This window comes from Lucilia cuprina, chromosome 4 (assembly GCF_022045245.1).
Source record: "Lucilia cuprina isolate Lc7/37 chromosome 4, ASM2204524v1, whole genome shotgun sequence".
Lineage (NCBI taxonomy): Eukaryota > Metazoa > Arthropoda > Insecta > Diptera > Calliphoridae > Lucilia > Lucilia cuprina.
In genome coordinates this window covers 4,994,791-5,102,719 of record NC_060952.1, presented here as the reverse complement: position 1 = coordinate 5,102,719, position 107,929 = coordinate 4,994,791, and the positions used below count along the sequence as shown (strand labels likewise).

The following is a 107,929-nucleotide window of genomic DNA, read 5'->3' as shown; positions in this document are numbered from 1 at the left end:
TAGATAGATAGATAGATAGATAGATAGATAGATAGATAGATAGATAGATAGATAGATAGATAGATAGATAGATAGATAGATAGATAGATAGATTACCAAATTTTCTTAGTTATAAATATACACTTTCTGCAAGTAAATCTATCTAATATTGTTAGAGCTGCAGATAGTATGCAAAATATTTTGTAGAGTTGTTTATTTTAACTTATGCTTTTTTATATTATTTAATATATTTATGTGTTAATTATTATTTATAACTTTATTTTCACCAAATTTAATTTTATTTTGTTAAATTTTCGGCTTTCATTTGATTTTGTTAATATTATCCTAAACAAATAATTTGTAAATTTGAATTGCATACAATCTTAACTTTCCCTTCTTTTAGCTTAACGTTTACAAAAACAATTTTCAATTTCAATCAAAACCATCAAAATGAACATGTTTTAGCATTAAAAGTACTTTTAAGAAGCCTAACGAACAAATTCAAAAATAAAATACTCTCGTAACTTATAATAATTAATCATAAATAATAATTCCAAACAAATTTAAATAATCACTTCACCATACATACATCACCTAATAATATAAATCAAACCAAATTGTATAATAAGTTTTAAGAAACAAAGAAACCTTGAATTGGGGTAAGCAATTTATGTTTTTTAATTATGTATAATACTCTTTGTATAAAATCTAAACTTTAACTATAACTATTAGCTTTACTTCTATAGCAATTTAATTTCCAGTTTTATTATATATGTTTTTTTTTAATATTTGTGTATAATGGAAAATTTTTTCTTTCCTTTCTTTAGATCATGCCAAAAAATCTTTAATTGAACGTCATAAGTCTGCCCAAAAACTTAGTCAACAGCAGCGTTATTCCAGTGAAGATTTATATAAACCACGACCGATTTTGGGACAACGTTCACGACGCAGAGGCATGGATTCTTTAGTTTAAGTTTTGTGTTTTTTCTTTCTTTACTTTTAGTGCTTGCTATTGAATTTAAAGTTCAATAATTCTATTACTTTATTTTTAGTATTATTTGTATATGAATTTATTTTTTATAATTATTAAGCAAATACACTTTCATACATATTATTGTATGCTAAATAATGCACGTTATGTAAATAGAAAAATTGAGGGTTTTTAAAACTTAATAAAATTTTGCATTTTGCACCATCAAGAAATTTTGATAAAATATTTAACAATTTATACAAAAAATTTGGAAAAATTTATTATACTTAATTAAATATTCTTTATTTTACAGGAAAATATAAATTAACGTTATTTATTTTTGTACTTTTGCCTTCAAATATAACCAGGTTTTGCAAAATATCGATTTATTATTCTATTTCCTACTATATCTGTATTTGTTTTCATTTCCTTTAGCGATATCATGTCTTGTCTTTTCCGTTTTATTTACTACATAATTTAATCAGCCAATTGCCACCACATTTTAGCAACTCTGCTATTTAAATCTACCTATTCCGTTAGTTATTAAAACAACTCTGTTTTAGTTATACTTTAATTTATAGACATCTCTGTCCATAAACAAAACGTCAACAAATTGTCAAATTAGTTCGCGGTTTTATTAGTTTTGCAACAGGTTAATTAACGGCTTAGCTTATGTTTTATTTAATAAAAAGTGAATAAATTAAGTGTTAAACTTAAATAAAAAGTTTTAATACATAAAGTTTAATAATTAAATTGTGGTTTTGTGAAAAAATTGTTAAGGAAATGTTTAAGTTTTGTCTTAAAAATTAAATGGAAAAATGTTAGGCGGAAATGTTGTTGGCTTCTAGAGTTGTTGTCAATTGGATGGCAAAAATAATTTTGTAATGTTAAGTCTGCTGGTGCTGTAGTGAATAGTATATGTGGTAAAAAACAGCTCCAGCAGTAGTTTCAGGCCTTATAAAGAAATATCATGGAAAATGTTTATAAAAAATAGCATTGAAAATGTAGGAGCAAAGTTTTTGTTGGTTCTGCAAGTTAAGTAAATTTTAAAGTGTTTGTTTAAATCTTTGAAAAAAATTAAAAAAATTATGAAAAAAATATAAAAGTAAAAATAAATATAAAAGTAAGAAATTTAAAATATCATGATAAAGAATAAAGTGTAAAAGTTAAAATTCTTATTAGCTTGGAAGGTATCTTTCTGAGGACCACACCATTATGGTTGGATAATTTCCAGGATTAGCAGCTGATCCATAGTGAATTTTCAGAGGTGAGTGTAAAATTTGTTATTAGTTAAATAATTCTAACAGTTTTAAGAAATTAATTATGTTAAGACACCTCCAAAATTGTCTTGAAATGTATTAAACATTATTTACAATGCGCGTTCTTTAATGGTTAGAATTCCTTGTTAGTTGTTAGATTAAAGAAATTGGAATAGATTTAGCTGGAATTTATCTACGTATTACGAAATATGTGATTGTGTTAAATTAATTATAATCATACTTTTTTGAGATTACATATCTAATAAGAAGTCTAGTGCATACATTTACATTTCTTATTAGATTTCCATAAATCAATCATTTAGGCGGCTAAATAAGATTATGTATCGATCAAAAATTTTGATCGCCAACCTATCAAATTGAAAAGTAACAAGACTGTGCCGAATCTTATATACCCTCCACCACGGTGTTTTAAAAAAACCAGTCAGTAACAAAAAGTCCTCTTTTACATAACTTACTTCGGGCTTAATTTCATGTTTATAGATTCAATATTATGGAAAATTTAAAAGAGTGCCTTTTGAAAAACGAAAAAGTACCCAAAAGTTCCCTTTATGCATTACCTATTTTAGAGTCTACATACTTAATTTCATATTTCTAGGTTCAATATTATAGAAAATTCAAAAAGTACCTTTTGCAGAACGAAAAAGTAACAAAAAATCCCCATTGATTTGTTCTCGTCTAATCCGGACTCTTTTTTCGATCATTGCGTAGGTTAGGTTAGGTTGATAGGATGTATACTACATCAAATCCGAAGAAATACACCTTAACTAAATGCGTAAACGTAATCGAAATTCAGAATATTTAACCATTCTTCGATAAAATCCCTGTCACTGAATTTCATTCCGATCGAAAGTGGAATTATTTCCATATTTTTGCTTCTTCTAAAATAAAACGAAAAATTCTTTCGGAATGAAACCACTTTCAGTTTTTAGAAGTGTAATTGATATTTGTTTCTAATTAACGCTTTTCTTAGTTTTAATAATAAGAACCTTTAGTAAAAACATGTTTCTTGTTTTGATTAGCTAAACAGGAACAATTTTAAATGAAATCTATATAATTTTATTCATTTTTTGTCAATTTACAAAATAATTCGGAATTTGGAGAAGCTAAAACAAAAATGATCGGAATAATAATACGGAATTGAAACCATTCCGATCGGAATGTGTGACAGACCTGTATATTAAAAATTGCGACTAGTAGTTTGATTAAAGGTTTATATGCATTTTGACCAGTGAACTTTCCAAATTTTTATTAAAAAGACATTTGTTCAATTTTTTTTACTAATTGACATAAAAACAATTTTATTTATTTCATTTTTTTGTTTATTGTTAAAGTTCTTTAATTTTTTTTATATATTTTACAGAATTTGTTCTTGTAGTGTTTTGTCTGTCTGTGTGTTTGAGTGTCGTTTTACGATAACAATTCTTTTTTTTAATAAGTTTAAATTTAGTTTTTTTTTTCTTTTTATTAATAAGTAAATTACTATAATAATTATGTATATTACTAATAATATTATTGTTAAGAAAGTAGTAATAATTGTTTTATTACTAAATAATATAAATAACAAGTTTTATTTTTAATACATTATAATTAAACATAGTTAAAGAAGTTTTGTTTTTTTCATATTAACAAAGACAAATCGAATTGAAATCATTAATTAACAATTTTTTGTGGGTTTATTAAAGGAAATGCAAAATAAAAAAGTAATAATAATAAAAAAAATAATAGTAACATTGAACATATTTTAAAAGTTTACAATTTTTAAGTTGTTAAATTTTGTTTTTATTTCATTAAGTGGTATGTGGTAATAGTATTTATTATTCGAATATTGTTTTTTTTTTCTTTATTTTATATTAAGTTTCACTGGAAATTTAAGGGTTTTTAAAGTTATTAAGCTGTTTTAAGATTTGGCTGATTTATTATTAACTATTAGCAATTGGGGTTCAAACTAAATATTAAAAAAAAATTGAAATTTTTTGTTAAAATCAAAGTCATCAAACTCATTGCTAATACCAGTGTGTGTGGAGTTTTGAATGTATTTTTCGATTGCTTTTTTCTTAATTTTTAAAAAAATTAAACAAGTCCTAAATAAACTGGGGGTGAGTTCGTCATTTTATAAAAAATATTCATAATCAAAAGCAATTTAAAATAAATTATAAAAAAATATAACAATTTTTATTATGTTATACGAACGTTTGAAAAATGGCAATTTTTAATAACATTTTTAATACATAAATATGTTAAGTTATAAAAATATAACAGTTTAAAACTGTAAGAATTTTTAAAATGTTATACGAACGCTTGAAAAATGGCAATTTTTTATAAAATTTTTATTACAAAAATATGTTAAACTATAAAAATATAAAAGTTTCAAACTGTAACTTATATAAAAACTCTTTAAACGTTTTTAACGTTTGCTTAACAATTTTCAAACTATTATACTTAAGAGTGTAACAATTTGTAAACTGTTTTACAGTAATACAGTTTCAAAACATATATACGTAAAAGTATAACAGTTTTTGATGCTTCATATAAAGCTTTTAAAAGTTTTTAATCTATTTTACTTAAGAGTTTTACAACTTTTTGGACTGTTTAATGTAAAAGTATAACAGTTTTCCAACTATTTTAAACAATAATTTCTAAACTGTTATAAAAAAAACAAATAACAGTTTTATAACACTGCTGTAAAAAAGTACAATAACTTCAAAACTGTTATATATAACTGTATAACAGTTTTGAAATGTATATAATCTGTTTAACAGTTTTCAAACTTATTACACTTAAGAGTATAACAATTATCGCACTGTTTTCCATAATAGTATAAAAGTTTTCCAATTGTTGTATATAACTGTTTTTAAAATATTTGAAATAATCGTATAACAGCATTAATACTACTATAAAATGTTATAAAAGAATGAAAACTTTTATACATAATAGTATTACAGATTGAAAACTATTTAGATAAGAGTATAAAAGTTCTGTAACTGTTGAACATTATAATCATTTTCAAACTGTTATACATATTTATATCTATTAAACTAACAAATTTATAACAGTTTTTTATTAAAGTAGTATCCAAACTGTTATACATTATAACAGTTTTGCAAAGAACGTTCAAACTGTTTTAAAACTGTTATAAAGTTTTAAAAATAATAATTTTTTTAATCAAATTTAAATGTTTATAGTTTGGAGTTTACAAATTATTAAGATTTAACTGAAAATAACAATTTTTTAAGTGTTATACTAAGATCTTTGTGTTAAACTTGCAATAAATTTAATTCAATAAGAAACAGTTTTAAAACTGTTATACAAATTTCTTTCCAAACGATTATAGAGAACAATTTTTTTGAAAAACTTGCAATAAACTTAATAAAAAATTTGTTAATTAAAAACATTTAAAACTGTTATAAAATTTAGCGAAAATTCACAAAAATATCTCAACATTTTAAAATCATATGCCAGCTAAGCTAAACTGTTATAAATTCAATAATAACTTGTTTTATAAAAGAAAAGTCTTCAACTATTAATAATTTGAAAATGAAAAATACTTTATTATAACAGTTTTAAAACTATTAACATTAGCCCTTAACTATAAAGCAAAAATATTTAAAAAAAACTTAAATAATTTCGAAAAAAAGTCAAAAATTAATTTTATGTTTTTTTTCATGGTTTCATGTTTTGTTTTTTTTTATTTAAATTTTTTTGTGTAATTAAATTACAAAATTGAGTTTTTTTTCTTTTTTTTAAACTTAAATTTGTTTTTCTTGTTTAAATTATTGTTTTCTTTGTTGGTTGTTGTTTTGTTTTTTTTATTCTCTAATTATATAACATACATATACATAAATTTTTTGTTTTTATTGTATATAGTATAATAATGAATTAAAAAAAATAATAATAATAACGATAAGGATTTTATTTGTTTAATAATATACTATATATTACATGACAGAATAGTTTTTGATTTTTAAAAATATATAATTATAATAAAAATAATAATAAAAAATCACCACACTTGTGACTATGCATTCGAAAGTTAAAGAGGGTTTTTCTTAAGAGGTTTACAGAAGGATGAAAGCTGAAGAGAAAGCTGTTATTTTGTGATATTATTTAACAAAAAAAATCTTTAAAATGCAAAGCCAAAGGTTTAAGGCAAAACTAGGTTTTGCAATACAGTTGTTTTGTTTTTCAGCTTAAATATTTTACAATAAATACACGCTTTTAGATCTTGCATTTTTTACACATGTACAAAAAAAAAAAAAAACACACGCATCACATCCATCATTAGGTATAGCTATATGCTCATTTTAATGTGATAAATATATTCCCTTAAGGTTTAGATTGCTGCAGCGTATATACAAACAAACAATCAAAACAAACAGCGTTTTCAACAAGATGCTGCTGGAACTCACAGGCGAGTCATCTTGTTTCAAAAAAATGAGCATAAGTTTTCGTTGATTTACAATGATTTTTTTTATCAAGGACTGTGTTCTTTTTTCCTTTTTTATAGATGTTGTTATTAGGCAGGTTTGTATGTTGTTATATTAAGGTAGCTTAAGCAATTTTTAACAAACGTTGGGAATATATTTGTTGTTGTTGTTGTAATTTATTCAATAATTTATATTTTGTGCTTATGGACTTGAGAAACCTCTGTCGAAGGGACTTTTAACATCTGTATGTCTAGTGGTCAGATTAAGGGTGGGTGATGTAACGCTGGTGGACAGTTCACAAACTGTTTTAATGGGACCAGTTGGTAGGGCTGTAGTTGTGGCTGGTGTATGAGGCTGTTGTGGTGTTGTTGTTGATGATTCTTTGGGATTCTTGAATTCTTCACTAGTTTCGGGCACTGGTACCATAAGATATGCATTAGGTATGTGTATATCGCTAACTATATCGGATGTGGAGGTTTGACGTGGTTGCAGCGCATTTTTACCCGTTATTGTCGATTTGTAGAGATCACGATCGATGCCACATAAATAGAATTTGAAAAATTCATAAGTGGACCAACAAATAGCATTCGCTGGCATTGCATAAAGGACACGAGCGGTTAAACCCTTAAAGAAGCCGAGAGGACCAGCCACTGCATATATCTGGACGGGAATTTCAAACATAAATTAGTTTAAAAAGTTGTTTTTTCAAATTTATTTCATTAAGAAACTTTTTGCAATCTGCTACTATTAAAGTCTTGTATATTTACAACATCTATTTATATTACAACACCTAATTGTAATTGAAAGCTTTTCTTTAACAATACCAACTTACCTTTCTGATGGCTTCCATCATGCCCTTAACCAAACCAGTTTCCTGAGTATTCAATAGTGTTTTAACAACATCTAATGGTGTGGTAATAGCAGCCGCACAAGCACCAGCAGCACCGCCAGCTATAACATGAACCGGAGGATTATATTTACGTTCATGATTGAGCTGACAACAAGAAAAACAAAAACCAAAAAACACTCAATAATAAGTTACAAAATACACTAAAAAAAATTCAAAATATCACACAAAAACTAACCATATTTTGGAAAAACTCATAAGTGGAAAAGTGTATTGTCTGATTTGGTATATTCATTACCAATTGTGTTGAATACGAACGATAAAAAGCCTTAATACCCTCCTGTTGATAAACTCCACGCAAGCATTGCACCACCGATTTATAAGGAGAATTATACATTTGTAAACGTTGTTTTATAACCTCAGCAGGATTTGAAACGGCATCGTGTATGAGAGTAGCAATAACACCGGAAGCCACTGTTTGTAATAAAGTAATAACAATATTAGTTCCTTTTTCTTATTATTGGAAAACATTCAATTACTTACTATAGTTTATATGATTGTGTGTGGTTACTTTGGTCATCAGCTCTTTGGACATTTCATAGGAACCAAAGTATAAAGCATGTGCTGGACCAGCACCAGCCACAACAGCGCTAACACCTCGTATAGGTCTAAAATTAATAAAACAATAGTTTTGGTTTTGGTTTCGTTTCTTTAAAAACATTTTGTGTTTAAAGGTTTTCGGGGGGAATTGTGTTGATTTTTTTTTATAGAAGTGTATGTGTGTTTGTTTGTATGAAAGTTTTTTTTTATATTTTTCTAAAATCAAAACATTTACCTCAGGATACCCTCCTTTTTTATCATATTTGTAAATGTGGCTGTGATGTTGTATTTTGATGTGGCTGGTGATAAACTTTGCATACGTGTCTGTAATAATAAAAAAATAGATAAAATTTATATAATTTATTTGTTTTTCTTTTTATACAATTTATACTATATGCATAATTTTATTTGTTTTTGCAATTACTTAAAGCTTTACATATATATTATTGTTATGTGTGTGTTTATAAAAATGTTTTTTTTTTTTATTAAATTCAAAACATTTACCTGAAACATTTTAGTTTTAATCTGATAAAAAAAACTGTTTATTTTCTGTTAAATATGCAAATTTTTCTAACGGAAATATATATAATAAACGTTTAACTTAATATTTATTATTAGCATCCAGTCATAATTATTTTTATAGTAAAAAAAAGAACATCTTGAAAATGCTGTTATTATTGTAATAGAAAATCTTATGGTTTTTATTTTTTATCTTTTTGCGTTTTAAGTTTATTTAAAGGTAATTTACAATTAAGACTGTTATTCATATATCATGATGTTATATATTTTTATAGAAAATTTTAAGATTTGCAAAACAATATTAAACAGTATTTAATATTGACAAGGATTTTTCTAAGTTTATGTTTATGCTATGTTTTAATCTTGTAAATTTGTTGTACTATTGCAGATTTATATACATTTTGTTTATTTGCAAGATTTACTACGAATAGTGGACTTGCGAAAGGCTTTTCGAATCAAAAATCTCATAGTTAGTAACTTTTTGATCGAATAAAGCAGTTGCTAAGTTAAAAATCTCTAGCCGATTGGGACGTCTGGGTCATCCGGGTAAAAGGTTTAATTGTCGTGGAAACGCACTACTACTACTGTGACAAATTAACTGGACGTGTTTGTTCCCAAGAGTTAAATGATTATGCTGAGAACACCGAAAAAAAATAGTTTAGAATTTTCTGTCGCTATTTCGGACTGAGTATGAGCAATATGGTATTTCTGGTTGGACGATTAATTTAGCATCAAGAGGAAATCTGGGTAATAAAAAGTATATGAATGTTATAAGTGAACACGTTGTTGAAATGTTTAGGTCACTAGTTGTTTTGCTATCGATTGAATAAGCAGTTGCTGAGTTGAAAATCTCTGGCCGATTGGGTAACGGATCCTAACGGAACGGGTAGGAGGTTCAATTGTAGGGGAAACACACTACTAATAGGTCGATGTTAGCCTTTGTGATAAAAGATGTAATGAGCGAAGTATTTGAAAATTCTCTGACTAATTAACTAGACGTGATTGTTCCCGAGATAGTTTCGAAAATTCGGACTGAGGTAACGATAGCAATATGATATTTCTGGTTGGACGATTAATTTAGCATTAAGAGGAAATCTGGGCAATAACAAGTATTTGTATCGCAACAAATAATAATTAATTAATCTTAATCTTAATCACATCTGAAAATGCGATTATATATTTTTTGCTTTTATAAACCAACTATTTCCTTACAAATGAAAACCCAGTTAAAAGTGAGGAAAGAGATGTAGAAAAGTCACAAATAACATATTCGAAGTACATCAAACTTTGGTGAAAAACCAATGAAATTAACATAAGCATGTCATTGAACGAATTCGGTTTATTTTTGCATCCAAATATCAGATATTTATTGCATCTATGAATAAGATTAAATGAAATGAAAAATGAACAACATCCCTCCAATGTTACGCTAATGTAAAATTCATAGGTTTTTCACCAAAATTGGAAGTACTTCAAGTATGTTATTTGTGGTGAAAATTCTACTTCTTTTTCCTCACTTTTTTTGCTGGGATGTTATAAGTGAACATGTTGTTCGAATGTTTAGGTCACTAGTTGTTTCGTTAGCTTAGTTGGAAATCTTTGGCCGGTAGGTATTGTCGAGAAAAAGCATTACTAATGCATTGTTGTAGCAGCGACACGTGTAAAGTCAGTGTAGCTGGTTTGACAATCCTTGGTCGTTGTTCGTTGAACTCCGAGTTGCTCCGGTGCGAAGAACCGATAGTTGCGGGAACGTTACTAATGCGTCGATCTTGTCGGTGCCTTTGTTATAAGAGATGTAATGAAAGAAGTATTTTAAACTTCTCTGATAATTTAACTAATCAAGATTGTTCCCGAGATTGAATATTTTTTTCTAAGGGCTTCTGTAGAAGCTGTCATAAAGAGCATATAGTTTAGAAATTTTCAAGGAAAATTAGTTTTTTGCAATTTTAAGCAAATCATTCGTGATCGAATTAGTTCGAAATTGTAGTGGTTTAGTTGCATGACATGTTAAGGGTAATACAAAGCAAGCTAATTTTATATATCTAGTCGGCTGTTTCTGACATTAAACAAATTAATATTGATTCACGATTGTTTACGAATATTAAATGATCACATTGTGAGCACGTTTATAAGAAAGTCTAGAATTTTCTGGCTCTATTTCTAAAGAAAAATTATTTTATTAGAATTTTTAGCAAATCATTCGGGATCGAATTATTGTTAAAGACCCAACTTAGGAAAGCATTGGTTGCATGCTACGTTAAGAGCAACACAAAGCGTACAAATGTATATATCTAGTCGTCTGCCTCTACTACTTTGTTTTGTTGATAGTTTGTTTAGAAAATTAACTATATAAAATGACAACTTTTTCGTTTACCACTTAGTTAAAGAACATTATTTAAATCTTGTTCAAAGACTTGTTGGTTTACCCTCGTATTTTCCCTTATTTGTGGAATCCGACATAAAAAGTAGTTGCCGACGTAGTGGTCGCAACGACCATTTATTGATTTTAAACAAAACCTATTTGTTTTTATATTAAATATATGGAAAATAAAAGATTTCTTTAGGGTCTATTACAATTTTATATAAAAACTTTGGCAGCAGGTAGAAAATAAAATAAAACATTTTTATTAAAAAATCTTCTAACAAATAAATGACTTAAGCTCTTAAAGCGAATGATATGTTTAAAATTTCTAGGAAAATTAAAAGATTACTCATCTTTAAATACGCATTATCATATTTTGATATTTAAACAAAAGTAATTGTGCTTTACATTTTATAACTTTGACAATTATCTAACCATTAACAAATGAAGCAATTTATTGCGACGTTGTTTTTTTTAAGGAATTCAAGTGGGGTTTTCATCAGCAAGAATTGATTTAAGGTTTTTTTAGAAAACAAAAATGTATGGTTAGGTTATCTTTTAAAAGTTTCATATAAGAAGAACCTTTAATGCAATTTATATAGTTTTTATTCCTATAAGAACCTGATTTTGTGTAGATTTCATATAAGACAAGACGAAAGAAAAAGATGAAAGTATGATGATCAATACCAAACAACGCCCTCTAATGTAATAAAGAATTCAGAGACAAAGTTAAAAAACTTAAGTTTTTAAATAATAACTGATGACATGATATTGATTTTACCCCAAAATTTTATTTATACAAGTATGTACATGGGTACGTAGTATGTAAAGAGTCAAGGTCTTTTTCCCCATGTAAAAACGAATCAATGAACGATGTTTCGTTTTCATTTTTTTTCCTTTCAACAATTGAAATAATTCATGTTTTTTGTATATTTATTGTATAATAATACTAAACAATTTAAATAAAATACAAAGAAATTATAAACAATTATTACTATAATTATAATATAAACCTCATTATATAGTAATATTTTTTATATGACGAAAAAAAAAACATTTTAAATAAAAAATCAATAATGTTGACTATATGGTAAATCACGAAATCATTATACATATATAGTTGCATATATACATAGTTATATCTATAGAGAAATATATATAAAAAAATATGTAAATTGAATAAGAAAATTTTAGCATAAAAGGGTTATAAAATTGTAGTTTTTTTTTTGTTTTGCAAACAATTTTCTTATTAACAAATTTGTATCGTATTTACATTTACATGTATGTAAATATTTTGTCACATATTATTGTTAATAGAAGTAGAAATTTTCATTTTAATGTTAAATAATGCATATCAAATTTTCTATAGGCTATTAATAGAAAGTAATTACTTAAAAGTAGAATAGTAATAAAATTATGAAAATTGTTTTATATTCTTAACCTGTTAGAATATATAGAAATGCTTGTTAGATCTAAAATGTATAAAGTTAATTAAATTTTATCGAACTTAATCGTTTGACAATAGGATCAGTTGAGTTTGTCTGTCGACATAGAGGCATTAAAAAAAAAATTATTTGTAAAGTGTTCTTTTCTTGTGGTTAAGTTTGATAGGCTGATGATATAACAACGCAATACACAATTACATATTTTTGTATTGCTGTTCATTTACTGTAAGACTGGCTTTTCTTTATAAAATATGTATACAATTTTATAATTTATAATTACTCTACAATAACTAAAATAAGTAAAAATTTCATCTTTTATGCAAAATTGTTCGCAGAATCCCTCTTTAAAAATTTAAAATTTTAAGTTGCGACTGTTTTGCATTTAGTGAGATTTTTTTCACATTTATACATAAATATGTATGGTATGTTTTATGCACAAGTATGTATCTACATAAGTATGGGTGTAGTATACAAGAATGTGTTTTTTATATTATTTATCTTTTAGTTTGTTTATTTGTATTTTTCATAACGTTTGCAGTAAATTTTAAGATTTGTACGTTAAAGATTTAATTTTTGATTTTTCACTTTTTTATGACAAAATATATATTAAATCTATTATTTATGAAATATTTTATCTATACATCTGTTTATCTATCTATCTATCTATCTATCTATCTATCTATCTATCTATCTATCTATCTATCTATCTATTTATCCATCTATCTACCTACCTACCTACCTATCTATCTATCTATCTATCTATCTATCTATCTATCTATCTATCTATCTATCTATCTATCTTCATCTATCTATCTATCTATCTATCTATCTATCTATCTATCTATTTATCCATCTATCTATCTACCTACCTATCTATCTATCTATCTATCTATCTATCTATCTATCTATCTATCTATCTATCTATCTATCTATCTATCTATCTATCTATCTATCTATCTATCTATCTATCTATCTATATATCTATATATCTATATATCTATATATCTATATAACTATCTATCTATCTATCTATCTATCTATCTATCTATATCTATCTATCTATCTATCTATCTATCTATCTATCTATCTATCTATCTATCTATCTATCTATCTATCTATCTATCTATCTATCTATCTATCTATCTATCTATCTATCTATCTATCTATCTATCTATCTATCTATCTATCTATCTATCTATCTATCTATCTATCTATCTATCTATCTATCTATCTATCTATCTATCTATCTATCTATCTATCTATCTATCTATCTATCTATCTATCTATCTATCTATTTATCTATTTATCTATTATCTATCTATCTATTATCTATTTATCTATTTATCTATTTATCTATCTATCTATCTATCTATCTATCTATCTATCTATCTATCTATCTATCTATCTATCTATCTATCTATCTATCTATCTATCTATCTATCTATCTATCTACTATCTACTATCTACTATCTATCTATCTATCTATCTATCTATCTATCTATCTATCTATCTATCTATCTATCTATCTATCTATCTATCTATCTATCTATCTATCTATCTATCTATCTATCTATCTATCTATCTATCTACTACTATCTATCTACTATCTATCTATCTATCTATCTATCTATCTATCTATCTATCTATCTATCTATCTATCTATCTATCTATCTATCTATCTATCTATCTATCTACCTATCTATCTATCTATCTATCTATCTATCTATCTATCTATCTATCTATCTATCTATCTATCTATCTATCTATCTATCTATCTATCTATCTATCTATCTATCTATCTTTCTATCTATCTATCTATCTATCTATCTATCTATCTATCTATCTATCTATCTATCTATCTATCTACCTATCTAGCTATCTACATTTGTACTTTTAGTAATGAAATTTCTCCAACAGTTTTATTAACATATTGCAAATTTTTAAAATAAAATCAAACAATTTTACAGTTATGATTGCAAATTGCTTTAATTAATATAATTTTTAAACACTTAAATGCGGCTTGTAGATAAAAAAATTATTAATTAATATGATTGACAATTTAATTGTGGAAAAGTGTTTTGTAAACTAAAAACAAATTTCGTAAATATTGTTTATTTGATATTGTTTAAAGTATAAATAGCTTGTAAACGAATGTATGAATTGTAACTTTGGAACAAGAGTCCTCGCGGTGATTTTGTGGTGGTTCTAAGGAGACCGTATTTATGCATTTTACTTATAGAACTAATACAATCTTTCCTAAGTTATATCAAAAAATTTTTTAAAAATTTTTAAATTGACTCGGAAAGAACTAAATTATATTTTTTAAAATATAAAGTTGAAAGTCTAAAATGGACATAGCAAAACATCTAAAGTAATTTAAATATTATGGGCAAAATATAGAAAAAGTACACATTATTTTCAAATTCATTCAAATATTCCCCTCATGTGTAAATACACTGATTAAAGTCTTTCTATATCTACACTTTCATTCTTGCTTTTGTTCTAATATTTTTTTTTGGCAAAATACAAAAAAAAAAGTAAACAAATGTTTGTTATTTTGTTAGTGTTTTGTTGTATAAATCACAATGTCATTAACATTTAATTATAAATATTAATTACGTGATAGATGAGATGTTAGTAGACAAGAGGGAGTTATGGTATAATTAAAAGGAAACAAATCGTATGGAAAAGAGTAAAACAAATAGATAAGAAATAAAAAAAAAGTCAATTGTTTTTAAGTAAGAGAGCAAATGTACGAAATAAACTATAACAAAAGTACAAAATTTTAACAAATATTTAAGCATTTAGAAAAGTCATGACTAGCACGCGACATTTGATAACAATATTCGTATTATTTTATAAATATTTTAGAAAATAACCACAGACAATCAAATGTTCAAATAAATTTATACTAGAGATGTTATAAAAAAATAAATCAAGCGAAAATAATAAAATAATAGATATGTGAATACATACTTTGATTTTAGTTACTTATAATAAATTCCCTAGTTAATATTTAAATTGTTCTCAAATGTCTATTTGATTTAGGTAGAGATTTAATGTTATTACTTCTACATAGATAGAAAAAAAAAACAAACCGATAGATACTAAAACCAAACTACAGCCCGAAGAGACAATAAAATTACAACAATTTTTTTATAGCTTTTGTCTACTTTTACTTGCTATTGAGCTATTTGTTAGTTTAAAAGGTAGATTATGCAATATAATGTATGAAAAAAAAAATAGTTATTAAATTATTTGACATTCTTCTTGTTATATTTTAATAAATTTCTAAAAATTACAAAATGTTTAAGAAAATAATAACTTTGCATAATTTTAATTAATCTGCAAGGAAATTTGTAGTTTTTATTAACGTTTTTGAAATTCTCAGACATTTCAGTTACTTTCTAAGAAATTTTAATTAAGTTTAATTATTTATTTGCAACAATATGTAATCATTCAAAAAAAAAAAATATTATTCATGATATACTATTACTAATTGATTAATCATTTCTGTTAGAAACTTAACTAAACACCATGACCAACAGAATAATTTTCTTTAAAATTTATGCAAACCTTAAACAAAATTTGCAAGAACTTATCAAGTAACATATAGTAATAAAATTATAAATTCCAAATAAAATTTCAATCAATTTTATTTGTTAATATTTTATTAATCTATACTAGATAGATTACTGCTTTTTTTCTATATGAAAAAATAATAATCTGCTATTAATCATTTGTTCCTCAGACAAAGTCAGCATTATAAAGCATTTTTTTTTATTTTGCTGTGTTTCAAGTGAGTAATTTGTGTTTTTTTCTTCCTCTTCTTCATTACACTCCCACTTTAAAATGTTATAATTATTATATTAATCGTATAAAGTGTAGAAATATTTAGTAATAAAAAAGTACGAGGAATGAAATGGTAAGGAAGAAATTAAGTGTTAAAAATACAAATTTATATTGGAAATTATATGATTGTAAAAAAAATTTCGAAAAATTTTATAGAAATTAATAAATTTTATAAAAATATTGAAATTTTTCATAAAATTTTACAGAATCTCGTATATGTAAATTAAAATTTCTATAATATGGAAATACTTTAAAAGGTTAGGTATTTTCCCTAGTTTCATAATAATATATGTATATTTAAATTTCTTCTCGTTTGCCATTTTCTATTTCTTAAGACATCTTTAAATAAAAGAAAAAGTACAATATATGTTTTGGGTTATAATTTCTGCTTAAATTATATTTATCTATAAAACTATAAAATAAAATTTCACCAACATTTTTATATAGATATATAGATAAATAGGTAAACAGTTAGATAGATAGATATATTGATAGATAGATACATAGATAGATAGATAGATAGATAGATAGATAGATAGATAGATAGATAGATAGATAGATAGATCGATAGATAGATAGATAGATAGATAGATAGATAGATAGATAGATAGGTATATAGATAGATAGCTAGATAGATAGATAAATAGATAGATAGATAAATAGATAGATAGATAGATAGACAGATAGACAGATAGACAGATAGACAGATAGACAGATAGATAGATAGATAGATAGATAGATAGATAGATAGATAGATAAATAGATAGATAGATAAATAGATAGATAGATAGATAGACAGATAGACAGATAGACAGATAGATAGATAGATAGATAGATATATGTATCTTTATCTCAAATAACACAGGTTTTAAGGAGATTAAAAAAAACGGTTTATTTAACTAGTTTTATTGGTTCGATTTTTAATATTTTAACAGATTTGTGTTTACAATGACCAAAATATATACATATGTATATTCTTTTCATTGGTGGTGAGATTGTTTGCTAAATATTTTCATGAAAAATCGCAAATAGCGACTATTGATTACAATCCCTCGATATGTTCTATGGAACAATTGTAAATTAGTTAGAACTACTTTAGAATCACAGCAATCTTTTACAGAAAGAAACTATTTGATTTAAATAATGTCGACTACATTTGTTTCAAGGTTTATTTTCAAAAAATCTTAGTAGTTGTAATTTAATTTGTTTTATTATTTATTTTAAAAGAAATTCTAATAATTTTCGAAAAAGAGAAAGATTCCAGATATTTATCAAAATATTCAAATTTCTCACAAAGAAACTTATTACAATTTTATTAATATGAGAAAATATGAAATGTTTAGGTAATTTCTCTAGTTTCTCAAAAAATATAGTTAAAATTATTTAAATATTTGCTCATTTAACATTTAGTACTTTTTTTAATTTATTCTCAGACATCTTGTGAGGAATGAAAAAAAAAAAACAAATTCATCAAGTAGATAGATGTATTAAGAGTTTTTTGTATATGATATTGTAATCTTATCAGTATTGCTTCCAAGAATAAATGTACACAAACGTGATACGATAAAGTATTTTATTTTTTTCATATAGTAGTAGTTATTGTTGTAGAAAATTTCTCAATTATTATTATAAGAATAAAAAAATGATAAGTAAGATGCTATAGTTTTTATTTAGAAAAAATAAAAACACATGCGAATTTATTTAAAAAAACTACTAAGTTTAAGATAATTTATTTCTAACAAATATTTAAAATTTTAATTTTGTAGGAAATTTAAATAAAACGATTATTTAAATTATTTAATTTTATTTTATTTAAAATAAACTAAAATTCGTTTAGCATACTTAAATATTTGTAGAATTTTGAATTTGTTTTATTTTTATTTACATCAACTAGTTTGTAAATCACACCATATTAGTTGCATAACATAGAAGAATGCCATTTAAAATAAACCAAATAAAAATATATATTGTTGTTTATGGTTTATGCTTTACATATATGTAATTTGTTTAAATGAAAACTAATGATATAAAACAAATAATTAATTGTTATTTTTGGAAATTCATTAGTCACTGGATGTGTCTTTTTGGTAAACAACTAGCCTTAAGAGACTTAAATTGTAAAAACGAACTGAATTTAAAGATCTTATTTTGCAAACAAATTGTGTATTAAATTTTGTTTATTGCATATTTTTCTAAAATAAATATTGATTTCACAATTTAATCGAGTTTTCTTTTTACTTTTTAAAATATTGAAAAATCTATCTTAAATCTTCTATCACTGTTTGGTTTTTATATTAAATAAATTTCCAAAAACAACATTATTTTAATACTAAAACCCTAAGTGTGACCCTAGACAGAATAATTTTCTAAAGAAAATATTTAACTTAAATATCGAGTACAATGACATCATTGCAATTCTTTATTAAAATTGTACATGTCATTTGAAATACAATAGGTTTCCATAAGTAGAATAACAATTTTTGTTTTGTTTTTTTTTTTTTCAAATGTATATTAAATTTGCAATTATTTGTTACACAATTACAGGCCTATATTTACTATGAATAGGCATTAAATATTATACAATATTATTTTTGAAAGTATATGCATTTCTATTTAACATTTGATTTTTTATAATCATTATATGAGAGGGCGTTAAAAAATTGAAAAATATTTGTTTAACATTTACCTAAAATACCTTATAATAAAATTGAAAAAAAGAAAAAAAAAAAAAAACGGTGGAAGGAAGCATTCTGAAATCATATAGATTTTATTCTAAATCCTTTTAGATTTTTAAAACACCACCTTAAAACAAGTGATGTCGGCATTGCAAGAACAAATTTCAAAGGACTTTTAATGTGTCTTTGGATCTAATATTTTGATACTAGTTACACCATTATTCTATATTTTGGAACCGTTTTATAAAACTTATTAACAAATTATTAAAATATTATTGAAAATTGTTGTGCGATACTTTTCAGATAATAAACTATTTTCAAATACAAGTGAGACGTAGCCCTTACTTTTATTTAAAGGCTGAGGTAACTTAGAGCTATCTCTGAGTACACCCTCGTTAATCCTTGGCATGCTGTACACTTTTTTAATTGAATATTGTGAATAAAATGTATTGTATAGTTTAGCATATTAGAAAAAAATGACTTCCAAAGAAGTGAAAAGAAAGTAGAACTAAAAAAGAAGAAGACTTGAATAAGTGTTGATTTTAATGCAAGTTTGTCATAGGAGAGATGTCCTTTTTATTTGATTAAAATTTCTCTACAACTAAAGTCATTCCCAAGAAATAATTTTAGGTTGTTTGAAAGTGAAATTGTAATATTGGAAGTCAATAAATATCACATCCACAGATGCTAAACAAAATTCACTTAGTGTTACTTTTGAAGTGAAATGTTATTCTTTTAGAAGTGCTCCGTTGTTAGTAAATTTGTTTGAAAGTTTAATGTAAAATATTGATGTATTTTCCAAAGAAATGCATCTAGTCCACCAGAGAGACCCTTGTGCCCTTTCTTACTAGTACCTCAGGTGGGAATCGATTCAACTAACTCCGGTCTAACACTAACCTACCGAAGAATACTTAACTTATCATTTAAAGGATTTATTTCTTTTTTAAAGCTTTTCAAATTTCCCATTTACTTTCGACTAGATTTGTGTAGTCGGTTTGAAAGCGAAAAAATTATGAGAATTCGTTTTTAAACTAGAAATTTACTTGGATTCAGTTTACAGAACAGACATAATTGTTTTCTAAAGGAAAGAGCTGCGATAAATTTGAATTTCGCTATAACAACAGGATTTGCAGATAATATATTCTAAAGTTTTGAAAATCTTCGTTTCACTGGAAATCATTCATTTAAAAAGTACAGTTTTCTCTCTGGGTTTTGATTATTTTTCCAATTTTATTGGTTTGAGTTTTTTGGGGAACTTCTCTAGTTCGATTTTGTAAAAATTTCACCTTGATAAAAACTAAAATGTTAAAAAAACGTCAGTATAATTTATGGTTTCTTATTACAAAGAACTTTTTTTAAAAGTTTTTTAAAAATAGTAGTTAAGTTTTTAAATTTAGTTAATTTCTTATTTTTTATTTATTCTAAAATTTTCTGTTTTTTTAATATATATTTTTTTAAGTTTAACTTTGTATTTAATTTGTGTATCAAATTATTTGTATTTTCCAAGAACAATTTCAAAATAAATATTTTTTATTCATAAAAACCACACTAACCAAAGTTCATGTTCATCGCACATAGTATAAAATAATATCAAATACATAATGCATTTTATAAAGATAATTTTCAAAAACGTTCAATCTATTTAAAAGTAAAATTTAAAAGAATTTCGCAAGATGTTTGTTTATTCAACATTGTTATTTATTATTTTTTTGATAATACTTTCTTGAAATATTATTTTTGATGCAAAACAAATATAGATTTTTTAATATAAATAAACATATTTTGCAATAAAAATGTCTGTTTTAGCAGACTCTAAAGACAATAATAAGTAAAAAAAATCAAATAAGAAAATAAATTAAGAAGCTGATAAGAAGTAATATGTTGAATTGGAGAATTGAATAGAATATTTACAAAATTTCCCTAAACATATGATAAAATCAGCTGAGCAACAATGTGTTGTAATATGTGTAATGGCAAGTGAAAAAAAAGATATTTTTAAAGATTCTAAATAAAAAAAAAAATAAACTAATTTTGTTTTTTTTTCTTTTTTTGATATTAAAAACTCATTTTTGTATGCAGGTGTCACATGTGGACGAAAAAGTAAAGAAATAAAAACAAAATTATAGAAAAATTATGTCTAAAAGAGAGTGTATCTTCAAAAAAGTAAACATTTAAGTGAGAGACTAACAGAGCAATAAAATAAGCACGCGAGAAAAGAGTAATTGTGTTAAAGAAAAAAAATGTACATGAAAAAAGGTGAATTACATCACTAAACGCACTTCACACACAAATGTTAGGTTAGGTAATTGCAAAAAACAAAAAAAAAAACATACAATTGATTAAAATCATTACACTTAATATTAGTTACGTTTGTGCATACCTTAACTGAATCCATGGGATACATAACAATGTGCTCCAATACACCGGCTATAGCTCCGGCCGTCATATTTACACTCACACTTGTGGTGGGCAAAGATTCATAGTCGTCAATATTCATTTTGCTGCAAGTAGTTTAGTTTTTTTCTTTTACTTTTATGGAATTTATGGTTTTAACAGCTGATGGCTTTATTTTAGGGGGTTTGCAATTAGACACACAAAATTATTAGCAATTTTACTGCTGCTTGATGATTTTTTTAAATAAATTTCTTTTAAATTGTTTTGTTTATCGTTATAAGAAGTGTTTGCTGTTTAGTTGTTAAATTAAAAAAAAAAACCTAACTAGCTGGCAGCTCTCTCAGCTAGTTTATTTTCTTTTTTGTTAGGAGGTGTTTTTAATCGGCTGCCTAGTGTCTTACTACTGAACAAGTTTTGCAAAATGCCAGTGTTTTGTTGCTCCAACTGCGCTTTCGCTTAGTGTTTCCCCCACTACTCGGCTGTGCTGATTGGGGCTCTCTCTTTTTTTTAATTTTCTGTTTCTATTATGACGTTTAACACACTTTGCTCTTTTTTATATTTTTTTTTATTTCTCTGCTGCTAGTGTTTTATAATTATTTTCTTATTATTGTTGCTGTAAATAAAAGCAATTTTTTATCTTTTTTTCTTCGTTGTGTGGTTTTTCGTTTTCTTTTTCTTATATTTAATGATAACAACATGCAAAACGGCGTTGTTTAATTGCTGTTGTCTTGTTTTTTCTTCCTCTTCTTTTGAGTTTCTTAAAAAGTATTTGCAAATTTTGTTTACTTTTGCCCAAATTGTTGCTGTCAAAATTATGAAAATTCTTTCCTGTTTTGCAATTTAATTGCAGTTCCATTCAATATTCAAGTAACAAAGTTCAGTTGTTTTTAACTTTTATATTCTTTCGAAAACCTTTAGTATTTCCACTTAATTAATGTTTGCCTTAAAATTCCGACTAATTAGCTTGAAAACTAGTAATTATAGCACCATTTAAGTAGTTTTTAATTGAATATCTCCACACACTTATAGAGTTCTGTTAATTGTTGTTGTTCCTTTCCAAATGTTGAACAAAAAAAACTTAATATGCAATCAATTCAGTATTTGCGCCTCACCAACCAGCAGCTTAGCAAGTTTTGTTTTTTTTCTTTTGGATTTCTTGAATTTCGGTTAAATTTTAATGCACCTCACAAACTACAGCCACCGAAAAAAAAGAGTTTTTTTTACACGTTTCTCTCAAATATAAATTGCTTTTTTTCTTGCCTTTTAAAAAACAAAAGTCTTAGAACTTTTTAAGATTTTACTTTCAATTTAAAGTAATTAACACTTTTTCTATGCTCATAAAATTTATTAAATCGAACACGCGTAGCCAAATTGAAATCAAAATTGTTACACAAAAAAATATTTCAAGTATTCTCCTCTACTTCTATTCGTTTTCTACGAAGTTGGAAAAAACGTGAATGATTTTGCTTGAAATCTTTGACAGTTGTAGAGAAAAAATGAGAATGTCAAACAGCAATGTGAAGTAAACAAAGTGGTAGGAAAATATTAAAAGTCTGGCTAGCTTTTGTTTAGGGTGGTGAATAGGCTTGTTGTTTGTAAATATTAACTGCTGTATTCATAAAAACTTATTTTTGGTTAATTAACTAATTTTAGACAAAATTGACGAAAATTGTATTCTTAAACTCCAAGTAGCTTAAATTGCCTTCAATAAAACACTGACAAATATAAGAATTTTATTGTTGCGTTGTTTTTATATATTAAAATTGCAAAATTTTAGAATTTAATTCTAACAAAAAATTTAAAAATTCTAAAATTGTAGTAAGTAACTCTGCAGGAGATAAGGCGTTAATTATCTAAGAGCACTATTACTAGTTAGTTAGTTTGTTAGTTAGTTAATTAGTTAGGGCGGGTTTTCCAGGTAAATATAATCTGCATTCTTTGTTTAAACTTAGTTCAATATATTTTTTGTATTTTTCAGTAATCAGTAACGTTACTTATTATCTTAGTTTAACTGAGTGTTATTGGCCAATTAAAATTAAGTTATAAGCAGGGAAACCGAAAACATGCTCTAAAAAAAGTTTTTTAAGCGCTTTAAATATGCCGTAAAAAACTCAAAATATGCTCTTAAAATTTAAAAAATATGCTCTAAAAATAAAATTTTTCATTATTTTTTAACATTGAAAAGCTTAAAAATAAATAAATGTTTAGTGTCATATTTCATCCTACAAGATTTTTTATAATTGATTCATCTCATAGTTTGAAGAACTAGTTTAATAGAATTCCGTTTTACGTTCAGATAACCAATAAATAACATGAAACCATTTGGACCCCAAAAAACATATTTCAAACGACAAAGTTTGACACATTTCTACCAATTGTATTCATAGCTTCTAAACTGTCATTTTAATCGGAGTTGTCATAAATTCCAATAATTAGTTTTTTAAACTATAAAAATGGATTGGTCTCATGAAATCAAAAGTAATAGGTTTTATGTCTGATTTAAAATGTAATGCTTTATTGAACAAAAAACTATAACATTGGTTTTCGTGCGAGTAATGTATTTTTTGCAGTTTTTAAGTTCTACAAACGATTTTTTTCAAAATTGTAAAATAGGCTGAAAAACTAAAAATAAAAATATTAAATTTAATTTTTTTTAAATAAAGTTTTGAAAATGTACAAAAACGAAAAAAAGCGAAAACATCAAAATATGCACTAAAAGAGTAAAATATGCTCTAAAAACTCGAAAATATGCCTTAAATATGCTAAAAAAGTCAATCATGCAAAATTATGCTCTTATGGGCAAAATATGCAAAAATATGCTCTAACAAATCGATGCCAAAATTCTTAAATTGATCTGAAACGTATCCATGAGTCCATACGAAGCACCACAAAAAACATGCATTTGCATATTTTGGTTTCCCTGGTTATAAGTAAGAAAAAAACAATTAACAAAAACAATAAGGCAATGATTTCTGAAGAACATAAACTTAATATTTTAAGTAAATTGCAATTTTCTGATTTGTTTTGTTTTATTTATTAGTGTTTTAAATGTTTATTTAACATTTTTCCATTTTACAAAAGTACTATTTACAAAAAAACAGCTGTTCATTGTTTATGTTTTTGAGTGAAAAGTCTAAAACTGAAAAATACAATCATCGGTTAAAATCTGCCTAAATTTGTTCCGAGTTTAATCTAACAGCAAGTTAAGCCTAGTTTAACTGAGGAGTAAGAAACCCGCCATTAGTTAGTTAGTTATTTATTTAATTTCGCAAAATGTGTTTCTAAATTTCCTTAGAAGGGATTTGGGAATTTTGGTTAAATTTAAAGATTTTTTTAATTATCGCTTTAGTGGGTAGGGTATATTGGGTTTGTGATGAATAATATTGGTTACGCCAGCTTAAAATGTACAAATCGGCTTAGAATCATTTTTGAGTCGATTTAGCTATGTCCTTCCGTCTGTGCGTGCATGTAAACCTTGTAATCAAACTACAACTCGCATTTTTGAAAATAATTCAATGAAATTTGTAAATCTTCTAGTCTATTGAAAATGGTTATGATCGGTAAAGTATTCCATCAAGCCCCTATACAACTAAAACCCCGAAAAGGGCTTGTTAACCTTGTATCAAAGTACAGGTCGCAATTTTGATTGCACTAGAGTCGAATCCTATTTTAAATGGGTAACATCGGTCCAATATTTGACCTAAGCCCATTAGAATTCTGGGGGTTTACCCAGAATAGGGCTTTAAAGTTCATAATTATGTTCAATATACTTGCATCTTAAAAGCTGGAAAATCAAGTTCTATACTAGCATTCATAACATTTCGTTTATATAGGAATTTATTAGAGCTAGAATCTAGCATGAAGAACTAAAGAAAAATGGGCAGACTAGAGCTAAAATACAATTTTACACTTACAAATTTGACATCCCAGTGATCATTTTAAAGGAAAATGGTCGAACTTTAATGGGGGAGCTTAAAACCTCTCTTATGAATTAATAATCCTTGTGAAGTTATGGGTTATAAATTGCATTCGGTTTGATGTAGTATATATCCTCCTATAAAACTATTCTAACATTTGGAAACAATTGGTGAATTTGCAACAGAAAGCGTGGCAACGCCCATATATAATCCAATCCAAAAATCGTATATCTGGGGAACTATTTGAGCAAAAATTACTGGTTATAGCTAATAGAATATAAATTTCGAATAAAATTATTCAATTTCTCAGTCAACTTCTTCAAACCTTTAAAAGAAATAATACTTTGTATGTATAAATTATTAATTCTTTTATTTATTACAAATACACAATTAAACATTTAATTAAACAAAATGTTTTATTTTTATTCCTAAAACAAAACTAATAATTAAGACATGTTACGATAAGAAAGAAACTAGATATTTAACAAAAACTACTTGTCTTAAATGTGATGATCAACTTACAATAAATACATATTTAAATATTTGTTAATTATTTTATTATTTATATGTATAATTTCTCTGAGGTATTTTAATGTTTCTGGAATAGAGAATGATCTGTTTGACTATTTGTCTTATGGAACTTATGGAAGAAGAAAAGAACACAAGTAAATGCAACAAATTGGAAAAAACATATTTACGCTAAAATGTTCGAGAGAGTATTTCACACAAAAACTTCTCTTATCTAAAATTGTTTAATTAACTTAATTAACAATGTTGTGTTGTAAACATAACTATTACTATTCATATTTTTCTTTTGATGAAATTATTGTCAAAACACATTTATAGTTGTTGTGTGTATAAATTTAACTTAAAGTTTAACGTTTTTTCTTTCTTTCTCCTTTATAATAATTTGTTAGTTAGATGGCTAAGCTCTTATTTGCATTACTCCTGCTGGCTGGCTGGCATAAAGTTCAGAGGATGTGTGTGTTTGTCTTGGGTAAAAGCCAAGGTCAATTTACAAGCCCTTGTTGAACCAAACTTGTGTTAATTCTGGGTTCTTCTTCTTAATAGATTCTTGGACTTCGGGTTCTAAGCTCTTAACCTGTAAATAGGAAAGAAAGAATTAGATGTTAAATTCGAATACAAATTTTTGATTTTTAATAAAAACATTTTAATTTCATATAGAAAATTTCTAGTCCAAAAAATATTTTGAATTTATGCAATTTCAGAAAGAAATCTCAATTTGGAATATAAATTTTCCATTTTGAACAGATGTTTTCATTTTCGAATGTACGTTTTGAAATCTAATTAATTTTTTTTTTTTGACTTTGTATGAAAAATTTCAATTTCAAATAAAAATGTTCAATTTCGAATGAAAAATTTTAATTTCCAATTTATTTTTTTAATTTCGAATTTAAATTCGAGTTAAAATTCAAAAAAATTACAAATTTTGAATATAAATTTTCAATTTTGAATAGAAATATTAAAATCTTTAAAGAAATTTCAAATAACAATTTTCAATTTTAAAAAGTATTTTCACTTTTAAATAAAAACTTTCCAATTAGAATAGATTTTCCCTTATTCTAGTTGAAAATTTCAAATTTGAATAATTTGAAATATTTCAAATATAATTTTTTAATTTTGAATATAATTTTTTCAAATTTAAATAACTATCTTCAATTTTGAATAAATTTTCAGTGTCTAATAGAAACTTACAAATTCAAACTTAGAGTTTTCAATTTCATATAAAAATTTCGAAATTTTAATAAGAAATTTATGTTTAATTTTAAAAAGAGATTCAATTTCAAAAAAATGTTTTTTTTGTTATTAATAAAAATTTTCCAATTTGAGAAAAAAATTATTTCGAATGGATTTTTTTTTAATTTAAATAAAAAATTCTCAATTAGAAAAAAAATTGATTTCGATGGAATATTTTTGAATTTTGAATAGAAATCTTTCAATTTCGAATTAAAATATTTATTTATGAATAAAAAATCTTCCATTTCGAACATAACTGCTTAAGTTTGTAAACAATTCTAAATTTTAAGTGGAAATTTACAATTTCGAATTTTTATTTCGGAAAAAAATGTTTTATTTCGAAAGAAAATTATTCAATTTTAAGAGAAATATTCAATTTGAAAGAGAAAAAAATTATAATTTCGAACAAAAAATTTAAAATTTTAATCAAAAATTTTAAAATTTCGAATAAAATCTTTAAAATTTTGCACAAAAATTTTAAATTGTAAATTTCGAATGTAAATTTTACAATTTCAAACAAACACCTTCAATTTTCGAACAAAATATCGAATTTGGAATAGAATTTTTTAATTTCAAACTGAAATTTTTTAAGAGAGTTTTAAATTTTTTCATTTCGTTTAGAAATTTTAAATTTTTATAGACATTTTTCAATTTCAAATACAAATTTTTCCAATTCGAATAAACATTTTTCCATTTCGAATATAAACTTTTCAATTTCGAAAAGAGATTTTTTTCTTTAGAAATGTTTCAATTTTGAAAAGAAATATTCAATTTCGAAAATAAATTTTTTTCAATTTTGAAAATAAATTTTTTTCAATTTTGAAAAGAAATTTTTCAATTAAAAAAAAAAAAAAAAATAAATTTCCAAGTGGTTTGGAAATTTAAAATTTCGAATAAAAATTATCAATTTGGAATAGAAAATATATTCAATTTCGAATATTTCTCTTCAAATACTTACATCTATGGCAGCTCTTTGACTAAAGAATGCACAGCCCAGGGGAGTGGCAAAGATTAAAACAAAGCCACAGAACAGGGTTTGAATGGGAGCACTAGCCTTGGGGAAACGTTTCAAGAAACCACCCTTTTCCAATTTGTTAATCAAAAGTGGAGTTAAAACTGTAAAGCAAAAAAAAAAAATATGTTAGTTTTTTTTTTTATAAAAATTTATAACAATTTATTGACAAAATCATTCTTACCCATGCCGGGAGTGGCCATAGCTATTCTACTGGCTACTACAGCGGTAATACCGACGGCGGCGGCCTTCTTAGAGATGCCCATTTCATTGTTCTGTTCATCCAAAAGGGTAACACCGTTCTTTAATTCTCTGTTGTAGTAAAAAGAAATTTTTTAATTAAATTTTTATAATCATTGTTAATATCGAAATGATAAAACTTACTGCATACGCATCATGGGTACATTGATGCAATTAGCAGCGGCCACAGCAGCCAAAGGTACCAAACGACCGATCAAGGGGTTCAAGTTCTAGAATAAATAATTTTTATTTAAATACCACTTTAAGGTGTTAGAAATGGAAAACTTCTGATTCAATTCTTTTGAATATACTCTCAAGGTCCTCAATTCTTAATTCAAAACTCACCTTAACTATTCTGTTCAATGATAAAGCTGTGGTCAAGGCACCACCAGTAGCCAAAACATATGAAGTCAACAATTGTCTAAAAAAAATAGTTAAAATATACACAAAATTTCGTTAAATTTAAATTAAATCAAATTAAACTAAACAATCTCTCAATTATCGGTTAATGAATGAATAAATAAATAAAAACTTACTCTTTAGAGAGGGGTGTAGAACCGGAACGATTTGTATAGTTGACCACGGCATTAAATGTTTGATTTACCCACTGCCAGAATATAACAGCCGGTGTAGTTTTGTAGAATGAAAGCATGCCTGTGTTTTAAATACGCAAAAGAATATTATAAAAACGTAAAACAATTATTACAATTACAAGTAATTTACATAAAAAGAAATTTGTGATTCAAACAAAACATTTTGAAAAATGAAAGTTTAGCGAATAGTAATATTTACATTTTTCAATTTATGTAAGTGTAGCGAACATCATGCACGTGTATTTTGATCGTACAATGAACTTGACATTGATAATTCAATTAATATTTTTTAATATATATGGGAAGAAGGGGAAAGGTGTGGATTGTGTAATTTATTTAGATTGTTTACACATGTGTTTAGAATAAATGACGACGCGTTAATAAAATTTCAAGAGAATTTCTATCAGAAAATTTCCATTTTGAGTTAAAATTCTCAATTTTGAAAAGAATATTTTAGTTTTATAATAAAAATCTGAATTTCGAAAAAATCTATTTCGAATTAAAAAATTTTGTTAAGAAATTTTAAATTCTAAAAAGAAAATTTCAATTCTGAAAAAAAATTCCTATTCTGAATAGAAATTTTAAAATATTGTATAGAAATTTTCAATTTCGAAAAAAACAATTTCGAAAAGAAATAAAATGAAGAAGAAAAATGTTTCTAAAAATTTTAAAATTGAAATAGAAACTCTTAAAAATTTTAAAACAGTTTTTGAAATTTTTAATTAAAAAATTTTAGATTTCGAATACAAAATTAGAATTTCGTATAGAAATATTCAGTTTAGATATTATTTAAATTTTGAATAGAAATTTTTAATTTCGAAATAAATTTTTAACTTTGAATATAAATAGGTCCCAACTTCGAATAGAAATGTTCACTTTTGAAAAAAAATTTTCAATTACAAACAGAAATCTTCAACTTCGAATATTAAATTTAAAATTCCAAGTGGAAATTCTTATTTCGAAATAGAAATGTTCAACTACAAAACAAAATCAATTTCTTAAAAAAAGTTTAATATAAAAAGAAATTTTAAATTTAGTATTAATATTAGTAAAGAAGACTTTGTAAAGTTTTCTGAATAGAATTTCTCAATTTCGTAAAAAATGGTATAATTTTGAAATGAAATATTTCAATTTATAAAGAAATTTTCGATTTCGAAAAAACAATTTAGATTTAAAACGAAATGTTCAATTTCAAATAAAAAATTTAAATTTCGAATAAAAATTTTTCCATTTCAAGTGGAGTTTTTCGATAATAATTTCTTAATATCTTGTCAATTTCGATAATATATATTTCAATGTCAATATATTGTAAACAATTTTCAATTTTGTTAATTTTAATCATAAAAACAAATTTTTAAAAATATTTAGAAATTCAAAAAAAAAAATTAAAATTTTTAGAAAAAATAGAAAATTTTCCATATAAAAAAATTCAATTTCGAAAAAATGAGTATAGATTCTTCAATTTCAGTTAAAAAATTTTAATTTCGGATAAAAATGTTCTATATTGAAGAGAAAGTTCATAATTTCGAATAAAAATTTTCAATTTCAAAAACAATTCTTCAATTTCTTGTCAATTTCAGTTAAAAATGTTCAATTTCGGATAAAAATGTTTTATATGGAATAAACGTTCATAGTTCGTATAAAGATTTTCAATTTCGAAAACAATTCCTCAATTTCTTGTCAATTTCGAAAATATTTTTGAAAAAAATTTAAAATTTTGTAAATTAATTTCAAAAATAAAAAAATCAAAGAAATTTAAAATTTCGAAAATAAATTTTCAATGCGAAAGTAGTTTTAAATATCGAAAATAAACTTTCAATATCGAATAGAAGTTTTCAACTTCGAATAGATTTTTAATTTCTAAGTGAAATTGACAATTCCAAAAAATGGTTTTCAGTTTCTAATAAATTTTCGAATTCAAAAAGGAAGGAGTTTTCAATTTTGATAGAAATTTTTAATTTGATCTCGAAAATAAATTTTCAATGGAAGTTTTGAAGAATATAAACTTCGAATAAAAATCCACAATTTCGAATGGATATTTTGTAATTTCGAATAGAAATTCTTAAATTTAAATAAAAATTCCTAATTTCGAATAAAAATTTTTAATTTTTAATAGAAATTCTTAAATTCAATTAGAAATTCCTAATTTCGAATAAAAAATTTTAATTTCGAATAGAAATTTTTAATTTTGAATAGAAATTCTTAATTTCGTATAAAAATTCTTAATTTCGAATAAAAATTCTTAATTTCGAATAAAAATTCTTAAATATTTTTTTTCAATTTAAAAAGAAGTTTACAATAAATTTTGAATTTTGATAATAAATTTTGAATTTTAAAGAAATTTCTTATTTTCGTATTGAAATTCTCAATTCTTAATAGAAATTTACAACAGAAATTTCTATTCAAAATTTGTTTGTTTCGAAAAAAATCAATTCCAAGATAACTTTTTCATTTAATTTCGAAAATTTTATATAAAAATTTTCTCTACTTACATCCAGTAATCAAAGTATTCATGGGCACCTGGGCGGACATACGACCAATGATCAACGACTTCTCGCCAGTCTCGGGATGAAAGGCTGAATCATACAAATACTTGGCACGCCACAATTCATCGACATTCTTAACATCTGGTACTGGTCTGCCGGCACGATAATCATTAACAATTCTCTTTGCCTTTTCCAAATCGGAATTCGAGGCCAATAAATTTAAAGGATTAGTCAAGAGGAAGAAATGTTTGGCACGATTCATATAAGTACTTTGATCATATTTAGGCTGATCGATATCAACTTTGGGCAATGTTGTCATGTTGTTAAAGTTTTATGTGGATCTGGAGTGCACTTAATCTTGAAAAGAAACATAAATACAAAAAATAAGTAAAAAATTATCAAATGGCTTATCAATCTAATGAAAACAATTAAATTATATGTCTACAGTTAATGACAATTTATAACGCGTGTTTGTTTTTTTTTTTTTTTTTTTAATTTATTAGTTTGTATTGACAACAAGAAAAAATGCCTAAATAAAACTAAATTTTAATTATGCGCCATTTTATTTGTTGTCTTTATAGGGGGTCTAGAGATTTATTAAGGGATCTCAAAGTTTATCTCTTGTTTTGTGAAATAATTATTTTTTGCTCTATTCCGTAGCCTTGTCTGTAATCAGAAACGTTATCAGTTCAAGCTTATTTTTAAAATATTTCCCTAGTTTTAGTTGTTTAATATTTGTAATCCCAATAACTTTTGTCTTTACCGAGCAAATAAGATTCAAAGTCTGAGTTGTTTGTTTTAATAATATTTCAACTTAAGACTTTAAACTTTTTCCTTTGGAAGCTGTTATGGTCATGTCTAGACTCTAAGAGTTTTAAATTAAAAACATAATGGGATCGATCCTATGATCTATATAGAAATCAATTATTTTAATTTAAAAATATTTTACAAATTTAGAAATATAATTGTTCATATTAACGTGAAGACACACTTATTTTTAAACATTCGTTTTAAATGCTATTGTTAAATGAAATATTTATAGACAGTTGTATAGTATAGCATCAATATATGTAGTTCAGCTTTAAATTTCAATATACCCACATGACCAAGCTGTCGTTCAGTTAGTAACACTTCATAAAAAATTATCAGAAACCATTCACAATTGCTACCCAGCAAAAGTAAAACAAAGTACTTCCAAAAGAATAACATTTATCACCACTTCAAAAATAGCACTAAGTGAATTTGTTTACCTTCCGTGGAAGTGATGTTTATTGACTTCCAAAGAAGCGAAAAGAATCCAATTTTGTTTAAAATTAAAGGTATATTTTTTGTACTGAAAAAAGTTGTTAAATAAGATGTATTCTATAATTTCACTTCATAATAACTTCTAAAAAAAGAACATCAAAATTACTTCCTAGGAATGACTTCAGATGTAGTGAATTTGGAATCAAATAAAAAGAACATCTCTCCTAAGACTAGCCTGTGTTAAAATCATCATTTCTTCAGGTCTTTTTCAGTACTTCCATGGAGTAAATTCTACTTCTTTTTCGCTTCTTTGGAAGTTCTTCTTTTACTGGGTAACGTTATAATTTTCGAAACTCTAAATCGATTCGCGAAACAAATCTAATCCATTTTGAAAGTTTCAAAATTACACTTTCACTTTGTGCAAACGTAGAGAATTTTTCAATAACTATCGCCAACATTTTATAAAAATTTACTTTCGAGATTAATTTGTTTCAGTTATTTGGTTAGAGGGGTTTACTTTTTCAAGTCGTAATATTTGCAAACACATTAAATTATTTGTTTATTTTATTTTTATGGCCTCCGGTAGGTTAGTGGTTAGTGTTCTAGTCTGGTAGACCGGAGGTGGTGGGTTCGATTCCCACCCGTGGCACTGGTTAAGGAGCGCACAACAGGCCCGATAGAGGCCTAGGTGTATTTCTTCGGATTTGATGTGTATACATCCTCCTTTCAAACTAACTAACTAACTAACTAACTTATTTTTGCGGTAAACAATTCATATTTAATATGTCGTCATCGAAAATGTGTCAATTCAATTTTTATTGCTGAATATTGAGATTTTATTATAAATGCAAATTCAACGCCACATGATAGTAATACGATATTTTGTTATTTAAATGTAATTTATTTAATAGTGTTAGCAGAAATTTGTTTTATATTTTACTTTTATAAATTGCTTCAGATTATTAGTAAGAATTAAAATTTTTTTCTAAATATCTGGAGTAAAGAAAAATGTATAATTCCTAGAAGCAACAGCGAACAGTTGTTAAGAAGTTGGTCTGGGAAACTGTCTCTATATAAGTATATAAATGGGCTTGTATTCTGAAACGATCGGAGATCTAATCGTTTACATATTCATACATTATCATTAGAAATATTGATGAATATTTTCTTCATCATAGATTTCCTAACCACATCGGAACTATTGCAACAAACTTGAATCTGGTTACGCTATATCTTTGATCTTCTAATATTAAGAAAAATGTTTACTATTTATTTGAAATGCTTAGGCTAATGCCCGCATATAGTTTGTTTTAAAAGAGGATGTATATTGAAATCCATAGATATATAATAAGCCTTTATCCGCCATGTTTTGCGCTCCGTTGCCCGGTTTCCCGGACGTAGTATAAGTATAAGCCTGTTTATACTACGTCCGGTTTCCCGGACGTAGTATAAGTATAAGCCTGTTTCTGGGTCTTCAATACTACACCTCAAGTCCGTTTTGTTCCCCAGTTTGGAGAAATTAGTAAAGAATGCCTACTGGTATTAGATCGAATGCTTCGCTTGATCGTGATAATCTATCTGGGATTAGTCTTTCAAAGTTCCCGGAATATTCTGTTATTCTAGTATGCGATCGAAAACGTCAAAAGGGTCTAGCATACATTGATTTCATGTCCTATAACCGCCTTTAGTTAATGAACCTACAGATAAGAGGCGTTTGGCTTTAAATGTCGTCTCATTTTCTACAGCCTTTGTTGACGTAGTGCTCATGGCTTCGCTTATACCCGAACAGTATGTACGTTAAACTCTTGGTACGAGTTTGATATAACACTTTTTGTCTTAAAAATCCACCAGGTTATTGAAAAATAAGTTGAAATTGGTCTAATTACAGATTTATAAAGCCAGTGTTTCATAGATGTAACAATTTTGTGCTTATGGTTCTACTATATATCTCTAGCTCTGATTTTCCTAGTCAATATTATCCTCTATAGTATAGTGGTATAAGACCTAAAAAAAAAGAACTTCCAAAGAAGTAGACTTTCTTCAGACCTCCAAGGCACCGAAAACTAAAGTTTTCGGCACCGATTTCAGTATATACGGAACTGTGCTTTAAGTTTGACTCTAGAGTTATAAACGTAAATAATTTGTTTGACTTCTAATTCTGAGTTCAGTTCTAAAATTGATCAGTTAATATGTTTTAGTCCAGTTCGTATTAACTCTCTCTGTCCAGCTAATTAAGCTTTTAAGGGCGGATTTCTTACTCATCAGTTAAACTAGGGTTAACTTGCTGTTAGATTAAACTCGGAGCAAATTTAGGCGGACTTTAACCGATGATTGTGTTTTTTAGTTTTAGATTTAAGCTCACTTAACTTTGTTAGTATTGCCAACTTTTCACTCAAAAAACATACACAATGAACAGCTGTTTTTTGCAAACAATACTATTGTAAAATGAAAAATTTTGGAAAAATGTTAATTAAACATAAAACAAAATAAATCAGAAAATTGCAATTTACTTAAATTATTAAGTTTTCGTTCTTCCGAAATCATTGTTTTATTGTTTTTGTTAATTGTGTTTTCTCACTTATAACTTGAGTTTAATTGGCCAATTACTCTCAGTTAAACTAAGATAATAAGTAACTTTACTGATAACTGAAAAACACGAAACATATATTAAACCAGGTTTAACCAAAAAATGAAGATTATCTTTATCAGAAAAACTCGCATTAAGAAGCTTAAATCCTTAGTCGTCTAACATTGTAGGGTATAGCGTAGGGTATACCAAGCATCTGTTTGTTTTTCCAACAGTTTTGTTTAAATTTTGTTCAAAGTATATAGTTTTTAAAAAACTCAAAAATCCTTTTTACACTTAAAGGGTTAAGCATTAGTAACAACAACAATTTCGGTAAAAGTTCATTGATTTTTTTGGGGGGCTTTCGTTATTTATTTCCCAGTTTTGTTATTGTACTTTGGATTAAACGTTAAACACACAAAAAACGAAGATTTTGTTTATATTTCCGCAACAAAAAATGTATACTAATAGAAATTTTAGTGGTGGTTTGCTATTTCCAAAAGTATGAAATATCAATGTCGACAAAGTATTGTACAGAGGAGACACACACAACACGAGCAGTGATAACGATTTTTCCCAAAATTTTTGTCATGTTGTTCAACACAAGAGAAGAATTTTGTTCTAAAACAAAACAGGCCGTTTTTGTTTAATTTTCAAGACCAATGTCAAATAAATGGTTTTCATATGGAAAAAGCAACAACTATAATATACGCAGCAACAACAACAAGTAGTAAATATTTTAATGATTATAAGCAGTAAATGCTGATTTTCGTATTTTACTAATAGTATTATGTATTTTACTAAACTCTGTGTAGTAATAGTTGTTTGTACTAGCAGTAATTGTTGTTGTTGTTGTTAATAGTTTCTTTAAATTTATAGAAGATTTCAATTGAAAATTAAATGGGAGGCAGGAGGCGATTAATAGGGCCACAGTGTCAATCATCATTTGTTTCTTATCGCTTTTAAGTATATATTTTTTTTCTTTTCAAAAAAATATCACTTGTTACATAATTTAAAGTGAAATTATGTATTATTTAACATGTTTTCTGTTTAAACATTTAAAACATTTGATTTTCAAGTTTTGTCTAAATATTACTCATTTCTAAAGAAGTTTGTAATATTAACTCTTTATAGTTATAAAAACGTTTTAAAACTAACTACAAAAACCAGCTGTCTAATTATTAAGTTACTCGGGAACTATACAGCCAGCGTATGGCATTCATTAACATTGGCTATAATACACACACTTTCATATATATATATATATATTTTTTTTCTACTTTCAAACATAAAAAAATTCACAAGTTTCTTTTCTTTTTTTCTCAAACGCTTAGAATTTTTACCTTTTTTTATAATTTTTGCACGCGCCGTTAGATTTCACGTACTTTTCTGTATCTTTATTTATTTGCTATTGAGTTTCGACCGGTTTGGCAGTAGAGTGAAAACTGATTTTAGTTTGTCGACAGCAGCAGTTAATTTGCTGCTCCATTCACACTCTTAACAGAAAGCTAAACTAAACATTACAAATACAATGTTGTGCTGGCAAATGTTTGGTGTTGTTGTTGTTGTTGTTGGTTGCTCTTGTTGTCGTCGTTTTTTTTTTTGATGTGGAAAAAGCTTAAAATCGATGGAGTGTAATTGTTGTTGCCAGCTTTTCAAACACTCTCAAAAAAAATATAACTATGTAAGAACAGAGTAGCCAGATGAAGGTGATAACTTGCTGGTATTAAATAAATTTAACGGTATTTTTGAACATTTTTTTTGATATCTTGTTAAATTCTCAGATGATAAACGTTACAGACTGCTTGCAAAAGTCCAATAGGAACCCAATGGAAGCAACTAAATGTAAATTTTGCAAAGATTTCTAACATTTAGATTCTAAATTTTAAAACCTGAAAACTTGTTTTATTTTAGATAGAGACTATTAAATATAGTCCCTCGATATGCTAATATATCTTTTATAAGGGGAGCTCTCAGAATATGACCTTGATATTTAAGCTATATAAACACGATTGTCAGATCTTACAACATTGAAAGATCTGGCAATGTAATGGTAATGTACTGCAAATGAAAAATTGTTAACAACAGCTAAGTTTTAGTTCAGAAAACCTTACATTTTCATTGTCAGGTTATAAATTCGTCTGCCAACAATAATCGTCAATTCACACTGTTGCCATATTATTCTATTGCAAAAATTGTTAGACTTTGATCGTGTTGCCAATAGATCTGAAACGGTTACATTGACAGATGCATAAAATTCCCATATCTTACAATAAAAATTGGCAGACAATTTCTGGCTATGGCAACGTAATCTGTTTACACGATTGTCAGATGTCTGACAGTATTATTGTTTTTGCGATATGCTGACAATGCTCATTGTAACAACGTTGTAAGATAAAAATTGAAATTTCACACGTCTGTTGCACATTTTATAAACATTTTTTTTGCCAACGTTGTAAGATCTGACAAGTGTGTATACATGGCATTAGGTATCCTAATATCAATATTATCACATTGTAAAATTCCCACAAATAAGCTTCATAATAACATAAATCACTTTCAGACCAGCTCGGTTTTAGAACCTAGATCTCATAATCTAATTCCGAAATCTAGCGTAAGATTCTATTATCTATCCACAACATTCTGAATCCAATTATTGACATTAAACGAAACTTAAAGTATAAAGTGCCACCGCTGAGAAAGATCGGGGTTTTTTTTGTCTGTTAGTAATCCTGGTTCGTTATATTTTGAAGGGAATACGACATCAGTCGTGGTAGAGCCGACACATTTTTTAATGACTTGAGCTTACAAATCAAACGAATTATCAATTTCGCTACTTCAAAATGTATATAAACTCGATATATTTGTGATTTGTGTAAAATTTATAATTTGAAACTTTTTAAAAATCAATTAGTTTGCAATGAATTTATTACCGCTTAATTTACCTTCAACATTGGCGTCCATTTCCCTTTAGAATTTATTTGTAAGATAAATATGTAAGAAATTTATTTATGTTAATATATTGACATATTTTTACAAAAATAATTTGTTTATATTTTTAAATAAATTCTGACAAGTTGTTTCATGGCTGCCAAATGGATTTGAATTTATAAAATTAGGGTAAAAGAAGAGTGAACTAAAAAAATCAGGTTTCGAATAATTCGAAAGATTTGATTTGGAATAACTTTGGTCAAAAATTTTAAATAAACTTAGGGTCATTTGGGAGTTTTTGTTTTCTTTTTTAGGGAACCTTTATTTAGGAATAATCTGGCAATTTTCTCATCAAGAATTCGTTGGTCATTAATAATTCTTAATAGAATATAACAACAACGAAATATAATAAATCGGTGGTTGTTGTTTTTTTATTTTATTTTTTATTGTACTCATTTTCTTGTTTCTTATCAATAACAATTTGAGTATTTTTTATATATGTGTTTCAAAGGGCGAGAGTTTTTGGGAGTAAATTTTTAAATGCTGAGCGAATTGAGTAGTAAATATTTATGGAAAATTTTCTTAGTTAAAGAAATAAACAAAAATGTTAAAGAAAAAAGAAGAAAGATATCAATTGTTTGCGATAGAAGTTGTTGATGAATGTTTTTTAGTACACTGTCAGAAATTTTTCATATCTAAGGAAAGTAATAGTAATTTTATAAATTAGTAGGGTAAATGCACCTAATGTCGGCATCACCCAGTAGTCGGCATCTTTTACATAAAAATGTAAATAAATAAGAAAAGCTGTACAAATTTATTAAGGTTTGATCTATATTTCATAGAAAATATGGTCTTTTTGCTTTATGAAATGAGTAAATTTAAGTAGGATTACTAATTTCCTCTATATTTGACGTTTTTTAGTGACAGCTTTGCAGCATTTGTAGTACTGTCAGTTTTCTTAAAAAAAATTTAGTATTAGTGCCACCTTAAACAAGTGAATATTTATATGAAATTAAATGATTTATTTGACAAAAATTGATTTAAATGAAAGAAAACAGTTGAAATATTCAATTTAAAGTGAAAAAGTTAGTTAAAAATATATTTTTTTGTAATTTTAATCGCTGCCGCCATTAGGAACACAATTTTTTATGAATTCTTATTGTCGGCATAGGGGTGCCGACTACTGGGTATTAAGTTCGATCATACGTATTCTATAGTCGGCACTCTAAAATTTATTATTTCTCTATAGAAAATTGGGTATATTACTATGTAAAATTTCTATATAACAATTTTCTCTTCAAAAATTATATGTATAACAGTTATTTTTGTAAAAAAATTATGTATAACACTTCTCTATAAAAATTTATGTATATTACAATTTCCTCTATAGAAAATTGATTGTACAACATTTGTTTCTATAGAGAATTATGTGTATACAATTTTTTTCTATAGAAAATTTTATGTATAACAATTTTTGATACAAAAAATTATGTGTATATCAGTTTTCTCTATGAAAAATTGTGTGTATACCCTTTTTTTCCTACAGAAAATTACTTCTATAATAGCTTTTTCTACAGAAGATTACAATTTTTTACTACAGAATATAATTTTCTATACAAAAAATATGTGTATAACAGTTTTTTCTATTAAAAATTTTGCATATTAAAATTTTTTCTAACAAAATTGCTTCTTAACTGTGTTTTTACAAAAAAATTATGAGTATAACTTTTTTTTTTCTATAGAAAATTCCTAGTATGACAATTTTTCTACAGAAAAGTGTTCTTATTATAATATCCTCTATGAAACTTACGTTAAATTTTTTCCTATAGGAAATTGCATATTTTTATAAAAGATTTTCTTTAAAAAACAGTACATATAACACTTTTCCCTATAAAAAATTACTTTTTTCTCTAACAAAAAATATAATATTGTACAGAAAATTGCATGTATAACTCTTTTTCTATAGAAAAAAAATGTTATTATGTATACTTATTACAATTATAATTATGTTCATAACATATTTTTCTACAGAAAAAACGATATTATTACAGTTATTTCTATAGAAAAAATTTAATTAAATATTTTCTTTGGAAAATTGTGTATATATCACTTTTTTCTATAAATAAATATGATTTTTTCAAACAAAAAATCTACTGCCGACTATAGGGACATTTTTTGTCGAACTTAGGAACACTGGTGCCGACTATTGGAAAATGTGGAGTTTTTAACAAAATTTACAAATTACTAAAAACTAGTTATTTGTTTTTCAAAAAAGGTAAATAGATCTAAAACTTAACTAAACACATAATTGAAATAACTAAAAATCATCGTAATAACATTTACCGACTCTTTAGGGGGATAGTTTGAAAAAGAGAAAAAAGTTAAACTGCCGACTATTGGTACATTTACCCTACTTACCTCTTCTCTATTTCAATGTTAAACATTATATTCTATGTTATAAACTTTTGCTAAACTTGTTGTCAGATCTTCTGACACTGTAATGACAATGTACTGATAATGAAAAATTGTTAGCAATAGGTAAATTCAGTCGATTGTAAGAAAACCTTACAATTTTATTGTTAGACAATAAATTTATTTGTCAACAAAAAATGTCTGTTCCACCTGTTGTCAGATTGTTCTATGAAAAAAGTGGTCAGATTTTATTTAAGTTGTATACAATCTTTTAATGCATCGTGTTATTAATAAAAAATATTTATTTTAAGCTATGTATACACGGCTGTCAGATCATACAACAGACCTGACAATGTGCTGACAATGAACAACTGTTAGCAATAGGTAAATTTTAACTTCTTATGATTCTAAGAAAACCTTATAATTTCATTGCCAGGCAATAAACGTATCTGTCAACAAATCCTGTCAGTTCAGACTGTTGTAAGATTGGGGAATGGCAAAAGTTGCCAGATAATATTTTAGATGTATATGCTCTATCAATATAAAGTGTAGTTATTAGAAAACATTTATCTGACAATGATTCCATCGCCAGATGCATAAAATTCGCACATCTGATAATTGTCAGACAATTATCTGACAATGGTAACGTAATGTGTTCACACGATTGTAAATTAATTGATAATGTTATTGTTTTATAATATACTGACAATTCTTTTTCTGACAACTTTGCAAGACACGGTTGTTATATATTTTCTAAATATTTTTGTAAGATCTGACAACCGTGTATACATAGCTTAAGTAGTCCATAGACTTGACAATAGGCTAGTCCATATAATAGAATGACCTATAGTGCAGTTAGCCTAAAGCTAGTCAATAAAGTTCTACATAAAACATTTAATATGTAAGTACATAGACTTGTCAATATAATATGGGACTGTCAATAGATTCTATAATTTAATCAATTGATTACTACATAGACTAGTTGATATACTAGCTAGTAGTCCATAAAGTAATTCATTGGATAGAAAATAGTCAATAAACTATTCCATAGTCTAGTTAAAAGACTAGCTTATATTCTAGTAATTGGGCTAGGTCATGGTATATTCAATATTTATAGTCTATTTATGTAAGTAGTATCCCAAACACTAGTCAATAGATTAGTTTATAATCTAATCATGAGAGACTAGTTAATTAATCTAGTCAATAAGTATATAAGTCCATAATTTAGTTAAGGGAGCAGTCAATAGATTTGACGCTATGTACATGTGGTGGCAGGATAGTCCATAAACTTGTCAATTTACTATTCCATAGTGTAGTCGATAAAGTAGTCAATGGTATTGTATAAATCAATAGGGTATTCTGAAGTCCATAGAAAAACCTATATATATAGACTAGTCCATTCACTAACCTATAGTATCTAGTCCATAGTCTAGTCGCTATAGTAAACCATATGTTAGTGAACAGAATGGTTAGTCTGTATACTATTTTTATATATCTATAAGTTGACAAATGCAGTTTGCAAATAATAGAATTTTTTATCAGAAATGTTTTCTTGTAATTTATTTTATTATTTTTTTATTAATTTATTTGTTTATTTATTACTGCTGTTATTATTCTTTTATTATTGTTGTCATTAATTTATAATAATAAATTATCATATCATGTTGTATATGTGTTTGTAATTGTGTATATAGTGAAATTTATTTATTATTTGTATTATTGTTTAATTGTTTTATTAATAAACTAACATAACATCAACAGTAAACATTGTACAATATTATTTATTTTATTTTTTTCTTTTAATTTATCTTTTTATTTTTTGCATTTTTCATTATTATTATTTTATATTATTTGGATTTTGAGTATAATTTTATTTTTTATTTATTTATACATAAATTTTCAATTTAAAATTTATTTATTGTATTTAATATTGTGTTTTAATAAATATGTAGAATGTTTTGTAGGGGTTGTTTTTGTTTTGGTAAATACATTTATGTTGTAAGTATATAATGTTTAATTTGTTGGTTTTGTATATAGTAGTGTTTATTACAAACTAAAATACATAAATCATTTAAATCTTAAATAGTTTTAAGGTTTTTTCTTTTAATTTTAAGTTCAGGATTAATTATCAGGTAAAAGTAACAATTATTTTGTGTTTTTTTATTAAAAATAAAAAATTTTTTATATTTTTAAATATTTTTCAACTATAAATATGTATGTACTTAAAGGGAATTTTGATGAATATGTATGTATGTACGTATTATGTATGTATGTATGGATTATTGTTTTATATTATTTTTCAGGCAGAGATAGTGAGTGGGTGTATACATGTATTTTGTTATAAATTATTTATTTTTTATACTTTTTTTAATTGAACAGTGCTGTTTTGGTTGTTTATGTATTTAGCCAAGTTCCAAATCAATATAAGAAACTAATTTACTCTAGACATAAACCAAAAAGTTTGTGTTTTATATTTTGTAATATTTGTAGCACAGTTATCGTTTTAATGTATCATCAGTAACAGTTTTATAATACTATTATTCACCATTAAGACAATTTGGTTGGAAATCTTTCTAAATTTTACAAAAATGAATTAAGGTGTATTACATATTTGAAAAATACTAGATCTAATTATTCAGTTTAACTCTATGTTGTTCATTGATCATCCAAACAACTACCGTCTGAGTTACGGTTTACAATAGAGTTCATGATTTAGTGTATAGTCTAGTTTATAAATAAGCATATGATTTTTCTTATTGTTTAGTCTATAATATAGCTTAGTTTATGGTCTAGTATGTAGACTAGTTTATAATCTAGTTTGCAGTATGGTTTAGTGTATAGTCTACACAGACGGCTAAACAGGAACACGCCTGGTACTAAATTGACGCGAGACAATGGATGTGTACAAAATTTAAATTTCAACAAAGTTGCAACAAAATTACAGCAATAACGTAGTGTTGTCGCGCGTATGTCTATATGCGGGTGTATATTTTACCAAGCGTGTACATTTTTCAACTCTGTGTAGTCTATAATCTTGTCTACTATACAATCTAGTCTAAGTTTAGTCTATAGTCTAGTTTATAGCCTAGTCTATATTCTATACAAATATATAATTTAGTAGTATAGTTTAGTTTATAGTCTAGTCTACAGTATAGTATAGTCTATTGCATAATTTAGGCTACAATGTAATATAGTTTTTAGTTTAGTCTATGACTAGACCATATTAGTACATTCCAATGTATAGTCTAGTGTATATTATAGTTTATAATCTAGTATATAGTATAGTCTATATTCTAGTATATATTCTAGTCAATAGTCTAGTCTCGACTATAGTCTAGTCTATAGTCTAGTCTATAGTATAGCCTATAGTCTAGTCTATAGTATAGCCTATAGTCTAGTCTATAGTCTAGCCTATAGTCTAGTCTATAGTGTAGTCTATAACTAGTCTATAGTCTAGTCTATAGTCTAGTCTATAGTCTAGTCTATAGTCTAGTCTATAGTCTAGTCTATAGTCTAGTCTATAGTCTAGTCTATAGTCTAGTCTATAGTCTAGTCTATAGTCTAGTCTATAGTCTAGTCTATAGTCTAGTCTATAGTCTAGTCTATAGTCTAGTCTATAGTCTAGTCTATAGTCTAGTCTATAGTCTAGTCTATAGTCTAGTCTATAGTCTAGTCTATAGTCTAGTCTATAGTCTAGTCTATAGTCTAGTCTATAGTCTAGTCTATAGTCTAGTCTATAGTCTAGTCTATAGTCTAGTCTATAGTCTAGTCTATAGTCTAGTCTATAGTCTAGTCTATAGTCTAGTCTATAGTCTAGTCTATAGTCTAGTCTATAGTCTAGTCTATAGTCTAGTCTATAGTCTAGTCTATAGTCTAGTCTATAGTCTAGTCTATAGTCTAGTCTATAGTCTAGTCTATAGTCTAGTCTATAGTCTAGTCTATAGTCTAGTCTATAGTCTAGTCTATAGTCTAGTCTATAGTCTAGTCTATAGTCTAGTCTATAGTCTAGTCTATAGTCTAGTCTATAGTCTAGTCTATAGTCTAGTCTATAGTCTAGTCTATAGTCTAGTCTATAGTCTAGTCTATAGTCTAGTCTATAGTCTAGTCTATAGTCTAGTCTATAGTCTAGTCTATAGTCTAGTCTATAGTCTAGTCTATAGTCTAGTCTAGTCTATAGTCTAGTCTATAGTCTAGTCTATAGTCTAGTCTATAGTCTAGTCTATAGTCTAGTCTATAGTCTAGTCTATAGTCTAGTCTATAGTCTAGTCTATAGTCTAGTCTATAGTCTAGTCTATAGTCTAGTCTATAGTCTAGTCTATAGTCTAGTCTATAGTCTAGTCTATAGTCTAGTCTATAGTCTAGTCTATAGTCTAGTCTATAGTCTAGTCTATAGTCTAGTCTATAGTCTAGTCTATAGTCTAGTCTATAGTCTAGTCTATAGTCTAGTCTATAGTCTAGTCTATAGTCTAGTCTATAGTCTAGTCTATAGTCTAGTCTATAGTCTAGTCTATAGTCTAGTCTATAGTCTAGTCTATAGTCTAGTCTATAGTCTAGTCTATAGTCTAGTCTATAGTCTAGTCTATAGTCTAGTCTATAGTCTAGTCTAGTCTATAGTCTAGTCTATAGTCTAGTCTATAGTCTAGTCTATAGTCTAGTCTATAGTCTAGTCTATAGTCTAGTCTATAGTCTAGTCTATAGTCTAGTCTATAGTCTAGTCTATAGTCTAGTCTATAGTCTAGTCTATAGTCTAGTCTATAGTCAAGTCTATAGTCTAGTCTATAGTCTAGTCTATAGTCTAGTCTATAGTCTAGTCTATAGTCTAGTCTATAGTCTAGTCTATAGTCTAGTCTATAGTCTAGTCTATAGTCTAGTCTATAGTCTAGTCTATAGTCTAGTCTATAGTCTAATCTATAGTCTAGTCTATAGTCTAGTCTATAGTCTAGTCTATAGTCTAGTCTGTAGTCTAGTCTATAGTCTAGTCTATAGTCTAATCTATAGTCTAGTCTATAGTCTAGTTTACAGTCTAGTATAAACTATAAAATATAATATAGAGTAGACTGAAGTCTAGTATGGTCTATAGTCTGGTATGTATTCTAGTCTATAATATGTTCTATACTTTAGTCTATAATGTATTATATGATCTAGTATATAGTGCAATCTGCAGTATTGTGTTTAGGCTGTACTATATTGCCTATGGCATAGTTTTGTCTATAGTATAGTCTAGTCTATACTCTTGTAAACACTCTAATCTATACCCCGGTATATAGTCTAGTCTACTTTTAATAGTCTTCAATATAGTTTAGAGTATAGTCTATAGTATACACTTTAGTCTACTTATTCTATAATCTATACTTAATGCCCGTAATTTCAACAAATAGGTATCTATAAGTGCATAGTTACCTTTGGTGTAAAAATATTTGGTAATTTTAATCCAAAGGTACTGATTTGAAATACATGTCAACTTACCCCTTTGGTAAAGTTATCTACTAGTTATTTTACACTTTAGATATCTATTTGTTGAAATTACGAACATAAGTCTATGGTATAGTTAGTATAAAGTATACAGTATATAAACTAGTATACAGTATGCAGTATATAAACTACAAATACCGATGGATGGCAGAACTGTTACTGATTACTACAATACAGTGCTACTCTGGTAATTTAGACACAGTTTAAATGGTTTAAAAAATAAAATAAATATAAAACATTTGTTTTTAACATGTAACTGGTATATTTTGTTTATTATTATTTTTTGTTTATTTTGTAATTATTTAAATAAGTTTATATTTATATGCATTTTGTATATGTTTTTTTTTTTAATTATTGCAGTTGTTTGCTATTTGTTTGTTGTATAAATGTCTATGAAGTGCAAGGTTTTGTTTTATTTTATTATTTATATGTCTGTATGTATTAAATATTTAATATAATATGTTACATTATTATTGTTATTGTTTTATTTATATTATTGCTAAGTAAATTAATAATTGAAACTATAAATTGACCGATGGAATTGTATTTAGTTAGTTAATGTTTTTTTATATGTAAAACATTTACTTAAAATAAAATTTGATTTGTTATTAGATTGTTTAGTTTGGTTTTATTATATCTGCTAAGTTTAAGAGAAGTTTAATGTTTTATTGTAACAGAGGGAAGTTTAAATTTAACTGGAATGTTTTTTATTGGTAGGTAGTTTCAAAAGTTTTTTGAAAACTTTAAAGATTGTTATAGTTGTTTTTGTAATTTAACGCTTTTTTCGGTTAATATCAGAAAGACTTGTGGAGTATAGAAGATTTATGTTAAACAGAAATGCAGTTTTTGATTTTTATAATATTTATAAATAAAATAAATTTGTTTTTGTATTATTAATAATAATATTTATGAGCAAACTTAAATAACTTAAAAGCTACTTTTTGGGGAGTAATTTAAAAATAAATTTAATATTTTTTTTTAATAATTAATGAATTGTTTAACACATTAAATAAATTTTTAGAATTAAATATAGTTTTTTTTTTTTAATATAGTTATTAATTATAAATTTATATTTTTTTAATAGTAATTATTGTTGCCAGTTTTTCTTTAATAATTAATTAAATCTTTTTTGTTTTTTATTTTTCAAAAATATTTATAGACATAGAGAGTTTTTTTGGTATTTTTTTTTTTAAAGATTTTTTGTTTTTAAATATTAAATAGAAATTATAACAATTTAACATTTAATTTAATGATTTATTTTAAACATACACAATTTTAATTTATTTCTACTTAATAAATACGAAAAATTTTTTATAAAGAAATTTTATTTGAATAAAATTAAAATAAATTGACTTTTGTTTTCTTTGACTTTTATTAACTTTTAGAGAAAAAATTGAACTTGTAATTAGTTGAGAAAAAAATTGACTTGAAAGTTTTTTTTTATATAATTTAGTTTTATTAAAATGTTTTACGTAAAAAAACGTATTTAAAACATAATAAAATAATAAACAATATTTTATACTCTTTATTTAAAAAAAATCTTTAAAGCTTTAAACCTTTTCTGTTATAAATAACCAAGATCAATTTAAACCGAAAAAATGGTCCATAGACTGGGTGATACACTAGTCAATCGATTCGAGTCTAATCTATTATATCGACTTGTCAGTAGTATAGTCCACAGATTAGCCCAAATATTGGTCAATATACTAGTGGATGAACTAGATAATTTACTAGTCAATGGTCTATGCGAAAGACTTGTCTACAGACTAGGAAATATGCTAGTCCATAGAATAAGCGATATACTAGTCTATGGGCGTATTAAGTATAAAACTAGTCGATTTTATAGACTAGTCAATTCACTAGTTAAAAGACTAGTTAATAGTCCAGTATATCGGTCCGTACATTACTTATAAGACTTGTCCATACATCAACTATATAGACATATACAAGTCAATAGACTAGTCCATAGACTGCTCAATTAACTAGTTCATAAAATAGTTAATATATATAGACTAGTGATATACTAATCCATAGCCTAGTCCATTAACTAAACAATAGACCTCTTCATAGACTAGTCAATTCACTAATCCATACATTAACTATAAACTAGTGTACAGATTAGTACAGTTTAGTCAATAGACATAGACTAGTCCTAAGTCTAGGTCATAGACTATTCCATGTATCAATAGACTAGGACACAGATTAGTCCATAGTCAGTAGACTAGTCCATAAACTAGTCAATAGATATAGAATAGAAGTGAACTGTGAACTAGTGGACTGATTAGTACATAGACTAGTCCATAAGCTAGTCCATATACTAGTCGATAGATTGTTCAATATGCTAGCACATAAACTAGTAAATAGACCAGTCCATAGACTGGAATTGGAATATGAATAGACTAATTCATACATCATTCCTAGACTAGGGCACATATTAGTCCATAGATTATATGGATTATTCAGTGCACATATTAGTACTATATTGACTGTTCCTCATACTAGTCTCAATTAACTCGTCAACAGACATAGATAAGCGATATAATAGTCCATAGCCTAGGCAATAGACTAGTCCATGCATCAATAGATTGGGACAAAGATTAGTTCTTAGTCAGTAGACTAGTCCATAAACTAGTAAGTAGACATAGCCTAGTAGATAGACTATAGACTTGTAAACTGATAAGTACTAGTCCATAGATTGCTCAATAGACTAGTCAATAAACTAGTAAGTAGTCCAGTCAATAGACTAATCTATACATCATTCCTACACTAGGGCACAAATTAGTCTATAGATTATATGAAATATTCTATAGACAAGTCCATATACATACTAGTCGATAGACTAGTTCATAGACTTTGCAATAAACTAGTCAGTAGACTAGACCATAAAGTAGTTCATAAGCATAGACTAGCGATATACTAGTAAGTACATATATTACTAATCAGAATAATAAAAAAGACTAATGCTCAAATTAGTGCCATAGAATAATCTATTGAATTGTCCATATAGCAGTCTAAAGACTAGTCTATAAAAAAAGGTTACTTCATACAATAGACATAAACTAGCGATATACTAGTCTATAGACCAGCGGTATACTAGTCCATAGACTTGAAGATAGACTAGTCATTTGTGTAGTTTATAAGCTTGTGTATAAATTAGTTTATACTCTTGTCGATTCAGACTAGTCCATATATTACTGATCAGACTTCTCGATAAATTTGTCAATTGGCTAGTGCAAACATTAGTCCATGGTCTAGTCAAAAGACCTGTCCAGAGATATTACATTTGTTCATGGATTAGTCAATAAGTCACTTGAATAGCTAATCGACTAGTAGTCCTAGATAATAAACTATAGCTCAGTCTGTAAACTAGTTCATAGTTCAGTTAATACACTAGACAATACTAGACACTAGTCTAATAGTATTAATGTCATAAGAAGATAATTTTATGGAATTTATGTTAAAATTTGGTTTAATTAGCAAATAGTTTAAAGAAATCATAAATATATAATTATTAATCAGACATAGAGTTATTAATTTAAGGATCATTTTGGCTAGAATTCGAGCCCTACTTAATGAACATTTTTCCAAATTGTAAACTTTTAATGACAGTTAGTTAAACATAATTTATACTAAATTTAAGAAGTAATTTATTTTATTTATTTTAATGTATTGCTTGAAAATTACTTTTAATTTTAAGAAATTTGTTGAAAAAAATGTCCTTTTATAAATTACTTTTAACTCATTGATATTTTTTTTTTCATTGCAGGAAATGTTTGATTAAGGGCAAGTTATAAATACAGAGCATAAATTATTGTTTAACATTTGTTTAAATAAAATTATTTTAATAGATTTTATTAATAATAATTTTAAGAAGTTGAGTTTTTTTCTTAGATTTTTTAAAAAATCTTTTTTTTTTATATTTAAATATAATATATATATTTTTAAATATTGTTAACAAAAAATTCGTTGCATTTTGTTTTAATTTAATTGTTGTCGGGGTTTAAATTGTGTTGTTGTGGATTTATTTGTTGTTGTTGGTTTTTATTATTTATTTTAATTTTTTGCTTTGCTCTTTAAAAAGAAACCATTTTGCAGTTGTAAAAAAAAAACATTTATAAAATTTATTTTAAAATAGCAAATTATAAAAAAAATATTTTTTTAAATAAAAAGGAAAAAAATATTAAGCGCTTTCTATTAAAAAAAAATAAATTTCTTTAAAACTTTAAATATTTAATACTTTTTTATGTAAAACGTTTAATTATTTGTTTAAATTTTTTTTAAATAATTTTTTTTTTTTGGTTTTGTAATATAAATATTAAAGCTTATAATTTGTTTCTAAAGTGTTTAACTATTTTTTTTATATAAATATTTTAATTACAAAACTTTTTTAATTTATATAATTTTAAAACAATTTTTAAACAAATTTTAAAATAAGTTTATGATTTTTTTTCTCAATTTTTAATAAAGAATTCCAATTCTTTTTTTTAATAATTAAAATCATAAATTTAATCATAAATATTTTTCTTTAAATTTAATAATTTTTTTATTTGGTTTATGGGGGTTGTTGATTTTGCGTTTTCTTTTTTTTTAATATAAATAATTTACCTAACTACCACATTATTTAGTAAATTTTTATAATTTTTAACATTAATTATTTTTTTTTAATATTATTTTATTGTTGTACGGTGCGTTGTAAAAATGTAAAATATGCTACGATTTTTATTTTCATCAGTTTTTTTATTAATACTCTACTCTGGGGGTTTGAGGGGCGAGGGGTTATTTTCCATGAATTTATTTATTAATGCTTTATTGTGAATTTTGTTTTTAACTTTAAATGCTGGGCCAGTTTTTCTATAATATTATTGAACATTTAACTTTTTCATTAACTTCTGTAATACGTTTTATGTTTTCTTTAGTGATTTTTGAAATTAAACAAATAATAGCTTTATGTGCTGTTGTCTTTCAAAACTTAATTGTTAATTGTTTCACAAATAAATTTATTAATTTCTTTCTTTTTAAATAAAATCTAATAATTTCCTTAAGCAATTTTAAAACACAGCTTCCAAATTGTTCCTACTTATTTCATTTGCATTATGAGTTCTTTTTTTCCATTTTTAAATAGTTTCTTCAATTTTTTTTTTAAATAATTGAAATACTTGTGGGATGCTCTGGTATACATTTTGTTATGTTGTTGCTATTGCAAGAGTTTCCAATTTAATATTCACCTGAAAAAAATAAAATGAAATTAAAAATTTTTATATTTAAAAAAGTGCAGTTATTTTAAATAATAAATTAAACTGATCTCATAATTTTACTGTTTGCTAAATGTTATAGAATGATCCACAAAGTACCTGAACTACTTCACGTGATCATCTATCGATCTTGTCGATCTTATCTAATGCAATCACAAAGTTTCTGCTGAACTTTACATTTCAAATGTTTAACAAATATCTCTCTATCTCTCTTTCCTAAAATGTGTATACGAATCTATTGTAGTCATTTTCAATCACAGGAAGATCTGGAGACGACTTACCAACGCCCTATATTAAATTTAAAATTGAACTGATCTTACAATTGCAATATTTTCTCCTTTAGATCGAGATATGTAAACATCCACAAAGTTCCTGGCCTACTTTACATGATCACCTATCTTGGATACATTATAAACGGAAGTCATGCGATCATCATCTTATATAACGCTGATTTTTTTTCAAAAAGAGGGTTAACTAAAAAGAAATCTTCACTGTCCCTTTTTTATGAAAAACTGAAATGATCATTGACAATTTCGCTACTTTGATCATCTATTTCGACGACCTTATCTTACGATATTTTGAATATGAACACGTTTTTGATATATTTGATAATGGCGGATACCGGATCAGGACAAAGCAGTTTGCTCAAGTATTCGAGTTATCTAATCTCTGAACATTGCAGTTTCACACCCAAAACTGAACTGATCAATGACAATTTCGCTACTTTTTTAATTGATATATAGAATGATCGTAGACCTTATCTTACGATATTTTGAATATGAACACATATTCGATATATTTAATCATGGCGGATACCGAATCATGACAAATCAGCTTTCCTCAAGTATTCGAACTTTAAAATCTCTGAACATTGCAGTCCCACACCCATCACTATTCAATCTTTTACACTGAGCTTACATTCGACATATTCCCACCTATCTCACCCGATGGCACAACTTTGTGATATCAATTCATTTCCAAAATATAAACACCGATCTTTAAAGTTTGAACTAACGTTCTGTTCACGCTATTTTGGCTTTAATCACAACCGTCATGTTTACCCCAAAGGTCAAAAAACAAAAAAACCTAAAGTCCATGACAATGTCCTGCGGTAACAGATTTTCGTGTTACCAGATTGTTTAAGGTTTTGATCAGTCCACCTTATAGTTTCAAACTTTTTAAGTTATGGATCTAGAGCTTCATTTTGGATAGCAAGTGATCACGGAGCTTTGCCACTTTGAGAATTAGGGCGTTTTTACAGAGTCTACTTCCCGTTTAGGCTTTACACTTTGAATAGAAAATTGAAGTATCACAGAATAGGAGTGACCCCGGATTTGAAATATTTATTCTATGGAATTGCTACTTAATGATCTAATGATGTTTTTAGTCAGTGCTTTAGATGGGAATCGAACCAATGACACCATTTCTGACAGACTAAAACACGAACCTACAGCAGGTCATTCAACTGACAATTTTAAGTATGCAAAAAAACTTTTTATATAATAAATTATTAAATTTGTCTACTTACTTGGACACTCTGGTGGATTCATATAACCAAATACATTAAGTTCATACAATGAGGCTAATGTTATGAAAAGCAAATACCACACCATCAGTATGATGCCCAGACGTTTATCTAATTTCCAACCATTCAAATGGGTGGACAATATTAAAAATATGACCGTTGAGAATAGTGACAGTGTTGAGTAAGCCAAACCTTTAAAACACAGAAAGAGAGAGGAGAGAGAAAGAAAATAAAAGTTAGAAATAATATTTTAAGTTTACAGTAATATTTTAAAATAATAATTTATTAAACAACTACATGTTAATAAAAAAAAACTAATACTACAATAAATTCTAACTACAAAAATTTCGAATAATTAATTAAATTTCGAATAATTAATTGATTTTAAAAAGTTTATAAGTCCCAAATTTTAAAAATTTAAAATTTGCTGAATAAGAAACTAGTTCTTAGTTGTTTCTTATGTATAAAACAGGCATCCATACGGAGAGAGAGAAAAAAATCTCTTTTGATTGGTTTGTTTTTTATACATGTATGAGTTTACATACATGTGAGAGATCCAAGCAGGCTCTTTGCCTATATTTGCTTTAGCCAAATAATTTACATCATGAGTCAGCAGTAAAATAGTTCTCTGTCCATTTCCGATTGATATGATTAACTCAATGGAGAGACATAAATAAGCGAAATCATTATTTCGCTTAGAATAAATAAAATTCGTTAAGCCCTGACAGGACCCAAACCTATTTATTTAATAAGATTTGCCAATTTAGAAATTTATTGAATAAACATTTTAATTAATAATTTAAAAATACAACATGTAGATTATTATATAGATTTTATTATGATTATATAAAATAGCTTAAACGATATATAAATTTAAAATATAAACGTATAATACTTTTTTTTACAAGTGTATATAAAACCAATTCGGAGTGTCAGTATTAGATTAGGAAGTGTAGAAATTTTGAAGACAATGTAATGCTGCTTTAATAACAAAATTTTCCAAAAATGAAATGTAGTAAAAATTTCTTTGCCAATTTGAAAAGGAAACTTGCTATTAAAACAATTATGTGACATTGTTAAATGTTAAATAACAAGAGTGGGAATATGTGTGAGTGTTAACAGCATATTTGCCATTTTAACAGTGCTTAAATGTGAACGTTTTATGTTAATAACATAGTAGCAGCTGTGCAATCAATAACATATTAAGTTTAATATAACATTACTAGCTTATGTTACCTCGAAGTAATGACAATCTATGGAAATTATTTTTAAATAATTTTACCCTTTCCTCAATTAACACATAAAAACGTATTTATTTATATGTTTATAATCAATCCTGAGCTGTCCTTAAGTCTTCCTTAAGATACTTTTTAGTTGAAGATTAGATACTTACCTTTCGAAATGACATTGACATGAGAGCCTGGCTTAATGATAGCTGTTTGTATGAACCACGGAAGACCTAAGCACACTAGGATATCAAAGACATTCGAGCCGATTGCATTTGAAACGGCCATATCGCCAAAACCCTCTTTGATAACGGCTATTGAGCTTAGGGCATCGGGAACGGAAACACCAGCAGCAACAAAGGTCAAGCCCATTACCGTGTCTGGTATGGCCAATGTTGAGCCAATGACAGTGATCATCCAAACCATGAAGTACGAATAGAAAGAGATCCAGATCATGGAGATTAAAAATGTAAAGGGATACCAATTGCGATATTTTTCGGTGCGGCAGTCTGGCATGGTTTTCTGACAGAGAAAATGTATGGGATAGACAACATACCAGGAGATCAGTGCTGGTAAACCTCCCGTTGTTGGACGTTCCAGAGGATTGGGTCGGGCTTCTTTCGATTTATCACTGGACTTGTAATATTCCACACCGGCTGGTTGTGGTTTACCAACAACAGGTTTTTGTGCATTGTCGCCGGTAGGCGATTGTGTTACCACCGATTCGGGTTGATCGGGATTGTAGCCAATGTTCTCTTGTCCTTGACCTGCAGTATATTGACTCATGCCCCAATCGTCTACAGCGGCCGGTTGAACGGAGGATCTAGCACTGACGCCCACAGGATCGGAGGTTTCACCCCAAGCTGCATTGGGATCCCAACTGGAGTTGGGATCTGTATAATTTTGATATTCTTGTTGCTGCTGGTTTTCTGACGAGGATGCGGCGTTAGGCTCTTGTGACAAATTAGTCTGCTGTTGAGTGCCTTGTGTGTAATTGTTATCTTGTACATTTTTATAGGTCACTAGAGATGATTGTTCCTCTTTAGTTGGAAGTTTGAAGGGAAGATTCAAAGACAAAGCCCAGCGTTCGAGTTCAGTATTAAAGCATAAAGCGACACAGTAGACTACATAAAACAGCAGCATGACAACAGATTCAAACTAAAAATAAGAAATAACAAGAAGTTTTATTAAATTTCTTAAAAATCATTTCTAAACATAAACTTACACAAGAAATGACATCATTGAAAATGATAATCAACATGACCAAAATGGAAATGCAATAAAAAAAGCAATCTCGCACCAAAGGCCACCAGTTGAGTTGACATACCGTACCGGAACATAAAGCACAAACGGAAATGACAAACATGATATTGAAAACGGCTGAACCAATGACACCACTAATACCAATGTCATCTTTGGCAAAGAACACACCGATAACAACGGTGGCCAATTCAGGAGCTGAACTGCCGGCAGCCATGAATGTAGCACCAGCCACATCAGGAGACAATTTCAGTTCTAATTTAAGATAACCACTCAATTTAATATGAAATTTATTAAAATACAATAAACAAATAAACAAACCTTCACACAATCTATCTAAACTGGCCACGAAATACTCATCACACACTATGGCCAAACCGAAGAAGGTGAATATGGCCACCAGGACGTGTATGATGAGGCCACCATGTTGTCTCAGCCATTTGCTCATTAATGGCTGTGGAAATTGCTCTATGGCTGGGGGTGTACAATTATCACGTTTTGGACGCCAAGTAGGAACTGCTTCATGGGCCGTAGGAAGTGTAGCCTGGGTGGTTTCAACGTTTAGCTAAATTGATTTGGGATATAAAAAACGTATTTTTTCCAATTCTCTAGGTAGTATTTAAAGTTAATTACCTCTGTTTCTACATTTAGTTCTGTCGATGTTTCTATTGATTTGTCAAACTCTTCACCATTTTCATTTTCCATATTACCCACATCGAAAGGTTTTTCTGTTTTGTCATCACTTTTGGCGGAGTAAACTGTGACACAATAGTATATCAGGAATAATATGCCCATATTCCAGAACCGTGATCTTCTAGTTCTTCTGCAGTTGATCTGAAATTTATACGAAAAGTAAAGGAAAATAAGTAATTTTTGGTTAATAAGATAAATTAGATTAAAAATGTAATTGGTTCTAGACTTGTTTTGCTCTAGTTTTATTTCCTTCTAGGACGTTACTTTTGTGTTCTTCTCGTTAATAAAATATTGTCTAAATTTATCGAAACCCTTAAATTCGATATTATTATAATGAAACTTAATAATATTTACTATCTTAATGAAAGCAAATCTTATCCGAACGTCTTTTGTTTTCCCGTTCATACATATATGTATATTTTCATACATACTATGCATGTATTTCATAAGTCAAAAGTAAATACTCGAGTGTTCGTGTTTGTATTGTTGTAAATTTAATTTTAATCATTCTTTCCACTTAGGGAAACAAAATTGTTTTTCTTATGTTTGGTTCCCAAAACAAAAAGCCACCCAAAACCGGAATTTTCTTAAATGAGAGAAGAAGGAAAGAAAAACTATTGTTGTTGGCTGCTGTCGCTATTTTTTTGTTGGTGTAGGGAATTAAGTGGGATTTAAGTTGGGTATGGATTTTGTAAAGAATAAAACTAAAATAACAAATTGTATGATGAGCATAAATTCATGGTTACAAGTTTAGCAACGAAATAACTAACGATATAACTATGGCGACGACAATGTCTACGTTAACGTATCGCAGTAAAGAATGACAATGACGATGATGATTATGATGACGACGTCGACGATGATGATGAGGATGAAGATGATGACATGCTCTGTTAGTCTGATTGGCGCCAAAAGCTGTTTGCCTTTTAGATTATATTGTTGCAAATTCATAAGTATATCATATACAAATATTATATACACTCATACATATTTACATATACATATGTACATATGAATGTGTATGACACTCAGTCATACAAACACACAACATATATTTTATATGTTGTTGTATTAAGGGAAATTAGACTTGACAGATTAACGAAAACAAATATACATACATTTCAACACACACAGATTTTTATATACAAACACAGTTACATTCATAAAAATACACATTTAATTTGGTTAAAATCAACAACGAAACACCATCACGTATGAGTAATATAACAGAAGAATATCAATAATATTCAGTGATGAACAAACGGGTACTATTGCGTATTTTCTGGTACCAAGGTTTTGGATGCCTTATGTAATAGAAATAGAAAAAATTGCATAATTTTTCAAAATTGGCGTAATAAATTCCATAATATTTTTTATACTGATATTTATTTCGATCAAAATTTACCAAAATATAAAAATCGTTTATTTCTAGTTCAGTTTTAGTTCTAGTTCTGTTCTAGTTCTAGTTCAGTTCTAGTTCAGTTCTAGTTCAGTTCTAGTTCAGTTCTAGTTCAGTTCTAGTTCAGTTCTAGTTCAGTTCTAGTTCAGTTCTAGTTCAGTTCTAGTTCAGTTCTAGTTCAGTTCTAGTTCAGTTCTAGTTCAGTTCTAGTTCAGTTCTAGTTCAGTTCTAGTTCAGTTCTAGTTCAGTTCTAGTTCAGTCATAGTTTAGTCGTAGTTTAGTTCTAGTTCAGTCGTAGTTTAGTTCTAGTTCTATATTTAGTACTATTATATAAATAATTGTTCAATTCACAATCGATGTCGTATCGTTGAAAATCATAAAAAAGTTCAAATTAAATTTTTTGAAACAAAATCAAATCAATAATAAAAAATTACGACATAGTACGATACAACCGTACAAAACCTATTGTGAATTGGGAAACTAAATAAATCATACCAAGCCTTACATGGATGAGTAAAAGGGAGTTTTGACAGAAATTTAATCCACAATTTAAATAAAATGTGGTAATTACTCAATAGATGATATAAAGAAAATGTTGTTTGTTTCCAATTTTTACTGTCGTAAGGGTAAGGGGGTAGACAATTGTTTTGTGTATTTCGTAGATTTGTTTTTGAAATGGAAATGTAATTACATTTTGTTTGTTAATGTCAAAGTTGAATATTAAATTAATTTGAATTCTGTGGAAATGTTAACTTGAAGACATTTTCTAGAGATTTTTCTGGTTGTATTAACTACAAATTAAAGTTATTTAGATATAATTAAGTTAAAATTTGATTAACTTCAATGAAAAATTTTGTGTGACATTAGCGGTTTATTAAATTGACTTGAGATTTTTAAATTGAGTACGAATTCTTCACAAGATCTTAATAAAGATTGGGTGTTTAAATTTGTCAATAAAAAAGTAGACTAAATAAGTTACAGGAGAAAAATAAACAGTTAACTAATTAACTTTTATTTTTTATAGACATTCTTTATTTGCTAAACTTTATACAATTTAAGACAAATTTACAATATTTAGTTTTGCAACCTTTTCAAAATACTTTTCTTCAATTTTCTGTCTATGCTATCTTAAAAATCAATTAAATTTTATATCCTTTTCAACAAGCAGGATAAAATATTTTTACATTAATATTTATACTCTTCCCAAAAAACATAATATCCTTTTCTTAACGGAAATATTAAAAACCCGAATAAATAGATGAACTGTTATAACCGAATATTATCTTCAACCTCCAACTACTCTCATACAATAAAAAGCAACTCATTGTAGCCAAGAAAGCTTATTTTACATTTTTTGGTTTAATCTGTAAAGAAAATCAATAATTCTTTAAATTTCTTAAACTCTTAAGAAAAATTAAAAAAAACTGAATTTACAAACAATGCCATCTTATTGAGAAACAGCAGAAAACAACACTTTAGTCGAAAACTTCTTCATGGAAACTGTCACAACCACTTTACAACATGTAGATAGAATAGTTTTACTTATAGTTGCATTTGTTGTTTTTCTCAATACTTGTGTGGGGATGTTGGGTATATGATGACATGTTACAATTAGTCATAAACAACAGTGTGTTCGATAGTTAGAGGTAGAATATTATATACATATTTACATCATTCTAGTTCTGATCTAGTTCTGTTCTAGTTCTGTTCTAGTTCTGTTCTAGTTCTGTTCTAGTTCTGTTCTAGTTCTGTTCTAGTTCTGTTCTAGTTCTGTTCTAGTTCTGTTCTAGTTCTGTTCTAGTTCTGTTCTAGTTCTGTTCTAGTTCTGTTCTAGTTCTGTTCTAGTTCTGTTCTAGTTCTGTTCTAGTTCTGTTCTAGTTCTGTTCTAGTTCTGTTCTAGTTCTGTTCTAGTTCTGTTCTAGTTCTGTTCTAGTTCTGTTCTAGTTCCGTTCTAGTTCTGTTCTAGTTCTGTTCTAGTTCTGTTCTAGTTCTGTTCTAGTTCTGTTCTAGTTCTGTTCTAGTTCTGTTTAATTCGAATTACCCTGTAATTAAAAAAGAAACTGTTGTCTTTCAATACACTCCGCAACCAATAGACTCCAAACGTACGAAAATACACTTAATATAAGAAAACCATAAAAAGCAGTGAAACCGAAATGCAAAAATCCATCATAGTAAGTGAAATGATATTTGATACCAAATAAATACGTACAACTAACAGTTCCAAGTCAATAAACTTCAAGTATCAAAACCACAATTTGTTTTTTACCTCAATGAGTATTTTTCCATAAATTGTTTTTCTGAATTCATTTGTTTTAACACAAATACTTAAAACTTGTAACAATGAAAAATAAATATAAGAATTTGTTAAAAAACCTTAAGTGATGGAATAAAACGCACTGGATGATGATGATGACTCCAACAAATGAACACACAATTGAAATGGAAACCAACAAAACATTATTGAAAAAAAAAAGAACGAATGAACAACAACTGACAAATGTTGAACAATTGCAAGGATGACATCATATGACATCAACCAGCAACTACTATTTAATAACTATCATTGTACTTGTACTTGTTGTTGTTTTTGTTTTCTTTTCTAACTGTACAACCATAGAAATCTAAAGTGTATGAGTTCTAAAATCATTAAAAGTGAATGATAATAAAGCATTTCCAAGTGAGAGCATAAACTTAATGTCGATATAAAAATGATGAGGATAATGAAGTTTGATGTAGAAAATAAAACAGCAACAAAAACAAAATATAAAAAAAATGTGCGGTGATAACGATTGCACAATGTTTATAACAAAATCTCAAGCGTGCACATACACTCCCCCATACGTTTTTTTCTCTTTATAAATTAATATACAAACACACTCACTTATGCTCTATAAGTTTTTGTACGTATGCTAAAATATACATATGTATGTATGTACATACACCTCCTATTACTTTTTTTGTTCCATGGTGTGGATGGAATCAAAACGACAAAAATAACAAATTTATTGACAAAAAACAAAAGCAATAAATCTACAACAACGCAGCACAACAGTTTGTCTACCATTGTTGGGGTTTTGTGTATGTATGCATGTGTGTAGTAGAGTTGTACAAATAATACAGGCAAGAGAGCGTGAGAGTGGGAAGTTTTGCTTGTTTTTGGTGCAAAAAAAGGAAATCACCACCAAACAAACATACCATCACATGTTATTGTTTCTTACATGTATCACACTGTTAAGTTTACATATCGCTCAATGGATGTTAGAGTGTTACAACTTAGAATTAAAAGGAAATTAATTTGTAACTGTTTATAATTAATTCAATATTTTTAATTAATTTTTTGTTTGCAAATTTCTTTGTAAAAATAATTTGAATTTAATATAATAAAGAGTGTGATGCATCAATTAGTTTCGATCGGTTTCAGTACGTACGGTAAGTACGGTTTTACTAGAATCAAATATAAAATACATGAATCGAGTACGAATCAAACAAATTTAGATGGTTTTTGTGATAAAAGTGAACCCAGTCTGGGATTCCTAGCATGTATTTGTTTAGAATTGTTTTCCTCTTTATTTAAGCTTGCTAAACTTTAATCAAGCGATATGTTAATAAGTATTTATTCTGTGTTGACGTACAATGTAAGAGTTACAAAATTTCAAAGAGAAAATTATCACAGTGTTACGGTTTAGAATAGTTTTGTCATAATAGATTTTTTGTGATATTAGTGATCACAGATTTTATTTTTCCCACGACATCTAATTTACCCAGGAAGAGGACAGTTATGTTTTAATCAAAAATCTTATTTTGATCTGATCCCTGGGCAATGAAAGTGAAGCAGAATATGGACTTTTGAAGTATCGATCCATAAATGAGAGATATGTATATTGTATTTTCGGTCGAATAAATTATTTTATTAAATATGTTTTCTTCAATCCAGATATCACTTTATGTTAATGTCCAAAACTTAAATATTGCTGTGTTTCATTCATTTACAGCACCTAAACACATTGGCAACACTGTTCATTTACACAAAAACAAAACAAGGAGCTCAAACTACTCATATTTCTTGTTCTTCCTCCTTACACTGTATGTTTAATATGAGTGGGCCACTCGGTCATAGTGTAACTGACATCTGGTGAATACGTGCTCTTCTCTTTACGATTCTGTTCTATATACTGCTTAACCATGCTGTGCTCTATGTACTATGTGTTTGAATGTAGATGAGTGTCTCATAATATCGATTTACGATTTCTTGTTTGCTCTAGTATAAACCGACTAAACGACCGACGAACTGACTACAACGATGACTGCAAAAACGCAATGTGTTAGAGTGTATATGCTTGTGTTAATGTTTGTATAAGTTTAACTAAGTGGTTGTATGTAAATGCTTTAAAAGAGATAATAACAACAGCGACAACAGTATTTGCTACATGTTGTTGCTGGACTGTAAGAAATAGATAACAGAAGCTTAGAATAGATAGACGACGATGATGATGGTAATGTTTTAGCTGATGCTGCTGATGGTATTGGTATGCATGACTGAATGAATGAAGATGAAGGTTCGTTCAATGAATTTGCTTAGAGATGGGGGGTGGAATGTTGTTGGCAAAAGACTTTTAAGTGCAATAACAAAAACTAACAATTATTTTTTGAACTTAACAAATGATTTTAAATCTTTGGAATAAAAAAATATTATATAGATAAAATGACAAACACCCAACATGACGTTATTTTTTTACTACTATTTGCCCTCGTCACCGTTTTTTTATTGTTTTTAAAAGTCAAAACTAAAAATATATGAGTAGAATTGGAATTGATTATGAGTATAAGGGGGTTTGTTTATTTCCCCCCATTTTTTAATGGAGGGTTACATCATTACAGTGGTAATAGAGCAAAACTAAGGGCCTGTTGAGAACGAAGATGCCAGACTAGACTATAGACTAGACAATAGAATAGACTATAGACTAGACTATAGACAAGACTACAGACTAGGCTATAGACTAGACTATAGACTAGACTATAGACTAGACTAGACTAGACTATAGACTAGACTATAGACTAGACTATAGACTTGACTATAGACTAGACTATAGACTAGACTATAGACTAAACTATAGACTATACTATAGACTAGACTATAGACTAGACTATAGACTAGACTATAGACTAGACTATAGACTAGACTATAGACTAGACTATAGACTAGACTATAGACTAGACTATAGACTAGACTATAGACTAGACTATAGACTAGACTATAGACTAGACTATAGACTAGACTATAGACTAGACTATAGACTAGACTATAGACTAGACTATAGACTAGACTATAGACTAGACTATAGACTAGACTATAGACTAGACTATAGACTAGACTATAGACTAGACTATAGACTAGACTATAGACTAGACTATAGACTAGACTATAGACTAGACTATAGACTAGACTATAGACTAGACTATAGACTAGACTATAGACTAGACTATAGACTAGACTATAGACTAGACTATAGACTAGACTATAGACTAGACTATAGACTAGACTATAGACTAGACTATAGACTAGACTATAGACTAGACTATAGACTAGACTATAGACTAGACTATAGACTAGACTATAGACTAGACTATAGACTAGACTATAGACTAGACTATAGACTAGACTATAGACTAGACTATAGACTAGGACTATAGACTAGACTATAGACTAGACTATAGACTAGACTATAGACTAGACTATAGACTAGACTATAGACTAGACTATACTAGACTATAGACTAGACTATAGACTAGACTATAGACTAGACTATAGACTAGACTATAGACTAGACTATAGACTAGACTATAGACTAGACTATAGACTAGACTATAGACTAGACTATAGACTAGACTATAGACTAGACTATAGACTAGACTATAGACTAGACTATAGACTAGACTATAGACTAGACTATAGACTAGACTATAGACTAGACTATAGACTAGACTATAGACTAGACTATAGACTAGACTATAGACTAGACTATAGACTAGACTATAGACTAGACTATAGACTAGACTATAGACTAGACTATAGACTAGACTATAGACTAGACTATAGACTAGACTATAGACTAGACTATAGACTAGACTATAGACTAGACTATAGACTAGACTATAGACTAGACTATAGACTAGACTATAGACTAGACTATAGACTAGACTATAGACTAGACTATAGACTAGACTATAGACTAGACTATAGACTAGACTATAGACTAGACTATAGACTAGACTATAGACTAGACTATAGACTAGACTATAGACTAGACTATAGACTAGACTATAGACTAGACTATAGACTAGACTATAGACTAGACTATAGACTAGACTATAGACTAGACTATAGACTAGACTATAGACTAGACTATAGACTAGACTATAGACTAGACTATAGACTAGACTATAGACTAGACTATAGACTAGACTATAGACTAGACTATAGACTAGACTATAGACTAGACTATAGACTAGACTATAGACTAGACTATAGACTAGACTATAGACTAGACTATAGACTAGACTATAGACTAGACTATAGACTAGACTATAGACTAGACTATAGACTAGACTATAGACTAGACTATAAACTAGACTATAGATTAGTTTATTGACTGGTCTATGGACTACTTACTTAGTAAAAGTTTATATATTTAAGAAAACGTATCGATAAATGTTGGGCGTATTTTTCTAATTTATATAAACACATCACAACGACTTAAATTACCGTTAACTTAATTCCGAGAATAAATCCCTTATTTTACAAAACTTCAAAACTGTTTAGCTTTTCTAGCAGTTCACAATAATTTTTCCGGGGGTTAGGTAAATCTGTTTGTAAAAAAAAATTATAATTAGGATTTTTTCCAATTATATTTTTAGTTTATAAAAAGTTGTGTATTCTAACTTTTAAAAGCGTCTTTTTTGGCAACATATTTTAAAGAATTTTCTCCCTGACCTTATTAAAGTTTAAAAACAGACGATTAAGCAGAAAATGCGTTAAAAAAAACTTTATGAAATATTGATTTAAGTTATAAAAGATTCTTAAGAGAAAGAATAATTATGTATGACACATTTTTACAAATAATTGGGGTTGTAAATGGATTTTTGTTTGTTTGTTTTGTATTTTAAGATGAAAAACGAGAAATAGAGAAATGACCATTTTATTATTATATAAACTTTTAACCTAAATGTAAAAGAAGAAGAGTCTTGGCAAATAAAATCGGCAATAAAAATATTGATTTAAAACAAGACATTATGATAATTTGGGTAGACTCCAGAAAAAAGTAAAATAAAATTTATAGACGACAGTCTCAAAGAGTAAAAATAATTTTTTTTATAATAAATTTCTCATATTAAGTATTATTTAAACAATATGAAAATCTATCTCTAAAATATATTTTACAATATCTAATATTACAAGGAACTAATTCAAGCGAATACATAATTGAGAATAAAACCACAAACAATTTTAAAATAATATACAAAGTATAAAAATTCAATTACATTTTGTTATAATTAAAAACGTTTTGTATTTTGTTGTTGTTGTCTGTCTGACAATAGTCTTGTTATGTTATGTTGTGTTATACTATGACTAAAACAATGAACTATCTTTAATTTATATTACTATTTTTATTAACTATGTTAATTGATTATTATTGTGTTTTTTTATTAACATAAAAAATCTGATATTTAGCGCAATTATTTCAATTTCTAATAAATTGCGAAAAAATAAATATAAACAAATTGTTTTGATTAAATTGTTAATATATTTCATATGATAATTTTTGTACTGCAAATTGCATCAAATTTTAAAATTTTGAGATAATCTGCAGTTTTTAAATTTTTTTGTGGTTTCAGTTTTTTTTAAACGAAAATATGTTATGGCGTTCAAGGTTGCAACTTTCCGGATAAGAGGGTATATAAAATGAAATAGTAGAAAAAACAAATATTAAAGTGTTCAGTTCCTATAGCAGAATTATTTTATGAAGAACAAAGGCTACTAAATAATGCATGCATTGTGATACAAATCCCACACCATTTGCTTAACCTAATGGAACTTAAACTGTCTGATAGAGGAGTATCAAAACCAGTTAGTTGGTTTCATAGAAGGTTGTATGTTACATCGAACCCTTAACCTTCGTAGTAACAGACTACAACACTACTAACTAAAGCCAGCTTTACACGATCACACAAGTAATATGATCTGTCAACTTTTGTGTAAAAGAGTTTGTTGTCGTATGGCTCTCTTAATTTTTTGAAATGAATCAAAAAACAAGATCAGGGATGTATTTTTATGTAAACACATAGAAAAAAAGTGAAACAGCTGTTTCCATTTTACTTTTTTATTGTTGTATTGTGTAAACACAAAAAAATATAAATCATACGTCTTTTATTCTCTTTTTTCTTATACGGATGAAATTTCATTAGACTTTACGTACGTAAAGTGTGATCGTATGAAGTGTCCTTAAAGCCGGCTTTACACAATCACACATGTAATATGATATGTCAAAATTTTGTGTAGAAGAGTACGGATGGAATCGTCTAAACGTAATATGTAATGAAACCATCACACATTGAGAGAGAATACAGATGGAAAATTTGACAGTTTGAAATGATGCAAAAAAACAAGCAGGTCGCATTAGATCAGGGATGTATTTTTATGTAAACACATATAAAAAAGTGAAACAGCTGTTTCCATCTTACTTTTTTATAGTTTAATACCAATCGTGTAAACACGAAAAATATAAATCAAACGACTTTTATTCTCCTTTTTGTCATACGATTGGAATTTAATTTTACTTTTTCATTAGACTTGGAGTAAAGTGTGATCGTGTGAAGTGCCCTTAAACGACAGAGACGCTCACACAAGTAAAGTGTATTAAACGGCTGTGGGGGTGTGTTCATACAAAAGAGTAATAGGGAAATCTTGCGCCTCAAAAAACCGACTACTTACTGCACTCAGTTAGGCTCCATTATTAAACGATCGAATTAAGATGGTATCCATTATCCGTATAACGGGTCTCACAAACGATGTTGTTGGAACAAAGGTTCCTTCAAACTTCGTGACTAGTCTAGTATTCAGCCATTAAAAGGGCTGCAAATTAGCTCAGATTTCAGTAGTCAAGTCGCTTTCAATGAAAAGACAACATCAAACTTGGACCTTGAGTGCAGGACATTACATAACGAGATGGCAAAACATTTGTCTTTTGCGAAGATTGGCACTTCGTTAGGGAGACCGGCAAACAATTGCAAACGCACGATTCGTCATAAACTGAGGCTACCTGTAGCATGAAGAAGATTATGTGACAAAGATCACAAGTCTTGATATATATTACGATATTACGCCGCAATTGTATTTAATAGCTGGGACTACTAAATACAATTGCGGCGGCAAGTGGCCACTATCATTTGGTATATATTCCGAGATTAAATCTACTACCGACTTCTGCAGAAGCTGTCAAAATTAAGAGGAAGAAGAACACCTCACTCTTGTTATATATTGCGAGGGCACAGCTTCTGAATGCATATCAGACTGCGACTTGTGTAGAAGCAGTCAATGTGAGGAGCAACCAGCATACCAGAAAATTGAATCTAACACTGCGACTTATGTAGAAGCTGCCGATGTAAAAAGAAGAAGACTTTAAACACTAAATCTGTCAGTGTCGGAACATAGCTTCAACATGATATGAAGTACATGTTTCACGATTTATCTTTATCTGACTATTTCTGAAGTATTAAGTAATTAGTACCGAATATAAATAGGTAATTAATAGATAATTAAAAAGTTCGTTATTATATCCTTAATTAAAATGCAAACATATGGCAACACTGTTATAATTACTTGGCAAATTTTATATTTAACACTTAGTTTAATGTTCAAATAAGTTTAACGTAATAAATTCTTTAAAATTAGGATTAATTCCACAATTAATTTTTAAAAAAGAAAACAACACTGACGTTTTTATAGGTGGCAACACTGTGAGAAAGATTTAACACAACATTTGAAAAAACACTACATAACAATTAAAATGAAAGCCACATAAAGGAATAAATTAAAAATATACTTAGATTTTTAAGGAATTCTAATTGGAAAAAGCTAATGTTTAAATATGTGGCAACACTGCTTAATAAATGGTAAACAAGTTAAGTTTTAACTGAAAAACTTTCTAAATAATACCATTTCATTTGTTTATCTAATATTCCCCTTTGGAACTATTATAAAATTCCCATGTTGCCAACAAATCCCCTAGTTAAAGTAACTGGCAGCATTGCCGGAAACAGAAAAAACAAAAAAAAAAATGTACGTAAGAAAATGTTGTAAGTGTTAGTGTTATTTACGAGTGTATGTGTATGAGAAGAGTATTTGAATAGAAATGTTTTTCCTGTAAGTGAAAAATTTAACATTTCTAGTGTTGGATGGTTGTGTTGTTGTTGCTGTAGTTGTTGCTATTGTGCCATTAGACCGCAGTCATTAAAATCCTTTTGTTTTGTTGCTTTTAATTTCCCAACAATTGCCTTATTTATACTAGGCTTTTTTTTAGCTTTTCTTTACGTCTTTTTTCCTGATTTGTGTAGTTTTTTTTGTCTTGGTTGTTTTAGCTTTTATTGAGGAAATGCAATTGTCGTTTTAAATGTTTTTATTTATTATTATTATTATTTGTTTTGTTCTTCTTGGGCTAAGGTTTGAATAATGTTGTAATAATATTGTTGTTGTTGTTAATAAAACAAATGCAAAAAAATAAAGGTAGACGACGATGACGCTTGGCCCCTTAAGAGCATTGGAAAATGTGAATAGAAAAATGAAAATAGAAAAAAAAACATAATAATAATGAAAATGTATTTATTCTAGGTCGCTAGTTCAAGAAGAAGAAGAAGAAGAAAAAGCCAACTAGAGAAAAAAAAACCAAAAAGAAGCAAAATGAAAAAAAAATATTATATGAAGGCAAAAAGGAAATAGGGAGGAAAGAAAAGTTTCTAAAGGAAATATAACTACAATTGAATTGTATTGAAATGTAATTAATATCCTTAAGGCTTTTAGAGAAAAAAATGGAAATGTAAAAGATCTTCTTCTTATAAATAAGAAGAGAAATTGTTTAAATTAAAACAAACAAAAACAAAACTACAGTTGCAAATGACATTTACCATTTTGTCCGTTTGGTTATTTAAAGAGTGATGAGTAGCAGTGAGTGAAGAATGATGATGAGTAGCAGCAGTAGATTGTTGTAATAGTTGTTTTATTTTTGTTATTGTAGCCAGTGAGTGTTGCCTGTATCCTTTGGGGAAGCTTAACTTGTATTCACCACTGTCACACAGTAGTAGTTTTTGTTTTTTTATTTGATTTGATTTTTTTTTGGTTTTTCTTCGTTCTTAACAAATCTACAATAATTTTTCACACGTAATTCCGTTGCTTATTACTGTGGGTGGTAATTTCCCTGCTAGTGAATGCAGTGGGTTGTTGCCTTTTATTTCGTTTTTTTGTGAGAAACTTTTTTTCTTTTTTTTTGGAAAATAGATACAGACGAAAATATATACGTATATATTACGAGCGTAATAAGTTACGTTGCGTAGGTATAATTGTTGTTGTTGCTGCTGTTATTATTGCTGTATGTAGTTGTTATTATTAGAAATCATAGAATATTGTCAAATTAAAATTTTAAAAGAAATTTAATTTGATTTCCTTAAAAACATTTACACTTTTTTACTTATTTTCTTTTTTCATACTTAATTAAAATTTTACACTTTTTCCTTCATTTTCTTTTTTTTACTTTTCCCTTTAAATTTGCACTTTTTTCATTTTATTATTTTAATTTTCAGCTTTATTTCATACATATATATTTTTTTTCAAAAACAGCAATTATTTGTAATTCTTATGACACCGTTTCGTAAGCCATGCTTTTTTTGTTGGTTTAATTTTTTTATTACTATTTTTCTCTAATTATAAAATCCTTTTTAAAATGAAATTTTCAATTGCAAAATTTCGGAAGACCAGCTCTTACGCATTAGTCGTGTAATTATGTATTTTTTATTTTTTTTATTTCTTTACTCGTCTTTGTCGTCGACAAGTCTGTAACGTTCTTATTTTCTTAAATTTTAGTTTTATTTAAAGGATTTTTTTTATACTATTTTTTCCTACATAAGTTTTAAAATAAATATTCCGTTCTATTTAAAGAGGCGTTACGTACACTTGCGACTCTCAGAGCAAACTGTTAATATTAAAACACGAACGAGGCAACGAAACGTTAAGCAAAAAAAAAAAACCAAAAACCTTTTAAAGTTTAACAGAATAACAGCAACCACAAACTGATAAATATATTGTACAAACTCACTAGTCATACGAAACCGTTACTATGTCTTAAGCTACAGAGAGCATAACGGTAAATAACATAGTATCAAGGTTTTTCAAAGAGTGGCAACTTTGTCTTTTCATTCATTATTAGCTTGTGTGTGTATTTTAAGGGTGTTTTCAGACTACAATTTAGTTTATTGTCAAGACCAAGGCGAATTTACATAAGGTGGTGTTACTTAATCAGCTGATTTACTTTATCACATACGACAGATTTAAGAATCTTCTGCAAGATTAAAATATATACATATATATGCACTCATTTTCTGTCATGAGATTCCTTTCAATAAAAATCAAATATATTTTATATACTGATTTGAAATGAAGGAAACTCGAAGACATTTTTATGCTGCTACCAAACCATGTGGTTTGTGAATTTGCTAAGCAAATGTATTTCCACCACTATGGTGAAATAAGACCTTTTTAATGTATACAGTACTTTTGAAGTATTTGTGGTGAAACTGCTTTAAAAGGAGTATGACAGTTATTTAGTTAATTACTGAGTCAGTTAGTAAGATAGTAAGTTAGTTAGTTAGCTAGTTATTTAGTTAATTAGTTATTCAGTTAGTTATTGAGTTAGTTAGTTATTTAGTTAGTTATTTAGTTAGTTAGTTATTTAGTTAATTAGTGAGTTAGTTAGTTATTTAGTTAATTAGTGAGTTAGTTAGTTAGTCAGTTAGTTAGTTAGTTAGTTAGTTAGTTTTTTATTAGGTAATTAGTGAGTTAGTTAGTTAGTTAGTTAGTTAGTTAGTTAGTTAGTTAGTTAGTTAGTTAGTTAGTCAGTTAGTTAGTTATTTAGTTAATTAGTTAATAAGTTATTTAGTTAGTTAGTTAGTTAGTTAGTTAGTTAATTAGTTAGTTCGTTAGTTATTTAGTTTGGTTTAGTTTCGTTGCTCGTTTTGCATGAAGTAATAAACGAAAAGACGAGATCATTTTCTGTAATATCTATTTCTTGTTTTAGCAATAAGTTAGCCCTAACACTTTACTTTCTTCAAAAATATGTATATCACCACCTCCTTCCCCTAATAACACCAGAAACCAAATTTCTCCACTATCATTATCAGCTACCTACTTTCTTAATCCTCAATCACAACTTAATCCAACTGTGTTGTTATTAAATTAACCCTAAAAATGCATTAGTTTCACCTTGTAATTTTCAAGCTATAATGATTACATTTCTATCAATTAGATAAATCCATAATCAAATCAATTTAATATGCTTAATACCAAACACATTTCTTCTCTCTTTCTATATAATATTTTGCTCAAAAGGCGTCTATGAGTCTACTCACAAAATAGAAAATAGCTGCCACTCTTAAAGGGCGAGTAAATTTTAGAATTTAAGAAATCAAGAACAAACAAACAAAGGATTGCCATCATCATCCTCATCATGATCTGATCGAAATGTAACCATAAATAATATTGAAACAATGCCAATTTGTGGTAACGAAAGCAAATGTAACAAACAGCATGTGATGTGATAAAGAAGCCAACAATAAACGCACACACACACTTGGTTGGGATGCGCTGTCTTTGTATGTAATTGACTTTGTTTCTTCGTCGCTGCTTTTTTCTTCATTTGTTGAATTTTGAGATTTGTAAAGGTGTCATAAGGATGTTATACAATATAGAACAGTGTGACGGATAATAAGTCATACGATTTTTTCCCTACAGGGAAAATTATTTAAAGAAAAGCTGGTTCCGGTAGCTTGTAGTAGCTACTATAATTTAGTAAGAAAACAGACAGATTTTCTGGTTCCTCTAGTTTGTCTAGAAAATCGAATTTTAAGTTTTCACTCAAAAATCGAATTTTTGTAAAAATCAAAGTGATCACAGATTCTCTTCCTTTTTGCTGTAGCTCTTCTAGTTTGGCCAGAAAATGAACTTTTATGTTTTCACTAAAATATCGAAATTTTGTTAAAATCAAAGTGGATGTAACTCTTCTAGTTTGACCAGAAAATGTACGTTTATGTTTTCACTCAAAAATCGAGTTTTATTAGAAATTATGGTGATCAAAGATTTTCATCCTTTTGGCTGTAACTCTTCTAGTTTGGCCAGAAAATGGACTTTTATGTTTTCACTCAAAAATAGTGTTTTATTACAAAATCAAGGTGATCACAGATTTTCATCCTTTTGGCCCTTATAGTTTGACCAGAAAATGGACTTTTATGTTTTCACTCAAAAATCGAGTTTTATTAGAAATTATGGTGATCACAGATTTTCATTCTTTTGGCTGTAACTCTTCTAGTTTGGCCAGAAAATGAACTTTTATGTTTTCATTCAAAAATCAAGTTTTTGTAAAAATCAAAGTGATCACAGATTTTCATCCTTTTGGCTGTAGCTCTTCTAGTTTGACCAGAAAATGAACTTTTATGTTTTCACTCAAAAATCGAGTTTTATTAGAAAATTAAGGTGGTCACAGATTTTCATTCTTTTGGCTGTAACTCTTCTAGTGTGGCCAGAAAATGGACTTTTAAGTTTTCACTCAAAAATCGAGTTTTATTAGAAAATTAGGGTGATCACAGATTTTCATCCTTTTGGCTGTACACTTCTAGTTTGGCCAGAAAATGGACTTTTATGTTTTCACTCAAAAATCGAGTTTTTGTAAAAATCAAAGTGATCACAGATTATCATCCTTTTGGCTGTAGCTCTTCTAGTTTGACCAGAAAATTGACTTTTATGTTTTCACTCAAAAATCTAGTTTTATTAGAAAATTAAAGGGATCACAGATTTTCATCCTTTTGGCTGTAACTCTTCTAGTTTGGCCAGAAAATGGACTTTTATGTTTTTACAAAAATCGAGTTTTTTTAGAAAATTAAAGTGATCACAGATTTTCTTCCTTTTGTCTATAACTCTTGTATTTTGGCCAGAAAATGGACCTTTATGTTTTCACTCAAAAATCGAGTTTTATTAGAAAATAATGGTGATCTCAGATTTTCATCCTTTTGGCTGTAACTCTTCTAGTTTGGCCAGAAAATTAACTTTTATGTTTTCACTCAAAAATCGAGTTTTATTAAAAAATTAAGGTGATCACAGATTTTCATCCTTTTGGCTGTAACTCTTCTAGTTTGGCCAGAAATTGAACTTTTATGTTTTCACTCAAACATCGAGTTTTATTAGAAAATTAAGGTGATCACAGATTTTCATACTTTTGGCTGTAACTCTTCTAGTTTGGCCAGAAAATGAACTTTTATGATTTGACTCAAAATATCGAAATTTTATAAAAATCAAAGTGATCACAGATTATCATCCTTTTGGCTGTAGCTCTTCTAGTTTGGCCAGAAAATTAACTTTTATGTTTTCACTCAAAAATCGAGTTTTATTAGAAAATCAAGGTGATCACAGATTTTCATCCTTTTGAAAATTAAGGTGATCACAGATTTTCATCCTTTTGGCTGTAACTCTTCTAGTTTGGCCAGAAATTGAACTTTTATGTTTTCACTCAAAAATCGAGTTTTATTAGAAAATTAAGGTGATCACAGATTTTCATCCTTTTGGCTGTAACTCTTCTAGTTTGGCCAGAAATTGAACTTTTATGTTTTCACTCAAAAATCGAGTTTCTTTTAGAAAATTAAGGTGATCACACATTTTTATCCTTTTGGCTGTAACTCTTCTAGTTTGGCCAGAAAATGAACTTTTATGTTTTCACTCAAAAATCGAGTTTTATTAGAAAATTAAGGTGATCACAGATTTTCATCCTTTTGGTTGTAACTCTTCTAGTTTGGCCAGAAAATGGACTTTTATGTTTTCACTCAAAAATCGAGTTTTATTAGAAAATTATGGTGATCACAGATTTTCATCCTTTTAGCTGTAACTCTTCTAGTTTGGCCAGAAAATGAACATTTATGTTTTCACTCAAAAATCGAGTTTTATTAGAAAATTAAGGTGATCACAGATTTTCCTCCTTTTGGCTGTATCTCTTCTAGTTTGGCCAGAAAATGAGATCACAGATGACTGTAACTCTTCTAGTTTGGCCAGAAAATGGACTTTTATGTTTTCACTCAAAAATCGAGTTTTTGTAAAAATCAAGGTGATCACAGATTTTTATCCTTTTGGCTGTAACCTTTCTAGTTTGGCCAGAAAATGGACTTTAATGTTTTCACTCAAAAATCGAGTTTTATTAGAAAATCGAGGTGATCACAGATTTTCATCCTTTTGACTGTAACTCTTCTAGTTTGGCCAGAAAATGGACTTTTATGTTTTCACTCAAAAATCGAGTTTTTGTAAAAATCAAGGTGATCACAGATTTTCATCCTTTTGGCTGTAACTCTTCTAGTTTGGCCAGAAAATGGACTTTTATGTTTTCACTCAAAAATCGAGTTTTATTAGAAAATCAAGGTGATCACAGATTTTAATGCTTTTGGCTGTAACTCTTCTAGATTGGCCAGAAAGTGGACTTTTATGTTTTCACTCAAAAACCGAGTTTTTGTAAAAATCAAGGTGATCACAGATTTTCATCCTTTTGACTGTAACTCTTCTAGTTTGGCCAGAAAATGGACTTTTATGTTTTCACTCAAAAACCGAAATTTTTTTAAAAATCAAAGTGATCACAGATTATCGACCTTTTGGCTGTAACTCTTTTTGTTTGGCCAGAAAATGAACTTTTATGTTTTCACTCAAAAATCGAGTTTTTTTTTAGAAAATTAAGGTGATCACAGATTTTCTTCCTTTTGTCTGTAACTCTTCTAGTTTGGCCAGAAAATGAATTTTTATGTTTTCACTCAAAAATCGAGTTTTATTAGAAAATTAAGGTGATCACAGATTTTTATCCTTTTGGCTGTAACTCTTCTACTTTGGCCAGAAAATGAACTTTTATGTTTTCACTCAAAAATCGAGTTTTATTAAAAAGTCAAGGTGATCACAGATTTTCTTCCTTTTGTCTATAACTTTGTGATCACAGATTTTCTTCCTTTTGTCTATAACTCTTCTAGTTCGGCCAGAAAATGGACTTTTTTGTTTTTCACTCAAAAATCGAGTTTTTGTAAAAATCAAAGTGATCACAGATTATCATCCTTTTGGCTGTAACTCTTCTAGTTTAACCAGAAAATTGACTTTTATGTTTCCACTCAAAAAACGAGTTTTGTTAGAAAATTTTCTAGTTTGGCCAGAAAATGGACTTTTATGTTTTCACTCAAAAATCGAGTTTTTGTAAAAATCAAGGTGATCACAGATTTTCATCCTTTTGGCTGTAACTCTTCTTGTTTGGCCAGAAAATGGACTTTTATGTTTCCACTCAAAAATCGAGTTTTTGTAAAAATCAAAGTGATCACAGATTATCATCCTTTTGGCTGTAGCTCTTCTAGTTTGACCAGAAAATTGACTTTTATGTTTCCACTCATCATCCTTTTGGCTGTAACTCTTCTAGTTTGGCCAGAAAATGGACTTTTATGTTTTTACTCAAAAATCGAGTTTTATTAGAAAATTAAAGTGATCACAGATTTTCATCCTTTTGGCTGTAACTCTTCTATTTTAGCCAGAAAATGGACTTTTATGTGCTCACTCAAAAATCGAGTTTTATTAGAAAATTAATGTGATCACAGATTTTCATCCTTTTGGCTGTAACTCTTCTAGTTTGGCCAGAAAATGAACTTTTATGTTTTCACTCAAAAATCGAGTTTTATTAGAAAATTAATGTAATCACAGATTTTCATCCTTTTGGCTGTAACTCTTCTAGTTTGGCCAGAAAATGGACTTTTATGTTTACACTCAAAAATCGAGTTTTTGTAAAAATCAAAGTGATCACAGATTTGGCTGTAACTCTTCTAGTTTGGCCAGAAAATAGACTTTTATGTTTTCACTCAAAAATCTAGTTTTATTAGAAAGTTAAAGTGATCACAGATTTTCATACTTTTGTCTGTAGCTCTTTTAGTTTGGCCAGAAAATGGACTTTTATGTTTTCACTCAAAAATCTAGTTTTATTAGAAAATCAAGGTGATCACAGATTTTCTTCCTTTTGGCTGTAACTCTTCTAGTTTTGTATTTTCGTTAAAAAATCGAGTTTTATCGAAAATCATGGTGATTCATCCTTTTGGCTGTAGCTCCTCTAGTTTTGCTGAAAAATAAACATTTACGTTTTGATTCAAATATCAAGTTTTAGCAGAAATTAAAGTGATCATGGATTTTTATCCTTTTGGCTGTAGCTGCTAGTTAGAAATGAAAAAAATTGTTTCAACTTTTCCTTGCCACTCTGTCTACAGATGTGCTAACGATCGTCAATTTCTGTCTGTTTTGTTGTTATTGTTATAAATCTTTAACTTACACTTCTTTTAATTTCCCTGTTCTTTGGTATTCGTGTCGTCATCTTAGAACGTGATAAAAGGTCTAACGTTTTGTGGACAAATTTTTCATTTCTTCTAGTCTTTACAATTGTTTTTGTTTTCTTCGTATATATTTTCAAATCTTTTGTACGAGTATTAGTATTGATGTTGTGTTCTTTTGTTTTGAAAAACGAGTGGTGCTCGTCGCAATATTGTGAGGATGTATTGTTTTTTGTTTCTAAATAAATTCGGTGGTTTATTTTTTCGTTCAAGTTTTCTTTTGAATATCGTATTGTAATATATTTATTGTATCATTGTCTAACCGCCTGTCGGTCGGTCTATTGGAGTTTGTATAACGCATTGTATTTTAATGTTTAATGTTGACTTTTAGCGAGAATCAATTTATTTTTTTATGCGAAATAATCTTGTTGATGGTTTAGACTCGCCCCTTTCGTTACTTTTTGGTTTAATGGTTTTTGTCCTTTTTCAGTTAGGGGTTCTATTTTGGGACTTCCTACCTCATCACCTTTTTCTCCAGAGGTTTTAAGGGTTTTCTGTTCCAGTGGTTTGAAGTGTAGAGGGGTGGAAATAATTTTAATTTATGATGTCAATTTCATCATTGTGGTTTAGTTTTAGCTGCTTAAGTGTGTTTTGTTCTACAAGATATTCTTGCCAAAATGTTTATGAATTTTACGACAAGAAGATGAGTTAATTTGTACAAATTTTATTTTTAATATAATGCCAAATAGTTATTGATTATTGAGAAATTAAAAAAAGTATCAGATGACATAGTTATTTAGGAGAAATAAACCAATTTGAGAAAAATAATGTCATAAATAAAGAAGATATCACAGATAAACATTTAGTTCTTTAAAGGTGCCAATGAAAGTATGTAGATTGTAGTCAATTTTATATATCTCTGAGATGTCTATTTTAAATTTGGATATTCGTATTTAATCTAAAAGTAGAACTAGAACTGACCTAGCACTGATTAAGAACTGCTCTATAACTGAACTATAATTCATCAAGAACTGTTCTCGAATCTAGAACTGAACTAGAACTGAACCAGAACTGAACTAGAACTGAACTAGAACTGAACTAGAACTGAACTAGAACTGAACTAGAACTGAACTAGAACTGAACTAGAACTGAACTAGAACTGAATTAGAACTGAACTAGTACCAGAACTGAGCTTATGTGAAGAAATAAAGGATACTGAGTGATCCCAAAATCAGGCTAGTTTTGCGTTTCGAGTAATTTTAACAATGAAATACATTTTAGAAGTTCTCTGCTTTCAAAATCAGTATAATATTATTGAAGATTTCATGGATTCCCATGGAGCCACATTTATTTGAGAAATAATATCTTTCCAATTTACTGATCGCGTAAAATATATAAGCTTTTAGTTTTGGTGTTCATGTTCTTGTTGTAAACAATTCCTCAAATTATCTGCGTAAATTCTTTCAGATTTCTTATTTTAAGTTCTTAGGAATTATTATTAAAAAACTCAATCAAGTCGTATTAAAAAAATTATGAAAACAAATTTCCTAAGAACATCTCATTGTTGCAGTGTTTTTGTTCTATTTATTTAAGCCAACAAATGAAAGTGGAAACAATCTATTAGCCTTTGTAGTAATTAAAATAAACCGAAAAATATACTAAAAACCCACAATAAATAATATTGGTTGGCGGTAACGTTTGATCGTCATCTTCATGAAAATGATCGTCATAACAAGGTTGTTTATAAATCGCCAAGTCCTTTAAGTATCACTTACAACTGCTAACACACTAACACACAAGTCATATATGTGTGTTTGCAGAGATTTTGCTATATTATCCTTTCAAATGTTTTAGAGCGGCATTTGTAGTTTCGCCTTTTGATGTTTTGCTTGTGTGAAAAAAATTAAATGTGACACAGCATGGTTTGTGTGATGGGTGCCGACATTTCAATTGACTCTTCATAACTCACGCTCATTTTTCCACCCTCTCTTTTTCACACACACTATAAACTACTAATCACTTTCACTAAACGCGGCAAAAAGTACCATACAAATAAACATCTTTATTTTTGTTGTTATTTTTTATTTTAACTCTCAATGATGAATACCTGTTGACACCTTCGTAATCTGAAAACAAAAAACAACCGAACAATTCATCTAATTATTGAAAAGAAACTCTTGAAGTGACATTATTGGAATTTTGAAGTAATTTTTCTTCCTTGTTTAACTTTTTCGCATAACAACAGGTTACAATTCAATTTGTAACACGATGATGTCGATGATACAGAAAAAATCCTTTTGTAATTTAGGGCCGTAAATCTAGTAGAACAATGTAAATTTCAAGTTGAGGTGTTAAAAAATCTATCAAAAGATTTTTGTAAATTCAAAACAAGCAAATTTTTCAATATGTTTTTCTAAATATAGTTCCTTGAAAATATGTCAATTGTCTTCCTATTTTTTGATAAGACTTTGCGACTGTTTGTATAGAAAAATTTAATATAAATTGCCTGGTAATTTATAATTCTATTCAAAATGATTTGATGTTTCTAACGTGGGAATATAACCGAAAACACTCTTAACATTTAACATGTGTTTTATAAAATACTTAGATATAAAACTGTAATAATTTATAGTTAAATACTAAGAATTATCAAACAAAAGTAGATAAGAGTAGCGATTAATTTAAAAACTTTATACTTCTCATTTTATTCAGTAGTATCTTTTGTATTCCGAAATTAATATTTGAAACAAGTGTTTTCTATTCGATGTTAATTTTTACACGGTGTTAATTTGTAAATACGATTTTTGATATGAAATATAAACGATCTCAAGAACAAAAGAACTGAACTAGAACTGAACTAGAACTGAACTAGAACTGAACTAGAACTGAACTAGAACTGAACTAGAACTGAACTAGAACTGAACTAGAACTGAACTAGAACTGAACTAGAACTGAACTTAAACTGAACTAAAACTGAACTAGAACTGAAATAGACTTAAGCGGACTTACGATACTACCAAACCTACATTTTTAAACTTAAATTAAACCTTTTATAGCGGGCTTGGAAAATAAATTTTAATATGGTCCAGAATGTAATACATTTCCGTCTTTTCTTTAAATGAATTACAAACATTGTTCGATAAAAAGCGTGAGTGAGTCGTAAACATATACACAGGGGCATCACTTTTTGAAATATTTGTATAAAATACATCTGTAGATACATATTTATAAGTCATCCATCAATATTTGTGTTGTCTATATTGGTAGCATCCCATTTATCAATTATTTGTAACAATTTTTATTATTTCCTTTTTTAGCATTAAAAATCTGCAAAATTTACCCAAAAACGTTGTATTTTTGTTATGTTTTATATAAAAACGCAATAACTAAACAATAGAAACCACACGAGCGTAACCTACACTACGTCACAAATGTGAAACACGTCAAAGTCGATAGAAAACAATTATTATAAAAAACGTATCAATCAAGGTAAGACTGACAGAGGAGAGGAATTTGTATTACTTTTTTTTTGGCGAAAAACACTAAATGTCAAAACCTTTTAAATAAAACAGAAAAAATGTTTTTATTAAATGGATGAGGAACAAAATTAGCACAACTTGTTATACATTTTTTTTTAGGAAAATATTGATTATGACTTACAATAATTTAAGGTTATGTAGTTTTTAAGGGTCTTGACAAACCTTTCAAAATTTCATGCATTTTAAATACAAATCTTTATTTTGAATTTCTTAAGAAATTTATTGAAAAATCATGCAACATTGAAAATATTAAGATGTTTTCTTTCAAAAAATTATGTCGATTATGATGATGATGATGTTGAGGAATATGATGGATTTCCTTTCATTTTGTTATAGGTCCATGTCACATGTTGTTTTATTGTTTGGTTAAACATGAATTTATCGGTTATTATTTGCACCTTTAGGAAAATGCAAAATGTTTTGTATTGCACTTCTATGAATAATTACTCAGTAGGAAGTCATTTCGGGTGTAAAGTACTTTAGCTGCAATTGTTTTACAGCGAGGGATTTGTTTGGCTGGCCAAAGGCAATTGTTACAACTCAAATCGGTTGCTTAAAATGATGTATTCATTTTCATTATTTTGTTTCATTCAGGGAGTAAAAAGTGTGAAAGGGCTTGTAGGATCATCAATGGAAGGAAAACTTAACCTTTTAAAATTTGCATTTGACTTTCCTTGAACGATGAAGTCTTATTCATACAATAACTCTCTGTGCATTTGTTTATTGTTTGCCATTTCCATTGTTCAGCTACTGAACGAACCACTTCAGTTGCCTCAATTTCATTCAACAGTTTACAATGTTCTTAAAAATGTCTTCCTTCAAACAAACAAGAACATTTTTGTTGCTTTTTCCTGGGTCAATTTATCTATCTACTCGTTCTTTGAATAATTTTAAGAGTTCGTGTGCCACTGGGATTTTGTCTTTAAGTAGATTTAATCATGTTGTATTTAAATCTGTCATAATCCTTAAAGCGTGTTACATGGCAAATTGAATAAAGTTCAGTTTTTAAATAGTTTGTAAAGGTTGGACAGACAGCGGGAATGTCAAAACTATTTGAAAGATCAATTGCTTTAAAATTTTTTGAAAAATTAAGAGAAAAACGTTTAATTTAGCTTAGAGAAGAAATAGGAATGGTACAGTGGAAAAAAATTGGGAAAAATGTAACAGTTGCACAATACATCAAATGATTTTTACAAATGATATATGATCGATTTTCATTTGTTAATTTCTAGAACTGAATTAGAACTAAACTAGAACTTGAACTGAACTAGAACTGAACTAGAACTGAACTAGAACTGAACTAGAACTGAACTAGAACTGAACTAGAACTGAACTAGAACTGAACTAGAACTGAACTAGAACTGTACTAGAACTGAACTCAATATTCATGTTAAAAATCCCGGTATCATCCCACTGTCCACATTAACAATCACAGCCATATAAAAGTAAAAACGTTTAAAAATAATTTTCGCAAATTTTCTAAAGCGTTAAAATCGCAGCAATAACAAACATATTTAATCTACTTTGACCACCTCCCGAAAACAATAACTCTGCATGAAAGTAGCCCAATTGACAGTAGTAGTTGACATCAGGTATATACAAACAATAACAACTGCGATCAGTCCATCCAAGGCATTGTCTCAAAAACGGCAACTACACAGAATTAGAATACAAAATAATGAACCACTGATCGCCTTTAGGGATTTAGGGTTTAACACACATTCAGAGCAAAATGAAAACGTTTAAATTTTTAAATAGAAATATGCATAAATATTAATAAACGATTACATACAACCGTTCCACACAACACACACCTCATGGCCTAGAAAACTAGAATGGAATTTGGTGTTTCATTTTAAAAATCTTTTAATCTAAAATCAAGTGAATGATCTTTGTTTATGGAACAATGACACAGTTTGACAAGCAGCTTATGAAACAAAAAGGATTTTTGCAAAATCGTTTGTCTATTGGGGTTTATGGGTTAAAAAATATATACATATTTTATAAACGGAAAATTGTTTATTATAATTTTAAGATTAGAAGATTTTTAAATCATTTCATTTTAACATTAAGCAGATCATTGACTTTCATATACAAAATAGATATATATTTTTTTTTAAATTCGAAGGAAGTCAGTAGCAAAATCGGTTTAGCACGATTATGAATTAAGTTACTATTATAAATATTTAATGCGGTTTTTAAAAGATTAATATTTTTTATAACTAAAACTATATTACTTTTAAAATTTATTTTATTTGCAAAATTTAATGAAAGAGGATCAGTGATCAAACCATTCTGTTGTTGGGAATAGTTCTCTATATTTAAAATTAAATTTAAATCAAAAATTAAATAATCATAAAATAGATCTTTTTAACAATTTTTTAAAATTAACTTGAAGTTTTTAAATGAGATTTAAAACAAGATCATTTACACTAATTGTCGAATTATTTAATAACTTGCTAGTGCTCGATATATCACATACATTTTTGATTTAAAGAAATTGCAAAAATAGCTTCAAAATAGAAAACTGATAAACGCAAAATCGTGAAAAGATCTTTAATCACCGAAAACTATTTTAAAACTTTTTATAAGGAAAATCAAAATTACAAATTCGCTCGTTTGGTGATTATTTTTGAACATTAAAAATTTGTTAGATAAATTATCTTTTATTTGAATTAAAAGAAATTCAAATATTAAAAATATTGAGTTAAAAACTTCATAAAGTTTGTGTACGTTTTGTGATCAACGATCTCGAGAGATCATCGACATTTCTCATTAAAAATTAAAGTTGAGGCCAAAAATAAATTGTACTAAAGAGTAAGGATGTGTAATCAAAAATCAAAAATCGATCTCTTGTTAGAAAGATCGCATTTTATTTACCAAATTTGAGTCAAGATCGGTGTATATTTTGTGGAATGGTATCATAGCTAATGCATGCAATCACAATGCTATCACTTCTAAAGCTTTAAAGCCGATTTATTGGAGACACATTTCTTATAAGACTTGCTTTCAGCCTGATCTTAAAAATGGATCTCTAGCAGCTTAAAACCTTTTACAGAATTGCATCATCAGTTCATGTATTTTAACCAAAGCTTTATACCTTTGAGGACGTTCCCACGACAATTCGAACACCGCTCCGGAACGAACCGATTCTCAATCGACCAAAGATTGTTAACTCAGCAACAGCTGTATCAACCGGAAGTTTTTTCCCCAGGGAATAACATCCAGTTATAGCCAACCTGTTACAACAACAACTACAACAACCTTCAAGGATGTACAATTATCCCAAAATATGATCTGCGATCATGCGTTAGTTCAATTTTTTTCATAATAATTTAATATTAATTTAACTAACGTTTTTGCCGTCGCGATCTTTTCATACGATCTTTTTTAAATCTAATAAACAAAAAAATCATTAAGAGGCGGAGTCTAACATATAAGCGCCATTTGCAATTTTGAATAGAAATTAAAGGCATGCAGCCGTAACTACTGAATACATCTGCTTGAAAAATGTTGCACGTTCTCTCACACGCATACACACACATCCAAAATGAGTTTAACACGCGTGCATTAAAAAAAACACATACAGATGCTATAAGATACACATCATGACAATATCTTGTTCATCCCCATTTTCCTGCTGGATTTTTTTATATATATTTTAATAGTATATAATGATTTATGCAGTTGTCTTCTAAAAACGGGAATCACAATGTTTCTGTGGTACTTGAGCATGCAGATTGTGTGTGTGTTATAGAAAACCAAAAACCAGAAAACAAAAACTCGTGGCTTAAATCACGAGCCATTTACTCACACACATGTGTGTCCTATGAGCCCGTAGGATTTTCATAGGCCATTATTATATTTCGATTTGTTGTTTCTGGCTTTGGTTCAATCTTCTGCCTTTTGATTGTCAAAGATCACGTGTTTTACGCGCCAAATCCATAAGACAACAAATACTTATTATTAGGAATTGTGTTTCCAATAAACGCGCGTGGGTTTCCTTTGTCATATTTATCCACTTTTATTAAACATTAGTTTTTCTATCTACTATTATCTATTTCTCTCTGATACTACTCTGTAGAATGTTATTTTTTTTTTTTTTGTTATTGTTTAACAAATTTTATTGTTTTGTTCCTTTTGTGGCAAATGTAATAAAAATGATACTTGACTTCTATTGTATTTTTCAAATCATATCTATATGAAAAACATATATTTAGAACGACAAACAGATACAGCCAGGGGTTGGATTTTATCCCCTTTTGCTTTTAATCGAAAATAGTGTCACTGTTTATAAAAAAATATATAAAAATACATACAAATCATACATTTTCCTGGCCACCGTGGTTTTGTACTTTTCAGTTTATTAATCAATATTTTGTTTAACCACTGCGTCTTTTCCTTCTTGTCCTTTTTTTTTGTGTGATTTTGTGGAAATAAAAGCCCTCTCTAGCATTCAGAGGCATTTTTGAAATTTGTATTTTCTGGTTTTTGTTGTGTTCACTCACTTGAAAATTTGATTTACGATGCTGTTAACAGTTTTTTCTTTTTTTTTTGAATTCTTAATCATCCTTATGCTTTTAATGCATTTTATTTTTTTGGTTTAAGGAAGACGCTTGTAACGCCTTTGGAAAACCTTATTAAGTTTACACTTGGTATATTTGATGGGATTTTTAATATAAAATTTTTTGTTTGTTGTTGCAGGAAGTTTGGGGATGGCTTAAGTTAATGTTGTTTAGAGGAGTATTTGTTAAAATTTGTTTTTTTTTAAAGACGCAACATGCTGCTTTTTTAAATTTAATTAAATTTGTTTATGTTGGATATTGCTCGTTAAAATTATCGTCAGTTGATATTTGAAGCACATAAGCGGAAACATTTAATGAATTTAGAAAAGCTTACCATATTTCCTACAAAGTTGTTAACAAAGTTTTTAAAGTATTTGGAAATAAGACAACATATCTGGGAACCAAAGTCTCTAGGATTAACCTATGTTGCATGACAATTTCACAATAAGGTCTTGATTGTGATACATTTAAAAGTTTTCATTACTGCACATAAAGAATTTTTGACATATTAATCATCTAATGCAACTACGGTTATATCACCATCATATAGCAGAGATGGCTGTACATGATTAAAACACCATGACTTCCCAGCAAAAAATCTTCAAATTTTAGTTAAAATTTAGATAATATAGTTATTTCATACAATACCTGGTAATGAGTGGTCGTTATCAATAACATTATTTATTTCTGTTTTAATGAGACTTGTAGCCAATTATCTAGAGAATTATTCTAATTATCTAAATAATCTATCCAACGTTTGTGGTTCGAATCATATTTGATATCAAAATTTTTCAAAAAACGTCGATTTATACTTTTATATAAAAACTATTCCAAAAAGTACTATAAAATAACTTGTTAATGGAGCACTGAGTAAGCGGAAAGACTAATAAATTTAAAAAATAAATGTAGAGCCATGTTTAAGCCTGGGTAAGTAAGTACCTCCACATTGCTTCAATATTACTTGCCTACTTACCGGGTAAGTAAAGTTTTTTCTGGGTTATTTGGCTTTAACTAAAATTGTTTGAAACATTGTCTGACATAACCAGGGAATTCAGTAAAATATTTCTTTACAACTTAATCGGTGCGTAATATCTCAAAATGGCAATAATCTCAAATTTTAGTGAGATTATTTTGAATTAAAAATTTTACTGATATTTCGCAAAAAAAATATGTTTTATGACACTATGCCCTGTTAACTCCACCTCTGGTTATCGTTTAACCGAAAGTTATTCTGCCGATTGAAATATTTTTTTGTATGAAAACTGTCAATTTAACCTTAAGATAAGGAATAACTAAACATTGTGTTATTGGGGGTAAATGTAAACTTTAAACGGATATAAGGATGTGTGAATACAGATGTTATTGATAATTAAAAAAAAAAACAATATTTTGTAATAAAAATCGTATTAATTTTGCCGGAATCGTTGAGACAAGAACGTCATATATTTTGTGGAATGTTGTTATAGTTAATGCATGCGATCAACATGTTGAATCTTTTAGCATAAAAGTTTATCGAAATCTAATTCGAAAAAATATACTAATATCATCTTAAATGTGAATCTCTTAGAGTTTTTAGTTACAAAATATAAAAATTTTTGTACATATTACAGAATAGGGTCCATACTAACATCGCAATGTTAACATAATTGAAAAAAATCATGCTTTACTTTGTCTAACTTAAAAATCCCATTTAAAACAGATGTTTTTAATTCTCTTGTGAATTACCTTAAGTGTGGATCTAATAATGCTAGTCCTATGACAAGCCATTGCGATCATACTCCAATTTGTCTGGTTCTAATCTTGAAGCTAATTTAACAGATACACAAGACCAGATCAATTTGAGGAATAAAGCTTATAGCATGAGTGGTAGCAAGACAGTGAAAGATTCTGAAATAAAAAACTCTTTTTCTAAAAACGTGTATAAGAATAATTGATCAGTCACTTGTTATTCATATGTCATGTTACATTCATGCTTTTAAGGGGAAAACTTTTTAGAAAGTTCAAAAGTCTTTATACTCAGATATATGGTTTAACTACTATATAGTATACCGACGATATTTTCACTTATAAATCTGGTTCTGTGAAAAAGTTATCCAATTGTCGCCCTGCTTAAGAATATATTTAGCATTACGTGATCGAGTAAACTTTGTAATTTTCCTTTTTGCAATGATGTTTTCCGATAAAAAAAAAACAAGAAATCTAGTACAGAAATTATTTAAAACATTGGCCCCCAACATTCTGTTTTAACAGCTCATTAAATAATCGTGTACTCGTATTCAAAACTTTGGCGCCCAGTTTTTTATTAAGAAACATACATTTTGTTTTGTACAAACGTACAGCGTATTAAATCATAATGTACTCGCATGAATGAATCAACTACGCAAATCTATAGAAATAACTGAATAACTGTTTTCCGACGAAGAGACGATGAGGAAAATCTTAAATGATTCGATTATGTCATGTCTCTGTAGCGAACGCCGTTGACGCGTCTTTCACCTAGAACTCGTCAAACTTAAATAATTTCCCTGATAACCTAAAAACTAGTGAGAAGTTTGGGGAATTACAACAACATCAACAGAACGATTTCCTAAATTAAAGGCGACATCACTAGCATTAGGTTTGAAGTTTAAGATTTTGAAGGACTTCTGTTTGTACTCGTTATAGAAGTAGTTACTTTAGAATAATTTCTGCAGCACTATACCAGCACAATGAAGATAATTACTTACTTCTTTAACTCCACAATTTGTAAGAGAGCGAGGTAAGTACTTGCCTCTAATGTCATCACTGCGTGGAAGTAATGACTTTAACTGCAATTGCGTAAGTAAATTTTAGCGTTTTAACTCCTTACTTGGTAATGAAAGTTTTGTCCTTACATTTGAATATTTGACAATAGTTTCCAGAATAAATGATTCAAAGTTTGTAGCAGATGAATCTGAAAAACTTCTATCCGAACTTGTTAAAGAAGTCCTACTTACGAAATCGTACGTAATTAATTGATGTTTAAAATTTCTTGTATGGAATAACCGGTTCCAATTAATAAGGATCTACTAAACACTAACTGCTTCAAAGCTTATTTAGTTTCTATGTTCCGTGATGGATCAGCTGATTAGTGTTTCCCATACAAAAACTCAGCTGCAATTACACGATCAAATTAACGATTTAAACGTTTCAAAAACAAATCAAACTAACAAACTAACTGAGCTTTTATTCATGATAATTTTTCAAAGGTTTATAAAACAAATATTATATAAAAATGTTTATATGAATGAGGTCCTAATTAAGTAAACTTAGTCAAGGTAATAAAATATTTATTTTCATTTAGAACTTGTACTAAATTTACAACAAAAAGGAAGTAGTTAAACATTTCCTTACAACCAAAATTTTTTATATAACTCTAGTAACAATAACTAAAACAATTAAGTCATAAACTAAATTAGTTAACAACTAATACAATTATGTACAGTTACACTTATACAACATTATCAATACAAATACACTTTATTTACTAACGGAACACCCACAAAATATTTAATATGCAACACAAGCTGCGCAACATTACACACACACGCACGCATCAATAAAATGCTTTATATGTTCATTGTACTAAAGTCCGGCCTACTTTAAAACAAAAGGAAATCATTGGGATTAAGACGTTAGTTCATTGTTCTAATGACGCTAATAGCTATGCTAATATAAGCTACTAACCTTTTTTTCTGAACCCACATTTTAACTATTCCTTTTACCTGCTCATTGAGTGGCAGATTTCATTCATAAATATCCTGTACTTTACTTTAATAGTTGTATTTAACTAAATACTACTGCCAAAAACAAAAACAATTAGACGACGACGCGTAAGGTTTTAACTAAACGCGGCTGCGGTTGAAAGTAACTCCTTAAATGCCATAAACCGGCAACAATGCTTTAAATATGTGATGATGTCCTTTAAAGAGGGAAAATCTACGTAGGCTGGTCCAGCAAAAGAACAAATTTATTTATTCGTTTAAAAACACTAGTACTAATAAACACTTTCTATCTGTGTGTTTAATGATAAATACTTGGAACTTCCATATGGCTGGTTGAGTATAGAAATATATCCTTAAAGTATATTTGCTTGCTAATGATGCGTTTTTTTTTCAATTCGCCGTTTGGTACTCGCTTTATTTGAATAAATAATGATTATGATGACGCTCGAATACAATGGGTTTTTTTCTTTTTGGCTGAATTATGATCATAAAAAATCCATACCTACCTAGAACAATGGCAGGATTGTAAAATTGTTGAAAAGGAAGCCATAAAATAATTAATCATAAAATGCAACTGTTGGTGCTGCTAGACGTATTTGTATTTTAATATTTGCTGTTGTTGTAGAGAGGGATAGTTTATGGCCTTCTTTTAAAAAAAATTCATTCAAAAACTTTAACTAATTATTCGTTACCTGTTATGAAAACTGCTCTAGATTTTTTTGAATTTTTATTACTTATAATTGGAACACTGAAGCAGGTCATTTCTTTTCGTTTGATATATGCCTATAAAACTCTTTTGTCCTTAAGTGCTCTAATTATTTCTTATTTTATAAAACTTTTTTTGTCTAAATTGTCTAATTCTTTGAATTTAATAAAAAAGTATCTAATTTTTTATTTTCTTTAAATTACTTTGGGTATTTTACCTTTTTAGAATGAAACAAAATGAAATTCTTTGGAATTTTTTACATATAATTTACATAAATAGTTGTTTTTTTGTTTTTAAAATTTATTTTTTTTATATATATTTTCATCTTGCTTTTCAAATTAAAAACCACATAATGTATAAAATAATATTTAATTAATATTGTTTATTTTAAACTTATACTATATTTACATACATTTGTGGTTTGATGTGGCTTGATTTTCCAAAAAAAGAAAAATTTTAGAAACATATGCTATTATTTAACGTTTTTAAATAATATTTAGGAAAAAACTCATTAGCTATAATTTCCGCTCAAACATCTATTAGTAATCATTAATAATTCAAATTTAGACAGGAAAGTAAATATAGACTTAAATAAATAATAATTTACAAAATAATTTCAGCAAAAATATGGTAATAACTTGTACTTACCCGTTAACTTACTTTTGAATTACCAGTACATAGCGTATGCATTACTTACAAGATATATAGTAATATCTTACAAATAACTTTATATATGTATTTTATTTTTTGCACAAATGATAAACACAAACAAAACAATATGTTTTTTTTTAAACCATTAATAGATTTCCTTAACTCATTATTAGCATTAGATTGTGGTAAGCACTTATTACTTCATTCATATTTTTAAGTGAACGTGTTAAGAAATTACTACCAATGTCATCATCATTTCAAATAATCCAGAAAAAACCTGATAATGACTTGTATTTATCCAAAAACTTACTGTTCAATTACTACTACATAGTGTCTGCATTACTTATTACTTATATAGTAATGACTTACATATAACTTTATATATTATATTTGTAACTTAATATATTTTATTTCGAATTTTACTTTTTTGTGTAAAAACTATTAAAAGACTTCCTTAACTCATTATTTGCATGAGATCTTGGTAAGCACTTATTACTTGTCCTTGTGGTAAATACATACTTTCAATGTCACCATTAAAAGTAAGTATTTACCACAAGTACAAATGATACAGTTCAAATAAAATCCTGGTAATGACTTGTACTTACTCAACAACTCTACAACAACTGTAAGTACTTACACTTTAAACATATTGTTTTCGAACTTTCTTTCAACAAAAACCATTCGTTTTTTTTTTTGGAGAAATCTATCCAGGAAAAACTTTACTTGCCCAGTAACCAGGCAAGTAATATTGAAGCAATGTGGAAGTACTTACTTTTGGGGTGTATAACTAGTTATTTTTGTTCGAATGGTTACAAGAGTGCTCTACAGTTATTTTTTTTTTTTGGAATTTATTAGTCTTTCCGTTTACTCAGTGCTCCATTGACATGTTATTCTATAATACTTTTTGGAATAGTTTATACATAAAGTATAAAGTGACGTTTTTTTAAATTACTGATATCAAATATGAATTGAACCACAAACGTTGATAATTGGAGTAATTATCTTTATAATAGGCTACAAGTCTCATTCAAAACAACTTAAATAATGTTATTGATAGCGACCACTCATTACCAGGTAATGTATTAAATAACTACAGAATCTAGATTACTCATTACCAAAATTTTAAGATTTTTGTTGGATAGTAAGAAGTAGACGCAATGGACGTATTATCGTATTTTTTATACTTTTTAGAAATAAATTACTTACCTTACAACCTATTTACAGTAGATTTTAGTAATTACTTATCTAACTAATTATTTCTTAAAAACTTGAAGTAGTATAGAGGCTTTCTGAAATTTAAACCATAACAAATATTCTTAACATTTTTCCTGGTTCGGATACTTAGATATGTTGTCTTCAGTTTCATTCATTTCAATCTTAACTATGTCATCTTAATGTACATATCTTTTCAACTTTTCCGCACTGAACAAAAACGGCTTTAAATACGCCAAGAGGATGGGGCAAAATTTTCATAGTAAAATAATAAGTTTTCAAGTTATTCGGTATTGGAAGATGTGCCCTTATGGCGAAAGATCCCCCCTCTAGCCTACTTGCTTTCCACGTCATCCTCTTGTTAAAATAAAGCATTTCAATGTAAGTTTTTCCTGAGTATGTAGATAAGTTTGAAAATTTTAACACCTTATTATCTAATAAAAGTTTATATTGGGATCTTGTACCAACTGTCCCTTCAAATGCTGATTTTTTATTAATAAGTTATTTGCAATTCATGAGTTCTAAGACGGGGGTAAAAGACATAACTTATTCTATGTATACACGGTTGTTAAATCTTACAACGTTGGCAGTAAAATGTGCAGAAAATGTCCAATAATACTGTCAACTTACAAATTTTGTCTTGCAATATTTTCGGTAATGCTTTTTCTAACAAAGTTGCAAATTAAAAATTGTAAGTTTAGATGATTATTAGACGTTTTCTGAACATTTTACTGACAACGTTGTAAGATCCGACAAAAGTGTGTCACGGTTTTTATATTCATAAACGGCAACAATATGATGTTGCCAAGAACCACATATAACAAGAACATAATGTGTGGATTCAATATCAAGCGCTCACGATCTGAAATTGAGTGATATCGATTCAAAAATTTTTTCTAAATATTCTGAGATTAAGTAGAAACATTTTAGAATTATTTCAATGTTGATCAAACTTATTTTCAAAGTAAGACAACAATTCTTGAAATTAGTACATTTTGGTATTATTTCAATCTTCATCATACTTTAATCAGAGATCAGTGATATCAAATTGATTCCAAAACGAAATCTTCTTTAAAGTAGTTCAAGAAATATTTTAAAGTTTTTAGGGTGACAATTTTAAAATGATTGCAAAACTACCGTAAATATGTATATTTATTTAAAAAAGGAATTTATTTTAAAAATTTGTCTTAATTTGACCAGTAGCTCGAAGAAGGTAAAAATTCCCACAACTTTTTCAACCTAAAGCTTTACCTTTTTAACTTTCAAACAATTTAAAAAGAAACAAAAACCAAAATTGAATTAACTTTCACTTCAATAACTAAAAATATTAAACCCCCACCACCACTTTTCTTTATAAAAATGTGCGCCCTCGATTTATCCCCCTTTTTTAGATTGAATAAATTTAATCTTTTTGAATTAAGCTCTTATCTTTTTCTTTTTTTTGGGCGAAGGTGGTTTCATCATTTATTTTAACTTCACCAAAGATATGAACACTAAGATAATCACATTAAAAAGCCTACAACCCAACACAGCAGCAGTCGCAGCAACCTTAAGCAAAAACAATAGCATAAAAAAAGTACAAAATATAGTAAAAACCTACAAAATGAACAAGCAACAACAATCCCCTTCTTCTGTTACCAATCTCAAAGTAAGAAAAACAAAAGTTCCTCAAAACAAAGCAATTTACCTCCATGATGCTTAATTTTATATATTTTTTTCAATTCTACCCCCTCCCCCTTCTAAATGACAAAGTGACTTGAAACAAAAAAGTTCTGTAGCGAAAAAAAAGTGATGAAGAAAATATTGAACAAACCCCAATGGTTTTCGTAGACATACAAATACACTTTAATGCCTGCTTTGCGCCATCCATCCTTGTACAAGGAAAATCATCAAAAACCCGCAAAGCATTAAGGGCGCGTTTTTCAAAACACATACAATCGTACACTCACTCACGCATACATACATTCAATCATCCATTTAAATACAACGTTCATACATACATTTCAGACATCTTTGGAATACATGCCACAAAAACCAAAAGTTTGTATTAATGCGTACACAATAAAAAATTTCAGAGCTTTCAAGGTATTAAAACAATTTTAATAAATAAAAAATTAACGCCAATTTGAATTCGTGACATAGATTCCGCAGCCAATAAAATGACCATTTAAAGTTTCTTATTACAAAAGAACTTCCAAAGTAATTGCTAAAGAGTTTCACTGTCCTCTCAACATGTTCTACATCCGTTCATCTAATTTTGTATAGATGTATTAGTAATAATATGTGTGCACTTGTCATTTTGAGAAGGTTTCTTCTCTTGCTCTCATCAGGATCACCCCATTGAATCTTTGTGATTCTGTTAACAGTTTCATTATTCGAAATGGCCTTCTTTCACTCATATTTTTAATTCAGCTTAAGTTGCCTCGAATGGTTTTGCGTTTGTCAAGTTAACTGCCTCGAGATTCCTTTCCTTTAAAGCTTTTACATACACCCTTACGTAGCCGACTACTCCTGAGTGTCCTGATACCAATATGACGTAAATCTTACCTCTGGGAGAATATTGAGTTAAAGCTTTCTTAAAATTCAATACGGTCTTAGATTTAATTCTATCAACTGATATTGCCCTAATTGCCTTCAGGCTGTCGGTAAATAAATTAAGGGCTGTGGGCGCATTTTTATTATAATCCCTTTTACGCATTCCGTTTTTGATCGGACTTCTTCCGCTTGACCAAGACATTCTATCTGGAATCAGGGTTTCAAAATGTTCAACATATTCTGTGTATGGTATGCGATCGGGCACGTCCGACGATTGTGTGTCCAGTATACATTGATGACGTGTTCTTTAATCGCTTTTTTCAGTTTGTCAGTTTGCCTAAAGTAAAGAGCAGTTCGGCTATAAGCGCCGCCTCATATGCATTTCAATGGGTGAAATATCTAGCAACATTTCCAAAGTTTTAGTTGAATTAGTACACAATGCACCAATTATAACCAAGCAGCATGTACGTTGAACTTCCTGTAGTAGTTTGATGTTATACTTTTTATCCAAAGCAGTCCACCAGATTATTCATGCAAATGTGGACTAAGACCTCATTTTATACCTATAGTCTTTAAAGATATCGACAAGCACCGATATGAATTGTTGATCCTATCCTTCTTGTAGTGTCTTCTGAAAAGACAAATTTCCGTCTTCGCTGAGTTAACATTAAGATTTCTCGCTTAAGCTCAGCTGAAGCCGTATTCAGAGCATCCTCAGCTCTTTCTCTTTAAAAGTCTAGATAAAGAAATATTTCCCTTTAAAAGTATGACGACATCGTCCCTTTCCCGGTTAGGGTCCTTACGAAGCTATTAATGGTGGTCGCACAGAGTAAAGGTGACAAAATGCCACCTTGTAGTATACCGCAGGGTTTTTTTAATTTCAAATTTTTTAGTCCTTATGTTGAAATTCTCATTGGAGACAAATGACATTCTGTAAACTGGAACATTTACAAAACAATCGATATTAGCGCTCTAAAGTGGGAAACAAATAAAAACACGTAAGGACTTTTCCCTTAATATTATTAATATTAATATTAATATTGGTTCTATGATATTAGGATTCTTCAATCGTTACAGCTGCAGAAGAAGTTTCTATTCCCGGACTTTGAACACTTTTCTTTTAATGAAATTTTAATAATTTCCAATGTTTTCATTCTTTGAAACATCAACTCTCCCTCCCCAAACAAACATTATAAAAAGCATTAACAAAACCATTCCCAGCCATGCTTAAATTTAACAATAAGTTTTTAGATTGCGAAAATATTAAAGGCAACGACAAAGCCTTCGCTCTAACAACTTTTTTTTCTGTTGTTCATTTCACTTTTTTCGGGATTTCAAAAATTTTAGTGTCGAAAAAATTGCTTTCCTTGGGGGGTTTGTTAGTAGGTAAGCGTAAAATTCACAATTACTATACACTCTAATACACACATACACAGATATGAAAACGCACACAAACATACTACATACGTACATATAAACATTTTTATATTCACTTGGTTTTATTATAATCGAGACAGAAATCAAAGCCCTAAAAATTGTTTTGAGGGCCATAATAAATAACTCCCTTTCGAGCTCGTCATCAGCATCTTCTCATCATTATATACGAAGGATGTATGTATGTACTCATCCTTATTATGGGGTGGTTGGTTTGTGGTTTATGTTAAAGTTTTTATTTCCTATTTTTTTTTTTGGTTCTTACAAATGGCATGAAAAGGCCAATATGTATGACAACAATACTCATTTAGTTGTTGTTGTATATTTTTCTTGGGTGCTTTGGAAAAAAAGAAAAGTTTATGTTTGCAAAAGATGCTACTGCTTGTTTTCAAATCACATTTAAAGAGGCCAGCATTTAGAGAAACAAATTTAGGATTGTATTTCATATTTTGTGGTTTTTATAGGGCTTGAAAAGTGCACAGTGTTTTAGAGAGGAAAAGAAAATAAATAAAATTTGTTACTTACCGAAATTGCATAGACAATCCTTCAGTTTTCAAACTTACTTATTCGAGATCTTTCAAACAAAACAATAAAATTGCGAGAGCATTATCGAAGACATCCAACTATCTATCTATCTATCTATCTATCTATCTATCTATCTATCTATCTATCTATCTATCTATCTATCTATCTATCTATCTATCAACCTATATATCTATCTATCTATCTATATATATATCTATCTATCTATCTATCTATCTATCTATCTATCTATCTATCTATCTATCTATCTATCTATCTATCTATCTATCTATCTATCTATCTATCTATTTATTTATTTATCTATCTATCTATCTATCTATCTATCTATCTATCTATCTATATATCTATATATCTATCTATCTATCTATCTATCTATCTATCTATCTATCTATCTATCTATCTATCTATCTATCTATCTATCTATCTATCTATCTATCTATCTATCTATCTATCTATCTATCTATCTATCTATCCTTCTATCTATCTATCTATCTATCTATCTATCTATCTATCTATCTATCTATCTATCTATGTATCTATCTATCCATCTATCAATCTATCTATCTATCTATCTATCCTTCTATCCTTCTATCTATCTATCTATCTATCTATCTATCTATCTATCTATCTATCTATCTATCTATCTATCTATCTATCTATCCATCCGTTTTCTGAAACTAGATCTAGGACCATCTTTCTATCTGAACCAAATGTTTAATTTCCCAGAAATCTTCTATATCTGCAATCCCAAAAATCTCGCAAATGTTTGCCGATTTTAATCAATGTCCTTAAAAAGTTTCCTGGAAAAAATCAAGTATTTAAAATATATATTTGTAATCGTACGTATTTAGTCTCCTCTAAATACGATTTAATATAAAATACACGTTAAAATCAGGAAAAAAATAATTTGAACACAAAAACCACAACGACAAACAACAACAAGAAGATGCCGCGATGTCTGCGGCTAAAAGTGGGAAGCCATTGTTCAAACGTATTACAAAACCAAATGCAACAACAACAAAAAACACCCTTAATCAACAAGGGGGATTCTCTAATACTCTCTCATACATACACACACACACATCCACTCAAATACTTACAAGCTCTCTAAGTGATTTAAAACAAATCTATGAATGAAGCCTTAAAAGCATGAATCAGGGCGAGATTTTTATTTCCCAACAAATACACACATAGACCAACAGGCCAAATATCTAAGCCATTGAGATTGAGTAATGCAAGTAGGTGTATTTGTGTGAGTATGTTTGTGTTTGTGCGTATGTGTATAAGTAGGTATGATTTGTTTTATAAGTAGGTAGACAAAATTTCTAAACAAAAAGGTCCTTTGCTCTCGCTCTTCACAATTTTCATTTATATACTCTGCGCATTACAGTTTGTCAATCAGTTCCACTACGGATCTTAACGAGAACACATACAAACGAGTGTATTTCTAACGAGAAAAAATTAGAAAAACAAATTTTTAATAATTACCAAGTGAAAGTGTTTTTACACAAGAAAAACGAAAGAAAATTTATATATTTTTTTTACAAAAAAAAAAGCAAAACAATTATAAAAACCATGTCTACCTTAAACATGCATCCACCACAAACCTACTCCAGACTCTTCCGTCCTTGGGATTGTAATACCCGTGCTTCGCCCATCAATCAAATGGAGGAAACTCCACAAACCAAACCTTTGGTGAAATCCGAATACAGCTCTTCCACTGAGGATATGTCTGCTTCGGCCTCATCTTTGGTGAAAACAGAAAATTGTTCTTTTAGTGGCAATGAAAGTGATCGTGAATGTGCTTCCTCTAGCAGTTCTTCCACTAAATCATCCAGCTATGAGGATAGTTTCAACAATAGCTTGCAAATGGAATCTGCCCCAGCCTCACCACCCATGAACAATAGCAATGCCTTAGTACACCCCGTTCCTTACGCTAATACACATCTATATGGCTCTTTGGAAAATCATGCTCCTCATATGGCGGCTCACCATCAACATCATGCTACAGCCATGACTCATATGCTGCCCTCCATGCCTGCTGCCTCGGCTAGTGATTTATATTATGCTGCCGCCGCTGCTGCAGCAGCTAATGGATTACCAACAGTGCCTACTACCAGCTCATCAGCTGCTGCTGCCGCCGCTGCTTATGCTTTGGATCCCTATGCCTTGAGTTTAATGGAACAGGAATATGCCCGTGTTATGGCTGAAGATGCCCATCTTAAAGCCGTCAATGCACGCAAGCAAAGACCAAAGAAATTCAAGTGCCCCCACTGTGATGTAGCCTTCTCCAATAATGGTCAACTTAAGGGTCATATACGCATTCATACCGGCGAAAGACCCTTCAAATGTGATGTTGAAACCTGCGGCAAAACTTTCACACGCAACGAAGAATTAACTCGCCACAAGCGCATACACACCGGCTTGAGACCTTATCCCTGCACAGCATGTGGCAAGAAATTCGGTCGTCGTGATCATCTCAAAAAACACATGAAGACACACATGCCCCAGGAAAGACAATTGGGACCCGCCATCTTTGTGCCCATGTATCCTTATCTTTATGGTTACTAAATATTGTAACTTGTGAAAACTCCACCACCTCAACTGCTAAGCAAAGCTGGGCATGGCCTTTTACTTCGCTCATACCTTAATGTTCCTACAAGGTTTCCAAAATATACAAAACAAAGCAATGGAAAAAAAAACGCGTTTGCACGCATTAAAAACGCTACAATCATCATTACTTTCTTTGAAAAATAACGAAAGTAGACATCTACAAAAACGAAACAAACAAATCTCAATTACCTCATTACGATTATGATAATAATTATTATTATTAAAAACCATTATCCTGTACCTGGCTAAACATTTATATTAAAAACGCACAAAACCAACCAAACAATTTTTAACCAAGTACCAGAAAGAGTAGATATTTCTACAGAAAAAATATTTATTTTTTTATAACTGAATGTATGTATCTATTTATCTGTCTGTATATACCACCTATCTATCATTAGCTGTATCTGTATCTGTATGTATTAAAAAATATTTACTTAATATTTTGAAAATACGTGTTTTTCCCATCAGAAAATAATGTTTTCATATTTTTGTTGTTTTATTTTTTAAATTTCATTTATGTAAATAGTTAACTTGCTATAAAATACCAAAAACCAACTTGTGCATTTCTTTTTCCAATAACACATGTGTAAATAATATCTGTATCTTTTTTGGATACATTTTGGTTTCTTTTTAACAAAAACAAATCTAGTATTTAAGCATTTTTTTATTTCATTATTATTATTTTTATTTTAATATTTTTAAGTTTTTTTTTATATACATACATACAATAACTGTTTTAGAGTGAAATTTTTATGAAAGAACAAAAAAATACAAAAGATTTTAAAAAAACTATAATTGAAAAAAATTTGTTTTTATTTCAAATGTTTAGGTTATGAAATTAATTTTGTTTCAGTGTAGAAGAAATATTCAAAATTCTTTAACATTTAAATCAAAAATATGTTTTACCGAATTTATCAATTTTCTTTAATAATTTCCTAAATGTTATGAATTGTTTCATATACATTTCTTTTAGACAACATCATGGAGCCTTGACTTACATTTTATTTCATTTCTAAAAATTTCTGTTATGTACGATATTGTTTTATTTATGAACTTTTTATTTTCACAATGAACATGGTTTAGAAATAAAAGTTATGTTCGATTCATACTATTTATTACAAAATTCATTCAATTTATGAACACGTTTTGAATATTAAATAAAACAAAGTTTATAAACGATATTTTAGTTTAAAAGTCCATAACCTAAAAGAACAAAATGTTTTCAATTCTTTATGGAAATAGTATTGATAAGAAAAAGTCAAGACAAATTTTATGATCTCATGCGAAATAGTATAATGTACATTATTTATGAATCATATCATTGGGCGCATATGACTAGATTCAAAAAATCTTGATATCTTTCCGACGGCTATTTTTATAGCCACCATCAAAAAAGATTTGTGGTATAAGTATTGTCATTCCGTTTGTTAAACATCGAAATATTCGCCTAAGACCCATACAAGTATATATATTCTGAGACGATCTATCCATGTCTGTCCGTCTCTCTGTCTGTTGAAATAACGACATCATGGGAGGAGCTAGAAATTTTATGTAAATATTCTCTATTGATAAGGTTTGTTTGATATTTAAAATAGTCAAATTCCAAGGTCTACGTTTTCGCAGAACCCTCACACATGAAACAATTTTAACAGTCATATCCCTAACGCCCATATAAGCTCCCCTTCAGAAAATGTCCTCAAAGCTTAGAAATGCATGTACAGCGATAAAATTCGATATTTATAAAGAAGCAATTCTTTTCGGCAATGATTTGATAGTGACTATATAAAATTCGGTCAAATATAACACTCTTGTTTGTTAGTTAGCCCATTATGTGAAGCTAACGTTTTAATTTTATAAATTTTCTAAAATTAGATTTATATAAAATCCCTACACTTTCTGCTGCAGACAAATCCAGTTCTATAATTCCCAAATATCTTTCCGACTCAACATTCCATTAGCAGAATCAATAACTAAATATAATCACATACCATACGCCATACCATACTTATTCCAAAGATCTTCCTAAGACATAGCTTACTTTATTTTTGTCAAAATACAGTCACAACCGATTAAATATACACCCAAAGAAATGAAACATATGTTGTTGATTTTAATCAGGAATTTTAATTCCATAGAAATTTTCCTAGATTTCTAAAGAAATTACAAAACCATTAGATTCATTTAATCAAGTTTCTAAGCTAAGCAAAGATTATTCTGATATTAAAATCATACACACAAATACAAAAGAGTTTTATTAAAACCCACGATTCCAGTATTACACATTCTCACTCATTATCTGTCTCTTAAAGCCAATCCGGGAAGCTAATGACTATTTTGATCAAGCCTATAGTGTATATTACAGGATTAATTAATCTCTTCTCGCGCTCTTTAGAGTTGCAGCGCAGGTATAACTTAACGAAAAATTTCCTACAGGAAAAGCTAAAGCTATATCCTCTAAAGCTATTTAAAGCTATATCCGTTTTAAACCTTTAGCTTGGTTATTTGTGGTTCGATGTAAGTAAACGTATGTATAGGTAATGAATAATGAAAATTGAATTCCGAAAAATGTCTTGATTTTCTATATCATAGACCTTTCATTTGATATACAAATACATACTTATGTATATACATTTTGTAGATTTATTTCAAAAACGGGTTTTGAAATTTGTATTTGCAGAGCTTTATTGATTTTTTTGGAATTTATAGTAGTTTTAATTTTAAGGTTAAGATAATAAGAAAGAAGAAACAAAAAAGGTTAAACCAGATTGGACATTCAGATGACATAACATTTTTCATAAATAAAATTTTTCATCAGCAGAATTTACATCTTATAATAACAAACTTACCCAGCAAAATATAACTTCCAAAGAAGAGAAAAAGAAATAGAATTTATTCAATGGATGTACTAAAAAAGACTGTCTCAGGAGGTAATTTTTATGTTCATTTGACTTAAATATTGTTAAAATAAAATGAGCTTAATTCAAAAAATTTCAGTACAAGAAAATACCTTAAATTTTAAACAAAATTGAAGTCAATAAACATCACTTCAAAAGAATGTAAAAAATACCTTAAAATTTAAACAAAATTGAACTCTTTTCGCTTCTATGGAAGTAAATAAACATCACTTCAACATAATACAAATTGAAGTCAATAAACATTACTTCAACAGAATGTGAAAAAATACCTTAAAATTTAAACAAAATTAAGCTCCTTTCGCTTCAATGGAAGTCAATAAACATCACTTCAACAGAATGTAAAAAAATTCACTTAGTGCTACTTTTGAAGTGGTGATAAATGTAATTCTTTTGAAAGTACTTCGTTGTATTTTTGCTGGGTACTTATTCCACAGAACTTCCATAAAGATTTCTTACTTTATTCTTGCCAAAGTACAGTCACAACCGATTAAATATATCCCAAAGAAATGAACATATGTTATCGATTTAATCAAGAATTTAAATTCCCTAGAAATTTTCCTAAATTTCTAAAGAAATCACAAAACCATTAGATTCATTAAATCAAGTTTTCAAATCTACAAGAAATTTCTAAGCAGGGGAGTTTTATAAAAATCATGCAGAACAACTATTCCAATATTAAAATCATACACAAGGGTTTTATTAAAACCCACTAACTCCCTCTCTGTCTCTATCTCTCTAACCAAATCTTACAAACTAATGATTATTTTGATCAAGCCTATAGAGTATATTGCAGGATTAATTAATCTCTCTTTCTTTGGCTGTAATAGAAAACTAGCAGGTATAGCATAAAGGAAAATATCCTACAGGAAAAGCTAAAGCTATATCCGCTAAAGCTATTTAAAGCTATATCCGTTTAAAAACCCTTGTCGTAGTTAGAGACACATACATACAGCAACTTAGTAGAGGTATTTCTTTATCTATACGCTTGCAACTTAGTTAAACGTATGGATAATGGATAAGGAAAAACTCTAAGAATTTTCCTAAATTATTAAAGACTATGAGCCATAGAAGAAAGATTACATGCAAAAAGGCTTTATGCGCAGTATCTTTGAAATGCAGGCGTTGTCATGTCATTTTTAAATTTTTTCTTTTAACAAGTCATTTAGTCATAATTTAACACAAATTGTTAACAATTGTACTACAACTAATGATCATTTCTAACTCTTTATTATATATACTTATGAATGAAAAGTCGCCAAATATCAATGTAATAGTTTTACTATTGTAAAGGGTTGCAATTTTCTAACATTTCATGCCGCTTTAACAGTTGACATAAAGAAAATTGCATTAATCATCACAAATTAGCAAAAATTTTTTCTATATTAAGTTATTTCCTCTGTGCATAAGAAAAAACAGCTGGAGTTTTAACTAAATTATATGCAAAATATAACAAAAAAAATCGTAAAAAGGAAGAAGGCAGTTTCTGCTAATATATGTCAGTTAGAGCTACTTGGGTTAACGCCTACAAAAACATTTGGAATTTTAAATGACACAGCTGAAAGTTGAATTTTCAATATACTAAGATTTATTATTGACAGATAAATTTAAAAAGTATTATCTCTCTTTCAAAACAAATCAACTCTCTCGATTTCTAATATAACATTCTACGATACGAAGTTCTGTATATAAACAAAACTAGGTCCGATATTAAACTAGGTCCGATTAAAGAAAGAATTAGAAAAACTTTAAAATTTTCTTTGGGTCCAGATGAGAGTTAAAAACTAAACCTAATAAAGTGTATTTTAAATCAGTTTCTCAAAAGCGATTTTTATAAAATATATCATATATCGATAATTATATTTAATCAATTATCAATCGAACTCTACAGAATTTGAAAAACGCGCTGATTCATAGAAAATTTTTGCGATTTGAGATTTTTGATCTTGTTACAAAAAAATCTATACATATGTCCCCATGTTCACCTCACTTTATAACATATATGTATGTATGTTTACTTTTGAGCGTCAAAGACCGATATTCAGATTCGAAAGGTTTCGATTATAATTTTTTAACCCAGACAAGTTGTTCTAAAGATGTCAAAATGCTTTACGTGAACACCTGTCGTGTTGGCCTTATTTCAAGGTACTTTACTCAAGTACTCCAGCTATGTAATTTCTGAACAATGCTGCCCCAATGCTTAACTTCCGACTTGGAAAAACATGACCTCCTCAACAGCGTCTAATGACATATTCGGTAGAAAGAAACACGAACCATGAACATTTAACAACAACTCATTTCAAACACTTAGTACCATAGTCACTACCCTATGAATTATCTGTTGTCTTGTAATACCACTGAACATACTTTTTACCACAGGTTTAGCTGACTAAACTATCTACCACTGCCCCATTTTGCTTTTTAGGCGCCAGTGGAATTTTTTGTAGATATTTTGCCGATTCATGTACAAACATATCCGGAATAATAGATTCCCTTAGTGCCAATTTGGGTTTAAACCACAGCCACCACATGCACCCCGAATATCCGGCCAAAACAAAATCCGAAAATCTGCCCTCCGGGCTACCGGTTGCCGTGGTAACAATTTATGTAGTTCTTTGATTTAATATCATGGAAAAGACCGAGAATATATTTGATCACCACAGGTTTATAGTCTCGGCAGACTGGAGGTACTGGTACCACATCTTTTCCTCGGTTTAGCAAAATAACACCATCATGGGGTCTCACATCAAGATACCCCCGAGAGGATCGTGTTTTAAAGTTTAAAAGCTACCATTTTGGTAATATTTCAGACGTTATATACATGCATCCCGTATATCCAGCCAAAACAAAGTCCGAAACACTGCCCAACGGACTACCGGATCCCGTGGTAACAATTTATGTGGTTCTCTGATTTAATACCATAGAAAAGATCGAGGACATATTTGATTATCACAGGTTTATATCCTCGGCAGACTGGATGTACTGGTACCACATATTTTCCTCGGACCATCATGGGGTCTTACATCAAAGTAGAGGTGTTCCTTAATTGACAATCCTAAAGAAATCTTCGAAGCTTGATAACTGATTCGCGTATACGGGACATCGGTCTCCCAAGATTAACATTTTTTTCAATTTAGAGTGTAATTTTAGGTTCACAGCTACAGTAAAAATATGTAATTTTTTTTTAAATTCTTTGTCATTATATACTTAGAAATGTCCTGCGATATCCTTCAAAAAAACTTTTTTCATTTTTCATCAAAAATGATCGGTATACGTCAGAATAAAGTGTGTGGTGAAGTCATATCCATAAAAGCCGGCGTAATGTACGCGTCTTCACGCCAAAGCATTACGCGCTTTTTATACCGACTTCGCGTTCTACGCTTCAAGTTAATTTTTTTATTTTATTTTTTAAAAACTTGGCGTTTTTTATTTTTTTATCATTAAATTCATTTTAATTTATTAAAATTGATAAATACGTATTAAATAAAGAATATAAAATGTCAAAATCAGCTGACATGTTCGTGCGCCGCTTATGACTCTTATAGAAGTAGATCTACTTTAAGCATTCTACGCGTCAAGGTATTTTACGCTTTTGTGCTTGTAACTTTCAGCATATAAATACATTGATTCTACTTTTTTTGACGGACGCATAGATTGCGAGAAAGCTTAGAACGCGTGGTGTGGACCTCCAGCTAAAAGTCCAGCGGTTTAGTTTAGTGCATGAAAAAGTGATAACTGGCAAACAGTTTTCGTGATTTTAATATAAATATTTCTTGACATTTATCCCAATATCATACATATTCCCTTTCCAAATATTTAATTTTTAAAACAGCCTATTAAAAACATAAACTAACCTTTACCAGGAAAAAGCCTTTAATATCAAACAAACAAAATTTTAATGAAAGCAATTAAAACCACACATTTTGAAAATGACATTTGAGGTGACATTAACGCATCATTCTACTTATTTATTTATTTTAATCCAGATTTTCTCACACTTTCCTACAGAGACATTATGTCTGCCCAGGGAAAGAGAAAAATCCACAAAACGTTCTCAAGCAGTTATTCAAAAAAAATGCGAACCAAATGTCATTCATTTCATTTAAAAGAGGTGTATTTGCCAAACCAAAACTCCAGACAAACAATAACGAAATACAACTGACAGAGCCTTAAAAATAAAACAATTGTGCCACCTTGCCCAAGACAAATAGCGCAACAAAAATTCTGGTATAAATCTACTATTCTAAACTGAAAAAATAATAAATTGGTCAATACTAGAAGACAGAATGTTAAGAATGATAAACTAAACTGATTTCTACAAAAAAAAAGAAAAACAACTTAACAATTGACTTTGAGGCTGGTTGTCTGTCTGTCTGTTACACTTTATACTAAAAATTGTTTTAACTTAACAAATGTATCAAATTGTGGCAACTTGTTGTTGCCACATTGTCTACTCTAAAACTCTAACTCTATTCAATTCATTATATTACAATACAAACTACAAAATCTCTCTGTGTCCGTCCGTCCGTCTGTCTGTCAGTTTGTGTCTCCCTTTTGTCTAACAATGGGATTCACTTGGTTGATAGGGGCGTGTAGAAATATCACCTACCTGTTAGTTGAGGTACTATATTGTATTATAGCACAAGTATTGTTGCAATCAAATGCTGTACTAGGCTGCTTGCTTGCAACAAAGTGTGAGAATATTTCCAGACTTTGTGACGTCCTTTTACTCTCGTAAAACTAACAAACAATTATTCTTGTTTTATTTTTTTAGTTTTACTTTTTTCAAACTTCGATTAGTTCTATTGATTTATCGCAACGGGACATCAATTGTTGCAACAACCAATTCTTTTAAGCCCGAATTGGTTAAAGGGACTGAAAATTGTAACCTGATTATAGTCGTTATTGTCAAGTAATTGTATTATTAATAACCGTTATTAATTTATATTATTTACAACAGGATTTAAAAGAAATTTCGTTTAATTTTTCTTAACTTGATTTATATGTCACTATTTGTCAATTTGTCGAAAGACGTTACGAGACGTTACGATTTTTGTTTGTTATAAAATTTCAAGGAATTGTCACCTGTCAGTAGTTGCTTCAATTTCATTAGATTTCAAGTGTAACAAATTGTCATTCATATTGATTTAATGTCCACCAAGTGTTTGATTTTGTTTTTTTTTTTATAATTGTTTTCATGTTTATTAATTATTTCATATTTATCATTTTGATCTAATTAAACAAATCGTTTAAATCAATTGAAATTTGTTCTTATGAAATGACACTTTAAGAATCAAAATTAATGTTTAAATATTGTTTGATTACGTGATGTTGGTGAATATTATTTATTTAAAATTTTAAATAAATCTTAAGTTTTAGTTCAATACATCTCATATATATCCTAAACCTAGATTTACTACATATCTTTTGTCATTCGAAATATTGACATAAGACCCATAAAAGTAGCAGACCCCTTGATGAAATGACATCAATGCTCTATACTATCCTAAAAATGCCAGTATAGCAGTGGATTTATAACAAATGGTTTGAGAATCGGTCCCTAATTAAACCTACTCCCCATCGGCAATTTTCTTGTGCTATATATTTATGTCACCTGTAAACATTATTTATTTAGATTTTTATTATATTTTAAGATGATCTAACGAGGTCCTTCGTTTCTTTGTTAAAATCACTATAGATACGACTAAAATTAAAGTTCAAAATCAGCAAAACATTTTCAATATTTTATTCGAAATTTATCGTTCGAATCCGCAAGTAATAGCGGATACTTCGCTACTAGAGAAGTTTTCGTAATTGCAAGATTTATTTTAGCTCATCAAATACAAAATGTATATATAAAACGTATGTTTTATTCTTGATATCTTGAAATCAATATTTAATTTTGGTAAAAATTCAAATTAATCTCAAACATATTGAAAACATGTTAAACGATTTTTATACATAAATATTTATGTATATATTTTTTAATTTATATACTTATTTTAAAACCGCGTTTAAACTCAAGTTTACATAACTATAAGTCACTGTCTTTATCATCTTTTAACACATGTACGTACCCATTGTGAAATTTCAACAATATTTTGTAATTAAAAAACCAAAAAGTGAAACCAACAACATTTGTAGATCATAACGATAAAGTAGTGATGAAAACCTTAAAATAATTTAAAACTGTAAAATGTCAGCAAAATAAAATGTTTTGAAATAGAATTAAGATTAAAATTTATTTGTTTAATGTCTAATGTGTCCTAAAAACCAACCCATCGAATATTTAAACACACATGTAAAGGATCACATGAGATAATTTAGCTCTAGAAATACACCCAGAAAAATACCAAAAACCACAAAAACAGCAACAAACAACACAACAGTTTTATGCAATAATAATCTCACTTACCTAATTTTTAAAAATACATACACACACACACACACACGTATGTAAAATTATCTTGATTGCATGCTGTTGCGTATTATCCTGTTTACTCTTACGTATGTATGTATATACATATGTATGTAACAGTCAATTTATAAGTATCAGTCATAAGACAAAATGCATTTGATATTTGAAAAACAAAAATATTGTTGTGATGACTGGCGTCAGGATTAATGTTGCAAACATATTTACTTCTTTACTAAATGTAGATAAAGACCTCATTAGTAAGGAAGCAGTCCGGAAAATACAACAGACCAGTAATATCACAACTTAAAAAGAGACAGAGAACGTTGGCGAGCGAAGTAGTGGAAAAAACAATGAAAATTTTGGAAATTTTCTTTATCTCTCATTCTTAGATTAAGAGTATTCATCAACTTTTAAACGTTTATTTAAGGTGTGTTTATACAGATAATGACATCGTTTAGCGGTTTTTTGGACATACCCACTTTTCTTGATGCTGAAGTATGGTTAACAATTAAAACCACAAGATTTAAACCACAAATATTGGTGTTAAGACAAATTAATCGAAAATAGTTTATTTGTACATTCGGTAATTACCCAGGATTTGGAAAAAACTTCAAAAATCATATGTTTGTTTTTGTAAAGTTAAAAAAAAATCTGACGGAAATTTTGTCAGTTTAAAGAATTATGTTTTAAAAAAACGAAGGTCGTAAGTTATGTCTCAAGCAAAGACTCTGGCAGACCCTATTAAAATATGTATTCCGTATTAAGTAACTAACTAAAATAACTAACAAAATAACTTATTTACTATCTTATTAACTAACAAACTTTTTTACTAACATATTTACTAATAACTCACTAACTAACCAACTAACTAACTAACTAACTAACTAACTAACTAACTAACTAACTAACTAACTAACTAACTAACTAACTAACTAACTAAATAATTAACTAACTAACTAAATAACTAACTAACTAATTTACTAAATAACTAAATAACTAAATAACTAAATAACTAAATAACTAAATAACTAAATAACTAAATAACTAAATAACTAAATAACTAAATAACTAAATAACTAAATAAC

General features: G+C 28.1%; 5 protein-coding genes across 6 annotated transcripts in view; 2 read left to right on the top strand and 3 right to left on the bottom strand.

Annotated features, from left to right (window-relative positions):
* Nucleotides 1–1,167, top strand: part of LOC111675463 (biorientation of chromosomes in cell division protein 1-like 1) — a 3,833-nt gene extending 2,666 nt beyond the window's left edge. Inside the window, exon 4 of the mRNA XM_046949869.1 lies at nt 807–1,167. Coding sequence (XP_046805825.1) covers nt 807–952 — 146 coding nt within the window. The 3' untranslated portion in view covers nt 953–1,167. The remainder of the gene's footprint in view (nt 1–806) is intronic.
* A 4,951-nt stretch (nt 1,168–6,118) lies between these two features.
* LOC111675489 (mitoferrin) lies at nt 6,119–22,771 on the bottom strand. The gene is made up of 6 exons (XM_023436257.2): nt 21,334–22,771; nt 8,336–8,424; nt 8,044–8,168; nt 7,739–7,974; nt 7,486–7,647; nt 6,119–7,313 (listed from the first exon to the last, which is right to left on the bottom strand). The coding sequence occupies exons 1-6, from the start codon at nt 21,448–21,450 to the stop codon at nt 6,855–6,857; spliced, it is 1,188 nt and encodes a 395-aa protein (XP_023292025.2). The 5' UTR covers nt 21,451–22,771; the 3' UTR covers nt 6,119–6,854.
* A 2,844-nt stretch (nt 22,772–25,615) lies between these two features.
* On the bottom strand, nt 25,616–36,664 carry LOC111675469 (sideroflexin-1-3). Of its 2 annotated transcripts, none has more exons than XM_023436235.2 (8): nt 36,508–36,664; nt 31,360–31,710; nt 28,811–28,928; nt 28,620–28,695; nt 28,419–28,504; nt 28,219–28,346; nt 27,981–28,138; nt 25,616–26,366 (listed from the first exon to the last, which is right to left on the bottom strand). In XM_023436235.2, the coding sequence occupies exons 2-8, from the start codon at nt 31,670–31,672 to the stop codon at nt 26,280–26,282; spliced, it is 966 nt and encodes a 321-aa protein (XP_023292003.1). In that variant the 5' UTR covers nt 31,673–31,710; nt 36,508–36,664; the 3' UTR covers nt 25,616–26,279. The 2 variants fall into 2 exon arrangements, with proteins under 2 accessions (XP_023292003.1, XP_046805455.1); XM_046949499.1 differs by having other exon boundaries at nt 31,360–31,713; nt 36,512–36,651.
* A 14,197-nt stretch (nt 36,665–50,861) lies between these two features.
* On the bottom strand, nt 50,862–69,583 carry LOC111675471 (probable sodium/potassium/calcium exchanger CG1090). The gene is made up of 7 exons (XM_046949497.1): nt 68,513–69,583; nt 55,876–56,076; nt 55,564–55,807; nt 55,208–55,497; nt 54,150–55,140; nt 52,760–52,948; nt 50,862–51,204 (listed from the first exon to the last, which is right to left on the bottom strand). The coding sequence occupies exons 1-7, from the start codon at nt 68,513–68,515 to the stop codon at nt 51,194–51,196; spliced, it is 1,929 nt and encodes a 642-aa protein (XP_046805453.1). The 5' UTR covers nt 68,516–69,583; the 3' UTR covers nt 50,862–51,193.
* A 26,823-nt stretch (nt 69,584–96,406) lies between these two features.
* Nucleotides 96,407–97,681, top strand: LOC111675484 (zinc finger protein 697). The gene has a single exon (XM_023436252.2). It carries the CDS (start codon nt 96,474–96,476, stop codon nt 97,467–97,469), a length of 996 nt encoding a protein of 331 aa, XP_023292020.2. The 5' UTR covers nt 96,407–96,473; the 3' UTR covers nt 97,470–97,681.
* Nucleotides 97,682–107,929: the final 10,248 nt, after the last annotated feature.

Coding starts and splice junctions, on each gene's coding strand:
- LOC111675489 (XM_023436257.2), bottom strand. CDS start 21,450: ATGAATATTGACGACTATGAATCTTTGCCCACCACAAGTGTGAGTGTA. Junction 8,425..21,333: donor ATCCCATGGATTCAGTTAAG/GTATGCACAAAC, acceptor TTATTATTACAG/ACACGTATGCAAAGTTTATC. Junction 7,975..8,043: donor ACACAATCATATAAACTATA/GTAAGTAATTGA, acceptor TATTACAAACAG/TGGCTTCCGGTGTTATTGCT.
- LOC111675469 (XM_023436235.2), bottom strand. CDS start 31,672: ATGACAACATTGCCCAAAGTTGATATCGATCAGCCTAAATATGATCAA. Junction 28,696..28,810: donor TCTACACCCCTCTCTAAAGA/GTAAGTTTTTAT, acceptor TATTTTTTTTAG/ACAATTGTTGACTTCATATG. Junction 28,139..28,218: donor TATGGCCACTCCCGGCATGG/GTAAGAATGATT, acceptor TTTGCTTTACAG/TTTTAACTCCACTTTTGATT.
- LOC111675471 (XM_046949497.1), bottom strand. Junction 55,808..55,875: donor AACTAAATGTAGAAACAGAG/GTAATTAACTTT, acceptor AAATCAATTTAG/CTAAACGTTGAAACCACCCA. Junction 52,949..54,149: donor TGTCAATGTCATTTCGAAAG/GTAAGTATCTAA, acceptor TGTGTTTTAAAG/GTTTGGCTTACTCAACACTG.
- LOC111675484 (XM_023436252.2), top strand. CDS start 96,474: ATGTCTACCTTAAACATGCATCCACCACAAACCTACTCCAGACTCTTC.